General features: G+C 39.7%; 2 protein-coding genes and 1 long non-coding RNA gene across 7 annotated transcripts in view; all 3 read right to left on the bottom strand.

Annotated features, from left to right (window-relative positions):
• The window catches only part of LOC128542853 (uncharacterized), a 6,728-nt gene extending 4,954 nt beyond the window's left edge, over window positions 1–1,774 (bottom strand). Inside the window, exons 1-2 of the long non-coding RNA XR_008365688.1 lie at window positions 1,616–1,774; window positions 1,368–1,464 (exon numbers count right to left, since the gene is read on the bottom strand). This is a non-coding gene — a long non-coding RNA (uncharacterized LOC128542853). The remainder of the gene's footprint in view (window positions 1–1,367; window positions 1,465–1,615) is intronic.
• A 35,155-nt stretch (window positions 1,775–36,929) lies between these two features.
• On the bottom strand, window positions 36,930–101,660 carry LOC128542851 (serine/threonine-protein kinase Nek7). 2 transcript variants are annotated; one of them, XM_053512984.1, is made up of 10 exons: window positions 101,521–101,660; window positions 79,691–79,772; window positions 72,716–72,847; window positions 70,943–71,005; window positions 67,743–67,853; window positions 65,173–65,281; window positions 62,684–62,791; window positions 56,492–56,586; window positions 41,518–41,631; window positions 36,930–37,165 (listed from the first exon to the last, which is right to left on the bottom strand). In XM_053512984.1, exons 2-10 carry the CDS (start codon window positions 79,742–79,744, stop codon window positions 37,055–37,057), a joined length of 897 nt encoding a protein of 298 aa, XP_053368959.1. In that variant the 5' UTR covers window positions 79,745–79,772; window positions 101,521–101,660; the 3' UTR covers window positions 36,930–37,054. The 2 variants fall into 2 exon arrangements, with proteins under 2 accessions (XP_053368959.1, XP_053368958.1); XM_053512983.1 differs by lacking the exon at window positions 101,521–101,660 and adding an exon at window positions 82,127–82,219.
• A 13,877-nt stretch (window positions 101,661–115,537) lies between these two features.
• On the bottom strand, window positions 115,538–127,777 carry lhx9 (LIM homeobox 9). Of its 4 annotated transcripts, XM_053512980.1 has the most exons (6): window positions 127,590–127,777; window positions 125,150–125,417; window positions 123,913–124,115; window positions 122,816–123,189; window positions 119,929–120,131; window positions 116,536–119,115 (listed from the first exon to the last, which is right to left on the bottom strand). In XM_053512980.1, the coding sequence occupies exons 2-6, from the start codon at window positions 125,342–125,344 to the stop codon at window positions 118,861–118,863; spliced, it is 1,230 nt and encodes a 409-aa protein (XP_053368955.1). In that variant the 5' UTR covers window positions 125,345–125,417; window positions 127,590–127,777; the 3' UTR covers window positions 116,536–118,860. The 4 variants fall into 4 exon arrangements, with proteins under 4 accessions (XP_053368957.1, XP_053368955.1, XP_053368954.1 ...); XM_053512982.1 differs by lacking the exons at window positions 116,536–119,115; window positions 127,590–127,777 and adding an exon at window positions 115,538–116,522 and having other exon boundaries at window positions 125,150–125,692; XM_053512979.1 differs by lacking the exon at window positions 127,590–127,777 and having other exon boundaries at window positions 125,150–125,692.
• Window positions 127,778–144,179: the final 16,402 nt, after the last annotated feature.

Raw genomic sequence — 144,179 nt, 5'->3', positions numbered from 1 at the left:
AACACGCCAAGGTTACAGCCCAAAGGGCCTAAGGTGGTTAAAGCATATCATTTATTAGCATACCATAATAATTGTAAAGTTATATCACTAAATGAGGTAGGATGTATTATTACGCTCATATAATCTTATAATGAACCATTTATTACGATAACAATAACATTATGTAAAGTATTAAAATTACATTTCGCAGCCTAGGAGATGACTTATACTGTAGCTGTCTTATCATGGTTTACACACACACACACACACACGACACACTGTTCGGCTCTAATGATCATTCTGACATGTGACTTTAACTCTTCACCCCCCAAACGCTACACATGTTTTATTTATAAACCACACAGCCTAATAGTATAAGGTGGTTCAATGTTATAGAAGCATGCTTTATAAAGCATTTTATTTATTTTTTTATTTTTTTATTTTCCCTTTTTTAACAGAATCAGCTTTGAGCTTGAGATTACAGTACTAGGAAGAGACACCAGCTCCAGTTCGAATGAGGAAGTGGCCCGAGGCCTGTGTAGAGAGGCCCTGTTTCAAAAGCAGACTGCATTGTGAAAAAAAAAAAAACACCCAAAAGGAAGCACAAGTATAAGAACTAAAAATGCCGGTTCTAAAAAGTAGCTTTAAAACAGAAAACGCTTTTAGACAGATATTTGGAACGCGTAAGCAAAACTCCAGTGAATCCAGTGCCGAGCGACACATGGCTAAACCATTCAAGCAGCCATTAAGCATCAATCAGACTGTGTAGAGTGTCAGTGGACACACCCAAAAAAACACACACACACATCTTATTCTTTACCAGGAACAAACAATAATTAAAGATTCTGTGGTCAAATGTCAACTGATCAAAAAAAAAACAAGCCACAATGAAAGCGAGCCAGAATGAAAGAGTTTATAAGTGCTCAACTTCACAATGAAAGAGTCCACCAGCGTCTATCATCTCCATATTCATCAACTTAGAACTTAGAACTTCATATCTTTACTGTTTCTTACTATAAAAAACATCTATCATAATTCTCCAGTCCAAAACATGTAGAGTATTTGATTGAAAAATAAAGATTATACTCTCATTTAGACAAATAATAATAATAATAATAATAATAATAATAATAATAATAATAACAACATACACTATTATTCATATTCCATGCTATAACCAATAACCGATAATCCTTGCTCCAAGCAAACAAGCAGAAAATGAAGATGATTTAACATACTGTAATATTTTTAGGTACATCAACTAAAATGTGACTCACAGGAAAAGCATTTATATAGAAAAAAAAAAATAAACATGTCACAATTCAGCCCCAAAACTAGCTTTCCAATGAAACACGCCGCTAAAAAGTTAAGAAAAGTTTTCTACTCACATAACGCGACTCCTGCCAGGACCAGGAGCAAAAACCTTGGTCCAAGGAACTTTGCCATAACGGGGTGTAAGAGGCCTCTTCTAAGACACCATAAGTCCTGTTTAATAAATGAATAAATAAAATAAATTACTTAGCACATCCTGGAACTGATACTGATTTTACATGCAGTATATATTTTTGCCCTCAATTTTTAATCATGTTAATTTGAATAAAAAAAATATATATATAATAAATAAAAATTTACTTACACTTTCTTATGTTTTATCTAATCAGTCGTCACAGTTTCCTGCGTGTTTTAAGCCCCGGCGTCCTCAAGCTTGTGTTAGGCTTGACAGACAGAGCGATGTCAAGAACGCTCTCACCTTCAGCAGTGCACGATGGGCGTCTTAACAGGAAGCTGTATTTTCAGCTACGCCACAATTCCTCTGCTGCTTTGCACTTCTGCCTCATTTGTAGAAGCTTTGAAACAGCCCTGCTAGAACATTACGCATCCGTGCTATCATCATCCTCACATCCACTTAATGTTAGATGCTCATTTACTGTCTTACTCCTGGGGTGGGACACCAAACTCTAAACATTATCAAAACTTTTATTTATTTATTTATTTATTTTTTCAAGATAGAATGAATTAAAACGGTGGCTAAATTCCTAATGCTTTTACTTGTTACATGTAAATAAATTAAAGTTAATGCAAATGCTAGGCTAGTTATGTGTAACAGTTTCATGACCACTCAGTATTTGAGTCAGCCATAATCACAAAACAAAGGCAGAGAGAAAAGCTAAGCTAATGCTAATGCTATCAGCTAGTTAGAAGCATCTTGCTTCTGTGCAACTGAAATGGTTAGCTAGGCAGCTGATTGGTTTTCTGACACGGCATGTTAGCATTAAGCATTGATTTTAATTGATTTGTTTATGAATGGTTAGCAACATTACATGGATTTACTTGAGGTTGTCATCTACTAGCCGCTGAACTAGCCACAAGAATAATACATTTTATCTTATTTTATCTTATTATCTATATATTTTGAAAAATCTCAGCTAGTTAAACAAAAACAACAACATTTTAGCATTACTAGCAAGAAACCCCTTATATCAGCATTTTAAAGCTTATGGTTAGCACTGCGTCCTCGCACCTTCAGGGTTAAGGGGTTTGATTCCCGTCTGAGGTGTGTGTGTGTGTGTGTGTGTGTGTGTGGATCGTGCATTTTCTAACATCGCTTGCCGGGTTTCCTCGGGATACTCCGGTTTCCTCCAACACGCAGATGAGGCTAATTGGCGCTCCCGAAGCGTATGAGTGTGATTGAGCCCTGTGATAAACTGGCACCCTGTGCAGGAAGTACCCAGCCTGGGTCCCATGGGATAGGTTCCAGGCTTCTTGCTCCCCTGTAGAGGATAAGCAGCATAGAGAATGGGTTTGTGAGAAAATAAGAGCTAATTTATGACTTATATTGTCCATACAGTAACTAGCAAAATACAAAAGTAAGGCTAGTTAGTTTACAGGCTGTACAGAATAAAAATAATGTAAGCTATCGAATTATTCCTTCAGCCAGTTCATTTCAATTCGGTTTTATTTGTATAGCACAGTGTTTTGCATCACAAGTGTTTACTGAGGAAAATTTGAACAGCAAAAACTAGCACAGGTTTTACACCAGATGCTCTTCCTGTCAAAACACACCCTTCTTCTAATGTAGCTTGGGAACGGTGCTGCATGCAGCGACATGAGTTGTATGAGACGTACCGTAGGGTTAAGGTCCTTACCCAGGGACCCAACAGTGATGGCAGTGGCAGGGTTTGAACCCCTGGCCCTCCGGTCAGCAACCCAACTACTGTACCTGAGCCACACTGCTACAATGTTTAAATATTTATACAACAGTTATATTGTTCATAAGGAGTAATCAGAATCAATAAGACAAAGACATTCAATTTAAATTCTGTTTTATTTTTTTATTTCTCTGAAATATTCTTAAACCAGAGTTTATGCTATATGTCATGTTATGACGAATTATAATTTATAATCATAATAATAGCAAAAGGAAAGCCGTTAATAAAGAATAATTTTTACATTTGTTGCTTTACACATTATGTGAATGTGGATGGATTATTACTGTACCAAACTGCATTTTCATAGAATTGTTCTGTTTATGGAATAAAAATATATACTGTAGGTGTAGGAAAAGGATGTTTTGCATGTCTTGATCAGATATACTGTAATTAAATTTTGAACCACTAAAAAATTCTGAATCACTAAAATTAAGATGAAAAATACACTTGAGCGCAGCTACTGAAAACTCCCCGAGATGACATGAGGAAGAAACTTTGAGAGGAACCAGGCTCAAAAGGGAAACCATGCTCTATTCGGGTGATAGTAGACAGAATAGTGTGACCATAAATAAAACCACTTGTATGACCATGAGCTATATGGTCAAAAGTGCACTTTGTACATGAAGTTCACTTTGATGCAGTTAACAACTGTGCACTGACGGAGACTGTTTGGGGCAATTTTTGTCCTAGAACCATGATAGTCATTGCAGTTACGAGCCGTTGCATAAAAACTGTTTGTGTCAATACAGCCCACAGCCATTTTTATGTTTTTTAATTGGTACTATCCTCAATTATCACAGATATTTTTTACAAACTATTATATATCACCCTCAGCCGCAGTGCATGGTCACCATCTGTAACTCCAGGGTGGATCACAGGACTGAAGGGGTCATGATCTAGCTATTGATCTACTAATAGCTGAAAGACTTAAAGGACATACAGTTTATATAGCTGGCTTTTAAGTTAAAGTAGACTGTAATTGAATCAAAACAAAGGAGAAGGGTCAAATCAGTATGTTTTAAATTGACGTTATCCTGACAGCTGGTCTACAGTATACTGTATCTTTTACCGAGACAGCGCCAAGCAAAGTACAAATACTGTACAAAGGTCTTGAGCCACCCATCATTTCTTCATATTACATGAAATGATGTAGGAGGAAAAAAATGAGCATGTGTTTTAATGTGACAGACAGCAATGTGCTGAAAGGTATCATTTAAAACAAGCTCAGCTCGGCAGCAGCCCCATTTCCCCTCTCGTCTGTTCCAACCACTCAGTGTTTACCATCAGCAGTATACTAATCACTGGCCTGATCATCTTTCATCATCTGCACCTGTTTTACACCGGTTCATATACAGTACGTTTTTAATGCTTGGATGATTCATACTGTAGGTCAATGTGTGGTTTAACAGACCAAAAGCATTCTTTTAAAATTGCTCAGGTACAGGGACTGGATTGGAAACGAGAGGCAAAAAGTCCTTCAGGAAGCTTGGGGAACTATTTCTCAAGACTACATTAAAAACACAAGAATGTCTGGCAAAATATGGAAAAGAAATAAGGGGGGTATTTGCAGACGACTGTATATCATTACCCATATACAGTGTGTAGTGGTGGCTCAACAGTTGGATTTCTGATCGGAAGGTTGTGGGTTTGAGCCCCAGCTTAACCATTTAAGCTCCAGGGCTGCTGTATCCTTGTGCAAATTACAATTTTTACTGTTTTAGTGTAATTCAAATTACACTGTGTTAGTTAAATATGAATTTAGTGTAAATGAAATGTATTTTTTTTTATGTAGAAATGACTTTGTTTAACAGGACATAATATAACCCAGTAATAAAAGTGAACAAAAAACATTCAGTCTTGTTTTTGAGGGGAGAAAAATCATCTGAGCTTGAAAGGCTACATGTGAGTGTAAAAAAGCCAATGACTTATTCATAATGAAACAAAGCTTAAATAGTACGGCTTTCACCCAGTGGTGTGTGGTCACACACTAAACATGCATTCTATCATAAATTGATGTAGCACTGGGTTACAGAAAAAACTCCAGTCAGTGTACAGCAGTTTAACACGACGACATTTTATACGATGCAATTCAAGGTTATGTCTACATATGCTTGAGGTTCTGTAAATAATATCTAAATAATTCCGTGAGATTCTGTTCATTTCAGCCGTCTTCCTTTAGGTTTTTGTCTCAGCCCCTTTCTCTTTCTTGGACATGTACAGATAGCTGATGGTAGATGTTTGAATCTAGATTATCATGTTAAATAATGTGTCATATAATTTACACATTTTTTTTTATCCATGATCATAAATTCAGTCCTTTTTTAAAGTCTCATGATCACAGCTTAATAGTTGTCTAGTCCCTTTGTAATGTGTGCTGCAAGACACCACTTCCTCACTTGTTTTTTTTTTTTCTTCTCTCCTCTCTTTTCGGTTTCCCGCCTCGTTTGAGGAAGTTACAAAGAGAGGCAGAGTCATATAAGAAGTCAGAACTACATCTCCTCACTTAAAGCACCTTTACAGTCACGACTTTAAAACGTACGTCTCTTAAATGTTGAGAACATGTCAGCTTTTCTCACAACCTTCGTTCATTCTAATGCTGTATACTGTACTGTTTTTTTTTTTTTTTCAATTGTCATTTTAAACATTCGCAACTTACAGATATCTCGGCGATATTTGCATCGGTTATTTGCAGACCAGGATGACATATGTCATATTCTTTTTAAACAGGCTCCATGTTCTTTCATTACCTACAGTACACGCATATAGCACAGTTACGAAGCTCTGCCTTGATTAACACTTTGTGTGTGTGTGTGTTTTCTTCTCACAATTAGCATGAGCTATACCGTATGTAACGTGAGTGGATGTCTGGAAAAGGAAGAAATGTGTAAAAGTGAAACACAGCAGGTCACGCTGTTATAGGAAAATAACCATGGTGAGATGTGATGCGGCCTGGCGTTCATTCCAATCATTTTGACGTCATGTCTTGAAGTATTTCAATCATTTTATAGCACAGTTCAAGCAGACAATAAACGAGCAGTTTGCCTGCGACTTCTCTTTTTTTTTCATTAAAGAGCAGCACAATGCCCTTTTTATATGTTGACAGTAATAGCAAAACGGGTTACTTCCTGTTATCACTTTTGGTATATCAGCTATACAATCATTTCCTTCGTTTCATACCCAGCCTCTTCTTTTTCTCTCTTTCTTGACTTTTCCATTTTTACAGCATCGAATGTAACATTGAAAATTACAACAAGTACAAGTACTGAAGACTCCTTACAAAAAAATAATAAATAAATAAATAAACAAATAAATAGATAGATAGATAAATAGATAGATAGATGGATAGATAGATGTGTCACTACCAAATCCACATTAGCACAGATTTTGAGTTATTTTGAGTGGAGAGTCGGCCATACCGTAGAAGTAGTAACTCGTTTTAGTAGAAAAGATAATGTCAGTAGATATTGTGTCATGTCATGTTTGTTTAAACTGCTGAATGAAACTATGGCGCTTGTGTACTTTTTCTGTCTAATGACCTCTGATGGCTCGTTTACTGGAATTTGCAGGATGGGTGGAGCTGGTTGTGATGTACTATACATGTCCCTACACTCGCATGATGTCATAAACTGTTTGAACGGATGATCAAGGCGTGTGAATTAATCACTGATTGACAAAAACACATGTAGAAGGCATGAAATGTCCGAAATCCTTTAGCTTTTTATTATTTTAATTGCTATACCATTACCAATAATCCTGAGACCAGTCGTGTGTGGGGTTGCTTCACAGCCAAGGGAGTGGGCTCACTCACAATTTTGTCTAAGAACACAGCCATAATTAAAGAATGGTCACAAAAACACCTTCCTAACATTCAAATACCAGTTTGGTGACGAGCAATGTCTCTTCCTGTATGATGGAGCACCGTGAGTACCATAAGGCAGAAGTGATAACTAAGTGGCTCGAGGAACAAAACTTAGAAATTTTGGGTCCTTGGGCAGGAAACTACGGTGGCCCTGAAGTGCAAAACAAATTAACAAAACTGAAGAAAAAAAAAAAACCCAAAACAAAATAACAAATTCAAACCCAAATATCAAAACCCAAAACTATTTGTTTGGAGGGGGGGAGTTTTGTTGTTTTGTTTTTGTTTTTGTTGTTTTGTTTTCGGATTTGTTAATTTGGTTTTGAATTTGTTAATTTGTTTTCCATTTTGTTAATTTGTATTGCACTTCTCGGCCAGTCCGATACAAACCGGAAAAGGTAGGTATAGATTGCGAATGAAATGCTTACCGCTGATTGGACGAGACATCTGTCACTCAAGATATACAGGAAGTACTGTAGTAGCGGTAGATTTGTGTGTGTATGAATGTGCAAACATTATTGTGGTTTCAAATATGGCCCTGAAGTCAGTTTTGTTATATTTTTTTTGCACTTCACGGCCATCATAGTTTAAAGTGAAGCAGAACACACAAGAAACAAAGATAAAGAAACAAGTTCCTACTTCCTGTATATCTTGAGTGACAGATGTCTCGTCCAATCAGTGGTAAGCATTTCATTTGCTAACTATACCTACCTTTTCCGGTTTGTATCGGACTGGCCGAGAAGTGCAATACAAATTAACAAAATGGAAAACAAATTAACAAATTCAAAACCAAATTAACAAATCCGAAAACAAAATAACAAAAACAAAAACAAAACAACAAAACTCCCCCCCTCCAAAAAAATAGTTTGGGTTTTGTTATTAGGTTTTTAATTTTTTTTTCCGTTTTGTTAATTTGTATTGCACTTCTCGGCCAGTTAGATATTAGTTATTTTGTTTTCCGTTTTGTAAATTTGGTTTTGAATTTGTTATTTGGTTTTGAATTAGTTATTTTGTTTTCCGTTTTGTTAATTTGGTTTTGAATTTGTTATTTGGTTTTCCGTTTTGTTAATTTGGTTTTGAATTTGTTATTTGGTTTTGAATTTGTTATTTTGTTTTCAGTTTTGTTAATTTGGTTTTGAATTTGTTATTTGGTTTTGAATTTGTTATTTTGTTTTCAGTTTTGTTAATTTGTTTTGCACTTCAGGGCCACCGTAGAAAACTCCCCAGACCTTAATCTCATTGGGAACTTGTGGTCAATCATCAAAAACAGGTCCACTTACAAAAAAAATACACATCCTGACACACTTAAGAATTGATTATGCAAGGATGGGCTGCTATCAGTCCCAGGATGTGGCCCAGGAGTTGATAAACAGCATGGCAGGGCGAATTGCAGAAGTCTTGAAAAAGAAAGGCACTGCACTGAACGCTGCAAATATTGACTTAAACCTAATGTAATTATCAAAAAGATCTCAAAATACTGAAGCATCAGAAGTTGTGAAAATTAATATTTGTGTCATCCTCGAAACTTTTGGCCATGACTGTACTGACCTCAACAGCCCAAATGACTAAACCCAAAATATTTAAGAACCAAATAAAAATTTTTTGCAGTGGAAATTTAGCCCTTTTTATATCATAACCATGTGACCTTACTGTATGTAGACAAACTGGGGCCATGAGTACAATACATTTAGTTAGCTGTGCTTTGCTAGTATTTTCTGATAATGATGACTGAATACTGAGTCGGACTGGGATGACTGTATCTGAGAACTTTCACTGCTTTCGACACATCTCTAGTCTGTGTATTGTTGTAGAAGAGGCAGGGTAGGGCAGCGAGTGAGAAACAGTCAGAAATCTTTTCCTTTCTCCATCTCATTTTCTTGATGTTGCTTGACTAACGTTACATAACTTCAGCTAGCTAGTCAGCTAAGCTACAGCACATGCATTAGGTAACATTTGGCACTGGAAAAGTTTTAAAAGCTACCGAGGATGAAAAAGTAATAAAGGGAAATTATTAACAGCATTAAAATTAATTTAATTTAAAAAAACACCAAATTAAGTGTTATATTAATCTCTTCTCTTGTTTTTCGATTCACCTAGACATCAGAAAACAGCCACTGTGTGCATGTCACTGGTTATCCAGGAGGCATGGGTTTAATTCCCACTTCTGATAACAACTCAGTTTTTTTAGGATAGTGCTGACTCGGGCTCTGAGTTACTGATCGGAAGGTTGGTGGTTCAAGCCCTAGCGCCGCCATGTTGCTGCTGATCAAGGCCCTTAATCCTGTACGCTCCAGGGGTGCTGTATAATGGCTGTCCTCAGCCTACTAACAAACGCTGGGATATGAGACAAACAAAGAATTTCACTGAGTGGTAATGTTTATGTGACGAATAAAGGCTCATAAAACTCATATTTCAGTCGCCATCTGTAGTTTGACAGTCACATGTGAGTGTGATGCTCAGGTTTCAACATGCTTTTAGTGATATAGTGTAGTGTGCACATGGTAATATCACCAAACAGTGGTGCGTACTCGTCTACATGCTACTAGATTTCTCAAACAAGGCAAGTTTCTGGAGAACAAATCTATAAAACATTAGTACAAAATTAGTTAAAACAAAGGTTTTAGTTTATGTCTAAAAATTAATTTTAATAAAATTACTGTGTTATTACACATAGAGGCTTATTTGTTTATTACTAGCATGAAAAATAAATAAAAATAAAATGACCATTAGATAATAGTCTTATTAAAACCTATACCTATTATATACCTACAGTATATCTATCTATCTATACATCTATTTATCTATATATATATAATGTAGATAGATAGATAGATAGATAGATAGATAGATAGATAGATAGATAGATAGATAGATATTGTCCTTCCAGCTAGGTCTAAAAAAATATCTTGCAAATTTTTGTCAGCTCATTTGAGATTTCAAAAATAGATAGCCATCAGTATGAGTTATTTGAATAATGTTCGCTCACTGACTTTGGGTTCACAAGAGGTGCAAAAAGTTTTTACTTTTTGAATGTTTTTATTTTATTTTATTTGGTAAATGAAAAATACATCAATAAGAAATAGTATCTATCTATCTATCTATCTATCTATCTATCTATCTATCTATCTATCTATCTATCGGGTGATGAACAACACATATTTTTAATTTTACACAATCAGGCTGTACGTACTATACATATAGTTTTGTGTGTGTGTGTGTGTGTGTGTGTATGTGAAACTGAGTAGAGAGTTTAGTCCGGTGACTTAGTGGTTAGCACTGTTGTATTACACCTCCAAGTTCTTGGATTCGATTCCCACCACAGGGTGTGTGTGCTTCTGTGCTCTGGGGGTTTCCTCCTGGTACTCCAGTTTTCTCCCACACTCCAAAAACATGCAGGTTAGGCTAATTGGAGTTGACAAATTGCCTGTAGCGTGTGAATGAGTGTGTGAGTGAGGGTATGCATGCGTGCCTTGCAATAGATTGGCACCCTGTTCAGGACGTCCCCTGACTCATGCTCTAAGTCTCCTGGGATTGGCTCCAGCCCCCTAAACACCCTCCAGGAATCTTTATACAGGATAACAGGTATGTACAATGACAAGGATGGTAAAGACTTACATTCTTTCTACATTTACAGGACTTGAAGAATGCTTCTATTCAGAACAGCTCAGTTGAGAGACCTTTATTATTTCTGCCACATTTACGCTTGTGCCTTTTGACTTGTGCCTGTTACAAAACAACTCGACATACTGCTTGGGGTGTGTGTTCTGCTTTGGAGGTGTGTGGTGGCTGTGCACAGTTCCACTTTACCATGAAGATGGTCCTGGCCTTGGCTTTCCCATTCTATCAGGATATAGGACACTAGAAAAACACCTTCAAGAACACTGAACAGTATGCTCCTGACAACATTGACTTCAACTGCAAGACGTCACTTGAGATGAGAGAGCAAGTTTCTAAAGACCACTTAATTCTGGAGGAACATACAGTAGAATACCAATACCATCCGAGGAAATAATACATGAACTTCCTGGTGAATCATTGAAGTCAAATGTTCCCATTGAGAAAGAAGTGAAAAGAAGGTTACACTTCTTTATTATTTTCAGAAATGGGTTGCCTGTTAAATATTCTTGTTCATGTAGACAATACTTAAAATACAATGTTAGATCACACCTAAAACAAGGATGTGTCCTGCACAGAGGAACAATGGACTTAAATAAACAAGGTGAAATAAATAAATAAATAAATAAACAAATTATGACACGGTTCCCAATTATAGTGCATTTAAAAAAATTTCTATTGTGAAAAAAGTTTGTAAAAATCTTATATATTTCACATTCATTGCATCTCGGGCGAAATGTTTCAAGTCTTTTTTGTTTTAATTTTGACGATTACTGCTTACATCTCATAAAAATAAAAAATTCAGCATCTTACAAAATATCAGCATATTAGAATATTTCATTTCAGGCTTGAGTGAATTACTCAATTTAGTCATACACTGTCCTTCAGCCCTTTTCCTCGTGGAGGGTGTCGATAATGGTTTTCTGAACAACTGTCAAGTCATTGTTGCTTCATGTATTGATGTTCACCGAGACATACATGGAATTTATTCCGTATACTTTCCATAAATATGCTTAATGAAAAGGTTAATGGAAGGGAAAAGTGTGGTAGGAAAAGTTGCACAAGCAACAGAGGTGTGTGTAGTAATAAGAAGATTGTCAAAGAAAGTCAAACTATAAACATGCAAGAGCTTAATAAGGAGTGGAATGAGGCTGGATACTGCACATCAAGAGCCACCATGCACATTCATCTTCAGAAAATGGCCCACAACTGTTGCATTTCTAGTACCAAACCAATCCAGTGTCTCATCTGGGCTGAAGAAACAAAGAACTGGACCATTGCTCAGTGGTCCAAAGTCCTCCTTTCTGATGAAAGTCAATTTTGCATTTCATTTGGAAATCAAGTCCAGTGTGAAATTTACACAGTTGCTAAAAGAAAGGGGTTATTAAAAAAAAAAAAAAAAATCAAGACTAAATCCAAAACAGGATGTTCATCTCGCACATAAGGGTGTGATGGGCAAGTGTGCACGAACTTGTGGCTGTATAGTAGTAGTGTATATCATGGTTTCTAATCTAAAGACTAATAACACCGAACACTAAATGCTAGTATTCAAATATGCCAATAGTAAGAACAGTTGGTTGTAAATTCGTCCTGTTATTTCAGATTCCTCAAGGTTCTGCTAATAGTTAAAAAAAAAAGTGTTTTACAGTGTTAGATGGACCTTTTCTTTATTGTAACATTGCACTGTTAGTAGAGAATTTAATATTGCTCCTTTACATATCTAGTGGGGCTTGAACATTTTATTATACTGTAAATCAGCTGAAGGAAATACAATTAAGAGCCTTTTTTTTTCGATGGCAGACAAACGCATTGTTAGGTTCAAAAGCAAGTCGTCCAGAAAGACAGAGAGTGTAGGCTGCGTCTGATGCTTGCTTCAACAAACTGGTTTCATTCTACAGAATGCAAAAAGTCACAGGAAGTGATTTCAGATGCCTTTATAGTGCTGCAGTTATGAGAAACAAGTAACGAGTGTAGACACTGAAGAGCTCTGTAGATGTGAGTTCCTCCCAGGTGCTGTCTCTCTCTCTCTCTCTCTCTCTCTCGCTCGCTTTCAAAAAAAGGGCTTAATTGGCGTCAATGTTAACAAAATTGTACATCGCTGCCAAAACAATTATAAAACATTAAAAACATTATAAGTAAAATCAATTAGAATTCATAAACATATATAAACATTATAAACATAAATTCTCTCTTTCTCTCTCTCTCTCTTTTCTCTTTTACACACACATTATTGTAGCTTTTATGCTACAAACAAAACGCACAAAACAGCCGTAACATTTACCCCGCACCCAGACCAGTTGAATCACACTGATTATTAATTATAAACCAGTAAACTGGTGACGATATGAACACCCAAGGTGTTTATATTGTCACCCATACCCGCGGGGGCGGAAGGACAGCATGTCTGCTCCAATCGCAGCCAATTCAGCACATGTCCTGGTGCCAGACACCACAGATACCCTGCAGAGCCACGCTAATGGCACGAGGGGAACCCAACACACTAATGGGTTTAATGTCACGGCACATCAGTGTATATCAAGATTGCATGTACTGTACATGTTAAGTTAATTGAAATTCTTTATTCCTCGCATATGCCAGCTTTGTTAGTAGCACTGGGTCAGCCATTATACAGCACCCCTGGAGCAGACAGCGTCAAGGGCCTCGCTCAAGGGCCCAACAGTGGCAACCTGGAGGAGCTGGGGCGCAAACTGTCGACCTTCCGATCAGTAACTCAGATCCTTAACACGCTGAGCCGCTACCGCATCAAGATTTCTTTTCTTTAGTATAATTGGATACACACTGATAGTGAAAGTATTGTTGTAACATAAAAAAAACACTAGACTATTTGAGCAACTTACAGTAAATTAAGAGTTTAAAGTCATTTTAAGTCCACTCTTACAGTCATGTGACTCTGACTTACAGCCTGTTTAATACTGACAGTGTGGATGTGACGTCCAACATACAGTATATTACATCTTCACTTACCTTATTCTGTGGTCTGCATATTTTATTTCTTGTTTTCGCCTTGTTTTCATGCTCGGTAAATTAAATCACTCGTGTCTGGTTAGCCTCGTTAGCCTTGCAGTTTATATCCATTACTTCCCCTTGGTGTTTCACAAAGTACTGTATGTGCTTGAATCTGCTTGAATTGTAGGTTTTGTGCTTTTTTTATAACTTTTGGAAACTTTCAGTCATGATTTTTTAATTTATTATTTTTTTATAGAGTTACACATGTTACAGAATATCTCTTTTGGATGCAGTGACTTGTCACAGATAAAGGAGCAGTGTAAACATGTGACATATTACATCATCCATGCTTATCATGTGAAGCGCCAAAGGTCGGCAAACCACCTGTGAGTATCATTTAAAAAAAAAGAAAGTCATGTCCAGCCCATGGGGTTGACCCACACTTCCCGCTCAATGGAATTTCCCCAGTCATACCCACTGAGCACATCTGCTTCATGCGGCTTGATTCAGATTCATCACACATCCTTATTTCTGTAATTATACTCACACGGTTCTACCTTGGACCTGCTCATTAAATCCACAAACAGGACTGAAACTAAATTTTTTTTTTTTTTTTTTTGTTGATTCATGAACTTTTTTTTTTTTTTTTGGTTGGGTAATTATACCAGTCTCCACATGTGGGCACATCAGGCTGTCAGTTCAGGCTTCCACACCACAGAAACTGCTTGAAAGCTGTATTTTGGCCTTTGGAGTTCTAGGAGCTTTTGGTTCTGAGCCGAGGTCTTTTGAGGACCTTCTCCTCAGCCTCTAACAGCACTTGAGTTGATGTGTGACGTTTTGGAGACCAGTCCCTGTTCCTAAGGTTATAACCCTAACCCTAACCCTAACCCTCGTGTTGTTTTGATCCAAGATCTGTACGTGAATATTTTATTACACACATGACGTATTCAAGGATCAACAGTTTATTTTTTTTTATATTTTGCTTGTACAAATAATCTGAAGGGTGTATGAAACCAGGAGTAAAAGTAGACCAGTATGGTCCAGTCCACAGTACTGGAGAGAGGGCAGAGCAGCTGCCTGCCAACATTATGTCATTTTAAACCCTCTTATTTCCTTCTAAGTTGGTCTAAATTTCCTCTGAACCATCCATGTTATTGCTAACGCAAGCAACTAAGCTAATTAACTGCCACCTAATGCACTAGCTTTCTATTTTGGGGTTTACACTATTTGGGATTCAACCCCTCAACAGCTACCTAGCTAAGGTTTGTCAAACATAAAAAAAAAGTGAAGACATTTACATGGAAAACCTACAAGATTTACAGGAGTGTCCACCACCTCCATGGTTTATTCTCGTCACCTTTGAATTTGAAACTACTTCCACTATACCCGACATTTCGGGCCACGAGTGATCCTGGTGATGGCACTTTATGAAAGCTGAAGGAGAAAATCAAATCATTGAAATGAACTTGAACTCACCTACTAGACCATATATTGGCACAACAACAAAGTCACCAATCTTACGTAATACACATTAAAACAGAGAAAGTGTGCGTAGGCATTCTTACCTAAGAGGACATGAGCATGAAGAACAGGAACGAAAATAAATGACTATTTCTTTTCAAAAAGCTTTAAATCCAACCCAAGACTCATAAATTGGCCATTTTTTTGGAGAAACTTCCGAAGTGAATATACACAGAGCTGCTCCTGCACTCCAGGCCTCCAGCAGGCTTCACCATGTTTTAAGAGGGCTCTGTCACACCTGCCCTAATTCTGTCCCGTGTTATTCTGCATAATCGGTACGCCTCATGCGGTGTTGTCCCCTTGACTTTACATACATAGTCATGATGGTTAATTAGTCTCAACTATTTCTCATTACCCCTTGTTACAGTAGCTCGTGCATTATTCTACCTTCTGTGTGTGTGTGTGTGTGTGTCTCAAAGTACATTACCAGGCAAATGTTCATACTAACCCGCTCTCATAGAAGTTACTGCTGCTATATATAGTATATATACTACTGTACTGTATATACTTCCTATACTACGTGCACACCTCATCTCTGTACAACGGCGTGATGTTGACTGTCTGATGCAATCACAATTAGCTCGCAAGGTAGCTGCATTTACTACCGCTTCAGTAAAGCAAAAATAGGTGATGCAGGTTTTAAATAGTCACGTCTGCATCAGTGTGGTGGAAACTATTTACATAATCGTTAATGAAACATTTCAGCTTTGCAGGAATTCAGCTGCAGCAACATATTACAGTTTTCCTCCCTCAAAAAAAAAAATGTGTATTTTACATTCCTAACAATATTCTTGAAATATTTTTATTCTGACAGTATCGTAGAGGCTTTTCTTCCCAAACTTGCTGAGCTGTTCACTGCTTTTATTAAAACAGTGTGTAGGTCCCCTTTGTGTCACTGGAGCAGCTCTGGCCCCACAGGGCGTGACGCCATAAGACGTCTGGAGGGGGGGGGGGGGTAGGCGTGCTGTGGTACTGCACTGTATTTGGCACCAGCATGTTATATACAGAACCAGTCAAAAGTTTGGACACACCCTCTAATTCAGTGTTTTATTTTCTACATTTTAGATTTTATTTTTTTTTTCAAAACCATGAAATAACACAGATGGCATTAGGTCATTAAATAGCAACAACGATAACAAGTGTCAGTTGTTATTTTAAGAAACAAAGGCCAGCGGTTTTTCTTGCAAGAGCTGCATTGTCAAGTGCGTTTGCAAAACCCATCGAGCACCATGATGAAACTGTCTCTCATAAAGACCTTCCCAGGAAAGCAAGACTGAAACTGAGCTCTGCTGCGGAGGAGAAGTTCATCAAAAATTAACAACCAGCACCTCAGATTAGAGCCGTTATGAAGGATTTACAGATCATAAGTAGCAGATATTGTATACATCTCGATATCAACTGTTCAAAGGAGATGATTTGCGTATTTTGAATGTCTTCAGCAAAAAAGAAAGAAAAGAAAATCAATAAAAGGAATAAAAAAAACAGGAAATACCATGAAATTAGAAGGGGTGTCCAAACTTATGATGGGTACTGTGTATATATACACACGTGTACATATGTACATAGACGTGTACAAAGGAAAATATTTCTACATGGGAAAATGTCTAGACTTTGAAGCAGAAACACTTATCAAAACATCTTTAAGATGATGAGTCTTTGATCTCCTCTAATAAACTCGCACACCTATAAACCACACCAGCGTAAAATGTGTTTTGAGAGCGTTCCCCCACTCCGCGTGCACTTCCTGTATGTTTGAGAGTCAGTAGCGTTCTGAAGCAGCTATAAATCTACCATACACAGGAAATACCAAAGCCTGCTGGCATGTCGTGTGGGAAACAGGAACATATTCAGTGTGGGTTTGCATGGGCCTGCCAGAATATTTTCATGATCCAAATTTAGAAAGCAGAAGAAGAAAAAGAAGTATAAAAATTAAGAAAGATGAGGACACTTTTGGAACTGATTTTAACTGGGAAATTTCAGAAAATCAAACTTTTCACAGACTTCTCATTTGGTGTTCTGCTTTACAGTAATTTGGGTCATGTGACTACAGCCCCACCCTGCCTTTGCAGCGTTTGCGTGCGGAGTCTGTTGTATGATGGTGTTCGAGGCAGCCATCGTTTGCAAGAAGAGAAACAGTGACATCATAGGCTGAGGCGAGAGTTTCGCTTCCTTCTGCAGCCCTCCAGCTTTGTAAGAGCACAATGTTCCTGTCTCTGTGTGTGCATGCTTAACTCATACTTGTACACTTCCTCTACATGACATTTTAAAATGTGAAAGTAAAGTTAGGCTAAAATGATTTTATACATTTAATTCTTCTTTTACTTCCCATAATGGAGACTGGACCTTAAAACAACATGGATTTACGACATATTGGTCTGGGCTGTGTTTTCTGTTATTCTGGAATGCAACCTTATCACTGTTCCCTTTCCAGTTTTCCATGCGGGAATCCCCAAAACACCATGTAACAGGTCAGGAATATAACATACCCCTAGTAGCTCAAGTAAAAAGTGTTAGATGACAAGACCTGTTGGAGGTCTGATGCATCACGTCTAAATGACACGAAGAATTTACTCTACATTCAGATCAGAAAACATAACTGAGTGTAGCCTTCATACTGGATTATTATTCTATACTTAGGAAGCAATAATGGTTGGTCCGTCTACAGTGCATGCTGTCCAGCACATCGGGTGACGTATCTGTCGTATGTGTTAAAGTTATTTACGGGGTCGGGTTGCGAACCCCAGCGCCTGACCACTTGTGGGTAAAGAACCTTGCCCGAGGGTCCAACAGTGGCAACCTGGTGACGTCAGGGTGCAGGTGGTTAAAGCTTTGCACTATGGATCGGAAGCTCCCAGGCTCAAACCCACCATCATCAGGTTCTCATTGTTGGGCCCTTGAGTAAGTTCCTTAACCATCAACTGCTCAGATGTGTAATGTCTCAAAAATGTAAGTCACTCTGGATAAGGGTGTCTGGAAAATGAAAAACTGGGGACCTCCTAGTCAGCAATCCAACACCTTTATCACCGAGCTATCCCTGTCCCCCCCAGTAAGTGATAACGACTCAATAGCAAAAAAAAAAAAAACGATAGCAGTACAAAATTCTTCATCTGCCCCGAGCTTGTTTTTAAGCTTCTGAAATCGTTCCATTTCACTCTTATTTAGTTTGTTCAGTAAGTTATAATTAGATTTGCAACATAGGATAAGTTCAGCTTGTGTTGATGCACGTCACCACTGGATGGCAGTCTGCAACCATTTCTCCACTTGCTGTCTTTGACTCCCAACCCAAGTGTCTCTCCACTCCTGCTCTTATTCTCCTGGTTTACCTGCTCACTCACTTACTCATCGTCTTTACCGCTTCATCCTGTATACAGGGCCATGGGGGGTGGGCTGAAGCCTATCCCAGGAGACTTAGGGTACGAGGCGGGGTACACCCTGGACGTGGTGCCAATACATCACATGGTTTACTTTTGTGAGCTGAAAAAGGGAGAGTATACTTTCTTTGTAATGGCAAAATAAATTCCTGAGTAATGGAAATCACGTACGTACATGAGAACAGAGAGAGATGAACATAAAACAGTTTATTAAAACACTCAATCAGACTCTCAAATATTCAAGTATTCAAATACCTGTAGCTGTAAAAAAAAAAAAAAAACATGTACCAGGTTTAACGCAAGTCGTTTTATTCATGTTTTGTGACATTATATCAGAGGGATGGAATGGTATAACGTCAGATTATATAACCTATGAAAGGTTTCCATGACTGAGAGTTCATCCTGGTGTATTTCACTTCCTACCACCGTTGGAGTCGGAGTAGCAGCGGAGGTTGCCATGACACTGGCTTCGAGACGGCGGTGTCGAATTAACGTAACAAACACACGTCATTGTGTACTAGCAGAATGGGAAAATGAAGCAGCATAGCGGTCTGCCAGAACCTGGAAACCAAGGACACCTGTTCAAAAGCTTTGCTTTGAAATATATCCTTGCTGCGTTTTGTTTCTGTGTGTGTGTGGTGTGTGTGTTTGAGCGAGAGAGAGAGAGAGAGAGAAAGATAGAGACAAAAACTACAGCTTGCAATTAAAATTCCAGATCAAGGGATACAAGGATGCGAGGCATTCGTTTGACAGCAACCAGACCAGGTCCGTTTCATGTGGAGCTCATATCGAACATAGCTCTTGAACAGAGCTGACCGCTGCCAGGTGTCCCACTGTCAATACCGCTGCAGAGGTGGAGGAGAACAATGGACGAGACACAGACATAATGAGAGAGAAATACGACGGGGCCTAGCGTCGTAAAGCATGCGGTTTGATTCAGATATCTCATTTTAATCACAAGACTAACACACACTCACACATACTGCTTACACCTTACACCCTTTCTCAGGGTTGTATTATCATTTTCGCTGAGCAAACAGCAGATCACAGACGCTACTGTAGCATAGCTGCGTCAGGAGACACACACATCCATCAAGCATCATCCATCAGCAAGTCCAGGTTCACTTCTTTCACTTCACTCGATGTCATCTTCACCTGACACACACACACACATTCGTATGCCTTTTACTGTATATTTCATATGTACTGTACTGTATTTGATATTTTTTGCATCGGTAGTCACGGCGGGTAACACCAAGCCGCTGCGGCACTAAAGCAGCGTGATGCTACACTACAGCTTTTAATTATTTGCCGCAATACAGTACCATCAGGAGACGACTTCTTCAGCTCCGGAACAAACGGAAACAATCAACATCTTTAAAAATCTGCGCTCTGAGACATTCGTACCCGGCCTGCGACGCCCGCCCGTCCGTCCGCCCGCCAGCCTGCCTCAACCGCCGCAGACAAACGGAGCAATTTAAAGAAAGAGGTGGTGCTATTGTTCAATGTGGCTACGTAAGCTCCCTAGACTGTCCTCTGGGATTTGTGAAGAGCCAGCGCATCAAGTGATGTAGTAGAGCACGGAGACTCAGCAGCCTAATGAGGATCTATGGCCTTTTTTTCCCCTCCGCACATTTACTGGATGGATACGTGTGCCCTTTATAACTCCTATAATGGCCCGCTGCGACATATCTCATGTTATACTATGCACTTGTTTAGTAAGGTCTATACAGCATTGAACAGCTGGAGCTATAATCAAAAAAGTTTCAGGCACAAACACAAGAAAACAAGGACTACTGTACAAGATCGTCTGCAGGACAACGCGCGTGAGAATTACGGGAAATTATTCACCGAATCGGTGGAGAAGCCGCCGCATTGTTATATCGCTTGTTACTCAGCATATTGTCCTTTCATAATGCAGAATATTCAAATGAGGCCTACGAGCGATTCCGCAGATTCCTCCGTGGATGGCGAGAAAGCGTGGCTTTGGCGTGATCCCAAAAAAAAAGAACGCGTTTCGCTCAAATTAATGCAGGCTGGTGTTTACACCTGACACATCACAGGTTCAGCAGATTGCTTTACCATATTGCGAGTCATATCACACTCGCAGAGTGTAGTAGCATAATCACAATAAGCTGTCCGGATCGCGCAGCCCCTTCCGCGTAGATCAGAAAGCAGATCTTAACATCGCACAGCACCGATTAGCGTCTTTATTAACGCTATCTTGTCTCCGGATCGCGGCGCTGTTCGGCGCTGTCACGTTCAAACACTGTACAACTGGAATGTTTAGTCACGTTCAGCACGCCATGATGAACAGAGGAGGGTTAAATAAATACTTCTCATGCTATGCATATGTTTTCCCTAGAGAGGTTGCGAACGTGGATTTAGAGACGCGGTTCTCAAAGCTGGCCGCACACTGGGCGCGGATTCATCTAGCGCACGCAGTTCTGCAGTCATGTCCTGTTCTTCACTCTTGTGATGACGGAACAGCTCTCTCGCTGTCTGGCAGCTCCTTCCTTTTCCCTGCTGTGAGTCTGAAACCGGTGGGAGTTTCAGAGCGTTCAGGACGTCACAGCGCGGTTTCAGATGTACATTGAGAAAATTGAAAAAGGGAATTTAAAATGCATGAATGGTATGCTTTAGAGTCTTCGTGGCAATGTCGTTGCTTGTGTTAATTGCGGTGCAAGTGATCTTATAGTTACTGTATAATGAGGGTCGCGGGTTCGAATCTGACCCCTGGTCTGGTGTTGGTGGAGTTTGCATGTTCTCTAGGTGCTTGGTGGTCCAGTCCAAAGACATGCACAGTAGGTGGGTTGGGGTTTGCAAATTGCCCAAAATGTACGATTGTGTGTGTGCTTGTGTGCTATGATGAGTTGACACGCATCCAGGTTGTACATGCACAAGAAAGGCTCCAGGCCCCCTGCACTGACCTTACAATATTAATAATAATAATAATAATAATGGAAAATTTTTAATCCATTCTCTAGGTTGTGTCTTCTATTCCTAAGTATATAGCCTGCACTATTAGTTTGACTGTAGTTACTAAATAATTCATAATAGTTACTGAATAATATTCTCGAACATAAATAATTCACCAAAAGAAAAATAAATACACACGAGTAGTTAAAGCCAGCAACTATTTTGGTTTTTAAATTACAATTCAAAATTCAAGGCTTCAGGAGAAAATTCCCTTTGCTGGTGGTCTGTCTGTCTGTCTGTCTGTCTATTTGTCTCTGTCCATCCGTCCGTCCATCTGTCTGTCTGTCTGTCTGTCTTTCCAGAAGGAGCAGGAGAATGAAAGCTATCATATTTTCCGCATTATTAAATAGTTCTCCCTCCCTCAGCCCTCAGTTTGCTCCATCACCTGGCAAAGCCACCTTCCCCCCATCACCCCCCCCCCCATCCTTCTCCTCCGGCCTTAACCCTGTGTGTCCGAGCTAATGAGGAGTTTGCGCTGGAAGCTTCCAAAGAAAGCCGGATCGCCGCTCCATCGAACATACATCATGCTGGTCATTAGCCGAGGATCGGGCAAGACCTTTGGCCAGTGCATCGTGAAGAGAGAGAGAAAGAAAGAGAGTGTGTGTGTGTGTGAAAGAGAGAGAGAGAGAGAGAGAGAGAGAAAAACAGGATCTGTCACTCATTGTCACTTAAAGTGAGAATTTATCAGGGCCTTTGCCTGGGCGCACATGAATAATGAATGTGGTTTTGGAGCTTCACCTAGCGTGCCCGTGTACTAATGGGGCCAGAGAGCAGCGGTAGAAGACTTCCTGTGTGCTGCGAGACAGTGGTCTTGCTCTGCTAGCGGATTCACGCTGAGAAGCCGGCCCAGTTTGAGCTCGCGCCGGCTGTGTCACTCCTCACCGCAGACGTGGGAAGAATTCGCACACGGCTCGAGAGTCTTTTCAGGCTCTCTTGTTAAAGCGGTTAATGTGATTTCATGCCTTTTACACAAACATTCAGATTTACACAAAAGACGGGTCTTAGCAAGCCTGGGTTCATACGATCTGGGTGTTAAATGCTGGGCTAAAAAAAGGAACTTTCCTTCTTTCTTTCTTTCTTTCTTTTCTTTCTTTCTTTCTTTTCTTTCTTGTACTTCCCCTTAACTCTAATATTTTTGGGCTTAAAGAAATCAGATATGAAAAAAAATGTTTTTTTTAAGGATGTAACTAACTAACAACACGCTTTACAAACAAACAGCTAAAAGTTATACATTGTATTCGGTGAAGCACTTTGATACGCACAATAAAAGAAAGAAAGAAGGAAAGAGAAACAAGTCAAACAAACAAGCACGCTTTTTTTTCTGAGCTCCTGCACTTTTTTTTTTTTTTTTTTTTTACATAGCAGGGCGCAGAGAAGTTTGGGATAATTACGAACACCAGAGAGAGCTCGTCTTCCGTCACCATGTGAGTATGACAAGCGGCAAAGCGGGAACGCACGAAACAAACAGACACAGAGAAACAACAAAGGTGCTTTCCAGCTAACAGGGGTCCAATCAGCCGCGTTCCCGATTGTGCCTTCAGCAAGACAAGATAGCGAGTTCCTTCGGATGGTGAGACGGAGACACTCGGGATCAGAGGTCAACATCCTACCTTGTCGATCCGAACTTTGTTTTGTGATAAAATTCGAAATACTACCAATTAACCAAAAGATACCTTTTAATGCTATTATTTTCTATTTCTTTTTATGATTATTTTCTTCTCTTTTATGTGAAGCACTTTGAATTACCATTGTGTATGAAATGTGCTATAGTTTGCAAAATTATTGGTACCCTTGTTCCAGATGCATAAAAATCCTCCACATCTGCGTGCTTCCTCCCCAACATAACAGTAGCAAGTCTGCTCCTGTAGCGCTTGATGAGATCGGAGAATACAGAGCGGGGTTATCTGAGACACTCCTCATTACAGAATCTCTCCAGACCCTCCAGGGTCATGTGTCCTCTCTTTGTGGCCTCTGCTCTTCGGTAAAGCTCACGGGTTTTCATCAGGGGTTAGGTCAGGGGACTGGGATGGTCATGTCAAAAGGCCAATCTTTTCTGTGCTCATTAAACATGTAGCTTCTCGGCAGAAGCCGACGGATTTTCATTAAAAAATATCTCGGTACCTTGCGGACTCCGCGGTCCCGTGTATCCTAGTAATGTTCCCAGGGTCTTTGGAGGAAAAGCACGACATCATTAAGTCTGTAAGTCTGTATCGCCATCCTGCTTTCTTACAACAAACCTACTTTGATCGTTGTGTCCCAAAAGCTTTATATATATATATATAGATATAGATATAGATATATATACAATATATATATATATATATATATATATATATATATATATATATATAAATATATATAGATATATAGATATATATACAGTATATATATATATATATATATATATATATATATATATATATATATATAGTGTTTTTTTTTGTGTTTTTTTTTGTCTTATCTGACTCCATAAGCCAGTTCCGGTACCGTCTAGTGAACTCCACATGCTTATGTTTGCGGTTAGATAAAAGAAAAGGCTTTCTTCTGGCTAATCCTTTGTAGGCATGGAAGTGGCGTATAATTGTGGACTGGAAGAATCGGTGACCCCAAAATGCAATAATGGTCTCCAACTGTGATCCATGGAGAAATTTCTTTATCGGTCTCACTGTGCATGGAGGGAAAGGTCTTCCAAGCAGGTTTGCTACATAATTCGCTTCTTAATTATTGTCCTAAATGTGCATACGAATGTTTTCAGGTCTATATTTTTATTAATAATAATGTTTTTTGGATTTTTTTCTCCCATTTTGTCTTTAAGAAAATTAACTACAAAACCTTTTAAAATCCATCTTCCGCAAGAGTGCCAATAATTCTGATTGCGGCTAGTATACCGAGTAAAAATCAGAAACCAGCACTAGATACAAGCCTATTTTAAAAGGTTCTGTTCTCTTAACCTTAGTCTATTGGAAACCAGACACACTGTTAGACTGAAAACTCTGGTATTGGGTTGTAGGATTAAAATCCAATTTTGATTTTTTTTTAACACTCTTACAGCCCTAGCCAGGAGGTGAGTACACCCGGAGGGGGCTATGATGTACTCGATCTCGAGAAAGAGCTGCAACACAGCTGGATGCTGCCAGAAGAGCAAGGTTTTAGCAGTTCCGGAGGTTTTGAAGGCACTAGCTTCGAGAACGTTAGATCCCGTTCTCATGTCGCAATCTTTATTATGCTGATTTGTGACTAGACTGTAAACTAATCAGGGTAACTTCCACCACCCTTTGCCACCGGGGAGACGGAGGAAAAGGTTAGACGGAGACTGTCGGTTTTTCCTCCAGAACGATCCTGCTCCCCGGACCAGCTCTAGTTCAAATAAGTCAGGGAAACGTCAGAAGCTGTGTCTATAGAAAAACGAACTTCATGGTACGGTTAATTGGAAAGGCAAGTTTTGACTGACTTGTATGGCGTAAAAAAGGAAGAGGGAAAAAACCCTGTTTGGGTAAGCTCAAGGGGAGCCGAGTTGTAAACAGTTAATTATGACTCTGTATGCTAATCTTGGCCTTTAAACGTATTCAAGAAATAATTCCCATTCAGACATTTGCATAAATGCATATTACATGTGTTTCACACCCAACTCCTCGGAATGTCATTAAGAGTGATACGAATGTTTAGTTCATTCCAGGTTGTTGATTAGATTTTCCAAGAAGCTAATATGAAAACAAGTGTGTTTCCTTGATATGCATCAAGCTATAATTGTCTTGTTTTGTCTCGAGAAATTTTTGTCAATTTGGAGTAAATCACTGAGCAAAGCCGAATAGAAACACTTGATCAATAAACTTGACGATGGAATTGCCCGAGGAACGATTATAGTGTCATGTACAACACACGTGACTATAACAAAATGAATTAACATAACATACAAATTATACAGTACATACAGTAGATGTTGGATGAGAATTGGGTTAAGAGCTGTCCAACACATTATTAAAGCCTGGGCGGACTGTGCTAAAACCTACAACTTTGTAGAAAGATTAGTAAAGATGCATGTTGGAAAAATGACCAGAGATATGTTTATAGTGAAAATAAGGACATTTCCATGCCGACAATGTGACTGGATTGGGACTAAACATACGTGTGTCCAGATATAAACCACTTGTTAGTAAGACTAATCAGGAGAGCATAGGAAGCATAAAGATTGGACTTTGGAGCAATGGAAAAAGTCATGTGACCCGATGAGTCCAGGATGAGCCTATTTCAAAGCGATGTCCGCATCTGGGTAAGAAGGGGAGCACAGAAAGTGATGCACCCATCATGCATAGTGTCCACTGTACAAACTTCTGGAGGTAGTGTTATGATCTGGGGTTGATCAGTTGCTCATGTCTAGACTTAGAAACGTTATTATGGTAATAAAGTGAAGTCAGAGGACGACCTGAATGCCCTGAATGCCTTTTTTTTATACCCTGGACATATTCCAGAACTTAAATTGTGAAAGAGTGGTACTGGGAGCATGAGGAATCATTTTTTGTTGGCTAAGCAGTGTATAACAGAGAATTGTAGTTGTGCATTATTAAACAGACTAGAAGCAATATGAATAGAAGGAGAACCACTGCCAAGACAGAAAAATGATGAAGACCTTTTAACTTTATTAATATAATAAACTTCACTGCAGAGTAAGATAGATGCGCACAGCTCTATAGCGTGAAACCGATTTCTCTCTCTCTCACTTGTTCTCTCTGTGTAGAGTCACGAGAAGCCTGGAGCCTTCCCCATGAGAATCAGGACATGAGGTGGACAGGGTGCCAATCCTTCGCGAGACATATAAACACACACACACACACACTTACTAACATACTACAGGCTGCCAATCAGCCTCATCTGCATGTCTTTTAACTGTGGGAGGAAACCAGAGTACCCAGAGGAAACCCACCAAGCCCAGGGGGAACACAGACCTGAAGCAGAAATCAAAGCCTTTGGACCTTGAGGTGCGAGGCCACAGTGCTGTAACCACTTCACAACCACTTATTTTATTCTGTTACTAAAATTATGAACAAATGCTGAGTTTTCATAATAACCGTCATGACCCCCCTCTTCCTCTCAGCCAATACTACTGTCAGGTTTTCGGCAGTGACGGTTAAAGAGAAAAAAAGCAGAAGAATAAGAAGAAGCATGTAGATGTTTTCTCTGATTCTGCAGGTTGTTTTTGCACTCCTGCCAGAGCAAACCGCTTTTAAAACCACTCTCACCTTAAGAGTCAGATATGTGTGTCAGCAACTGCTCGCTCTCAGTCTTCTCCTCAGGCAGAGGAACTTGGCCAAGACAGGTGTTTTACCTCCAACTATGGTGATTCACACATTTCAGGTGGCACACATTTCAGCAAAAAAAAAAAAAAAAAAAAAAAAAAAACCCTAAAATACACTGTGCGTTCTCATATGCTGTTTGGTTTTCAAGCTGCTCCCATCAAGGGGTCACCACAGCAGAACATCTTGGCACAGGTTTTATGCTGAATGCCCTTCCTGAAGCAACTCTCCTATTTCACCAAGGTTTTCTATCAGCACTGCAGCCAGTGGCTGAGGTTTGGGCGCATACTGGGACTCGAACCTCATGGCAGGTGAGACACCACCCACAGAGCCACCAACGCCCACTGTATGTCTTCATATACCATTCATTATTAGCAGAAAGGTTCTTTGCTTGCTTGCGGGCTTTGCTCTCATAAACGTAATATATATATATATAATGCATGCTTATAATAGTAATAATATTATCGTATATATATATATATATATATATATATATATATATATATATATATAGAGAGAGAGAGAGAGAGAGAGAGATATTGAGATATTTATATGATACTGGTATTACTATTATATTAATGTAATATAACATAGTACATCATACTATTTTTCTTAACCTGGAATGTGTATAAATTTTTTTTTGCCTGACTGCATATAATGTACATTAAATGTACGGTATGCTATCACAGTCTTACTGCCATCTACTCTATCTATCTATCTATCTATCTATCTATCCTGTGTGTTATTTATGGCGGGGGGTCAATTGCAAATAATAATAATAATAATAATACCAACAACAACAATAATAATAATAATAATAATAATTAAAACAGATCATTAGAAACTTGAATTATACCTTATATAATATACTATATATATAAATACATACCTGACATATACATTACACAATACATACAACACAATACATTAAATAATTTTTGTTTTTATTTATTCTAATGCTATATATTTTTATATACTAAGAATATATACATTAAGAAAGGAGGCCCAATGAATAGTATACATTAAAGAGTTAAGAAATGAAACCGTGGGAATGCTCAGACACACATACTGTACAAGGACACACACACACATACACAGGCCTGCACTCCAGCAAGCCGCTTTTACGAAAGAATGTCTGTGGTCACGAGCTGGCTGCGTAAATCAAGCTCCCCGAAAACGATTCACGCTTCCTAAAGCTCGGGGCTCACACAGCATCTGCTAATGGTTTTGATTTACTGGGGACCTGTACAATATTACAGCACTGGAAAAACCGAGTCCAAAACACAAAGCCGCACAGACTCAGACGTGCAGGGGAGATCCGCAAACACGGCGGCCTCCAGGAGCGCCTCGTCATTCCACAGGATATGAGAAAGCGGAGGTGGGAGAGCCTTTAAAACTATATTAGAGGCCACATTAAAAAAAATAATAAAAAAAGATGCAATGCCTGTCGACGGTGATGTGTGTGTGAGTGTGTGTGTACGGTAAGTGGTCACTGTAATACGGACACCTGTACCTCTGCTATTCGATGAGAAATAAAGTAAATATAAAGAGACAATTTATTGCCAGTGGCGCAGTCACCGGTGCCTGATGAACCGACCGGTGTGTTTGGGTATTAAAGAAAATTCCCCCAGTTTACACACAGTGACATGAAAAAAAATATGGTTTGAAAATAACTCAAATAACTAGTCTTTACGATAGTCCTGATTAGTAAAGAATTTCAGAATGCAAAACATTACTAAAACGTGAGACAGATGGTCTAAAACAGCAGAACACAACACAGGGATAGCTCCTGTCAGCCAGGAACAGGAACGGTGAGCACAAACTGACTAAAACTGGACAGACGAAGAGCTTCTAAAATATTTAAACCAATCTGCCTGTCTCTCTAACAACTATGTGATGGTCAAAATCACTGTTTCCTATTAAATCACTAATTTTACACTGATTCTCTAATATTGTAGAAGTCTGTTAGAAGGCGCTATTTTATGGTATCTGCTACCGAGCAACAGTACCTTTAGGTCCTGTACAGTAAGTTGCATGATGGCAAGTTTAAGGATCAGATTTTTTTGTCTAACACATCCAACAGATCATCGGAGAAAGCTGGAGAATTTGAAGGCCAAGTCAACACTTTAAACTTTTTGTCATGTTTATCAAACCATTCCTGAACAGTTTTTGCAGTGTGGCAGAGCAACATTATTCTTCGAATAGAGCCCACTGATGAAACCGTACTACTGCTATGAAGGAGAGTAACTTGGTAAGCAGCCATGTTTAGGTAGGTGGTACATGTCTATGTAACATCCACATGAATGCCAGGACCCAGCCAAACATTGGCCATTGGCCAGGGTAGCTCATTGGTTAAGGCATTGGAATACTGATTGGAAGGTCCCAGGTTCACCACCAAGGTGCCACAGTTGGGTTGTAACCCTCAACTGCTTACATACTGTAAATGTAAGTCGCTTTGGATAAGGGCATCTGCCAAGTGATGTAAACGGTAATGTAAATGCCCAGAGCATCACACTGCATCTGTGAGCTTGTCTTCTTCCCATTGTGCATCCTGGTGCCATCTATTCCCCAGGTAAGCAACACAAATACACCTAACCATCCCCATGATGTAAAAGCAAACATCAGACCAGGATCATTGAACCTTTGGTGGTGGTAAGGGGTCAGCATGCGCACCCTGAGCAGTCTACAGAAACAATAGTCCTATACACAGTAAACTTGTGACTTTTGACACCTTGCTACTTTGTCAGAAAACGTTCAGTGGTTTATACTAAAATCAAGTCTTCTGTCCAGTTGGATCAAACTAGCCTTCACTCTAGTGCATCAGTGTCTCCTGGGTGTCCATACCTATTGCTAACGGTCTATCTGGTTTCCATCTTCTGACTACTTTTGGTAATGTAGATACTGCATACCAGGAGGAAATCCATATATCAGGATCAACCAATTGCCCTTCCCCATGTATGGTGCTCACTGGTTTCTAACTTTTTAGACATACTGTATATGTACACTCACCTGTACACCTACTCATTTATGCAATTATCTAATCAGCCAATTACAGTATATGTCAGGAGAGTAATGCAGAAAATCATGCCGACACGTGTCAGCAGTTTCAGGTAATATGTACATCAACCATCAGAACGGTGAATAATTGTGACCTTAGTTATTATGTCTGGATCATGACTGTTGGTGCCAGACAGAAAGACAGAAACGTCTCGTTGATGAGGGAGGTCAATGGACACTGGCCAGACTGGATTGAGAAAGGCTACATTAACTCAGGAAGCCACTGCAGGAATCCATGGATCAACCTGCCTTCTGTCAAAAGTCCAGGCTGGTGGAGGTGATGTAACAGTGTGGGAAAAGTTTTCTTGTCACACATTGAGCTTGTTAATATCAGTCAGTCATTGCTTGAATGCCACAGCCTATTTGAGCATCACTGCTGACCCTGTGCACCACAATTCAGCCATTTTCTAATGACTGCTGCAAACATGATAATGCACCGTGTCACAAAGCAAACAAACATCTCAAACTGGTTCCACGAACATGACACTGAGTGGTTCAGTGTTCTCCCGTGGCCTTTCCAGTCACCGGATCTGAATCCAGTAGAACATCTTTGGGATGTGGTAGAAAGCGAGATTCTTAACATGAACCCTAACTTAAAAAATCTGCAGAATTTGTGATGCAATTATGTCAACATGACCAAGGAATGCCTAAATGTCTTGTGGATTCTATGCCATGAAGAATGGAAGCTGCTTTGAGAGAGGAAAGGTTACCCAGTACCAATATTAATATTCCCAATAATGGTGCCTTTTCTTATTTTTTATTTCTTTCTACATTGTAAAACATGCAATAATCTCCTTTGAACAGGTGATATTAAGATGTATCTACAGTACTTCTGCTCTGTAAAGCTTCATAACAGCTCTAATCTGAGGTTCTGGTTGTTAATTGGTGATTTCCGAGGCTGGTGACTCTAAATGAACTTCTCCTATGCAGCAGGGGGAAGTTTTGGTCTTGCTTTCCTGGGAAGGTCTTCATGAGAGCCAGTTTCATCATGGTGCTTGATGGGTTTCGCAAATGCACTTGACACAATACTGTTCTTGCAAGAACTGTTCCAGAACAGCTGACCTCTGTATCTTTAAATAACTGCAAATCGCTGTTGTTACTTAATTACATAATTCTATGTGTTATTTCATAGTTTTAATATCTCCAGTATTGTTCTAGAATGTAGAAAATAAATCACACAAAACAAAAACATTAAATTAGAAGGTTTGTCCAAACTTTTAATTTGTACTACTGTATATGCACAGTATACACACACACACACATAGGTTGTTTTGCAAGTCTAAACCTAGATGATATATGTTCTATATGTTCAGCCTAACAATCTCCCCTTGGTTGCTGACTTTTTGATCTTTTAATTGGATCATTTTAATGAATAAATGGATGGATGGATGAATTGTTAGATAAATACAAAAATCCGTACAACATTTTGCACTGGGAACAGCAAACACAGCAGAACCGTGTCACCTTATGTTAAATGCACTGTTGGAGATTGTATATCGGCTCTAGCTGGGAATTTAAGAGCCGCACATCTTAAAAGCGCATCTTTAGTACCTGGCTAAATGAAAGGGACGGTTGTAGTTATTTGGGGACAACTCAACAGCAACTTTATGACCAGGGCGCCTTATTTCACTGGACTGAAGCACTATGGAAAGTGACATAGGAAAATCCTTTTAGAAGTTAACTATATATCTTCAATATAAGATTTAAAGTAGACTTTTAGGAATAAAAAACACGGCATTATACCTGTCAGTGTCAGGGTCATGGTCTGGCGATACACCTTTATCTATTTAACTTACCTGTAGAGCAAAGTGACTATAAAGAAGAAGGAACCTTGTAGGATTTACAGATTTCAATAGCAGTACAACTCTTTGTGCCCTTGTGCTTAAATCTATCTCATACTGTAACTCTGAACATTCTCTCCCGTTTCTCATTTTTCCTTCTTCATATGCACGCGCTAATTATTACTCTTTGATTTAGGATGTGCAAAGCAAACCAAAACCCCAGCTAATATCTCTCTGGTCTCCGTGCATGCTCTGGAGCTCTGTTTCCTCTTCAGGAGTATGATGCGATCAGGCGACAGAACTGAACGTGACATTTGGGATTGGGCCACTCCAGAACTCGAAGCAGCTGTGAGTTAACGCCCACCTGTAAAGCCACTCTCCGCACCCGAGCTCTTTTGAAACGCTGCCCAAGCATTTGGTTCCAATAGTTACAGTATGGGAAAAGGCTGTAATGTTTGCATGATGTTCCCCTGGTCGAGCAACATCAGCTTAGGTTGCCACGCGATGCCAAATGACTGGAGCACCAACGCTGTCGTTAAGTGTGCAAAAGTCCTAGACAGATTATGTCTTTATTAATTGATATACAATGAAGTGCAGTATAAAGCCTCCTCTATTCAAGGTGTTTTCCAAATCAGTTTTTTTTACTTCATGCACAAACAACTAAAAAATGTTCATGCTACTCAGGCTATATTAAGTTCAAAGTAAGCTGTATGTATCTATAAAAAAAAAAAAAAAAAAACAGAAGTGTGAATGTTTGGAGACGTAATTTCTTTGCCAAGTCTGTGCTACCAGCTATTCCAATTCTACACACTTTTTTCACACTTCAGAAAGAAACAAACCTTCAACAATTCTAGCAAGGACCTAGCTGATTTTCTCCGAGTCCATCTGCTGGGAGCAAACCCAAAAAGAGAATGCACTGTGTTTGCTGGCTATTCTTTACGTCTTCGTCCTACATAACATCACTCCTGCCCTCAGTGCTCCGAAGTTTTCTTTCTTGGCTTGAACGATGCATGCTCTGCTCCGCTCTGCTGACAACAGCCCGAGTCAATAACGTGACAAACTTTCTGACAATTTCAAGTTCCTGACATGATGTTGGAACACGGTAGAAAGTTCTGGAGAACTGAAAAAAATTCTAAAATGCTTCCAGCAGCTGATTCTTCTGCCAGGACAAAAGGGAGTAAAAAAAATTTTTAAAAAAGGAGAAAAAGCTGTGACTTTGGCAGAGATGGACATAGACTAAAATAGAATATATTCAGGCCTGATGCAAGAGATAAATATCAGCTCCGCATATACAGAGGCAAAATATACTGACAAATTTCAAAAACTTCTTTCAGCACTTGTTTTAGTTGTTTACTTTTGAATATACATACATACTGTACATATACATGCATGCAAATCCATTATTCTAAAATAAACTATGGACAAGTTGACTTTGTGGTTAGAGAACAGTATTATGGCACAAAAAATAAATAGTTGTTATGTTAATGTTATAACATTACATATATGTAACACTTTATGCCCAGTATTGTGTGAGGTCCCCCTTGTGCCACTGGGGCAGTTTTGGTCCCTCCGGGGAGGACTCTGCAGGAGGCCTTTGTGGGGGGGGGGTTGTGATGTCTGGCACCAGGATACTGGCAGCAGATCCTTCGGGTGTTGTGGTTTGCAGGGTGGAGCCTCCGTAGATTGGACCTGTTCATCCGGTGCATCCCGTGGGAGCTCGTCAGGTTTGGGATCTGGGGAGTTTGGAGGCCGGGTCGGTGGCTTGCCGGGGCAGGTACACAATAGGCTGAGGTGCACTGGGAGTTTGGTGCCTTTCTATCATGGCCAACATTGATGTTTTTTTTTTTGGCAAGTTGTGCTGCATTGGCTTGTTTTGTGGGATCGGACCAGACAAGCTGGCCTTTGGTCCCCATAGGCATGAGTCAGGCTCGGTTGTCCATCATCCTGTATGTTTGTGTGTGTGTATATATATATATATATATATATAAACATGTTGTGCTTATTTAACATACATTAATATTGCATTTCTATAGTTTAAAGTATATTTTTAGCCCTATTATTTTTCCAGGAAGTCAATCAGTCCCTGTATTTTAAACTACTTTTTAAAAATGTAACCAAAGATATCGAGATACAAGTGAGATCATAGAGAATTTCTGCTCATCCAAGCAGATACTTTCACTGAAATTCTTTAAACTGCTGATATAATCAAAATTTTTTATATCTTCTTCTATTATAAGCTCCTTATGTTAAGTATGTTTCCCTTTCTGTTGTTAAAGTCCCAAAGAAGAGGCTGAAGGAAGCTCCCTAACAAAGGCTAAACAACTTTAATCCTCTGATTATCAATCCTCTTGTTATAGCAGATACCTTATTATACAAAACAGGATAATATTATTAGTCACATGGATGTTTACTTTATTATACTACAAGGGTAAATACAGGCAACTGCAGTGAATTGCATTAACGTAATTAGTTCAAATATTTATAATGTGATTAAACTATAGTGGTAAAGAAATTTGCAATTAAGTAACATTACGGTATTCCTGTTGTTTGCCAAAACCAGGTTCGTAGCAATAAAACCAGCGCACCTTCATGTCTTACCACTAGATGGGTGTGTGTAACTCATCCGAGTAACAGTCTGAATGAAATTTCCTCCATAGCACCGGAGTCTGCTGAAAGTTTGCCAAACCATCTTTGTACACAGCCAATATTCACTTTCAGCCCGTTAGGAGGGAATAAATAACCTGGCGCAGCCCCCGACAAGCCCCATATCAATTCCTCCACTTAGGTTTGTTTGTTTTCGGTGTAGACGCTGTTCCAAGGGAGCAATTTCCTGTGATGAAATTGAACTGTACTCCTCCTGGAATTCATTAGAATAAGAGAGCTGGGGTTCCGCGCCTATAGAAGGCCAAAGGGGGAATTATCTAAACGAAGTCCCGCGGGCGTGGTGCAGAGCAAAGAGCCCAGGGATAACGCTCTGGGGCTAGCGGGAGGCGTTTGTCAAAAGGATACAAATGAACCCACCTGAACGCGGGATAACGTCAGCGCGGCACCAGGCGCGGTTGAAGTGAGGGCGTGAGAAAGAAGTGTGAAGAACAAAACACGTTTCATTTTCCACAAGCAAATTAATAAGAACAGGAAATAATCCACCAGCTTCTTATGCCGTAAAAGAAGTTCCATTTTTATTTCGCTTTTTAGTTAACATGGAAAGAATTCATCTCGAGTTAGACATCAAGAACAAAACAACTAAACAAAAGAAGATAAATAAATAACAGGTGTTTGTTTTTTTTTTTGTTTGCAAGTATGTTTTTTTTTTTTTTTACCCCTATTTGTTTTTTTTTTTGTTTTTGTTTGTTTGCTTTATTTGGTGTACACAAACACTGAGGCGTGTCCGACAGCGCAGAATCCTGCGAAACCTTGTTTAAAACGGCCTGTGTATCTGAGGAACATCTCCACGACGTGACGCGCTAAAGAACACGACACGGTCTTAAACGATCCACAGCCAAGTTTTGCAGAGGCTTCATATGTAAACACATCACCGTTGGGCATTGCGGCTAAAAATCCTGTAGCGCTAAAAGCACTGTACACACACACATGCCTCAGCGCTTCCGTGTGACTATTCTTCACCCTGACCCTCTGTCTCGGAGTTAAATCATATATCATATAATATATATATATTTTTAGGAGGCAACAGGAGGGAACTGTTATTTTGTTAACAACGTAATAAAGGCATAAAGTTATAAACTGATTATAGCTAAATAATAATAAACATAAAAGTAAACACGATGCTCTTTGACTACTCTTTTGTACACGGATACTATCACAGCAAATCGAGAATTCTTTAGATGCGAAAAAGATCGAAAAGAAAAAAAAGCTGTTATAGCTGTAAAGAAACACTCGTGGATGTTTCGACAAAGGGTCGACGAAAAGTGCATCGGAGGCGTTTGCGAGACAGACAAACGGGACGCCGTGTAAAATGGCTGAAACACTCGGGATTCCTGTAAGAACGACGAGTTTCGTACTAACCGAGACGCGCGAGTCGACTGATCTGCGAGTCTACCTCCTACTGAGCTGAATGGCTTTTAAGATGGAAATACCTGCTGCTTAGAAACGAGCCCAAACAAACCTCTGCGGGAAAAAAAACAAAACAACTAAACGAAACTAAAAAACAGTCGTCAACTAATTAGGCTGAAAACAGATCTCGCTCCTTATTAGGTACTGCAGGGCGAGCTCGGGGTCTCAGAAAAGGCACTTAAGGTTTACACTGAGGGTACGGTGCCTGAGATCAATGCACCGATCAAGTCGAAAGAAGAAAAAGAAGGTATTACAAAGAAAAAATAATAATAAAATGATGCAATGTGCATTTGCATTGTGATCATTCACATAAAGATCGCCTAGCTGATAGACTTTTTTTTTTTTTTATATTTTTTATTATTATAATTTTTTTTATTCATGTTCCTTCATCAGTCCTGGTCCATAACTGCATCGAAAAATATTCCATGGTTCAGCTTTGAGCTCTTCACTGAGACACAGGTTTTACTCGTAAACTGTATACAAGGCTTGGATTTTTATGAGTCATAAAACGTATTCGGGAGGTTCGGGCAGGCAGAAGTGTTTTAAAAATGATGAACGACACCTAGATTGTTCCCTTGTTTCTAAAAAAAAAAAAAAAAAAGTGCACGCTAAAGGCACACTGGATCAGATAGAAATGGCATGAATCCGCATGATGACTTCATTCTCTTTTAATAGAACGACTGTAGAAAAGATAATTCTCTAATTCTCAACTCAATCAGGGAAAAAGATTTTCTTTTTTCAGGGGAACGTGAGAAATACCAAGGGAGACTTCACATTCAGCAATCAGGGGTGTTGCAGCGTTTGTACCAAAATCCCCCCCCCCCCCCCGCCCCGCCCCCCCCCAAAAAAAAAAAAACGAGAGAGATTTAAGGCTTCGGGTTTGCTCTGTGTGTAAGGCGAATTCTGTTCGGAAATAAAATAAAAGCCACGTATATATCCCCTTTTTATGCATAGTTAATCTTTAACTCTATTGTAGAAATCTTTGGTTGGAAAGTTGTGCATGTACAAGTGTGTGCGAAAGTGTGTGTGTGAGTGTGTGTAGCACTATAAGTACACCTACTGTGACTCGGCGCCGGCATCGCCGCCGCACAGAAGTCGAATTAACAGTCACTAATGACGTGAGGACTCGTTAAAGCCACCCTTTTGGATTAAAGCTCCTCGTAAAAAGTAAAGAAGCGATCGTGATCGTGATTGTGTAACATGAACCGATGGCGCCATCAAAGATTTCTTTATTATTTCTTTCTTTTTTTTTCTTTTTTTTTTTTTAAATCCCTTAAAAATAAAAAATACAAAATGGCTGGCGAACATCATCCGAGAAGAGTGGGTTACAGACAGGAGGAGACGATGGAGGATGGATTCAGTTGGTCAGAGTCAGACCGTGCATGTGCTTGGCGATCTCGTACACGTAGGTGATGTCAGGCCGCTTCTCCGGATCCGGATTGATGCACATATCTACCAGCTTCCTCAGCTGAGTCGGGAGGAGAAGGAAAAGAGGAGAAATGATATAAGTGAAGGATGACGATGCTGAGGTAAGGGTACACTTAAACATCGCACATGCGTCACATCCTGTCACATGACTGATTTAATTAAATGAAATGCAAAAACAATAGAAATACACACACACACACACACACAACTGGCACACATAAACTCACACCACACTGACCAGGCACACACACACACATTTTATATATAGACACACCTACACACACACACAAACACAGGTGTATATATATATATATATATATATATATATAAAAACATATATACACACACACACACACACACACACACACAGAGTTAGCCGAAAAATGAGTACACACACATACATATCTATCTATCTAAATGTATAGCAAAAAATTTTGTATTAATAATAAATTATAAATATATTTATATTATATATATATATATATATATATATATATATACACTAACATACACATAAATATATATATATATAGTTAGCATATGTGTGCGCGTGTGTGTGTAAAAAAAAACATATATACTTATATACACACATTATTTCTCTTCCCAGTATTCCCATTATTTATTTATTTATTTATTTTTCAACCCAGCCTTGAACCCGAGCAAAAAATTTTGTATTAAAATATTTATACAAATTTTCTCACCCTGAAGTGTGTGTGTGTATATACATTGTATATATATATATATATATATATATATATATATATATATATATATATATATATATATACATACACACACACACTAAACATACACAGTAACTAAAGAACATGTGTATATAAGTTTATATATGTATTTTTTACACACACACACACGTTTATATATATATATACATACATATATATATATAAAAACATATATACACACATATACATAATATTATATACACAAATAATGTGTGTATATCAGTGTGTGTGTGTGTGTGTATATGTATGTGTGTATATATATATATATATATACACACACACACACACACACACACACACACACACACACACTGATATACACACATTATTTGTGTATTCATCTTTCTCTCTCCCTAAATATATATATATATGAAATACATTTTTTTTTTCCCAACCCAGCCTTGAACCCGAGTCCGTCCGAGATTGCGTGTGAAGTCACGTTTCCTTCAGGAGCCGAGAAACAGGCTTGAAATAAGGCTAAAGCTTTCTACATGCTCGCTGCTCCACACACTTATAGCGAGTCCCCAAAATTCACACTCCCGCGCTACTGAGAGACAGAGAAGCGACCTCAGCCCCGACAACGGCATCATTAAAAGAAGAAAAAGAAAGGGAAAAAAAAATACCCCTCTCCCCAAATACCTAATCACCATGGCAACCGGCTCTTTCGAGCGCAGGCCTGGCTGCTGCTGCTGCTGCTGCTGTCTCCTAATCAGCGCGGCATGTGAAATGCAAATCCAGCTCGCCGCAGAATTAGTGGAGGGGGAAAGAAAAGAAAAAAAAGGATGGCTTGAGGAGTGCGTGTGTGTACGTGTGTGTGCGTGTGCGTGTGTGTGTGTGTGTGTGCGCAAGAGATGGGGGGGGGGTAAAGCAAATCAGGATGCAGATATGTAAAATATTCATATACATTGAAAAAAAAAAAAAACAAAGGGGTGAGAGTCGCAGATTTTCTGATGAGGGAAAGGGGTTGTCTGTCAGGAGACGGTAAATGACACACCAAAGCCGAGCGACTGACAGTCTTTTGCCGTTCGCCTTCAGGAGCATTGTTTAAACGCAGACAGAGATGGATGCAGGCCCTCTGTCTATGCTGGAGGGCGCATTTTTTCGGGGCTGGGTGGGGTGTCGGGGCGGCCGGGTGGGCGAGGGGTGTGTGGAGTCTCAGCGGTCCGGATCTACTGAACGGAGAACGATGACACGCGCTAATGCTGATGACGACGGCGACGGGTGGCGGTTTAGAAAACGTACAACTAATGTCAGGGCGATGCTTCATCATCTGGGCTCAGACAGGACGGACTGTTAAAACACGTCACGGTATTTTTATTTCCAGACCACAGATCTGGTAGAAGCACACAATAACAGGTCAGCTAGACAAGCCTGAACGTCTGAGCAGACTGAACTACAGCACGGTGTGTTTGGTTACTCAGACCTCTTACTGTTACAGCAATACAGCTTGTCTTTAGCCTTAAAGTACCCACAAAATCCGGCTCGCTTCATCTATTCAGTGATTTAATTAACTCGTTTATTTAAGCTGCAAAAATTTCTCTTTTCTCAATGTTGATGATTCAAATAAAAGAACTGACGCATAATTGACCGTCATGTAATTTAAAGGAACCCTATTATTTGCTAAATTTGTGTCTGTTGTTTGGAAACTTTCATTTGGGTTTCCAGTGTGTGTACACTAAAATCCTGTTTATGCTCTTTTTCCATTTCTGTAATCAATGTAGTTTAAACAAGCCAATTAGATTTCCCCCTATTGTGACATCATATAAGAAGATCCCCGCCCACTCATTTACATAGACACTGAAACAGCATATTTGGAAGAGGAGTGAAGCTGATGGATGGAAGGAATTAAAAGCTGCTTTATCTGAGAGCTTTATCTATGTCCGCTTGAGCATTAACACACACACACACACACACACACACACACACACTTCGGAGAAGCTTTGAGACCTGGTTTAAGGAAACAGTAACCTTTAAAACAGCTGTCATCAACAATATTTTGCCATTTTTTATTTTGTAAACTACTGTGTATATACTGTAAAGAACGACTTTCTCATCTAAAGTGAATCAAATCATCATTCATAGTTTCTTACACTCAGTGTTATCAGTGTTATTAGAGATGGCGAAAGATCTATTGAGTGATGTATCGTATTTCAGGTATCGTCACACAATCTTTTTTTTATTAATATTTATTTTTAAATTATATACTCTATGTTCACATTTCAGGTGGTACAATGTTTTAGTTCCTCTATAATCCTCGAAACTATCCCGCGTTGGCAGGCAGCATAGCGACTCTTGTGGTACGAGCTTACGAATTATCTATTCATTTTAAAATTTAGATTGTTTAGAGTTGTAACAAAATGTAAAATAAATCAGGATATTTATAAAATCAGGACAGTTGATAAGGAACTTTAATCTTTGGTATACTTAAGGAAAATGTAAAAAAATAATAATTATTATAATAATTATAATAATAATAATCACTGTTTTCATTAAACAGCTTCATATATTTGACTACAACATGAAATTAATTGAAGGATACTATTACTGTAATTATTTAGTATTTTTAACTCACCATGCAATTACTAATTGCACAGATTATATTACATTAAATGCGTGCTTTATTTTTCAAAATTTTGGAAATAATAATAATAACCATAATTCATAATCATAATCATCATCATCATAATAATACAATGCAATGATAATGATAATAATAATACGAGTGCTGCTGCTGCCCCTAGAGGCATCAAACCTGAACTAGACCCCATCGACTAATAGAGAGCCGTGCACTCTTACATTCCCATTAACGCGTTTCTGTTAAACAACTTGTTAAATATATAGATCCAAATCGTTTTTTCCCCATAATAAACGTAATTATTGGATAATGATTCGTTTTAATTTTTTAACTATTAACTCCTATATCCTATTATCAAAAGTCAAGAGTTCGCTTCCTGGTTGTTTCTACAAAAATCTGCAGTCAGGAGTCTAGAGAGCTCTGTCGGGGATGACGGATGGCACACTCGCACTTTTACATCAATCATGGGCATAACGCGAGTGGAAGGAGGCAGATAGCGCTTTTCTCCTAGCGTGTTATACACGAGCCCCCATATGAACTTTTTATTTAATCAAAAAGATGCGGTCGGCTGGAGAAAGTGTCTCTGAGGAAGCACGGGACAGTCTTCACCCTGGACGCTTGGTAGCTGTTGACTCGATGGGAGAGCGTCCTGTTAGAGCGATGAGTTGGGAAACGACTACAAAGCAAATTAGGGACAAAATCTTGGGAGAAAATTACTCATGCTTAAAGGCTTATTGCAAACAAAATCTCTTTTGTGTTGCTGTGTCTGTAGAAAAAGAACTAATTTGAGGTTTCTGATAATATCTCTCCAAACAGAAAGAAAAATTTCCATAATATGACATCAGGAAATTCAAAAGCGGAGTCTGTGCCTGTGCGCTTTTACCTGTGGTTACAAAAGCAAGTCTGAGAACCACCATCTGTGATTTACGCTTTCTATATCTGGATTACGATTTCCTTAGAAAACCGGTTTCTGTTCACTGCCATTATTTTCTTGTCGTTGCGGAAGTTTCTTTACTCTGATGCATTTTGCACACAAACCGTAACATGAGTGAAGTCTGATCTGAAACGTCTCACCTCTTCCGAGTAGTGATCAGATGGCAGAGGAGGGTAGTCGCACTGCTCGATCTTTTTACACAGCGAGTACAGGTTCATCTTGTCCCCGTAGAATGGACTCTGAAGAGCAGCCATCTGAGAGTCGGGGAAAAACAGAAAGCAGTAAGAAACCTCAATAAGCATGGAGAGTACTGTACATGCACTGTACAGGTCAGGCTTTGTTGTGCAACATGAATAGATTATATAGTGGCACTGACGGAAGGCTTGTTACAAACGTCAGGTGTGTGTAGCGGTAGTATTAGCAGTAGACTCGGCCACTCGGCCTCCAGTCGAAAAGATTAATCCAGTTAAACAATGTCTGATTAAAACAATACATTTTAAATGTCATTTCTTTTTCCATATCATTGAGCAAAATGAAAAAATTTAAATCAACAGATTTGCAGTTTTAATCTAAAACACAAGCCATCCATCCATTCATCCATCCATCCATCCTTCTAACAACCTCTTTAATCCAACTAGGGGCCGTGGAGGCCAATAATAAACACTGCATTTATTCCCTTTTTGTACAACCGTGGGACGTCCTCCGGTCGACATTCACTGAGCCGCCAAAACACAAGGCATTGTCATAACATTTAAAACTAAAACCTCGTTGCCATCTCGTTTTCATTAACTTGGTAGTTCAGGATTAATACTAAAACAGTAACATTAAAATTAGCAAAAAATAAAAATAAATAACTGAAAACGTGCAAAGAAACTTGAAATTTGGTGCGTCTTGCCATGTTCCCCAATTGTTGACAAAACTGACAACTACAATCAGGTGTGCATGCAGTGTCAAATAAAAATAAATAATTTAATTAATTAAAGTTATAAATTTCACAAACTTTTACATAAATTTAGATTTTTATCATCAAACTCATTTTAATGTCTATAATTTGGCTACACATTGGGCGGGGCTCAATTTATGATACACAATTTATGAATAGTTTTTAATTCTATACAAAATTGTATTCATAACATATAATAAAGCATCAGTTGAATACAGTACACACATACATGAGAACGAAATTCAATGACTTAAATACACAAACTGCTCTGAATAAATAATTAACCTTAACGATTATAACGATGAACAGATCTGGGATATCCTATCTGGAATTTAAGCGTGAGATGTTTCCAGACGTCTCTCTTAAAAAAATAATTAATCCCATATTTTTAACACTGACAATATAAAATATAGTCTGGAAAAGTTGTAATATTTTACATTCTTTTTTTTTTTTTGCAAACTTTATGCAAGATTTCCTAAGCTCTATTGCAGAACTGGAACACGGACCGGCGCAGACCAGACCATGGGTGCGGCTTCAAGTGTTACAATGAGGTTCGAGAAAGCGGTTGTGGTTTTGTCGTATAACATTCTCAGACATACACCCTCTCGATCTTTCTAGTCTCTCTCACACGCACACACGCGCACGCACACAATGGAAGCACGGCCGCTCAATCTTCATCAAGCGGTAGCTGACAGACTGGCTGGAGTTCTGCTACAGTAAATAATAGACCTCGCTGAAGGACGGCTCCGGGGTTGATGAAGATATCAGGCAGCTGAGACGCAGCGTGCTGAACACATGGCGCTAAAGGTTTGTATCATGGGTTCACTTTGCCTGCACCATTACAATCTTATTTTATATTCAAAATCGATCGAGTTCTTCAATTATTTAGCTAAACTTACAAATGTTTAACGGTCTAAAACTGACAAACGCTTTAAAAATAAAAATTAGCACAGCTTTTGCAGAAAATATAAACCGTTTCCGTGTTCTTGAAAATACTTGTCTTTTACAACGGTATGGTGTCTTCTTCTTGAGTTTATGTGCGGTACCGCCACCTACTGGACTGGAGGGTGGACAAACGTAAGATTTGTGACATTTAAACAATTACAACTCAGAACATTTTAATGTTTATTACATATTTTTGTAGGTTTTCTTTAATCATTTGAAAATCTGTCTGGAATAAATCAAATAGAAATTTGAATGGAATCAAATTGATAAAATAGCAATACCTAAAAATCTAATCAAATTAACAATTTATCTACCATTCACAGCTCTAGCAATGAGCAACATAATGATAAACTTATCTGATTTATTAATATTTATATAATTTTCATGTTTTAGCATTCTTACATGGATTTTAGGTTTTTGTAGCAACTTTAAAGTTTGTTACCCAAAGTTAGCACATGGTACTTATCCAAAGTGAATACAAGACGAGACTGCATTGCAAGTCAAATTCTGGTTCTTGGGGTTCTAGGCATCACCGTGCCACACTCATCCATTCTTAGAAAACGAATGAGCGTGAAAAGTGATTGTTGAAGCCAGGGTTGAAAGCACTGTTGAAACCTAAGTTTGCTGTAATATTACCTCATTTCCTGCCCCTTTTACTCCCCATATACTGTAGATCTTGCTAATCCCTACCCAATAACTACCTCTCGAGTATCACACAACGAGGATTATAACACAAGGATTTGGTTCTTGCTGCCAATCTATGCATATTTTTGAAATGCTGCTCATGGGCAGACGTAGGCAAAGTAAACGCATCCTGTATTTGAGTAAAAGTATAGACTTCCAAAAGCAAGTATTACTCAAGTAAAAACTGATGTACTCCATTTACATGTTACCTTGAATAAAACTATGTAAGTTCTCAGCTTCAAATTCAAGTCACGTGAGCATACAGTAATAGACAGCAGGTGGAGAAATTTCCGCTTCAAATGCGACACACCACCGCGGTTGTGTAACGCGACTCTATGCAGAAATGTAGTTAAGTAAGAGTACAGGTATTCGTTGTACATTGTAGTGGAGTAAAAGTAAAAATCTAAATATCCTCTCATAAAACTACACGTAAAAAATATGCAAAATATCTACTTAAGTACAATAACAAAATAAATGTAGCCTCAGTTACCTCCCACTTCTGCTCATGAGCAACGTATACGGTGGCGGTAAAGAGCTATCTGCCTTCTTTCACATAAGAAAAAGGTCTCACAGATTTCTTTTGGTTGGCTAGCATTAGTGTGATTAACAGAGGACGGACGGTAACGTTCAGTCCTGCTCGCCTGACTCCTGGACATCGATTGCTTTGATATTGTACAAGCAAGCTTGTACTAGCGGCTTTCACTAGCGGCTTCATAACTTAGCTATCGGTAATCTTGGGGTTTCCTCTGACAGGTTGTTTAAAAAATAAATAAAATCAAGCATTCAATGTGCAGTTCAGCAAAGACATTTATTAATAAAGATGGATTATAGACATCATCCTTGTAGTTACCTTTCTAGGAATGTCTATGTGTAACTAAATGAGATTTTAAAAACATTTTGTCGTTATCTTAAGCGGGACTCGAGCATTTCCGAGGCTGTTTTTTTTTTTTTTCAGTCCATATTTTGCAGCGAGTATGACTCAGCGCGACCTTGTCCTAATCTTGAATCACCTAGAGATTTCAAAGTTAAATCCCAACAACAAACAGACCAGTGAGTGATTTGCAACAGAACGCGAGTGGCAGCGCTGGCTTTTAGAGGCTCACCGCAGAACACCTGCTGATAATAAAAGCCGTGAGCTCAGAGCCTTGTTTTGTTTGTTTAAAGAAGGTCCAAGTGATGTCGAGTCATCAGAACAGGCTGAAACTCGAACAGACTCTGAAACGTCCTGCTCATCTTTACATGCCAAAATCCTCAGAAAAATGAACACTGGAATGCACGTGAGTTTCATGGTGCTTCTAAAACCTCTTGAGCTTACATTGCAAAAAATAAATAAAAGGAAAAAAATAATCCTTAGTAGTATGCTATACATCATAGCATAGACAGTACTGTAGAAAAGTCTTAAACAGGCCCTCCAAAGGGAAGGCTGCAAAATGTCTAAAGATAAAACTTAGAAATGGGTTTGTTCATATACCAACTTTAGCAGCAACCTCATTTCCCCTTTCATCTGTTCCAACCAATGAGCATTCAGCATCAGCAGTACACTAATCACCGGCCCTGATCATGTGTCATCATCTGCACCCGTTTCTCACTGCTTCATGCCTTTAGTTTAATGTTTTTTTTTTTAATGCTTAAATGATTAATAGGTCACTGTAAGGCTTAACAAACAAAAAACATTCCTCTGAAACTGGTCCTTCAGGAAGCCTGAAGAACTATTCCTGACAACTGCATTGAAATTCAAGAAAGTCTGGCTCTTTAGAAACAAAATATTAAGAAATAAGGGGGAACGAGACTTTTACACTGTAGTGTACGAAGGCTGTACGTGTCCTAGAACTTTTTTTTTCAGTCACTCCCGTCAGTGGACCACTCGATCTGCACACAACCTGGCGCAGGTTTTAAGCCAGATGCCCTTCCTGACGTACCCCTCCCATTTCTCTAACCGGGCTTGGGACTGGCACTGAATGCGGTGGCTGGGTAGTATTTGGTGTAGCAACCTGCTAACAGCAAGGCTTAAACCCAGATCATCAGATCCTCAAATCAACAACCTAGAGCCATAGCAACCCGAGCCACTGCTCCCCCCTGCGGGTGCTAGAACCATAATTCCATTTTTCAATGTGGTGTTATGTCCAAGATAAGATATGGGCCAAAGGCACTCAAGTGCATGGGTTACAGCAATCAGTCTGCATTAAATACATCAGACGTGTATGTGTGGGATTATGCAAACTGCAAACTGTCTTCCAACATGGAAAAACGCAATACAAAACTCCATTAGGGGACCTATGGGGACCTATTATGCAAAATGTACTTTGTAGGCAGGTTTAGACACTCAGATGGGTCTCCAGTGTGCACGTATACAAGTAAAATATGAACGTAAAAAAATTCTCTGGTTTTTGTCTTTTTTTTTCCCTCCACTCTTATATTGGCTGGAGGTAAAACAAGCCAATTAGTTTCCCCCTAATGTGACCTCATATAAGATGAACCCCTCCCCTGGCTGCTGTTCTCTGTAGGGCTGTGGCTCATTTGGGCAGACATGAAATCAGCCGAGAAAATGAATTTGAGGTATAAACAAATATTTTATATTTGAGTGATATTTTAGCTGGAGCATTAACACACTTGTTTTGAGTTAAGCAAGCTCCAAGAGCTGTGTTAACTTGTTTAAAAATATATAAATATATAATACTAATAAATAAAATATATGACTAACACTAAATTTAACTAAAGTTAAACCTAGCCTAATTTCTCTTACTGTACCTAAAACCACATGACGTCTGTACATGCTGTCGCAATGCTGTTGCCCTTCCCTGAAGCTCAGAGGCCCAAACCTGTTCCACCACGTCCAGCGTGAGCTTCAAGAGCCCTGACCTCGACCCCACCGAACACCTCTGGGGATGAACGGGAACTCCGAATGCACCTCAGGCCTCCGCGTCTGACCTCGGTAATACTCTTGTAAGCTTAATGAACACTAATCCCCAGAGTCAGATGAACAATACACTTGAGTTGTGTCATGCGTCATTTATCATCGCTGATCACACAGAAATAATTGATGCCGATGGTCTTTATGTGTTTTATTAGATTTAGAGTATAGCCACAAAAATATGACCTGACCCCGTGCTCTGGGCACGTTTTGTTTGGTTAAAACATCGGCAGGTACAGTACACTGGAATGAAAAAAAAAGGGTTAACGATATAGATTTGTGGGTCAGAAACCTTATCCCGGAAACCTTACCAATCTGTGGGGGCGTCTAACAAACATTAAATTCTTCTTCTGTTGGTCTAGACCAGACACCATAGCCTGTGTTGGACTTGTGCATCCATTAGTTGCTGGTTCTTGGTTTATACCCCATAAGGCCGGCTGTTTCTGAGATGCTCCAACCCAGGTACCTGGCCACAACGCTATGGCTCTTGTCAATGATGAAGTCTTCAAGTCTGCCCAGTTCTCCTGACTGTTTACCTGCACCATCCATTCATCCATTGTTGAATCCATTATTCCCTGCAAACTGGGGGTACAAGGCGGGGTCCCATTGATGATGGGATGTCAAGCAAACCTTACACTTTTGGTAATTTGGAAACCCCCAATCAGCCCACAATGCATCTATTCAGACTGTGCGAGGAAACCCTGGAGGAGAACCACCAAGCACAGGGAGGACGTACAAACTCCAAGTGGACAGGTCTGGCGATATTTGACCCAACCCCCCCCAGACGAGATTCGAACCCCCAGCCCTGGAGATGAGAGGCAACCACGCTGGAATTTTCCCAATGTTGATAATTTCTGATTCGTAAAAGTCTAAACTTTGAATGTAATCGGATTTTGCGAGGTGAACTCTACCTGTCCTTGCTGAAAGGTCACTCCTGTGGAACCTCAATGCAAGGAACACCTTCCTTATTTCCTCACTTCTGTTTTTTGCGGCCGCAAGCTCAAAGGACAGAGAACGAGACGGAGACGAAGTGAGTGAGTACAACTGTGAGAAAGGAAAGCGTCAGAGTGAGACAGAGCTGCAGTCTGCATTGTGAGTGATTCGCAGAGGAGAAGAGTGGTGAGACGAAGAGAAAAGAGAAAGAGGAACTGGGCTTTGATTCTCTGAACACTTCATCACGCTAACACACACCAGCACTGTTCCCAGAAACGCACAAACAGCTCATGCTGCATGGACTGCTGAAATGCTGCTTTTTTGTGTGTGTGTGTTTTTTTTTTTTTTTTTTTTTTATCCCTCCAGCAAAGACTCAATCATCAGGAGGTTCGCCACAATCTTTAGGACTTGGACATAATTCCAGAGAGAAGATGATGATGATTTCTATCTGAACAGAACAAATACGATGAGGTTCTTTATTCAGTGCATGCATGGTAATGCCTGAGTGTGTGTTTTAGTCGATGCACATGTGAGACAGCAGACTGAAAAAAAAAAAAGAAATTTGCGCACACATGTAAAAGACGAGAATTTTTAAGCTATGGGTATGCAAAGGAATAGGACAGTTTTACTGCAACATCTGGCTCTGTTCGATACGCTGCTGCTCTTGCAAAAAAAAGTTCCTCGGGGTAATTACAGTGTGCAGCATCCTGCAGCACGCAAGTTGTGTGTGTGTGTGTGTGTGTGTGTGTGTAAGGCAAGCAGGACACCACATGTGATCTCGGCCCCACCGTGCGTCTGCTTGCACATGCTCAGGAGCAGCGAGCATGCGTTTTTCGCATGGGGGAGTGCAGGAGGAGCAGCTGCAGCCAACAAAGGGTTAAACAAGCACCAGTGTGTTTTCATGCATCCTCTGCTGCTGACAGATGAAAAATGTCAACTGTCCTGTTTTCTATTTTGGAGTTTTTGCACTATTCATCTGGTTCATTAGTGGCGGGCCGCTTGTGGCCCTGACAGCTGCTCGGCCTGCGCTCGTGGCCCCTGAATTTTTCAGACTAATTTGATTCGATGGGCGAGATGATTGACTTGCTCTCTGACCCCCCGGAGCCCAGAGGCACTCCTCATTGTTATTCCGGAGCTGTCCGACACACACCGCGCTGGCCTGCTGTCTGACTGCGCACACCCACACACACACTCACACTGCAATCCCCGTCCACAAAAGCACCACACCCACACAGAAATGCATGTGACTGCACACACACACACACACACACACACACAAAAGACTTGGTAGCACACCTGGGTGCATTTAAAAACAAACTGTCATGGCCACACACTGGGGGCAGAAACACAACAACCCCGGCCACCAGGGAAATGTGAGCATCAGTGACCATGTAAAGATCTCGAGTGGAATAAAAACCATAACTCAGACTTAATTAATATCGTTTTTTTTTGTCCCCCATGCATATAAATGACCTGCCCCCACCTGAAGGAAAAAAAAAAGAAAAAGTTGACCCTACATGGCCCAAATATCTGCACAGCTTAAAGCACGGGATCATTATTTCTTCAGAATAGATTTTTTTTTTTTGTCATTCAGACTTTAATGATGGATTAATAAAAAGAAGCGCACATCAAAAAATGCCGCCCCTAACGATGTCCTCATTTTAATGACTGATACTAGTGAGAACCTCTCTCTCTCTCTCTCACACACACACACACACACACACACACACACACACACACACACAGATTCTCAAGTTCAACCTTCATTCTTTTCGGAACCAGAGAAAACAGATTTGTATCCGTGAGTCATATTATTATTATTATTACTGGGGAATAAAAAGTGCAACATTTTTGTGTTGGTAAAAAAAATAAATAAATTAATTTAAAAAAATCCAGATTTTCAGCTTCATTAAGATAACGAGGCAAAGCTGAGATCTGCAAAGGCAGCAGAAATCTCCATCCTCATAAACCGCAGCACTCTCTCAGCTTGTTTATTCAACACCATACATTCTACGGTCATGTTCATTTATTAAAAATATCAAATTAAACCCTGAATGGAAGGAATATTTTATATCCGATGTTACCGAGGCAGACGATATCAGACCAGCGGACCGATTAGATTTCCTTAACCTTCATAACGTCATATATCATATATCAAACTGTATGTCACATATTATATCTCCTTTGTCCATTTTTCTGGACGCGAGCTTCGGAATCTTCAACGAGGCAAGCTGACTGGCACGTCATACTGGTTTCCAGTCTGAAAACTTACTACACTCTGCTGAAACACAACATGCTTGTTTGTTTGTTTGCCAGTGGACTGAAAACTGAGACAGTCCCAGAATCCCGTCTTTAAAAGTTGAAGCTCAGTTTGTGGTAACTGTAAGTAAGAGGAAGTAACAGTTGCATGTTTGTTCATGGATGGACTACAGAAATAAGTGTTTATACGGGCGTACACACTGTTGTGTTCACCGATCCATCTCCTGGCTCGAGTCCCTCAAAGGTCTTTGGTAACATTTATCTTGTAGCTCTGGTCTAAGAGATTTGCTTAAAAGTACAGAATGGGTTCTTTAGTTTGATCTTCAGATTAGGGATAGGGTTCAGCACATCGGGCGACTTCCTCACCCTGGAGATATACATGTTGTTTTTGTGGCAGCTACTACAGCTGCTTCCCCTACAGGGGGTCAGATTGCCACCTCGTTGCCCGATTTGAACACTTGGGGGTGAAGGACCTTGCTTAAGGGTCCAACAGGGGCACCCCGGGGCTCAAACCGGAAACCTCCTGATCAGCACCTTAACCACCAAGCTACCCCTGCTCCCTGATGTTCGGATTACTAGTTTAGAATGAAAAACAACTTCTCCATTACCGTACTTAAGCTCCCCAGTGGTAAGTACAGAAGAGGTCTGCTGCAGTAACCAGAGTTCAAGTTCCATAGAAAGACCAGAGTTCCATGAGTCCATTGGTTTGTGGGGTAGTGGAACCTCAGGCTGTTAAGGCTTTCGGAGTTACCAAAAAGAAGGTCTGCGGTTCAAGCCTCAACTCCTCCAAGATGCTGCTGCTGTTGGGCCCTTGAGCAAGGCCCTTAACCTTGTCTTCTCCAGGGTGCCGCATCACTGCTGACCCTGCACTTCCAACAGTACCAAGCTGGTATGAGTGAAAAAAGATTTCACCGTGCAGTAATGTATACGTGATGAATAAAAGCTCAACTTGATCATTTTATTTTTATTAACTGATTTATGTAGCTGTACTTCCCTTTAGTATTTTCCCTAGGTGATACTTTTTACTTCTACTCGCTACGTTTTAATGAAAGCCTGTACTGTACTTTTACTCTTCTTTATTTTAAACTCGACACTCGTTACTTTTCAGAAGATAATCACACAAAAGTGCATTGACTTTATGCCGTCACTCACACCGTATCATGTCTGAGCTCTACCCCACGTGGGAAGAACAGAAACACAACAATTCCACCAGTCCAAGTTTACAGAAATGACTGGCAGGTCATTATAAAAGCACAGACTGGTTAAGCATACTAAGTGATTGATGGTTGCCTGGGCAACAGATCCTGCCCGCTTGTATTCTGTGTCCTTGCAGTATGCCCATGTTTAATGGCGTAGACTGCTTGCATTTTACTGGACAGCGATTATGGCAACTAGCTAAGCTGGGGTAAAGAAAGACGCTTACGGTGCTCCCCGAAATTCGTTTAAGTGAGGTTGCATCTCGACCCCATCACTCTTTACTAGGCTTATCAACAGAATCAATTACAATTGTGTTTAAAATAGTTTAAAATAATGTTTGTTAGTAACTCGGTCAGTAAGATATCCAGAAAAATCTATTTCTTTGTAGAGAATTTTTTTTGTACTTGAAGTACGTTTTAGAGCACGTATTTAGAATATTGGCGGCAGTGTGGCTTAGTGGTTAGAACTGTTGCCTTGCACCTTCAGGGTCCAGGTTTGATTCCTGCCTTGGAGTGTGTGCATGGAGTTTGCATGTTCTCCTGATGCTTGGTGGGTTTCCTCCAGGTTCTCCGGTTTCCCTCCAAAGTCCATAGACATGCAGATTAGGCGAATTAGCGTTCCAAAATCCATAGTGTGTGAATGTTGACCGGAGATCCTACCATAGTTGTAAAAATGGGAATAAATACAATGGTCACTATTGGTCTCCATGGGCCCTAGTTGGACTACAGAGGTTCCTGGATAGATGGATGGACTTCAACTGGTTTAAAAATTAGGAGTGGTTCCCCTACTTGTAGAGGAGCACTTGTACTTGGTTTGAGTACTTCTCTCATACATGTACTAATCCCCCACAGTGTTTTAGTGATCCAAATTTTAATTGGAAGAAGAAAAAAAAAATCTTAAATTAAAAAGTAAGAATGATTTTTATGGCGTACAGGTTACTCTTGTTAAGAAATCATTTTAGACGTTTGAGCATTAATTATAAACGTCTGAGCCGTGAGCTTTTTGCCAGTGTTTGCTCTCCGTAGGTCTTGATTTATATTAATATAAATTCCAAACGTCCCAAACACAGTTAGTAGTTAAAGATTTACAAGCACTTTAAAAAGCCAGGCCAGACCATGAGAGCACAGATCCAGTAATCTGAACACTGTCTGTACTTAATAGAGACTGGAGACAGTAGGTGGAGGACAAACCAACGAGGCCATATGGTGAGCCTGAGTCGACCCTTTTATTTCAGGCATCATAAAACCCAACACTGAAACCCGGAGCGTGGACTCCCGTGGAGACGAGGGAGGGAGGATGCTGTGACATAATATATAATCTCATATCTCAGCGCGCTCGGGATGAAATGGTAGGCTTGTCGAAGAGAATTTGTTGAACGGTCCGTTCTGTAGGATGAGTGAGGCATGTTCGTGTGTAGGATTATTAGACCAGGGATTTGGCATTTTGCTCTTGTAGCCGATCCACGCCAGGGTTCGGTGTCCTGTTCGTTCGTTCATTTAGAGATGTTTTTCTGCTCACCACGGTTTTAAAGAGCGCTTAGTTGAATTACCATAACTTCCTGTCAGCTCGAACCGGTCTGCGGACTTTCTTTCTGACCTCGCAAATTAACAAGGTGTTGTTGCCCGCAGAACTGCTATTTATTGCACCATTCTGGTTCGAGTGTTTCAGAAACTGCTGTGTGTGAAAATCCCAAGAGATCAGCAGTTTCACACACACACCAGCCCTCTCCAACCATGCCAAATCACAGAGATAACATTTCTCCTCATTGCGATGTTTGAAACTCCTGACTCATTTGCTGATTGGATAATTGCATAAATGTGCACGGCCACTTCATAAACACACTCCTGCAATTATCCAATTAGCCAATGCTTCATCCGTAATCTATCAATTATCCATTATAGCCTTGTTATATATTGTATATAACAGTCATTCAGAAGTAAAACAGAACCGTCAGCTGAATGGGTGAGAGAAAGTGAGAATAAGTGAGCGACAGAGAGAGAGAGGGGGGTGTGAGTGGATTGGGATACAATGCATGTGTGTGACAGAGAGAGACAGTGAGAGTGAGAGAGAGAGAGAGAGAGAGAGAGAGAGATGAAATTGTTGGGGGGAAATAAAGGAAGAAATAGGGATGTTGGGATGAGAGACATGAATCTGAGAGTGTTATAGTGAGACGAGAGAAATCTGAAAGTGTGTGTGGAAGAGAAAGAGAGAAAGCATGAGGGAGAGAAAGAGTAAGAAAGAGAGAGCTGGGAGTAATTGGGCGAAATAGAGAGAGATTTGCAAGTGTTAGGGTGTGTGTGTGAGAGAGAGAGAGAGAGAGAGAGAGAGAGAGAGAGAGAGCTGACCGTGTTGGACTAAGAGATATGTCTAAGAGTGACTGAGTGAGACAGAGAGTGAGATTTAAAAGTGTTGGGGTGAGAGATCTGAGACTGTTGGGGTGAAAGAGAGTATGATAAAGAGTGATAGAGAGGGTGATAAGAGTGCTGGGGTGAGGAAGAGATACAAGAGTGTTGGAACGAGAGACAGAGAGAGATCTGAGAATGTTAAGGTGAGAGTGTGAAAATGTTCCCAGGTGGATTTCGGCTGTGTGTGAAACACTGCTTCGGCAGACACTATGATAGTTTCCTACTGAAGACGTTCATGCCAGCAGAGACAAACTCTGATACGGAGACAGTCAACAAATCATCTGAGAGTCAATCTGACCAATCAACTATGAGCATTACTGTTGGCTCCGCCCATACGTCCTGGCTTAGCTAATACAGTAAATGTGTAAGGGGAATGACCCAGTTCAGCACAGGTGTAATTAAGTACCGTCTGGCTCATGTGGCACTGGAATGAGAGACACCACAGTGGATTGTGGGTAATTTTCTAAACCATGCTGCACTGCCTTATGGAAAGGCGCCATTCATGGAGTGTCCTGATTAAAAAAAAATAATAATAAAAAACACACCGTATTCTCTGCATCAAACACTACCAGATGTAACGTTTCCTTTTTTCCATTTCGTCACTGACTTGACACAGAGCATGACGTGTTCCCAAATACCCATGCACAGGTACCTGCACGACCCTGAATTAATACACAGTGTAATATCTGAAGAAGTCCCGGGGCTCTGTATCTAACTTTCTCCACAATGTAGAGTGAAGTGTCAATAATGGAAATATTAATCCACGCTTGGCTGAAGCTCTGATGGTATTGACGGAGGTGCAACCCAAAGCGCAGACCCTTCATCTTCTCCTTGTTCATCCTCATCAGCTGACCAAATAAATGAGCTCCAGCAGAGAAGCGGCATCAAACGGAATAACTAATGCAGATTGGAGGAATACAATGCGCAGGTATTGATGGTCTGAAACCAAGACCCCGTGACCCCGAAACCCCAAGGCAGAGGGGCTGAACGATTTAGACTTTCAAAAGGCAGAATTTATTGGTGTTCTGGTGGATCTTCACACAAAGAAGATCAATGGAACTCAATGGAAGGTGGCGCAAGTCTGCAAATTAGCGCTTCTGCTGTTTGGAGTTGCAGCGGGTTGTGGCATGGCAATCTTGTATTCGGAGCCTAACAAGACAAAGAATCTGGGTCATAAAATACTTTGGGGAGAACACTAGGGGGGGGGGAATTTGTTTAAAAAAAAAAAAAAAAGGGACGTGTGTGTGTGTGTGTGTGTGTTAGGAGCCACGCTGCGTGCTGCAAGTTCGCCTCTGACGACTTCAGCGTCGGCATCAAGCTCAGCGCCAGCGGGTTTGCCCATCATCAGACCTGTCACTCAAGCAGATGTCAAGTCATTGCCTCCCAGCGTTCTCCCTCAGGTCATGTGACCCGAAAGACTCAGGGACAAGATGAGAGAATGCTTAATTTTTGGGTTTCGGAGTGTTGGGAGCAATGTGTTCGGGGCTGGCTTCAGTGGATGCTTAAAGAGATCACAGCTCTTCCCTGCTGCACTTGGCTGACCCATGGCACAGTGTCGGCCCCGGTGCATTGTGGGAGACTAATTAGCGGCAAGGAGTGCGGTCTCCAAGCGGCGCTGAACTCGGGTGGATGTTTTTCAGCCCCAGGCACTTTGGGAGGAGCGGCTACTGGTGAGATCCCCAACATGGATTTAACCAAAAAAAAAAAAAAAAAAAAAAAAGAAGACAAGGGGGATTCTGGGAAGAATGGGTGCTGGACTAACAGTGTGTCTATTTCTAGTCTCTGTGTGTGTGTGTGTGTATTATATATTTATATATATATATATGAAAATTATAAGTTATAATTTGATAGACAAAAGGAAGGTGCGTTCAAGTCAAACCGGGACAAATATCTCGATAAATAATGTTTTGATATTTTCATCTATAAATTACATTAGCAAAAAAACAAACAAAAAAAAACACTTATTATTAAATCAGTAGAAACCCCTTCGTATAATATCTAATCTTTAATCTACGAGGGGTTGTTCAAATCAAACTGGGACTTGTGATGAAATTTCTCATGAATGAAAGCGGAAAAGTGATTGACATTTGAAGAAGCAGAGTACAGTGATGAGACATCCTCCGTACAGTCCTGACCTCGCTCCAAGCCCTTCATAAATATTGGGGGAATTGAAGGAGTTCCTGGGAGGCCAGCATTTTAGACATGAAGCAGGAAGTTTGATCATGGCCTCGGTGTACTGAGAAAAGTTCCTACCTTGATGGTATCCAAGTACTGGGATAAGTGCATTGGTGTAGCAGGAGATTATAGAAATAAAGGGAGCCTTTACAATATATATATATATATATATATATATATATATATATATATATATATATATATGTAATATCTAAAAAGCAATACTTTACAAAGTCTCTATACTGTGACACAAGCCTGGTGATGTAGTGGACAGACTCTGTATATATACACACAGTATGAAAGAAACATTTATCTCGGTTCAAAAACACTGTTGACCTTTTGCGCAGCTTCCAAAACCTCAATCCGCGGCATGCTTTCTTCAGGCCTAATCAAAGCAGGCAGCATCATTTAAGAGACGTCTTATCTAAAACACATGTCAACGTCATCCGCATTACGTTTCCAACATTCAAACACACTCCAGGTTTCCCGTACAGGGATGCTTGACTCATAAAGTGGAAAACCATACTTGTAATTTCGGCGGCAGACAATTTTTTTTTTTTTATGCCGCAAAAGAACTCTATCGCCAACTTACTGGAATAAAGAAAAAAAAAGAAGGGGGAGTTGTGGGTGCAGGAGTGGGGAGAAAAGTTTCTATACGTTACCTCGTACAGCAGACAGCCTAGCGACCAGATGTCAGATTTGAAGTTATATCCGTTTTCGTGTATCCTCTCGGGAGACATGTAATAAGGGGTGCCCACTGGATCAGAAAAGAGAGGGAGAGAGAGAGAGAGAGAGAGAGGAGGAAAAGCAAAAATTAGAGAGGCTCGTCTGGTTTGCTAAGTGAGGAATCGTACAGGCGAGAGAGTCACCCATGGATGCTTCATTGATGATGGGGGAACTCGGGTTGAGAAGAAAGAGCAAAAACGAGAGAGAGAGAGAGAGAGAGAGAGAGAGAGCGCTGAAAGAGACCCTGACTCAACACAGCAAGCAGCGACAGAAACAAACTCGTGTCCTAAGAAATCCGGCTTCCCTAAAACAACCTGACTGATGGTGATGAGATCAGAGTTGAAGCATTGCTCAGACTTTGGTTGCTGAATGCTATCAAGGGATTTTCGTAGACGTTTTTAATCTGCTTTCCATACAGCGATTAAAAAACTTAAACGACAGATGATTTAATGATGCACTGAAACCACAACTGCACAAACCCTCTGTGACTCTGGGATCGCTGCTCGTCACCTCCTTGGCAGGAGCAGGAGTAAACGCTGATTAATCCAGAAATGTGGGAACGGATGGAACAAAAGTGAGTCACACCTGCAATGCAGCTGTCAATCAAATCAGCGACTCCCATAATCATGCACAGCTTATAAGCTTAATACAATTTTAACTAACGAGTAACATCAAAATTCACCCCCTGTACAGTCGTCATGGGAAATCTATCTACGGAGACCAAAACTGTTTGTTTCTTAGGTTTTAACTTGGAGCTCTATAGGGATTGACTCACTTTTGAAGCCTAGTGGTCATTTGAGGAACTGCACGTTCATGTTTAACCTTACCTTACAGATGATACTAAATACTCTAAAATGAATTGCTGTTACATGCTCGCCCGTGTAATATGATCTCAACTTTATATCTACTGAAAAAAAATAAAACAACATGCTCTGATGCATCGAATGATTTTTCTTAATCGGGGACACATCAGCAGGAGACAAGGACACTTGAACCTGTCTTAATCTTCTCTCTTTTGGGTCTTGCATCTCTAATCTACTGAATCCTGATCTAAAAAGTCTGTAATGATAAATTTAGGGTGAACACAGGGAAAGTCTTCTTTTAAAAGTCCCATATCAGGTTTCCATAATCTCCGCCCTGTGTACGGTAAAGTGAACCAGGTCATCCAGAATCATCCGTGCGATGCTGCATTTTAGCCGACCGAAACATGACCGCTTTAAAAGGAAAACCGTCTTATGCGACCTTTGGACAGGTTTTTTCATCTCAACTGCTTTCCAAAATGATTTTTTCGGAGCGTCCAGTGGCTCATGTGCAGTGCTGATGTACAGTCGAGCGATAGGTACCTCAGCACACAAAACGCTCCGCCTCATGAATTTTCACCTTAAGAAATGAAATTTTGCAAGAAATTTGCTTCGGCATGCGAGCGGACGAACTGAACGCCGGCTAAACTGCGTGTACGTCCGGGAGCCGTTTAAAACCTGTTTGCGCCAGTGGAAAGCCAAGCTAAGGGAGTTTACGTATTTTTTCGCCTGTTTTTTTTTTTTTGCATTTTGTGCAAGATTTAGTGAAGACACAGAACCATGGGTCCCCAGAATGTTAGCAGGGACGGCAGGAAGAAGAAAACAGAGCCGCTTTCAGTTTGGTTTTTAAAGCAGCCGGGACCAAGAGGAATCATAAATTAATGTTAGGTGAGGTTTAATGTCTATTTATTTCATATTTTACTTAATATAAAAAAAAATCCTAAACTGGAGCGGATTATTTGCATTTACATTGTTTCCTATGGAAAAATGCGTTTCGCAATATGAAATCACGCTTTAAGAACTCGCCTCCGGAACAGATTTGATTCGTAAGCCAAGGTACCGCTCAGTATATACTGCTGTCAGGGTTTTTTTGTTTTTTTCGATATTCGAGTTTCCACTTAATCTTGATTTCACGGTTCGAGCTGCTGTTCATGCTGCGTCACATGCTCCGATTGTGTCCTCCTCTTTCTCACACCTGCCTGCGATTGGCTAACACTGCTGTGATTGACAGGCCAGAGAGAGAGAGAGAGAGAGATTGAGCATCCCGTCCCCTCCCACGTGGTCACCAGAGAGCACTCAAACTCCACAAGCAGCTCCATGTGACTCCGACGATGATGACGTGAGACGCGGCGGTCCGAGAGCGGTCAGCCTTTATAATCATCGTTAAAAAAATAAAGATTAAAAGATTTTTTTTAAAAATAATAATAAAAAAGTAGATTTTTAATAATCCAGGAGCAATTAACCTCCGTATTAAAGGGGATCTATTCACAGGAGCTTGTTAACGATTGTGTTTCTGCACACACTGATGTCTCTGAGCGCTGTTTGAACATCGGCTCTTATCATCATTAAAAATAGTCGTTTCGTATGCTAATAGATTTATATCCCAAAAAAAAAAGAAAAGAAAAAAAGCCAAGAGCATTCTGGCAAGAGCACTTCTTTATGCAAATGAAGTCATGTTGGGATTGATTGTATTATTATGAATCGTTATGACAGGAGGATATATTGTTCGTTAAGGGCTGGGAATGGGTATTTATTTATTTATTTATTTAACCGCTGTCGTCGCAGTGTGGATGCCGATAAACAGCAATTACAAAAAATAAAGCGTATAATTGATCGACGCCAGAATTAATGTAATCTAAAGACCTTTACACGAGAGCTCGCACTTAGTAAAAAGTAAGAAAGCGAGCGTGTTGAATATAACGGAATGAAACGTAATTAATCATAGCATTTCCGGTGTTAATTACACAAACGCACCGGCTTCCTCTTTTTTTCTTTTCTTTCTTTTTTTTTTTAACCATCACCTCTAGCATTGTTATTCCTCTGAAAATCTTCCTTTGCTCTGCACCCCCACCTCTTGTAATTTAAAGGGGAAGGAGCCTGGGGCAGAAAATGCAAAGAAAAAAAGAGTGATCGCCCCCCCCCCCCCCACACACACACACACACACGCACACACACAGAGTCGCTCTTTCACTGTTTCGCTCTTCTCCTCGGCTTTGTTTGGATCTGTGGGCTGCGGAGCTGCACGGAGACGGAGTTAAAAGGATGCGGCTCGACTTCTGAGGGAGAGAACTGACAGGCCCATCCGGAGCTCCATCCCGCGCGCATCGCACTGTTCTATCACGGTGGTTTGTCTCATTACAGCCCGAACTGTCAAGCCACTATTCCTCTGGCACCCTCCCCCCACCTTCAGGAAACCAGGGAGAGAGAAAAAGAGAGAGAGAGAGAGAAAGGGAGAGAGAGAGAGAGAGAGAGAGAGAGAGAGAGAGAGAGAGAGAGAGAAAGGGAGAGAGAGAGAGAAAAGGGAGAGAAAAAGAGAGAGAATGAGACAAGAGAGAGCGTGAAATAGAGAAAGGAAGAGACAGAGAGGGAGAGAGAGGGAGAGAAAAAGAGAGAGAGAGAAGAGCAAGAAAGTGAAAGAGAGAAGAAGTAAGAAGAGACAGAATGAGACAAGAGAGAGAGTGAAAGGAAGAGAAAAAGAGGGAGAAGGAAAAAAAAGGAAGACAGAAAGAGAGAAATGAGATGGACAAGAGAAATAGAGCAAAAGAAATTAGGAGAAAGAGGAGGAGGGAGAGAAAGAGACCAGAGATGGACAAGAGATGGAAAGATAGGAAGAAAAAAGGGGAAAGAGATAAATGATAGATATGAGAGAGAGTGAGAAAAGGGGAGAGTGAGTGAGCAAAAGAGAAAGAAAGATGAGAGAGAGAGAGAGAGAGAGAGAGAGAGAGCGCTCAGGGAGGACTGTAGTGCACCCAGAGGGAGATATAGAGCTGGGTCTCTGTGCCTCTGGGTGAATTTAACCTCGTGAATTCTAAACTCAGCCTGCACACACACACACACACACACACACACACACACACACCTCAGTGTGACTCGCAACAGCAGGAGTGTCCTGTGATGAGATCACACACACACACACACACACACACACCATTCTGTTCAACACTGCAAATCAAACCTTGTGAAAAATAGCTTTGAAGGTTTCTGTAAAAAGAAGTCATGCTGTTAAATGTAAAAATAAACACACACTTTAACAGCTCTTAATCATCCCAATGATCTGAAAACAGGAGTGTGTATGCGTGATGGAGTGTGTGTATGCATGATGGAGTGTGTGTGTGTGTGTGTGTGTGTGTGTGTGTGTGTGTGTGTACAGATCAGGGCTGGGCGATTAATCGAAAATTAATCGAAAATTAATCAAAACTGACGTAATCTTGCCGCTGTCAGCTATTTCCTTTTTGAAATTCTGTTAGTCAATCGAGTCACATGACTCCGCCCGGTCCAGTTTGCGACATGAAAGCAACACGGATAAGAAACACATCACAGCTTTAATAGCTGAACAGATTTACAGGCTGTACAGTGGCAGTGTAGTCTCAGGGGTCAAATCAACAACAACAACAATAATAATAATAACCCATTAATCATAATCAAGGCAAAATGTTTCATTTGCGTCCGTATCGCCCAGCACTAGTGTGAATGGATTAAGAGAGACCTGAAAGACCCAATATACAATTTTAGGAAAAAATTTTTTAAAAGGGACAACATCCTGAACAGCATCTAGAACAACCTGTTGCACAACAACCAGGAAAGCATGATGGACATCACCACAAACAATAACCCAGAGGGACAACCTCTGGGACAACATCTGGGACAACCTGCCGGTCAACATCTCAAACAATAACCAGGACAACATCTGGGACAACATCCAGGACAACCTTCTGCACAACAATCAGAACATCTTGCTGGACATGCGGGACAACAATTGGGACAATGTCCTGTACAACCTGCTTCACAACAACCGGGACAATCTCCTGGACAACATCCGGGACAACATCTGGAATGACATCCAGGACAACCTTCTGCACAACAATTAGAACAGCTTGCTGGACATCCAGGACAACAACTGGGACAACGTCCTGGACCACAGCCTCCAGGACAACCTGCTGGACAACATCCTGGACCACATCCAGGATAACCTGCTGGACAACATCTGGTACAAGTAGTGGGACAAAATCCAGGACAACCTGCTGCACAACAACCAGGACAGCCTAAAGAACTACATCTGGACAAAATTTGGGACAGCATCCTGGACCACATTCAGGACAACCTGCTGCACAACATCGGGAACAAAAACCAAGAAAAAAAAAAAACAGGGACAACTTGCTGGACTACATCTGAGACAAAATCCAGGCCAGATAGTCCTGGACAAAAAGCAGCCCTGGGCCAGTGTCTCTGCGCAGGCTTTGTCTGAGAGAGGACTTCACTTGCTGATCTGCAGAGGGAGCTGTGGACTTGAATTTACTGTATTTTTTATTCATCTGTCGATTGTCTACAAAAAAAGAAAGAAAGAAGAAAAAAAAAACGAGACAAATAGATCGAGCGGTGCTACAAAAGGGAAGACGTCATTCAGGAGCTGTATATGCTTACTCTGAATTTCTCACAATTATATAAATAACATTATTTTAAAAATATATATATAATAAAAAATGTAGACGCTAGAGTGAGTGTAGAAATCCATTTCCATGTTCACACCAAAACACTCGGGCGTATTTAAGTAAAACCAGAGACCGATGGTGATGGTGCTGCGTAAATCTTCTCATGCAAGGACAAACGTCACGGCTTCCCAACACGTGGTGTCCTAGACAAACTGTCTGCCGTTAAAAGGCTAATTCTCTCTCTCTCTCTCTCTCTTTCTTTTTTTCCTCCCCCTCCCTCTTCCACTCATTTACACTTCTCTGCCTTCACGATCGCTGGCTCTGGCTAGAACTCATGCGTGAGGAGATGTGGCACAGGGGTCAGGGCAACAGGAAGGCCCTTAGTGCTCAATGAAATGGATACAGATCCTGAAATGCTTTGCTCCCAACCGGCCCCGGGGGCAGGCGGGAAGTGGCGCTTTATAACCGACACATGGTTCTGCTCGCAGCCGGGCCTAATGAAACACGCCGGCCTGCTCTGCAGCGTTTCCACTCGACCTCAGGTTTCAGAGTTTCGGGTTCTCTTTATTTCAAGTCAGAAAGAGAAAAAGAGAGAGAGAGAGAGAGAGAAAGATGGACAGCGGAGACAGAAGATCCTGCTGCTTAAAATAGAGACAGGAGAATGAGAAGGAGTGCTCACCTAGAGAGTGCGCGGCGGTGGTTTTGGAGCTGAAGAAGCGGCCCAAACCCAGGTCGCCTAGTTTCACCACTCCGGTAGCAGTGATGAAGACGTTGGCCGGTTTAATATCTTTAAAAAGAAACGAAAGATAAATGGAACAGCTTAGGGAGCGGCAGGACAAAGAAACATGGCCTGTACAAAACTAAATCAGGAAAAGGAAGCAGGCACGGGATATAAATCACCTTTAATAGACTGGGAGAGCAGTGTTAGACATCTCATTTTAAGGGCAGTGTGTTATGTGTGTGTGTGTGTGTGCACGTCTGTGGAAGTGTGGAAGTGTGTGTGTGTGCACGTCACATTATCAGAACCATATGCTTGTAGGAACACTGTACCGTTTCAAGTTTAACACCTCAGGACATGAGGCGTCACGGCAATAACAAACACACACATATGTTCGGACGCCGAGGCGCGATCTGGAGGACGAGACGCACGCGGACGGGGGACGGCTTCAGGTGCGGTAAACGGCTCGCGCGGGCAGGTGGACAGGGGAGTGACCAGGGTCCAGAGGGACAGGATCGATGTACGGTTAACAAGCAGTTTTTTTTTTTTCCTTTCTTTTTAAGAGTGTGTATCTTTCCAAACGCAGTGTTGTAATGGGATAAATGATTGACGCACACATTAAAAGAAATGAGATCGACCTGGGAATTTTTGTCCGTCTACATAAACATTTCCACCTACTGTGTTGGAACACAACGATCTATAGGGTGTATAATGAACGGGGGTTAATAAATAAAATATTCGGAGTTTTCAATCAGGATGGAAAACGTAACGGTAATGGAACAGAGTTAAGTGCTGAAGGTGGAGCTGAATAACATTTCCAGCATGCTTTTGTGTTTGATTGCTTTGACTATCGGAAAGAGTGAGTGTGTGTGTGTGTTTGAGTCATGATCTGCTCAACATGCTCAAGAAAGAAAAAAGAAAAAAACCTCATCATTTATAACCGTGAGGTCGGAGGGACGGAAGGAAAGACAGGAAACATTTCGAATGTAGGATGCTGAACAAGCACACAGTAAAATAAAAAGAGTTAAAACCCTGTATTTTTTGTGTTTATTAAAAAATAAAGTGTAAACATGGCATTTATGTCTTAGTTTTAGTCATCTGAATTTTTTATTTTAAATGATTAAAAATAAATAAATAAATAAATAAGTGTTGGCACAACTTTCCCAGCGGAAAACATGGGCTTGTTTTTTTTTTATTTTTTAAATAGAATTAATTTTTATAACTGAATGCACCCCATTTTAAGCTTTTATGTTTTATATTGAGCTCTTTTACAGAATTAGATCATTAAATGGATAGACAGACATACACTCCTAGTCAAAAGTTTGGACACACCTTCCAACGCCATGGTCCGTTCCTAATTTTTTTTTCTTTCAACACTGTAAAAACATCCAAAATACACAATCGTTTCCTTTAAACCGTTGATATTGAGATGTATATCTGCTACTTATGATCTGTAAGCCTTGATAACGGCTCTAATCTGAGGTGCTGGTTGTTAATTTACATTTACATTTAGGCATTTGGCAGACGCTCTTATCCAGAGCGACTTACATTTTTATCTAATTATTAATTGGTGATTTCTAAGGCTGGTGACTCTAAATGAACTTCTCCTCTGCAGCAGACCTGAGTTTTGGTTTTGCTTTCCTGGGAAGATCTTCATGAGAGACAGTTTCATCATGGAGCTTGATGGGTTTCGCTAATGCCCTCGACACAATACTGTTCTTGCAAGAACTGTTCCAGAACAGCTGACCTTCATGTCTTAAAATAACTGACTGTGGCTTAATTGTCTAATGACGTGTGTGTTAATTGATTGTTCTGATAATCAAGTAGTGTTCTAGAATGTAGGGGGGGATATATATATATATATATTACTTTAAACATGTCATTCTAAAACATAAAAACCTTAAACTAGGATGCATTCACTTAAAAAATGTTAATCTATGTGCAAATATGTATCCTTTAAATTAAAAACAAAGTTAGAATGACTTTGATGCCCTTACATCAAAACAATGACATCACTTCCACTGTACTGTATATACAGATGATCCCAGCGTTCTCTTGTTTTCTTGTTTCTGAATGTCAAGACAAATTTTTAAACTGCTCGGCAAATCTTTACTACAGTCACAAACCCTTGATCTTCTCGCTATCCTACACTTTCCTGAGACGGAAATAATTAAAAACTCGTTAACAACACAAATAAAAAAGCTGGACGTGCTCGGCAGACTCGCGCGCTTTCTGTTTTTTATGGCACCGTCGGCGCTAAATCCTCACTCCAGGCGCTCACATAACTTCAGCTCGGATTACGTGGAAGGTGCAGTAAAATAATTTTTTTTTTTTTTTGTGTTCAGACGAAACGTTCGGAAATCTATGATTTACGTTTAAAAAAAAAATCGATTCAGAATCGGTAAAGTCTGGATCTCTGTCGATCCTGTGTGTCCTGCGTGTTTCAGTACCTCTGTGCATGACACGTCGGGAGTGCATGTGCTCCAGCGCGCTGCACAGCTGAACAAAGTACTTCCATACAGTCTTTTCAGGAATCAGCCTCCTCTGTTTCTTGAAATGCTACAAAAGAAAGACAAAAAACAAAAAAAAAATCTAATTTAGAGAATCCTCAAAAGCATTTGTGATGTTAAGTGAGAAGGTCTGGGGGTGCAAGTCGGAGGTTCCAGTCCAGACCAGATGTGTGCATTTGGGTACAGGTTGGTGGTTGTTGTAAAATTTTGGGGTAGAACCATATATGGACTCGAGGGCGCGCATACTTTTTGTATAAATGGCAGCAGTTTAACACATTACTGTTAGTAATTCATGAATACCTGAGTAGCTAACGATAACGTCCTACAATTCTTGATCCACACTTAAGCACTGCTCTGGCATTATTCCATGAAGGGCGTTCAAGTCAAACTGGGACTTGTGATGAAACTTATAACGACGTGAAACCCAGGTGCGATGACGAGACGCTTAGCACCGGTGCAACCTTTTTAAAAAAGGCCCGTGAATGCAGTCGTCCCGGTGAACGTACATCGAGTGGAACGCCTGATCCTTAAAACAATAAATAAATAAATAATCGATGGAAAACTTGTCATCAACATCTTTTTATTGCCACGTCCCACGTACAGTCCTGACCACGCTCCAAGACTTTTCCACATGTTTAAAGGAGTTCCTGGGAGGCCAGCGGTTCAGACGTGAAGCAGGCAGTCGGATCACGGCTCCAGCGCACTGAGAAACCTTTCTACCTTGATGGTGCCCAAGCTCTAGTGAAACACTGGGATAAGTGCATTAGTGTATCAGGGGATTATATCGGGAAATAAAGGCAGTCCTGGTTTGACTCGAACACCCCTTGTATGTTTTTTCAGGATAATTTTTTTTTTTGGCAAGGCTTCTGATAAACCCATTAACGCCATTTCACATGCAATCCCCATGCTTTTAGCACCGCGGCACTACAGGGGGACAGGAGGTGAAGTGGTCAAGAGCCCGGATTTAAAATGCTTAATCAAATCAAAATAAAGCTTATTTAAGCAAAACTGCACTAATTATCCGAGCTTTTTGTTGTGCTGACTGGAGTCACCATCGTGTCAGGTGAGCGTCCTCGAGCTCGCTCCGGTAAATATGATCCGGATCTGGGTATGTTAGTATTATTATTATTATATTATTCTCATCATGGACTAAATGATCGAAACACAGTCTCGAGCTCAGGATACCGCGACCCAAACAAAGGCTGGTGGATCTATTCTTCTCCGGTCCTTCATATTTGCATATCAGAGGCTTGTTTGATGTTAATGGGGGGGAATATGGCGGCCCCGTCGCGCCTTTAACAAGCAAACACGGCGCATGCAATATTCCGTTAGTGCATGCAAATAAAGCGGGGTGTGTGTGTGTGTAGGGGGGTCGTCTAAAATCAGGAAGTGGACTCAAAAAGAATAAAAAATGGTCAATTTTTTAGATATACACACACACGTCTGGTGTCTGGAGTGTCTGTTTTACATACGACGTCGTTTTCATCGCATTTACTCACAGCAAGTCCGGCGTCCCTGATTTTGTTTACTAAACAAATAAGATTCATGAATGAAGGGAAGATGAAAAGAAAACAATTTGTGAGTAGAGCGAGGAAGCTGACTCGCTCCGAACATCCGTCTGAAAAAAGAAAGACGTCAATAAGCTAACACCCTTGTGAGTCTAATTGTCTCTGTCCTCTCATTTCGTCGCTCCCGAGTCGCCCCAAGTCGATGTAATGCTGGGCGTATGAGCGTTCTTCATGCAGCTTTGTATCCATCTGTAAGACTTAAAAACCAACACTCACGACGACGAGTCACAACGTCACAACGTCCTTAACAATTCTTCATCTCGAGGAATCTGGAAGACTGGCAACCAAAACGGGTTTAAATGTTTCTAAAAGGAAGATTAGACCACGATCAAATGGTTGGCACGGTTGCCGCTAGTCCTCAAGACGTACACACAGGGATGCCATGGGAGACAAGAATGTTTGGCAAAGACGGGGCAATCAATCCGTGTTTATTCTCACCGGAGTCGAAGGTCAGAAGAGTGAAAAGACTAAAGATAGCACACGTACGCGAGTCTCGGGAGCATTTCAAAATAAGAGCACACGAAATCGGTCTTTTGTATTCCTAATATTCCATATTGAAATAGATCTATGACAGGCGTTCAAATCAAACCGGGACTTGTGATGAAACCTCTTAATGAATGACGAAGACTTCAAGCGAAGTAGGACAAACATCTGAAAGCTTCAAAGGTTTTAAAGAAGGCCGTACGTTCGTGAACGACGATGCCGGTCGAGGGGCCTCGGAGCCCACTGCAGTCGTTCTTCCCGTGAACATTCAGAGCGTAGAAGACCTGAAAATGGACGAATAACTTGTCGCACTACATACTGCACTCTTTTTCATTCAGATGTAACAGATGCGTTTCTCACCGTGTGCTACCGTACGCTCGACTCCTTCCTTTCATGCTCTAGCGCTGAGAATGTAAACGTTCAGGAGGGAAAAGGAAAGATGCCGACGCACAGCCGTACCTTTATCATACGTGAGAGGTCTCCGGCGTCGGCCAGCTCCAGCACTATATTTAGCTCATTCTCCTCGATGAATGACGCGTGATATTTAATTACGTTAGGATGGTTGAGTTGCTGTGAAGACAGACAGAAAGACAGAGACACAGAGAAAGAGAGAAAGAGAGAATCGAATCAGTGACTGTTAAATATCAACACAAGAACAAAGAAATTAGGCTCTTGTTATTAAATAAATAAATAAATAAATAAATAAACAATCAAGCTAGCAATCGAGGTCCGCCGATGACGTGACGAGCCAGGCGGCAGCAGAAGCGGCAGCGGAGCATAGCGTAATCGCCATCCTCTACTTCTTTTTCCTGTTGGTTGGGCAATAAGCATGGAGGATGACGGAAACAGACAGGAAGCATAAAGACGGAAAAGAGAAAGAAAAAAAAAAACAGAAAAAAAGAACAGCCCCATTTTAGAGGCTGTGGAGAGTGAGCCGGGACGGAGCGTTATTAAAAAAATCTTCCCGCTCCAAGCTGATATACACGTGCGTTTCCATTACGGTACATTTATTAGATGTATTTATGGACCGCACGGGAGCCGCGGGAGCATCATCCTGCAGCGCTGTGTTTCCTTTAACATGCTGAGCGCTGTAATTTCACCGCCGTCTCGCAAAAAGAGACGTCTGGTTTACGACTTGCCGTTTATGAGGATCCGGTTACGGTAAAAGCGGATGTTTTGAGATCTCGTGCTCTGAAAATCCTTAGGGTCGAAAAGTTGGACAATAATAAAAATAATAATAATAATAATAATATTCTTAATTAGAAACACAGGAAACACATATTACTGTATTTAAAAAAAAAAAAGCTGCTTAGAGCAAAGAAACTGAAAACTGGGTCAGTTTAGCCAGTCTTACTTACTAGACTGATCTCTGTCGTTTGTTTTTCTTTCCTTCCTTCCCTTAATTCTTGCTTTGCTGTTAGAATACAAGCTCTCATTTTCGCCAAAACGACAATTTAAAGGCGACCTGTTATTTTAGTCAAAAACATGAGACATTTTTACATTGGTTAAAGCTTAATAAACCAATAGAATATATATATCACAGCTCTGCCCTTCTCCGGGCACAGGTCTTAGGCTACCGGGTAACAGCTAACTGCGTACTGCTAACCTAGCCTTCTTTAGCTCTTAATTCAATCTATCTATCTATAACCCAATCTATACTGATGGTGTCATCGTGAATTAGCGATCTTCCATACTATTATTTTTCTTGTTTTGTTATTTTTTAGAAATTCGATGGAAAAAGCCCAAAGAAACAAGTTCGAAATGTTTGATATGGTCTCCAACATTGAAGTTTCTGGTCCCCGCCATCGATTGGCTAAGAAAAATGCCCTTCCTTGAAGAGATGTTCGAGAGAGCGGTTCATTAAAAGATACAGACACTGAAATGGTGTGTTTGGAAAAGGAGTGAAAGAGAAAGAGAGTCAAGCTGCCGGAATGCAAGATCTGAGATGAAACTCTGAGCTGAAATTTAATTAATGTATAAAAAATAAATATACTTACAAATAAAAGTATGAATTTACATTTGTCAGATGCCCTTATCCAGAGTGACTTACATTTCTATCTCATTATACATCTAAGCAGTTGAGAGTTGAGGGTCTTGCTCAAGGTCCCAACGGTGGCAACTTGGTGGCCGTAGGGTTTGTACCCGTGTCTTTTCGAACCGTAGTCCAATGCCTTAACAACTGAGCTACCCTGATTTCACCCCTGATCTGCCCTCTTGATTCCTCTTCTATACCTTTTATCCTGTATACAGGGTTGCAGCAGGAAGGGGGGGGGGGGGGTTGCATGGTGGGGGATGCTCCTGGAGACTATCCCAGGGCCCGAGGTGGGGTACACCTGGACAGGGTGTCAATCCATCGCAGAGCACACACACTAGCACACTGACACTAAGGATCAATTTGGAAATGCCAGTTAAACTAATCTGCTTGTCTTCAGACTGTAGGAGAAAACTGGAGTATCCAGAGGAAACCCACCAAGCACTGGGAGAACGGGAAAACTCCACACGCACAGACCCGAGGCGGGAATTGAACCCTTGACCCTGGAGGAGTGAGGCCACGGTGCTAACCGCTACGGGACTGTGCCACCAGAGTATACAATGTGACCTTTAAATCTAAGCCGGTTATAATAACTGTATCGGGACTGAGATCAGGCGAGAACTAACTAAATGGAATAGATGTACCGGCCATGTTGATTAACAAGGGAGTGTACAGGAAACTCTGACTGGTATTCATACTCTAAAGCCCTAAATGCTGAGATAAAATATATCTGTGTCCTATGATATAAAGAAGGGTCTTCTTCGCACACTTTGGTGTATTTGTAAATCCGCCTGACAGAATCAATTAACCGGCAATTAATGCGCTAATTTCTTCACCACAGCCTCGCTGTCTTGGAAACTCGGGTGACTTTTGAAGCAACGCTGAATCATTGCACCAAATTTCATAACCATGGACGATATGTATCTACACATCCCATTCCCTCAGGTCCGGCCAAACGCGAAAACACTGCAGCGAGAGATACCGCCACTGTGCCTCTGTGTGAGCTGATCTGACGAGACGGTGAGACAAAACAGTGTACCGAGACGCCTCAGATCACCCGGACGCTCACCCTTATTGGACCTGTCATTAACGTGCTAGTTAGCGTTCGCGTCGGGGCCAGACGCAGCCTGTCTGAGGCGGTTTGATGAAGGCAAACATTGTGTTTAAAAACATGGCAGAAGATGTGAGGCAAAGGATGCGCAACATCAAAGGGCACGTGAGGGAGGGCGCAAAAAATTTCCACACTGTTGCTCTGATGCAGACCCCCCCTCCACTTCCATTGCTAAACATTAGAAGAAAAAAAAAGGATTTAAAAAGAAAAATATATATATAGGTTTGGCATTGAGAAAAAAAAAAAAGTCAATCTCAGCCTGGAGGAACGACATGAAGAACCCGTGATCTGTTCTTGACTTATACAAAAAGAGAGAGACAAGGAATAAGACAGAAAATGGAGAAAGAGAGTGAAAGAGCAAGCGAGAGAGAGCAATGCGTCTGGTGGTGCAGATCAATTGTTTTCTCTCCCTCTATGTCTAGCCGTTCCTCTGTTATAAGGTCTCAGCAGAGGCATCTTTAGAAAAGCGTAATAGCAGCACATGGCATCGCTCTCTCCCCTCCTCTGGTTTCTTACCTTCAGGAGATCTATCTCTTTGATGCAATCTTGCCGGGCTTTGGCATCCATCAGATCGAATATCTATCAAAAGATCAAAAGGGTAAGAGGGGAGAGGGAGGAAAAGAAAAAGGGAGAGCATTAATGGCATTTGGAAGAAAAAGAAATGAAGAGAGATAAACAAACAAAAAAGAAACAAGCACCAACGGGGCACGGTGGTAAATGGTGGCATGAGCAGGTGCTACTCAGCAACGTCATGGTGCTTGATTAGCATGCCAATACGACCATCTAAATCGCCTCCTTCGGCCAATCGCAAGAGGGAGCTTGAGACAGCACGGTCACACTGAACCCAAAATACACCAAATTCTATACGGCATCTTAATGGGTTCAACAGTTCAGAGTACTTCCGGGACGACGCTGAATCAGCCCACCAACTTTCACAACCGGTCACGATTTTTTCTTTGTAGAAAGAAAAAATATAGTCGTTTCAGTGCTTAAACTCATAACACTGACTATAGAAGGGAAGTACAGAACCCACTCACAGGTTAATTATAATAACTCAGGAAATACTTGAAAAAATAAGAACCCTGCCTTACTCATCATAAATTACTGAGGTGATTTTTCTTCCCAATATACAAAACTATTGGAAGAATTTCTGAGATGCGGTTAAGGTTTAAAATTCGACAAAACCTGGCAACCCTGGATACGAACGAAAGCGAATCGTAAATTAGCAGTGTTTAAATTTCTTACGATCTATTGCTCAAGTTCCGCTGCCTTATATATTGCTAAGAGGCTGAACGGATTCTCTGGCTGAGGAAGAAGCACTGATTGGCTAACATTTTATATGTAATTAAGCAAATAACCAATAAAAGATGGGACTGAAATCTTTTAACCAATTTTAACACAGAAGGTGGGGGGGATTTTATTGGAAAAGGTATGAAGCTTAACCTAAAATTAATATCTTCCTCTTTTTCTTTCTTTTGTTATATTCCTGGCAGACTAAGTGCTTCTACGCAGAACCACTTTGATTACATCACCAACTACGCATAACACCCAGCAGGTAGCGAAATTCCTGCTTCAAATTCCGCACATCGATGTGGTTAGACAATGCCACACCATGCAGAAACGTAGTGAAGTAAAAGTACCGATATGTGCTGTACGTTTGAGCGGGGTTAAAGTAAAAAGTATCGTCGAATAAAACTACTCAAGTGAAGTAGAACATGAAATGTAGAGACATGAAATATGCACGCAAGTACAGCCACGAAGCAAACACACTTGGCTACCGCCCACCTCTGCGGATGATCCAGTGCAGTGGTGTATAAACGGAGAGAACCTGCCGTTATTTCCAAAGTAAATACCTTTAAGCATAAAGGTGTGTATGCGTATTTGTTTGAAGAACTCCACAGAAGTGTGTTTAATCCAAAGTAAACAGCTCGTCCTTCTTTAATGCTGGTGCAAGGAGAATGAAAACACCGTACAGCGTACACCTTAGGTTCAAAGGTTTTGGGACACCTATTGGATGTCATAGACGGAGGTTCATATTCAGCTTATATTTCACCTCGAAGACTTATAACGAACATATAATCATTTAATGGCTAAATAACTGAAGAATGTTTTAAATATTTAATTGATTAACCTAATTTGTATAACGTGACAATTTCGCTTAATCGCTTAAAAAAAAAAAAACTGAAAATCATTCAATTAGGATTTAAACCTACACAGGGACTTAAAGGGATACTTAACATATCCTCAAAAAATGAACAAATGATGGATAAGATCAAAGAGTTTACTTACCTGAACTTTTTTCAAAGCGACTGGAGTGTTGTCCATTAAGTACTTCGCCCGATAGACCTCGCTAAACTGCCCCCGTCCAATCTTCTTCTCAATGTAGTAATTGGCTAAGCTGTTGTAGCCCATTTCCGGCTTCTGTTATAAAAACGAAACAAAAGAGACCACAAAATAAATTCACGGCTTTGACTATGGAGGAATAATTGAGACCACATTCACACCGGATAAAAAGGCAAAATGTATGGCTGTCAAAACATTGTGGTGATGATAATCTGCCAATGTTATAGAAATTGTGACTTTTTTTATATTTATTTGACAATATTAATAACAAACCGATGGCCTGAGCCATTACCACTGGAGCACTAAGGGGCATGCTGTTGATGCTAGTAAATACATAACAGCAAGTGCAACAAACGCCATATTACAGAAAGTAATTAGGGAGCCAAGAAGCGGGCCGTGGTGGATCAGGAGGCTAAGGCTTTGGGCTGTTAATCGGAGGATCTGGGTATCCTTGTTCCCCCTGGGGCCACGGCCTCGGTAGGTTGGCACACCCCCTACTACCCAGGCACTGCATGCAGTGCCGATCCCAATCGCGATCAGACAAGGAGTTGCGTCAGCAAGGACATCAGGCGTAAAAAGTTGTTTGCGGATCGAATGGAGGGTTACGCACTCTGTGTGCGGGAAGCTGTTGTGTCCGCGAATCTCAGATCAGAATTCTAAACGCTGTTACAAACATAAGGAGCTATGGACGCTGTCGGCTTGGCAGGTGGATGTTATTTGGCATAAACGCCCCAAGTTTAAAATGTTGTTGTTTTGAGGTTGTGTTTGCAACATGGTGGAGTCATTCGTCATTCGTTTAATGTTATTTCAACATCATTCTAATTTTCAAACCCTAATGTCATCGCAACTGTCGTTACAACAGTCACCCAATGCCCGCTCTAGACCTGTTAGGAGACTTTATTCTTGTGGCAAACCACCATAATTATTTCTTATAGAGCTGCTGCAAAATTAAAGCGCTAAGCAATAGTCATTATTAGCCCTCTGGCTATGTTACAAGAGGGAGAAAAAAAAAATCCTACGTTGACCTTTACTGTTTCCATGTCGCCCTGCGAAGGCTAGAGAAATGAGAAGCGGCACAAAAGAAAACATGAGCGGCTATGCAGGGCAGACCACAGGAACACACTTAACTTCGCACGTCACGAGGAAAAAACACCCCTGTGATCCATTTTGATCCATTATAGTTTTAAAAATGCACAGAATTTGGAATCTAATCTTACCTAAAACCATTTCCTTTATCTGAAATGGGCAGGGTATTTCTTTTTTTAAACCATGCACCTCGAAAAGAATTTCATTATATATTCATGCATCCTGGTGTTCGGGAGTTTACGACAAAAGCCGGCATGCTTCCTAAGAGCTCGTGGTGATAGCTACAACTAAAGAGCAAACCGCTTTTATATGTCGCACTGACAGCTATATAAGCCGTCTGCTGAATCTACAGCATATGACTATGCGAAGCACCGGGGCTCGGAGGAAACGCACGTTGTAGCTAAGTGCCCGAGCGGCTGAGTGCTAGAAGGATGGATATAGATCAAGGGGCAGCCAATTTAAGCATTTCATTGTTTTGGTTTGACAGCTTTAAGGGGGAGGAAAAAAGGCGAGAGCTGAAGAATTGCCCCATCCAATTAACACACTGGAGCAGCTTGTTTTTCTTCATGACACCACACACACTTATTCCAGACACACATCTGGTGCCTAAGAAGAAATTCTTCCACTCCTACAGTGTTTTTGTACATTAACAACCAGATTAAGGCAATTTTGAAGCTATTTTCCTTTTATTTCATTACCTGGCTTCATTTTCTGCTCTAAAAGATGCCTTTTTTCCCCCCCTTCACTGCACAAGGTATCAAGGTATCATTTGTCAAGCGATACAATACTGATACTGGAATTCCAAGACCACTTAATCACATTATGGTCCATGCTTTCCAAAGGGTTAGGAGGTCATGTGATATGGAAAAGGGGAGGGGTTTGCAAGGAGACGAGGCATTGCTTTCACTTCTCGCATTGCTCGCTTGACAAATGTTAGCATGAGCCTCTAAAGCGGCGTGACAAGTGCATGCTGAGAGCAAAGTTGTGCTAATGTGTCCTGGCATGCAGCTCGCTAATCACACATTTACATATGCAATGACCTACATTTGCATGTCAGCTTGCGCACTATCCGGACTGATTAACGACGGGCACCTCCCTGAGCCCGGGAGGCGGAAGAGGGCCAGAGGGTGGCGGCTTTTTTGGCAGCCGAAGGGACGTGCTGCCAGCCAGGATTAGGCCTGACGCCACCCGAGCTCCAGACACTTCATTAGCGGTAATCTGTTTAGCAGTGGGCAGTGTATGTAAACTTCACAGGCCATTTGCCGCACCTTTTCGTCCCCTGGCCTCGCCTTCAAAGGGCAGCGGGGCGCGCTGACTGACAGGCCGTCTCATCCGAGCCTTGCTCTGTCACACAATTTAGAGCGCTGGGCCGAGGAGGAATGAAGCGCAGCGGAAGAAAAAGGCTCCATGGCCGCCGGGGTCGCATGCCACAGACGCGGCACAATTTGTACAGATCACAGCTTGAGGAAGGGTGGAGAGGAACAAAGGGCTCGTTTTTTCTCAGCGGGAGAGAGGGACAAAACAAAAATAAGCAGTGGGGTGTAGGCAGGTGGAGAGCAGAGGAGACACTGACCCCACAGTCGCCACGTGCTGGTCACTTTAAAAGAGACAGACAGTCAAGCATAGTGTATAAATCACACTGTGGAAAGAAGAAAGAAAAAATACACCATATGTACGTGGACACCAGACCATTACATCCTTATGTGCTTCTTCTGCAAACTGTTATTTGCTATAAATTTGGAAGCACACAATTTTGTCTATGCTGTAGGCCTTATAATTTCCATTTACTGGAAGGAAGGGTGTTTTCACATTAGGGCCCAGGACCATTTTTGAGAACACTTGACACCATCCCCCAAAGTCTGGTTTATTTCGATCGGTGAGAACTCAATGGTTTCACGCTCAGGACGGATCGAATCAGTTACGGAAGGCAACTGTACCCGAGGACAGAAGTGGTCACAATGTCACCAGTGCCGTCTGTCTCTCTGAAATGTGTGTGTGTGTGTTTGCAAAAGGTGCCAATAACTGATGAAGTAAGAAGGCACACGAAAGCATCGCTTTCTTCTGTAATTGTTTCCCAAAATACCAATATTATTAGTTGTAGTGTGATGATCACCTTCCTCGTTCCTTTCATCTCTGTCTCTAATAGCGACTCGCAAACCAACTCAGTGAATACTGCCACCTGCCATATCAGAGGACGAAAATACGCAGGTGTACCTGAGTACAGAGAAAAATTATAATGTAAACGCTTGCTAGGGGGAAGGAGGAGCAATCATTAGAGATACAAATCAATCATCCCTAGTACGAAAGTGCCCTGGAATGGGTTTGTCAAGATTGGAGTGGAGGAACTCAAGTGCCTTGTATCTCAAACCCAACACACCTTTGGGAGGAACTGGAACCCTTTGACCCCCTCTTACCAGCATCAGCACCTGCTCAGGTATTTGAACAGACACAACTCCTATACTCAGCTATACTTGGAAATCTATTTGGATGGCTTCCTGAAAGAGTGGAGCTTATATAGATGAATAGGGGGACAAACTTGTGAAATTTGGATGTTTGATGATTAGGTGGCCACAAACCTAATAAAGTGTTAATAAATGCAATAGAAAAAAAATCCAGCTTTAAGTGCGGTCACCATCTCTCAGGTGGGATGAGATCTCTCAGGGATCGAGGGCGGCATTCATCCAGGCTCCTAGGCGGTGGAATGAACTTTCTCTAGATGTCCTCTAGCAGAGACTTTGACTATCTTTAAATGACGACTCAAAACGCATCTGTTTCTCCAGTACTTCCCAGTTGTGTTGGACTAATGGCACTTAGTTATTAACCTAGTTAACCCAGTGTAAGTATGTATCCAATGATGTAAACATTAAAGCACTTTTTGTAAGTCGTTTTGGATAAGAGCGTCTGCCAAATGCCTAAATGTAAATGTAAATGTCAATTGCACAGTCAATGAACGACTTAAGGGAAAACTAACGGATGATTGTTAAAGATCGGAAAAAAACGCTAAGTTTGCATTTCTAGGATCGAGCCTAGAACCTGTGTGTTTCTGAAGCTGATTTGAGATAAAAAGAAAGAAGTAGAAGTGTGAGCTTGATTAATACGTTATATGACACGATAAAGCGCGTTGTTCTACTCCAAGGAAGGCGGCATACTAAGGGTTGGCCACTGGTGACACTGGTATGAGAAAGAGAAACACAAGCATGGAGCTCGGTGACAGGAACACGGGAGACGGGGCGGGCAGGGGGGTGGCGGGCGCTGGAGCGATGGAGGATGGGGTGGTAGCAGCATGGAGGACTAGGTGTGAGATGACAGCACAACACTGCCAGAAGCTGCCAGCGAGAGGACAACACAAGCAGCGAAGAGGTGCGAGAGCAGCGAGCCGGGGTTGGCGCCGATGCTGGTGGGAGGAATAGCGGTTTGGTGGGAGTGACAGGGCAAGGAAACGGAAGGCGGGAGGCAACACGCGGGAGATCCAGTTCCCATCCTTTTCATCAGGCTGCCCCATGCAATATTTATGCTTTCTTTACCCCCAGACAGTGGTTCTGCTTCTCCGCATTCTGTTTCAGTGTTTAGATCCCTGCTTCTTGCTTTACGGCAGAATTCCTTTCCCTTTTTTTTTTTTTTTTTTTTTTGCTCTGTCAAAAATCCGAAGTGACGATCAAAAATCGCGTCTGAAAATTCTCACCCTTCCACATTAAATATGCAGCTCATCTACTGCACCTAATGCATATGCATTATACCTTCGGGACTTACCGTTATGATAGCGCCAGCAATATTAAATGTCTGACTGCATGTAAATTTTATCTTTTTATTCTTTTTTTCCTCCTCTTTTTGTTTTTTTTCCCAGTCCAAGCCAAATGATAGCAATAGATAGATAGATAGATAGATAGATAGATAGTTCTGGTTATAAAATGCAACGTATTTTATTTTAAATATAATAATTTTAATAAACATTACTTGAGTGAGGACGGGTTTTCTTTTGGAGTCAGGTTCCTCCTCTTCCTTGGGAGGTTTTATTCTTTCGACTCCTTCGCCACCGTAGACCGTAGACCGGCGTGCCCGTTTATAAAGCTATACATTCATTTATTTATTTATTTATTTTTAATTTGTAACCATAATTTTTTGTTTTGTATAGCTGCTTTGTGACACAATGTCCATTATTATATATTATATAACATTTTAATCCAACTTCTTACAAAATTATAATCTGACTTTGTAACGCCTTTTTTTTTAGAAATAATTCTTTTTATTATAAATGCATTTATTACTAATTAACACTTTTATTATTAATAGTATTAGTTTAGGTTTTCCGTTGTCTGTTTTAATTGCAATAAGACTTTATCACTGTCAGTGTATATATCGTGGTGTGTATGTAATCATGATGTGATATTTTTGTCATATCGCCCCATCCTTAAAATCTATTTATTTCTTCATTTCTTTTTATTTTAGAGGGTTTTTTAAAGCTTTTTTTTACAGCACAAGGCTCACAATAGATATTGTTCTTCCCCTGCCTTACAGCTTCACAAATAATAAATGACACAGACCACAGAAACCCGATCAAATACCTTAGCACCCCGCTGCAGACCTTCTGAAATCTATACACCTCCAACACAACAAGACTGGAGGTGAGATGGCTAATCGGGGAACTGTTAAGGTTCGGACGAGGTTATTATTCCCAGGCTTTTGGTCATATAACAAATAAAAAGGGGAAAGAAATGAAATAAAATAAAAAAAGAAAGTTGACGTTTTCAGTGCTCGGTTCCTTTTAAACACCTACCTTAAAAAAAATAAAAAAAAATTAAAAAAGTGACCTCGGGATAGGCGAGGTAGTGTGAAGATCTGGGAAATGTGATATATGTATTGGAAAAAAAAAATCAATCAGTGAATTAATTAGTTGTTTAAAGAGAATAAGAGTGACTGAAAATGAGGAACAAAGAGCGAAAGAGAAAGAGAGAAAGAGAGAGAGAGATGAGCTTCAACACCTCTCTGTCTCCGGCGGTGCAATGAAGAAAAACACATGATAGCTTTTGTGCGCGGGAAGCGCTGCTTGTGCAGAGAGCAGAATCTCATTATCACTTCTCATCCGGCACGCAGGAGGAGCCGGAGCAGAGAGGAGAGGAGAGAAGGAGAGGAGGAGAGAGGAGGAGACGAACGGCGAGACGGTGCGAGCAGACCACCGCCTGTCTCTCTGCGGGGAGACTGACAGTTGGAGAGATTCGGCGCGGTGCAGATGTGGAAAGGGGGCGAGTGGCGAGAGCGAGCCGGCGAGGGCGAAGTTCTCGGTAAAACAGGAACAAGAAAAAGGGGGATGAACGGAACGAAGGACAGCACTAATCACAGCTCAATATCGCACGCTGATCATGACCTGTCTGACCAATCATGGCTTCTTGCTTTTCTTCATTCCGGCAGGTCGTTACGAAAAACGAACGACTCCCAAATGAGCCTGAATCTGGAATTGTTGAATCCTTGTTAAAAACATTTTGTTGAATTTAACAGGAATCACGTCGAACAGGTTTAGACAACTTTAAGTGTGTGGCTGATTCGTGCCAGACACATCGCAGTTCTGGCCTTGTGATGGCGTGTGTGTGTGTGTGTGGTGAAATCGTACACCAGGTCAGAGTGTAACTCTAGTATTAGAGATTATTAGCGCAGGACGTCGGCCATGACTACGCCTTAACAACACGGGGGGACACACAGCACCTTTAACTTTTTTGGTCGTTTTTTCCCCCCCAGAAACAGCCCTTAATGGTCAAATCCTAATTCGATCCGCGCATCAAATGTGCATCAAGTGTGTGTGTGTGTGTGTGTGTGTGTGTGTGTGTGTGTACGTGCACTTACCTGCGGTTGGAACACTGCTATGGGTGGCTGCTGGCCTTGTAGTTGGGCGTCCATGCTGACAGGCGCTCGGTGCCTTACACCCCTGTCAGAAAAAGAAACACACCAATAAATCACACGAACAAGTCGCACTTCTCACCATTTCGCCGCTCGCGCTATGCTCGAGGTACGCCTGTGAATCTGGTAATAGAATTAGAGCAGCGAGCTGCACTCTGGCAATCACATGCTTCCAAGGAAATGGCTGTCTGGCGTCACCTTGTCGCAGAACCCTAGCCAGTGAGAACACGACACCTACTGTGATAATGAGACCTGTCATGGAGCCGCCGAGTCGGAGAGCGGCAAGCGTTCCGTTTTAATCCTAAAAACTTGTCTGAGAAAAGGGAAGGGGAAAAAAAAAAAAAAAAAACTTATCCTTACGAGCACAACCCCATACATACAGTATACATATAAATGTGTGTATATATATATACACAGCTCGTTCTTGCTGTACCTTCTTGTACGAAACAAGTGCGTAAGTTCCCCTAAACACTTTTTGAACAGTGATTTGTTCGATCTTACACTCGTCCCCTGATTTAATCTCCTAATTCTGTTCGAATCCAACAAAAGACAATAAAACCTGGAAACGGTTAAACGTCTCGAGCGGAAAAAAAGGAATAAAATTAACTTTGCTTGGTGACAGAACAAATACAAAAGGCGGCGCCAGCGGCGGCGTGCTCGCGAGCTCGCGGCTGTAGATGGGCCTGTACACGGCAGCCATCAAAAATTTTAATGATCCGTCAGTTGTCACACGAGGGTGTTGCACGGCACGGGGAAGCTCAGTGCTCTGCCATAGCAAGCAAAGATATATGAAGAGAAAAGAACTAAACCCCCCTACACACACACACACACACACACACACACACTCACCTTCATATAAAAAAAAAAAAAGGCCATTTGCATGTCGCTCACCTCAGAGCGCATCCGCCCCCGCCATGTCGTCAGGAGTGTGGAGAGCATGAAGCTGGAGCCAATTAAAATGCTTCATGCTGGAGAACGGAGCCGTACAGCCCAAGCTGTCACCACGGCAAAATAAAACCTGCCTCATTCTTTTTTTTTTTTTTTTTTTGTGAAGGTTAATAATGCTAATTAAGCCCAAAACTCCGGCCTGCGGGTTTGAGTGGCAGGTTTAGGATGACACCGTGTCTTTGGCATTGTTTACTCGCAACTCTAGTTCCCGGGGTTAACCCTTTAAAAAAAAAAAATCAGACAGACAGAATTGACTTCGCAGAGGATGATTAACAAAGGGGCGAATTTTGCTTGCAATGTTTTTGAAGGATCCTCAGGACCTTCAGATGATTAACTAGAAGAGAAAAAAAACAGTGTGTGAGGTGGCATTTTGGATCAGACATTCCTCAATACCATCACTCTCTCACACAATCTCTATACCGCTTGGCCGCTTGTTCAGGGTCACGAGAAGCCTGGAGCCTATCCGAGAGGAGCGTCCATGCGCACTCACACACTAAGGGCAATTTTAGGAACGCCAATGATGTCTTTGGACTATGGGAGGAAACCGGAGTAGCTGGGGGAGAGACACACCAAGCATGGGAAGAACACGCAAATTCAACCAACAAAAACCCCTAGGAAGGAATCAACCCTGACCCGGAAGACCAGAGGTGCCACAGTGTCACCAAGAAGCAGTTATGGTGAAGCTTTCTAGGGGTGTACACCCACTCACACTACAGACAATTTTAGGAACACCAATTAACCTAGAGCGCACGCCTTCGGATTGTGGGAGGAAACCCACCAGGCACGTGGAGAACATGCAAACTCTATGCACAAAGTCCTCTAGATGGGAATTGAACCCGGATCCTGGGGACAAGAGGCCACTGTGCCACCAAGAAACAGTTATGGTGAAGTTTTCTAGACTGGGTACTCCCTGGACAGAGTGCCAATCCATGGGGTGTACATCCACTCACACTACAGACAATGTTGGGAACACCAACCTACACTACAAGAAACCCACCAAGTACAGGGAGAACATGCAAATTCCATGTATGCAGACTCCGAGGTGAGAAACATACCCAGACCCTGAAGGTGCGAGGCGACAATGCTACCCACTACGCCACTGTGCCTCCTTTACTAACATCAATAAAACCAGTAATCAAATAACCAGCTTATATTCCGCAGTATGCGTGCACCAGCGCTTTGCACACAGACCACGAAAGAAAGAAAAAAAAAGGAAAAAAAAGTCGAGCAGAAAGTGTGGCTGTGGCTTTTACAAGAACTTCACTAATCAGAGGAAGCCTTAAGCTTTTTTTTAAAAAGAAAAAAAAACAGGAACACAAGCTTTCCCTCTTAATGAAAGTAAGACTGAGTCATACTACAGTCACCAAAAATTATATTTTTCTTATTTTCTTATAAAAGTATAGTACCTGAATGTGTGAAAAAAAAGGTTATCACCTCTTGTTAGATCTCATCAGATTTAATAGTGAAGCCTGAGTGGCATCGCGTGAGCTGCGTGATCTGTTTTCCAAAGCCGAGGCAGATTTATTAACCGATGCGATGAAGTAATGCGCAAAAACCCTTGCTACTGAAAAGCAACTCGCTTCTTCTTATTATTCTTCTACTTCTTCTTATTTTGTCTCTGTACGTCACTGCTTTACGGTTGCGCAACTCAGAAGTGAGTCAATGACTTGAAGCACAGAGAAAAAGAAAAGTGAACGATGGTGTGAACAAACCAACAGTTCAGAGGGTTGAAAAATTATCAAGTATGAGGAACATCATCTGATATCTTTACTGACATTATACTGACTTTATTCATCCTAATAGGAAAAGTGTAAAATGATCCAGCCCAGGAGAGGGATAATCTGAGCGTTAGGGAAATCTTAGCCATGTGAACACCTGATCCGATGGTCTCTCAATTGGGAATTGATGTATTCTTTTGTTGTTCCACCTGGGGGGTTTACATCAGGTAAGTGACGAGTTTCCAGGAAGAAAATTTTGTTTTTATTTCTGATTGTTAAAATCCTTAAGAACCGACAGCTCTCTGCCCAGTCTTCACTTCATACTTCCATCCACTAGGTCTCTGGCTGAGGACGGAGCTCAGACTGGCTCGGATTTCACACGCAGTAAAGCCTCTGACCAATCCCAGACAAGACCTAAGTACTAAGAACCCAAGTGTCGAATCAGCGTCCATGTACAAAGTTAAGTAGAATGATCTAATCAGAATTATTTTAATCAGACGTTATTTCGTTCAAACGTAGCTCGTGGTGAACTCAAGAACTCGGGACGGTCTCTTCAATCCCAGGTTCAGCAAATCAAGACGTCTGCTCAGGACAATAACATCATATCTGAATCCTGTCACAATAAACACAGGACGCAAGATTCACTTGCGTCAATAGCAAGGCCCCATATACTCACCTCTATTGTCCACCAGGTCACCTTCTGGTAAGGTAACCCAAACCTAATTCATGTCTAGACAATAAGATGAGCTCAGGATAGGATCGAGGCAGAGCTCAAAGCAGTGTTCCCACTTCCTGATATACAGTTTGTATTAACGACTGTGTGAACCCGTGCGTGTCCTGCAGTGGACCAAATGCTGTCCCGAAATGTCTCCGTACATATTGACACTTTTTTTGTAAAACGCAACTTTATTTACAAAACATCGTCTACGTGATAGCCGTTTCTTTGTAAACACGCACACGTCTCTCATGCTCAAGACGAACCCGTGTTAACACATCTGGTGTGATTCATGTGATTGCACTTCGTACGTGTGACAGCTTCCTGATTCACCACGAGAATTTCAATAGATGCTTCTTTTGTCTGCCTGAATATAAAGCAAGTATGAACTAAGTGTTAACTTTCCCTTTTTGGGACACGCTGTAGTGTCACACCTAGATCCTCTAGAACACGCTTTAACAATATCTTTCTTATCAAACTGGTCAAAAACAAAGATGATCTTTATGATATGAAGAGCTGATTAGTTACCGAGTCGCCAACAGTCGGCTTAGCCGTGTACTCAAAGTGCGAAAGGGGAAGAATAAAAACAAATAAATGTTAATCATTAATTGTTAATCAATGAATTGCTGTTGTGAGTTTAACCAGTGATGGTTTTTGTTTTGCATAATATTTCTCCGTAGTTCACATGCACCACAAGAGGGGATACCTACAGCTCAGTCCATTCGCAGTCTCAGAAGTATTTTTAACAGTCGTAATGCCTTGATGTTTAAGTCTTTTTTTATTATTATTCTTTCCATTAAACATTTTTTGTGCTTATATTTTGAGCATCCTGCAGAATCACCCACTGTTCTTCTCAGGACTTTGTTGCACCTGCTTCTTTTTTGGCATGCCAAACCCGACAGCTTCCATTTTTTTATGTTTTCTTTTCTGGCATACAAATATCTTTTCATAACTTTTAATTTTGTGATGGAATACTGATGTCTGAAAATCAGCAATGACTTAATACTTAAGATCTGGAACAAAGTCTGTACTCAAAAACACATGGTACCCTAGTGGACTTTTGCACAGAAATTGAATTCAGGTTTTTTTTTTTTTTTTTTTGGAGTGAACACTCTCTTGAGTTGAGCTGTCTAGCATGTTGCTAACAAAACCCAAAACACAGGGACGTCTTGTTTAAATTTCTGAGAAATCTGATCTTGGGTAGCGCATTAGCACTAAGGACGGAACACCGATTTGTATTGTTGTTTAAACTTACTCATCTAACTTTCCAAACTTGTGCAAATTCCGTATGTCTAAAGTGATATTTGATGGAGAGAGGGGTGTCAAACTGTTCATTTGGGTTTTTCTGATGTGTCAGAACCAAATGTAGAACCAAAGTTAACATTACTTTTACAAAGCGTAAATTTGTCGCGCTACCAGAACATAGGAATTTTGTCGCAAAAATTTATTTATTTAACTCTCAAAATGCTCAAACTTTTATTATTATGCGAGTCACAAAGACAACCATAAAATATGTCATCACGTGTATCTGTGCTATTTCCTTGCCTATGTGACCCATTTCTCAATTTTTTGAGAAAAAAATATTCAGTTGATTATATTGCATATTCTCTATACGCTACAGATACAGTACGGGTGGAGTGGAGGGTTAGTAGGCTGGATCTCTGAAATGTAAAATTTATTAAAACTATCAAATATATAAAAAATATATATATGCTTAATCTGATTTGATATCAGAAATAATTTCGTATATACACAAAAAAAAAAAACCTTGTACCATCTGATATTTATGGCCAGAGCTCCAAGAAAAAAACCTCTAATCATTTTAAAATCTATGTTGGATTACAGATACAACCAGTTGTTTTCCTGATTTCATGATGAAAGGACGAGTGCTGATAAGGCTTTTGTGAAAAACCCAGACTAGCTTTCCACCCTTTTGGCTTCTTTACACGTCTCACTTTCGTACTTTCATGAGGTAATAGTTGTTTCCCAGCAGAAGTCAAGAGCACAGCCACACACTGCCTCGTGTCTGAGGACTAGGGTTGATTTATAACTGCTCGTGCCCACAAGTGGCCCAGGTCGTGCCATTACGCCCGACTCCTCACCACTATCTCTCCCTCGAGAAGCTTCTTTACCTCGGTTCCAGCTCAGGTTTCTCCTCTGCTTCCCTTTTAAAAAGCAATCAGAACGAACTGCTCCTGCAGACCTCTGTGTTTGTGTGTGTGTGAGTGTGTGTGCGCGCACGCCACCAATTTATTCGCCTGCTCTTTCATGAAGCACGAGGCTGAAGTGTTTGCAGCTGTGAGGCTCTCACGCTCTCCGACTCAAAAGGCTGCTTTCGACGACTTGGCACGGGAGCAATAGAACGCGCCCGTCTCGCCGTCTTCCCATTGTAGGCCGCCACTCGAGCACCGGTGTAATGAATCAGGCTTGACCTGGGGCTTTTGTTGGGCTGCCGTCAAGCCAGCAGGTGCTTTATAGTGGCGAGACGGAGCGGGGACGGTTAATTACGGCCGGACGAGGGAACGAGCCGCAGTGATGCCGTTTGATGACGAGGTCTCGAACGCCCCCGATGCAAATACTTCATTAGAGAAACCGTGGTTTGTTTCTCAAAATGACGGATTTAAATAACAGAAGCCGGTGAGAACATCAGCGGTGTAACGATACGACGCACCGTAACATCTTGTACCTTATTGTTTAAAACAGTGCGTGAGATACAAGTCACCTACACGCCGCTGTAGCACTCGTGCTGGAATCGTTTTGCAACTCGTTAACGATGATTTTTTTTCCCAATTAACCTTTGATTTAAATTATTACATCTAATCAAGGTGATTTAAGGGTGTGATAGTCATTTTTTTATCCTTCATGAACACACATAACCTTGTAGAATATGATTTAACACACAAAAAAAAAAAGATTAAACATCACTAAGGAAAGCTTTTTGGAAAACTGACCCTTGGTGTATTGGGATGCGCTTCCTGTCAAACAGTCTAAGTTCCATGAAAGACGCTAATGGGCGGAGCTCTCTCTCTGTAGATACATTAATCCATCTAGGAACTCTGTCCAACTAGGACGGAGGTCAATGGTGAGCGTATTTATTCCCATCTTTACAGGATCTCCGGTCAACATTTACACACTAATCTGCCTGTCTTTGGACTGTCTTTGGAGGAAACTAAAGTACCCGGAGGAAACCCTCCATGCACACAATCCACAAGGTGGGAATCAAACCCTCGACCCTGGAGGTGCAAGGCGACAGTGCTAATCACTACGACCCCATGCCGGTATGTACTGTATATACATACATCATGTTCTCGCGTGCTTGGTGCATTTCCTCTTGGGACCCTGATTTCCTCCTACAGTCCAAAGACATCTCCACAGTGGCATGACCACGTCCTCGTGCCCAAACTCTACTGTTATAGGCTTCAGGCCCCTGTGACCCCGTATACAGGATAAAGTAAGATAGAAGATGAATACATAATTAAATATGTTCATATAGATAGATACATTATTGATCCTGAAGGAAATCCGCACATACAGAGTCAGACAAAAAATCTGACCCTGAGTGCATATTTGTTAAAAACTTTAAATAGATGATGATTAGTTGTAAGATTCTGCTGTCTATTCAGTTATGGGTTTGAACCTACATACTATTTCTAAGGTTTTGCCAAAAAAAAAAGAAAGAAAGTTTTAATAGCGCTGTGTGCGATTTAATTGATCTGTTGCTGGTCAATTTTTAATGCGATATTGATTCATACTTCTACTTCCTCTTTAACTATACAAATAAACATACTACACAAACAAATTAACAAAATCCTTTAATATTTAACACGACTTTAGTAGAAAATCGTTTGCAAATACTCTCATTTTGAAAGAGTACTGCTTCTTCTTCTTTTTGAGTTTGTGTGTGGTTGGTGCAATACCGCCACCTAGTGGACTGGAGTGTGCAGCAAAAAAATTGCTAGGTATAATTTTTTTTTATTACTGCCGTTAAACAAGAAACAAGAAGTTACACAGTATTTTAGTGCTTATAAGATCCTTTTAGACGTTTTTATTCCTTTGAAACGTAAATAAAAATCTAAATCTCAGTGAAATAAATCTGACTGTAAATATCGCATAATTCAAATAATCGCAATGTTTAAATATTGGATTGAATCAACATTCTACCCAACAAAATATATATTTTATTTTTTTTTTTTTACCAAAAAGTCGACGGTTTGGTAACGGTCCGATCATCCACCGTGACTAACCCCGACACTGTCAGCTATCCTTAGCTGAACCCCCGAGCCTACACTCTTATAGATCGCCGTATCACACGGGTTCCTGTTTTTTTTTTTTTTTACTGGTGGATCTGGAGAAGCAAAATCTTGACAGCTAATACCACACATTCCTGCCAATCACTGCGTCCTCATTACCGCCAAAACTCTGCATATATCAAAACAAAACAACAGCTGTTGCTCGTGGCCTGTTTCTCACGAATATTCATGATGCAACAATCTCAAACATTTCATTCAACTACTTCTGAGCGTTCAGAAAGTTACGATTTTAAAAAGTTTTACAAGAAAAAAAGAAAGCGGGAAAAAAAACTTTGCCCAAAATGCATCAACATACTTTGGACTTGCTACTACACAAATCTGAAGCTTGAGCAAGTTTTCTGGTGCGTCCATCAGACAGAATTCCACAATTAAAAACAAAGAAAAACATGAACAACTCTCAGGGTCAGTCAGGGTCACCGGGCCGGGCCTGATAAAGCTGTCTGAAAGAAAAGCTATAAAGAAAGGGTCAGGGTCCCTTTCCTTAAAAAGACAAAAAAAAAAAAAAAAGACTGCAAGGCTGGATCAGAACGTTTCGTGAGGATAACCTTTCTTTGCACCGCCTTCGGGGAGATCCCTTTCACCTCCAGACAACTTGGAACGTTTCCCACACCTAAAACAGGCTTTGTCTAATCCTGTGTAACACCTAAGACAATTACAAAGACATCATCCGAAGTACAACTGTTTCCCTTATAGACCTCAGGTTCACACTTTTGCCATGTTCCAGTCCAAGTTTCTCATCCGCAGCCTCTTGAAAACATCCCTGCGACTTGAAAGGGGGGGGGGGGGTGTATGGGTCTCCACACCGCCTCACACGGCGAACATCCAAATGTGGCAAATGGCATCGTTACAACTTAAAAGGCACCGCTGAATCTGTGCACGGATCAGCACCAAAGAGTGGAAATGTTTTGAGTGACGGTCTGCCCAAGATTATTAACCAACTCTGATTGGCATATTTTACTTAACATTCCTGTAGGTTCGAGGGAAAAAAAGGCAGTATATTTTGTCAGGCTGTCTGAACACTTAACAGGACTGTCAGTCATAAAAGCGAAAGCAGGAACTCCAAGCTTTAATGTGAACTAATTGCAAAGATGGAGAAATTCTGTAGACACTGTAGGGAGGCGTCGCTACCGTTTTCTCAGACTGAGCATGGGGACGGACTCGTCCCGCGGTCATATTCAACCGGTGTAATACTGTCCTGGATGGCTCAGAGGTAGGTGGCTCTCCGGGTAGGTTCCAGTCACTGCAACTGCCCTGACCCATCCACTGGGGTAAAGGTCAACATCAGTCACGGGCCCAAGCAAAGATTAAAATAGGAGTCTCGGGTCAGGAAGGGGTAAAACCCATGCCAAAAATAACATACGGATCTGGCATTCCACAATAGCGCATCCTGATGGGGAGCATCCATAAGATCATCATCATCATTATACTGAATTACCGCAAGCACCAACATTTCCATGTTTTGCACAGAAGCTCCACAATTTAGCATAAAAGTCCATTAAAAGTTAACAGTACCGGTGCCTAAACGGTGCCTGAACCCAAAACAAGAAATCATTCTCCACGTGTGGTGAGTGTGATGATGCTCCCCACATCCGTTTCAAAGAACCAGAGAACGAATATTTCAATCGATCGCTCCGGCATTTAAGTGCCACCCAAACCTTCGTTCTGATTTGGTTCTAGTAGGTACCGGTTTAATAGGTACTGGTGCCATATTGGCAATAAGGTTTCAGTACCCAAACCTAATGTTAGCCGCCAACAAAAAAAAGAAATCCTAAAGTTTTGAGGGAAGCAAAACACCCAGGGAGATTGAACAGCTCTTAAATATGGAGTCAGATGTTAGAAAAAGGTCCTCATTCTGACTTATTTGTGGACGATTCCGTCATTATCGTGATCGTTTAAATTGAAAAATTCATAAACTTGCGAAATGATTCGAATCTGCTGAATAATCTTGTTCAATAATGAACGAAACGGGGACGAGCTCGAAAGCTACCAGAATCCCTAGTGACGCTTTGTCTCAGCCTCAAACTGAACACTAAAACTCTCCATACACTAGTTCCTCATACACTTTTTCATCGATATGACGGACTGGCTGTAAAGAGAAGAGTAGCAATAGCTTAAGAACCTCCCAGGGGACAGTGGGACAATAAAATATCCGGTATGTTTCTGTTTATTGTCCTCATGTCAGTGTAAAGTGAGTATAATACGGCACAATCAGGGACTCGATGGGATTCTACAACAATCTACTCTTCACTCATATGCAGAAGCGGAAAGCACAATAAAAGAGAACTCACAATTGGCCGCGTGGGCATTCACGGGGGAAAAAATAGACGTTGTATCAGTGTCTGAAATCTTGCAACAGGAAATACCAGAGAGACGGATTTTGCTTCTATGACGTGGACAGTGATATTTTCTTTTAATAGTCATTAAAAGCTTTGCCCACTCTTACACACCAGGCGGCAGCACATGGGGCGCTCACGTCCAGCACGAAACTGCCTCGAAGACGGCTAACTTAAACTTTCTTTCTACCGCTCCAGTCAAGGGGTCGCGGAGGACGGACGGAGTGGCTCGAACCCAGATTCTCCGGTCCATGAGCCTTATTTAACAAACCAAAAAGTTCCCCCAGTGGAACCTGGACGTTGGATGAGCATTTTAATGATGTCGTGATGATGTCCATTTAAAAGTTCAGAAGTTGGAATGACGCTGAGATGATGTTAGAATGAACAATCCAAACACAACATTGTGGTAACAATTGTTACCTTTATTTGGAACGATCACAAAGATTAACATCCACTCGGTGAGCGCATGTCCACATCCTTAGGTTTCTAACAGGGTTCAGAATTCCGATCTGAGATCAAGACGAATACAACAGCTTCCCACACACAGCATGTCTGTCTGATGTCACGCATCTTTTAGGGAAATTGAGATCACAGTTCTAGGATTAGGGTTAGACTTTTATGTCTTTCAACCAAAACATTTATTTAACTTTTATTCAATTTTATTCAATATATTAAAATGTGCCTGTCTACTCTTTCAGGTCTCTTGCAACAAAATATATTGCTTTTGGAGTTTAGAAAAACAGACTGTTAAAAATCTATATAAATAAAAAAAGGTTTTTGTTTGGTCAGAACTCTTTGATGATGCTAAAGATGCTTTTTCAATTACATCTTCACACTTTATACATTGGAGGACCGGAAACCAGTCTGAGAAACCTGTCTGTTTCTATGTCTGTCTGTCTGTATGTATATACGGCCGCAGAGTCAGATTTTGTCACATTAGACAAAACTGGATGGACAGAATTTAATGGGTCATTAGGTTTTTGCCTTGATGTTAAACCTGCACCATAAATAGAATCGAAATGTTAAGTAGACGGGAAGTTATGAGCGGTTATGTGCCGGATTACACCACAGCATCTAGCGCTTTTTTTTCCCCTTGAGGTGGGCTATACATGCCACTCAACAATGCCAATTAACGTGACAGTGTACCGTGTATACACAGAGTGTGTGGATGCCACAGAAATGACGATAATGCACCCACACGCCGCCACAATCTATATAAATAAAAGGAAGCTTTTGTGTGTACGATGGTCAGACAAAGGGGAAGTTATAAGCAGTTATGTGGCAGATTATGTACTGCACATGCATTAAACTTAATCTGACTGCTGGACAGAATTTAATGAAACGTTTGCAGTAAATTTAATCTGCACCATAAGTGAAATCAAAATGTTAAGTAAAAGTGATGTTATGAACAGTTATGTGCCGGATTTAATAATCTACTTTAAAATAATTTAATCCGCTACTGTCTCAATGTAAAGAAACAAAGTGAATATTTTTTCTGGGATTAGTTCATATTTTTACTTTGGCTGAAAATCAGCGCTGAAGTGGTATAAGCCAAAGTTCATTTTTATTTAATATACTTTTTCGATTCACTCTCTAATTACCGAACAGGGAGTGTATTTGTCTGACCACGAAAGAAAGAAGTACAACTTAGTGTAAACAAGGCGCGAGATACTCAACCTTACACTTTATTTCTTTGTATTAATAAGTTAGACAGAGAGTTCTGCTGTACTGAAAGATAGACAGACATGTACGTGGGCTTCAACCTGAAATAATAATAATAATAATAATAATAATATCACTGATTACATTAAAGCTGATTAGATTATTTTTAGCTTTAACCTTTCAACTATGTCAACGACGCATACTTACACTAGTTCTAAATAAATTTACGAAACATTTTGCTCCTACCACACAGGATGCTATGCTGCATCAATACTTTAGAGTACGCCACCTGCAGGGTAATACAGGAACGCCAACATTTTACCACCTTCAATTCAAAACATGCATTAAATTGAAAATTAATTTAAAAAAATGATTTTGGAGTCAGTGTAACAAAACATCACCATATAAAACAATTACATCAATTTTATCAGAATCGTTTTTCTCCCCGGTCTCTAAATAACATGGTCTAAATGTAAAATCACTCAAAATAACGTTTTGACACGACTGCGGAATTTCACCGTCAACACTTATCCTTCTGTTTTACATTCATTCTGGCACAACAATTTATTATATTCATGTATATCTGTCCCGACAATTTGCAAGAATTTATTATTCAGAAAACAAACTTGCCCCGTTTATAAATAATGCATAAAAAGAATTCTGACTTCTACATAATCCGATACGCTGGACCGTCCTGACGACCTCTGTGCATTTTATTGCATTTTAAGCATTTTGTAGCTCGTAAATTAACATGACGTGTAAATAAGGAGCTCGTGTCCGTGTACCTCGATTAATTCGCTCGGAACCGAGGTTGGCATTTAAATTAAGGAAAGACAATGAGCTTGATCTTCTGTAGAGCAAAAGATTGGGTGCTATCGCCCCGTCAGCCAAATTTACACCACGGTGCAACACGACTTAGCTGACAGGATGTTGGGGGAGATTTTGCAGCGTTCAGTGGAATTCAGTAAGACCTGTATCGCTGCGATGTGGCGAGATGTACGCAATCAGCACAATGTGCGAGAGCTGAAGAATGACTCAGTGTAAGGTCCGTGGAGTGAAGACTAATAAGCTTGGCATTACAGCAAGTTTACAATTTATGGCAGTATTAGTGGAAGGTGAGCCGTGAGCGCGCACGCACACACGCACACTAACTGAAGTAGAGGATGAAATATCTGCACAGTTGATTCATTCAAATATTAGCCAATGGGCATTAAGAATTCAACCGATTACAGATGTATTAAAATTTTGTTTTGCATAATATTTCTCAGTTGATTACCTTAACCTTTCTATGTAAAAATATCCATATTAATTATACAATACGCGATAATATTACGCTAATGCGAGTCGTCACTCAAACATATAAAGCCCCACCCCTTCTGCTAATCTCATATGCTTTAGAGTGATGTCGCGAGTCTCTTTCACATTTAGTCAATAAAGAGTAAATAAAGTAGGTTTTGAGTTCGTAAACGTGAAATAACTTTTACTAGCTAACATGAGACGAGTATACACTACGAATAACATCAGTAAAGTAGGTAAACAAAAAGAAAAACAACGTTTTTGGTGTGATAGAACTCTCACACAGGGTATCTCAAGGGATAAGGCATTGGACTACAGTTCGGAAGGTCCCAGGTTCAAACCTTACAACGGAGAAGTTACCACGGTTGTGCCCTTGTGCGAGGCCCTTAACCCCTCAACTACTCAGATGTGTAAAGAGATAAAAATGTGAGTCACTCTGGATAAGGGCATCTGCCAAATGCCTAATTGTTAATGCATATAAAAGCAATAAAATGATCACAGGAGAAGCGAGAGATGGGGGGGGAATAAATCTATTTAGTTTTGATTCTATGCTTTTGTGTGATAATTCAATTATAACCACAAAAGCTTTTTTTTACAATTATATACTTATAATACAAGTGCACCTGTATATCAGCCAGTGTGACTGGAGTACCAGCTTGATCGTCCATGACCGATCAGCCTCAGGTAGAACCGTTTCTGTACCGAGCGCTGAAGCTTCAAAGTGGTGCAACAGTTTTGAGACTTTGGACGTGAGTGAGCCAGTAAAGCATCACCGCTTCTTTATAATCCTACAGGTGGCGCACTCTGAAACATTTACACATTTTCATTCTGTGTGGTAGGTGTAAAATTTACTAAGTTTGTTTGGAAATAATAATAATTCTGGCAGATGACACATTGAGTTACACGTTGCTCAGTAACAATGTAGCTTTTATTGCTCAATTTAATTTAAAGTTAACAGTTAAAATATTGTATTTAAAGTTTGTAGGGTTTAAATATCGCAAATACCGGTTGAATAAAGTTATGACTTATCGTTTTTTGAGGTTTAAGGTTTTAAAATTGTAACAAAATCAGAAAAGAAAATTTGTAATATTTATAAAATTGTGATACTTCGAGAATCGCAAATATAAACCGAATCAGCAGTCAAAATACTTACATTTTAAATTCTAAAATTAAAAAAATCAAAAACTAATATTGACATCAGACAAGTGCTGAGCTCTTTAAAATACAGTAGGCAGTTTAATTTACTGGACTTTTTCCCCCCCTCAGTCGAGGACAAATCCGGACTGAAATTAACCTAATAATTTAACCGATGAACAAATGTATTAACCAATAAAATTTTGTTTTGCATAATATTTCTCAGTAGATTCCCTTAACATTTCTATGTAAATAAGACATTTACGTAGAAAGGTTAAAGTAATCTATGATGTAAATGTCTTATTTATACATACATGAATCATAAAATCTCATATCTTATATATAGTTTGAAAAACTATGCGGGCACCGGCTTCATGTGTGCCGGAGGGAGCAGACGTCTTAAGGAAATGGGTCTTAGGGTGAGAATTAAACGTGACCAAATTAAAGAGAAAATTCCCCATGAATAAATACATACATATATAGGACATAGTTTTTTTCAGCAGCCTTGTTTTTAAATAAGGACGGAGAGACAAAAGCAGGGTTTCTCAACAGTGCTGGCGGAGCTCGAATAAAACATAAAAACTTTAAATAAAACTTTAACAAACAAAAAAATTCTTTAAAAAAAATACTTGTTAATGATTATTTACTTTTTGTTGCTTTTTAAACCATGTTCAACTGTGGGTTAAGTGAAATATGTAAAAAGATTTGCAACCATATCATCTTTTTGATGATATCCCATTTAACATGAAGGCCTGTAGTGTGTTGATGACTACGGATGATCAATGCAAATTTTTTAATTAATAATAATAATAACAATAACGGTTCGATCCTCTGAAAACCCTTTCAGAGGATCGAACCGGATTTCTTGCGCTTTATACTTTATGACCCGAGAACTAACAGACGCTAACTTAAGCGACTTCGCTGTTCAAAGCAAACTGCCTTCCTTTCATCTTCAGCCTTTTTGAATTCGTCTCACTGGCCCATGCCATCTGCTTTATTCAAATATGAGAACTTATCTTTGGAGGTTTGACGAGTGCGATAAACAGGCTTTACAACATTCACCCCCTGTTTACAGCATGCCGTACGTTCTGCTGTAAAATATTCCCCGTTAAACTGTCAGCGGCGCTCGCCACCCGCCTGCCGTTCACAGTATGGTGGCACGAGGCCGGCGTTTCCGCCCCTGCCTCGCCTGCTCACTGTCAGCCAAACAACTGTCCCGCTCCAGAGCAGCGCCGGTACCCCGCTAACTTCCGTGCTTGGCTTCAAACATCTGTAAAACATTCTTATTCTCCGTCCCAAACCACGCTGGCGAACGTCTCCGAGCTGCAAGTTGGCACGACTTCTTAAAAAAAAAAAAAAGGCCTGGAAATCCTGCCAATGCTATAAAGCCGACATGAAGAGACAGTTGTGCGTTAAGTAAGGCTTACACTTACTTACCTTCAGCGGGGATTTGTTTTAGTGCCCACCTTGTTTTCTACCCCAGAAAGTAAAAAACCCCTCCTGAAGAATTTCATGCACTTGGCATGGCTTCACCAGGCAGACCCGATTCGTAATTAGCACCAGAAGCTTACCGCATCCCGCTGAACTGCTTTGGAGAACATGTTAACGACGCCTTTGCCGTTCACACCGTTATGAAAAAATCCTAACTAATGGGTCTGGGTCATGGATTCCTGGACGGACATTTGTGTAATGAATTATGTTGTAATTTTTATTTTTGGCAACTCTACATTTTTTAAAGGAGACCTATTGCACCAAACATTATTTTTTGGACATTCAGATAGGTCTCTGAGGAACTTGAACTTTATTAACCTTACGGAAGTTTTGTTAGCAGTCTGGCATTGAATGCATAAGTCATTAATTATAAATAACAATAATAATAATAATAATAATAAAAATAATACCCAAATCTACAGGAAAAAAGAAAAACTTAATGCTTTGTACGATACAAAACAGCAAATCCTACCACATTACTAAAGTCTCATTTTTTTAAATGTCTAAAACATCTGGTTTTGTATTTTTATTTTGAGTGGATACAAAGAAACAACCCGAGGGATGAGAACTTGACCTTTTTCGGTTCTTTTCCCATGTTTGTATTGTTAAAGCTTAAACGAGGAAATTAGTTTCTCCCTCTATTGTGACCTCACATAAGAAGAGCCCCTCCCCTGGCTTGCTGCTCAACTTTGCTGTTCCCTGGAGGGGTGTGGCTCAGCGGTCCCTCATTTACATAAACACAAAAAATGGTGCATTTGAAAAAGGAGTGATATTTTAGCTAGAGCGCTAACACACACTGTCTGCATGTTGTTAACTTTCATATGAGACGTGCTAAACACAGAAGTTCTTCCACACTCAGAGCGCAGAGGGAATCCTGGCCTGTGAGACGTCAGTAGCCGTGTCAAGTGTTACTACGGGAAAAACCAGGGTCCAGATAGCAAAGAAAAAGAAAGTGAGAAAGATCGGACATTTATATGGAATGGATTTTTTTTTCGGATCTCACTTTTTTTTTTAAATATAACGATATATTCTTTTTCTCTTTTGTTAGAACTGATTTTATACATTATTGTATTCATGCACTGTGTTCATGTCAAAGAAGACAACACTGGCTCTTATTAGGCCATTGGAAACAAAAAAGTTCCATCTCTAGCTTTTAGTTCATATAAAACACGATCAATCAGTGTCTTTCAAATTCGACTTTTTTTTTTTTTTTTTTTTAATCTAACCTCTTTTAACTGACACGCTAATCTATTTTTGCGTTTTGGTTCACAGCTGCTGAAAGTGGTTTCGGCAAGCTTGATCTCTCGCTTTCATCTCGACCTAAAACGAGAGATGCAGCAGCACTTTAGTCCTTTATTGCGGCTCTCGCATCTCCTGCTCAAACAAATCAGCTTTTCGAAGCTTTATATTTATATTTATTCTTATACCAACACTGGTGTTAATGCCCTTGTCCTCTCCTGGGCATCTCGCTGATCGGTTAAAACGAACAATTCATGCAAGCTCTTGACCACGCCCCTCCGCCCCCCCAAACAGAAATAACGCACTGATAAGCAAATAAGCATCGAATACACTAATCCCATCAGTTCTATTTAATTCAATCAATCAGAACCAGACATGCGAGAATACTACAGCCATCTGTTACCTGATAACAGATGCTGCAAACAAGGAGGTAGTTTCATTTCTTGTAGGATGTGCATGCACGTCACTTTTTTTTTTTTTTTGGTCAGGCATAGAGTTGTGTCGCTCCACAGTGAACTCAGTTACATTTATATGGGATTTAATTGAGGGAAATTCAGCACAAAGTGTGTGTGTGTGTTTATTTCCAGTTGTTGAAAACTGCTTTTCAAAAAGCATGATCCGAACAAAAACCAGGAGGCTTGAACCGTTTCCCAAAAGACCAGAGAACTAGAAATGAATCTGATACAAAACGCGCAGCACCCCGAAGATCCTGCTAAAAAAAAAAAGGAAATAAAATGGCTTCATGGGGGCAATCTGTGTAAACTTCAGCTCTCAGAAAGTGTGAAAATAAAAATAAAAATGTGCCATGCAAATAAAACCATCACATCCTTTCACGGCGAATCAGATCTTGGTACTGTTCTTATTAACACCGTCATCCTGTGTGAAGTTTGAAGCTGAAAATACTATTACGGTGACTCATGAAAACAAAAAGTGGACAACCTAAAATAATTTTTCTGTCCAAAAAAATATAATAAATAAGATAAAATATATATATATTTTTTTTTTTTTTTTTTTTAAATAACCCTTATGAGAAATTTAGTAAAGCTTTAATGCACGGCCGTCTGAAAGCCCCTAGTCTGCTTTTCCTAAAAAACAGACAATTTGTTATGGTTTAGAACTGTAGGATCACACTTTTAGCTTCTAAAATTGATTACAACATGCCTTTCAGACACCGCGTAGGCTGACTGGCTTCTGTGCGAGGGTTCGGGTTGTGGATCTGGCTTCCTCTGCCCTTGATTAAAATCTCCCAAGTTCGCCGGCTACGGCACCGTTTCCTTAAGTCTGGAGTTGACCAAAAAAAAAAAAAAGTATGTTTGTACTGTAAATGTTAGAAATGATGAACCCCAGAGCTTGCCTGTGTTTATGTAGCTTCCTTTGAGATTTTTTTTTCTTAGTAAACATCTGAAGTCACTAAACCAGTTGGAAAAGTTGTCTAATGTGCGTTTGTAGAAATTACGCTAAATTCTGTAACAAGAAGACCAAGTCTGAAGGACTGACAGAAAGTCAGGAAAAGCAGTTTCATGCTTGCCACAAATAACCCGAGGCTCGTTTGTGGGCGTGACTCGTAATCGCACAGTGTTCAATCTTTCGAAATCGTTGGCTCCAACAAGCAGCGAAGTTAATTTGGCAGGAATACCCTGACCCTGAGAATAATGTCCACACCTGACCTGGATGGTACCACGGTTCTGTTAAAGAGAACCCCAAACTAACATCCCTAGATCCCTGGAACTGTCCCATGGGGAAAAAACTGGCATTCACAATTCAAATTATATTAGTCTGGAAGGTGAGAAAAAGGCTGTGAAAAAGTGGCTCTTAACCAAAAACCCCTTAACATTTAATCCAGGTGTGGACAAATCACTAAACCGGGTTCCTAGGACAAACAGATTACATGTCAAAAATTAGGTACACATGCTGAGATAACAGTACTGGACATACAGGAACGTCTCACGCGTAATGCCAAGCCAGGATAATGCTATCCATCCTCTTCCACATACATAATCGCTCATGGTGTCACTGTGATTGACAGGGGACATAGAGCAGTGCTTCCACACACATCAAGTATACTGTACTGGGCCCCTTTTTCAAAAAATGAGGAAATTATTATCTGCGATTGATTAACTAGTAGCAGACAGTTTCCTCTGTTTATTCTGCTACCGCGAAAGCGGTGTGTACTGAGAGGCAGTAAATGCAGCGGACGCAGGTTGCCGTTAAAAGTAACAGCTGCACATGATCTGCAGAGAGGAACAGTTTTGCACGGTGCACAAACTCTACTTTAAAAAAATATATTAAAAAAAAACAGGAGGGTTAAAACCTTAAGCGGCACGGACCCGTACAGCAACACAGCATTGGGCAATGACCGATTAAAGAGAACTGCTTTTGAGGAAGTGTTGCCGGTGTGTGTTGATGGAGGAGACTTCAGACATCAACCTGCGCAGAAAGTTATTTGAAGTACTTTCAACACATGTCAATTTTACTGCTACCGGTATATGGGAGTGATGGGGCAAAAAAAAGAACTCTCAAAATGTGCAGAAAACAACCATAAAAACAAGTGATCTCATGAATCTGCTTTATCTTTGCCTATGGGAACGTTTTTGTTTGTTAGTTTTTTTCCTGAGTCATGTGTGTATAGCTGATTAAAATGAAATAAAATTTAGTTCGGTACAGTCTAGCTTGTGCTGAAAACGAAAAGGATACGTCACTCTATATTGCACAATCCTGCCCCTAATACATATTTATTAAAACATAATCCACAAAAATGCTCTGGCTGCATGCTCTGGCAAACAGTGCCATCTTTGTACACCAAAAGTGTTTTATTTCTTAATGTTTTTACTTCATCTTACTCTAGATGGGGGGGGGGGGCGGGGTAGTTAGTAGATTGGATCTCTAGGATGTGAAATTAATAGAGGTATCAAATAAATCAAAATATTGGGTTTAAGGTCATATGTATTTATTGTTTGTTGTATGTAGTAGAGCACTTTCAGGCTGGTAGGTAATGCCGGGCCGGGCCGCTCCGCTGGGTAACACCGCAAGTATATTTTATATCTGTAGAGCAATAATAATTATTAAATTTATCATAAATTAAAATTAAAGAAGGTCCGGACAATAAAATTTTCTTCGTGCCAAGGCCCACATTTCATAATTGTGTAAGGATTGAGATCTCTATATAAATAGGCATTGTAAGTCCATAATAAATAAGCAGTTTAAAATTTCAATATCATTTCAATTATTTTACTATTTTACACGCCTTCACCTCATAGTGCAGCGTATATTTTTGCTCTAATGACTTATGTTTTTTTCATAGTGACGTTCCACATAACTGCTTTCTATTAGCACCACAGCTCCAAAACATATGAGGTAAACTGGTTTTACACTTTTAAACGGAGGAAGAATAAACATTTAATGATGTTTGTTTACCTTTGGCGGTTTAGTTTTCATAGTCTACTTTCCTTTTCTTGAAGTAATGGCTGCTGTTCGCGCTTTCGTTTGTGTTTCTTCCACACACTCCGTCTATATACTGTAAACTATCATGTTGATCGGCTCTGTTGGGTGACATGTATGGTAACGCCCACCTCGAAGGGGAATAAAAAGCTAGATTACTGGTGTATTATGTATTCTCATTTATCAGAAATGCATCAGGGTCCCGATAGAACCGTCACTCGGAACGGATCCGGGCCGCAAACCTGCCTGCTGTCAGAAGTATGTCCTTCACACCCAGACAGCGTGAACATTTTTTGCTTTTAGGTGGAGATGGCATCATCCGGACACTAACTTACAATCTTTGGACGAAAGAGCGAGAAACAAGCAGAATTTTCTGTCATGCAACATGGAAGGATTTATCTGGTTTAGCTGCGAAAGAGCTAATTTAAAAGGTTCCTAGCCGAGTATTTTAGTGCTCCTGAGGTAATGCTTACTTTAAAAAAAAAAAACACTATGCACTTTAACTAGCTATATGTGACTAAACAAAATTTAAAAAAATAAACTGTTGACTGCTTGATATTACAGTGATATTGTGACTAGATTAATATGTGGGCGTGGCGAGGGGCGGGTGCACACGCATGCGCAGATGTCCAGTCATGACTTGCTATTTATGTTAGCTAGAATTCGACTTAACATATTTCTAATGTAGGAGTGTGTACTTTCAGACATATAATTTTACTAATATAAAGTAATAAATAACGCGTATCCGAGCCGTGAGTTCACGTTTATCCCCAAGTGTTGAACGACGCGCACACGGAGAAAAAAAAAAAAAAAAAGAAATCAGTTTTTCAGTAACCGAGGTGAAAATGTGGCTAGGCAGTACTGCGCGTGCGCTAACTTTCTGTCTCGATCTGGTACATGTTGGCGCGTGACGCGCTTCACGCGCTGGCCTAGGGTGTTTGTATTGTACGAATAAATGACGTCATGCGAGTGGACATGTCGTGCGTGACGTCAGCCAGCTAGAGACGGCGATGCAATGTCGTGCTGTGAACGAGTTAAAAGAGGTTTCTATGGCACGAAAGTTAGAGAGCTAGGGTATGTCAGTGTGACACTGACTGACACACACACACACACACACACACTAACGTCCAAACTGACACACGCCTTAACTTACTGTAAACAAGTTTAAGGCAATATTTTAAGCCACGCTGATGAATTGCGCAAGTCACAGGTCACCCAGGACAGCTAGCAACGCACTCATGCTAACCAGCTAACTAGCCAGCTAGCTAGAGTTTCAGCTAAACTTCAGCTAAACCAAACCGTCTCTTTTATTCCCAAAAGTGTCAGCTTCATCTCCTCTAACTCCCCCCCTCTGCTAGCGTTGCCTAGGAAACACGCGTTTCGGCTTCCCTCCCAGCCCTGACTTGAACGTTGTTAAGTCGCAACTGAGCATTTAAACCATGTCATTAGCTAGCAGGTTAGCTTAGCTCGCTAACATCGCTGGTTCTCTTACCAGGAAGAGCCAGCCTAGCGTCCACACACACACTGCAACTGGAGCTCCGACTGGGAACGAGGAGGAAGAGGAGGAGGAGGACGAAGAGGATGGTGGTGGTGTTAAAATCACTCCTGACTTCAACTTCGGATTGATTCACCAGCTGCCGAGCGAGTGTGTATCACACACACACATACACACACACACTCAGACACGCGTGCGCGCGCACAGGCTGTGGTGGGTAGTCCCAGAAGTGTGTGTGTGTGTGTGTGTACAGAGACACTTCCAGCTCACAATTCCTGATCTGAAAAAGAAAACACATACCAGCATGCATACTACTATAACACACACACACACACACACACAGTTCACTGGAATATTACAAAAGGTGTTAAGTAGAAAGACAAGTGATTCTAATATGGAGTGAAATCTGAATCTGCAGAACCTGAGGTTGAACTTGAAATGGTCCAGGGAAAAAATAAATAATAAAGATGTGAATTTGACAGAAATAGAATATATATATTTAGTTGAAAATTTACTCACTCACTCACTTATCGTTTATACAGATTTAGCATGTATACAGGGTTGTATGGGGCCTGCAGTCTATCCCAGGGGACTTAAAATAAGATAAGATATACCTTTATTCGCCCAATAGTGAGGACATTTCTATATTACACTACATAAAATTAAAAACAAGCAAATATAAAGTACAGAAAAGTGTATAAATACAAAAGAGAAAGAAAAACAATTTAGTAGTTATACTTTCAAACTAATTGCACTAGGTAACAATACTGCACAGTTTAAAATGATGTTATTGCACAAAATGTAAGATATTGTAACTATATTCTAAAATTTAATATCTTGTGACAACAGTATAAAACATTACAGTGAAACTTAATTCGTTCCCAAGTTCTGGTTCAACCCGATTTGGTCGTAGCTCAATTCAGTTTATTTCATAGAAACACATGTAAAATAGAATTAATCCATTCTTCGTCACTAGACTTTTGATGTATTTTGTTTATATCACAAAATATAACCGAAAGTATGAAAAAGTCGTAACTATACAACAATAATACAGCACTAAATATAAATATAAAGTGTACAGGAAAGAGTGCACACTTAATCATTACATGTTTTGGTAACGCACCTTTCTTTAAAAGACTCTGTGATGTGAAGGAATGAAGGAGAGGAAAATGGTATGGGGAGGAGTTTAGTGTTAGTGAGAGTCCCATTCCATAATAACACTCCTTCTCCTTCAGGGGTTTTCTCTCTTTTCTATGTTTCTTGGCCTCTGGTTTGTGTGTGGCAGTCGGTTTTCTATCCAGAGACATTTGTTTCCTCTGCGCTGCACACTTGCGCAACTGTGCTGCACAAAAAGGACACTGTGTTATCGTTCCTAAGGCGTAGTGCCCTACAGAGTTTTGTTCGGCTGATCCTTCTCAGCAAAGGCTTAGGCGTCACTCCACTTCGCACAAAATTATTTGATCATGTGCGCGATCTACGACCGCGGACTGATCAAAACTGATACTGTGCGCCGCACTCATGCCTTTGTTCAACTGATAGCGGCACCTTGGGATGAAGGTTTTGAGTCGTATTCCAAGGAGGAGTTTTTAAACTGAGAAAAATATTAGGCAAATCTTTTGACTGTAAACCGATTTGGTCATAATCTGGGGCGTTCATGAACCAAGGTTCCACTTTATATAGCAGTGTGCATTATGGAGATTGGTTCATCTGGACCATGAAGGTACAATGCGACAGCTGATGTTGCTTGTGTTACCTTAGATGTCCATAAACTTGTGCACAGATCCCCAGGCGGTCTCAAACTCATGGAGTTTGCATGTTCTCTCCGTGCTTGATGGGTTTCCTCTGTTTTCCTTCCACATGAGGTCATAAAATAATTTTATATCTCACTCATTCTTTATACCACTTATCCTGTACAGCCCCACTAAAGGCCTGGATCCTATCCCCAGGGAACTCTGGGCACGTGGCAGAATACACCCTGTACGTGGTGTCAGTCCATCTGGGCACATAAGCAAACAGAAGCACACTTGCTCACACACACGGGCAATTCAGTAACGCCAATTAGCCGAATCTTCATGTCTTAGGACTGTGGGAGGAACGTTCAAACTCCACACACACTGACCTGAAAGTGGATTCGAACTCTCGACCCTGAAGTTGCAAGGCCACAGTGCAAACTGCTACAGCACCTTGAAATGTTAAAGATGAATTTTGTTCGCTAATATTTCTTGCCTGGAGTCGCATCCATACAAGTACACCTTTTGCTTTTTTAAAGTTAGCTTTTTAAACGCTTCAAAAATAGTATAAAGATGTGAATTTGATGGAAATGTTAAAAATATTAAGTTGCAAACTTACTCATCATGTGTACTTCTTTATCCTGTTACAGGATTGCGGGGGGCCTCGAGCCTATTCCAGGAGACTTGGGGCACGAGGCGGGGTACACTCTGGCCAAGGTGACAACTCATCACAGGGCATGCACACTAATTCGCACACTCTGGGCAATTTTGAGAACGCCAGTTAGCCTGACCTTCATGTCTTTGGACTGTCGGAGGAAACCGGAGTACCCGGAGAACACTCCACCAAGCATGAGAAGAACATGTGCCGTGTTCGCCAATAAGAAGCCTAAAAAAAACCAACATAGAATACATAAGACTTTGCAGCGCCTGCTACAGAACTGCACTTTCCTTCGGGATTAATAAAGATTTATACACCGCATGTAGACACACCCTTACAAGCCAAAAACACTTTTTCTTCCCTGTCCACACATCAACATAAAAAAATCGAGTTTCTAAACATGACCCTAAAAGGAGTTTTCCCAAAAGTTTGATTTTAATAACCTAAAATAAAGTTTGTGATTAAATGAATGAAAAAAAACCCAGAAACGGGTCATGTGCACACACACACACACACACACATACACACAATCAAGTATTAGGTATAAACCAGGATCCCTATTCCATTTTGGAATTTTTATTGAATGATGAGATATTGAGGGCCAAGTTTTTTTCTTCTCCCACTGGATACCAGGTTGCAGAACTTAGAAGCTCTAGCTTTAACTGAAGTAAGTGTTCTTCATTTAACAATAGGTTAGTGAAACACTTATAAAACACTTTTTACACTTCTTTCCCTGTTATTCTCTGCTTGCGGTGGCCCACTCTGTTGCACCTGTTAACAGAATCTTTACAGACACAATATGGCTTATTTACCTAGGGCACTGTAAGGCAATGCAAAAGCATGACACATGGTAACCGTTACATTTATCAGGTTTTTAGATACAAGAGTCGCCTGGAACAGCATGAGGATTCACCCTGGCCTTCCCTGTGGTGGGTGGATCTGTGGACTTGAAAGCCGTCGGTTGATAGTTAATGTAAACCCATGGCAGATATAGTTGTTGCTGTTGTTGCTTGAAGGCTCTGAACTTGATGTTGCTGCAAAAACAGAATCAGTTCCAGAATTACTGCTTCAGGCATGAGCAAAACTTTTTCGTGAAAACTGCTGAGGACAGGACTTGAGGCAACAACAGTTTGCACGATCCCTTACCTCAATTCACATGAAAATTGTTTCTTAAGCATTTTCAGTTGTCTGTAACGAGCATGTCTAACGCAAAACACTATAGAATCAAGTGAATGTATGACGTTATGAACGTCTTTTAAATTGTAGTTGCAAGTGTAATTAAGATCAACATCTCCTTATAGGAAGTTGGAAAGTTTCACAACATTAAAATTTACACATCTATGTTAAACAAAACCATGTGTTTGGATATTTATGTCCTGACCACTGCAGACAGGGAACATCCCATAAAAGCTGCAATTTTGAAGTTGCTCTGACCCAAATGTCTGGCCATCACAATTTGGCCCTTCTCACAGTAAGCCACATTTTTAATATATTGTTACTATGGCGTCTAGAAGTGGGTGAAATATTTTAGGCAGTAAGTGAATCTTTTTTCTTAAAGGTGATGTGTTTAAAGCAGAAAATAGGCAAGCATAAGGATTTAAGTGACTTTGGGTTATATATATTTATGATGTATCTGTTGTTCATGTATATACTCCAAAACTGCAGCTCTTGTGGGATGTTCCTGGTCTGCGGTGATCAGGACATACCAAAAGTGATCCAAAGAAGAAAAAAAACGTGAATTGGTGACAGGGCCATGGGTGAACAAGGCTCACTGATGCACATGAGGAGTGAAGGCTGGCCCATATAGTCCGATCCAATAGAAGCGCTAGTGTAGATCAAAGGTGTCAGAACACACACATCATTACTGTTATAGTGGCAAAATATGGATCTACTCAATATTAGATCCATGGTCATAATGTTATGGCTGATCGTTGTATGTACTGGCCCTTTCAGTGTTAAATATCTCTGAGTTCTTGAGCAACAACTAGCAATATACAGGAAGTAGCAGCTGTGAGTTGATATGAGTTAAAGAGCTGTACAGAGTGCAAGACTCTCAGAAATTTGCTAGATTTCTTGTTAGGTTCTATACTTTAAACTAAAGTTGCTAAAGAATTACAAAAAAAAAAAGCCAAATCAAATGATGTTACTAAGTTGATAACACTGATAAAAACACTCATGCATTAGAATAAGTGTGTTTTGATTTTCCTTGTCAGAGAACCCAGAGGACACTCAGGGCATGATTCTGGAGCTGACAACATGCATGTCAGAAAAAAAAAGGAATAGAATCAACAGCACTCAGTGTAATAATATTGTTTAATATCTCCTCTACCAGTATTTTTAATGTATATATTATATGCACATGATTTAACGTCAACTATATTTTATGGAATTAAATGATAAGCAACTATACAGAAATAAAAATTTTGAAGAGAAATTGAAAAATGATTCAACTCGTTATCCGTTTGTCCCTAATGAGCAAGCTGGAATCGATGGTGGCAAGAAAAGACTCCCAGAGACGACATTAGAACGAAACCTTGAAAGGAATCAGACACGAAAGAGAAACCGTCCTCATTTGGGTGATACCTGATAGTACTCATTCCCTCTATAACTTTGTTCTATAAGGTCAAAAGGGCAGTTGTATAACAAGAACTGCATTTCAGTTAACATAAACTTCCCCGAGACCAAGCAAGTCCAAAGCTATTTTCATGAATACTATCGTAAAAAAAAAAAAAAAAAAGTTAATTTTCACATTTTTAAGCAAATTTTTTATTTTTCACACTCAGCGAAGTTTGGCCCATAATCTGTTAACTACTAATACCCCTATCTCACCTAAGCGGTTTTGTGCGGTGGCCGTAAGTACGGTACATCATGATTCACCGCGAGTTTTGATGCTGTGATTAGGTTTCCATTTTTTCCCGCATCGGCCCTCGCATAGTCAAACTGCATAGGTGAGAGGGGAATAACAAAAGGGGCGGGGCTTGTAGGACGACTTTCAACACACACAATAACAGAATCATTGCTGTCTGGCTCACGGATTACATAAATTGTCCGGATAATGGATTACATTTTCGAAAAAAATAACTGAGTTCTTAAATGACTTTGTAACGCGTTGCACCCAACACTGGCGAGGACTACTTTGAACTCATCTGTCACTAGTACTCTTAATCACTTGGATCTTAGGTGTGACCTACCTTACTCCAAAGGAGCCACAAGTTTAAGTTGTGTTTGCAAGGTGAGAACTTCCACTGTCAAGTTTGCCGAGTGATGCATGAGACCACACCAAACCAAAGTTATCAGTGAGTGTATCCAAAGATTTTATGTACCTATCTACTGTAGTATTGGAGGAGTAACTCTGCCAATATATATAATAAATTTTTAACAACAGCTGCTGCAAACTTACCAGCTGTCTATCTTAGTACAGGATAAGGGTAAATGTTCTCCAGGGTTGAAGAGGATCTAGGAACCAGCTAGGAAGAAACGATGTCCTGAAGCAGGGGGTTCAGTATAGTTCCTTTGGTGTCAGTCCCACTGTGTGCACCATGTTATTACACTAAATCTAAGCTTAGAATTGCATCCAATGTTTGGAGAACGTTCACCTAAAACCCAAGCATAAATGTATTGATCTTCAAAGGCTCTTTATGCCGACTACCCTGGTTACTAGCTGTAAAACCTTACTAACTGAAATATTCAACAATAGTTTATGTTTTTCATCAAGCAGACCCCACAACCCCCATCTGCTAATGATAGGAATGCTTTTGAAGTGGGGTCTTGGTGTTCTCTAAAAGGTGAATAACTGAAAGTATATAGCCTTCATCAAGAACTGGCCTCCAACATAGACAAATTATGTTGTCTGAAACCAGGAGTTCCTTGCCATTAATCTGTCCCTGGAGGCGTGGAGACATGGGCTGGATTTGTCTTATTATCCGTCCACTGTTTACAAATCACTGAAACCTAAAGTACATATGCCAAGTATAGCATCTTACTCAGTAGGCTAAGGTCCTTTAGCTGAAACCTCTTTTTATCAAGGTTCAATGACTACCAAATAATGCTGTTTCGCATAACCTATGCCAGACCCCACCGGGCAGCCCAGCAGCTTGGTTGTCCCATTTACTGCGTCCAGAAATATCATTTGCGGTAACTGATAATCCCAGACCACTGAACAAGCCAGCTAAGTGTATGTTCTAGAGGCTCTTCAGAGAGTAAGCTTATTAATTACTTACACAGGTCTCTAGCTACTGGGCATCCTGGGCTCTCAAGCATGCAACAGATGACAAAATGTTAGCAGCCTACATTTAACATCAAGTTTTAGAAATATATCCAGTCATGTACAGTTTATGTCCAATTTAGGAATTCTCATCAAATTTCCTCCCATGACTCTGGAACCACCACTAACAGGCTGTGTCTCACCTCTGGACTTTGGTATTGACTCAGGCAATATCATATTACCTTTGGGAATAGATCGGTTCTCTGAGGCATACTGAAACCTTGCAGGTTTTCCCACTACATACAAGAGAGCAGGGGTTGTATTTCTCATAGGTTTGTGCTGTTGTGCACACAATATAAGGGTTGATATGGGTTTTATGATGTGTCTGGGTGTGAACATTAGTATCTCACCTTCACTCATCCAAAAATCTGTTGGCTAGACTATAACAGGAAATCAGTTGGGAAAACCCGTCTCATATTCAATTTGTATGCAGGTCCTTCACCATGAGGGGGGTGACCCAAACTTAAGACAGAGCTACTCAGACATAGTCCAGATGCACAACACTCCCCCCAAGGTGCACGTGTGTACGTATACACGTACACATATAACGATGTTCTCACCTTCAAATTAGCTACTACAGTTACCTGATCTCATGACATGTCTGGGACTGACCACCTCAGTTGTCTTATCAAGACATTTTAGGATCTGTCCACCATATTTTACAGGAATAGGTTTTCGAGGTGTCCATCAATTATACACACAATGTTCCTGTCCTCCTTGACCTCTGATCTGTGATGGTGTTCATGCTAATCTGTTGTTCTAGTAGTGATAGCTTCTACCAGCACCAGTCTGATTATAGCAAGGCATTATTACTTTTGTTTACAGTTTAATTCCATCCTGTATTTGTATAACCTCCACTTTTAATGATTTTTTTTTTATCTTATTTTGTAGTCTAACAGCATTGATTTCTCTGACTTTTAACTATTAGTTCTGCTTTCGAATAATTTTAACAATCAGAAATCAAGTTTAGCTTACATGTTGCATTTAATACACTGTTAATATAATTAACTTACCAGCTACTTAACAAGACTTTCATAATCTGATGTTGGTGGTTCCAAAGAAGGAGACCTGTCAAGAACTGTAGCCTCCAGGACTTGAGTGTGACACCACAGTAAATTTTTTTGTTTGTTTTTGTTTGAACTCTGTGGAAGTGTGAGGTAAGAGAATTTCATCAATGTGGCATGTCTTTATACTCTCATAAATTGATTTACAGTCCATCCAATTCTGAAGTCATTTACCATCACACATCACCTTCATCATTCCCTAAACCCCAATAAGAGATTAAATGCCTATGATCATTCTCTTTAGTGCATTTTGGAAAATTAGAATATCCTGAAATTAAAATAATTTCTTTTCATAATTTAATTTAAAATTCAAAGTCTCATATATTCTAGATGAATTACATGTAAAATAAAATGAAATGAAAAACCTTTTTGGTTTAAATTTTAATTATGAGAGTTTACAGTTCATGAAAGTCTGGAGTTAGAGGAGAGAGGCACATAATCCAAGTTTCTTAAAGTCTAGTGTGAGGTTTACACAGTCAGTGTTGATTTACAGTGCCATGTCATCTGCTGGTGTTATTTCACTGTATATTATCAAGTTCAAAGTCAATGCAGCGATCCACCTGGAGATTTTAGAGTGCTGCATACTTCTGTCTGCTGACAAGCTTTATGGAAATGCCTATTTCCTTTTCCAGCAGGACTTCTACTAATAACTGGTTTGCTGACCACGATATTGGTGCTTGTGTACACTGTGCTTGACTGGCCACCCAACTCACCTGGACTGAACCTCATAGAGAATCTACAAGGTATAGTCAAGAGGAAGATCAAAAAACACTTGACCCAACAAGAAAAATGAGCTGAAGGCCGCTATCAAAGTAACCTGAGCACTTTTTCACTGCGCCACTCGGAGGCCCTATGTAGTAATTTTTCTTTGATCTGAGAAAATATGTTAATATTTTGAGATACTGCATTTTTTTTATGAGCCGTAATCCGTAATTATCAAAATTGAGACAAAACAGCTTAAAATAGTTTACTATTTGAAAATTTACTTTCATATATTTGAATATTAAATTTGTTCAAGATGCACTGCATATGATCAGATGACACTCCTGGATACAATTGTTTGCTGTATTTGTGAGCTGGAGATCTCCAAAGATGGCTCAAGCATGCAAGGATTTTTATTTTTTTCCAAACAGATGAGAGAAGATATGATATTGATTAGAACCTTCGGCTAAATTTAGAAGTAAACAACCTTCTGCAGTACCTTTGATTTACAGCATTGTTTACAGTAAATTACACACATATTGTTGTGTTATATTATTACAGCAGATTCATGTCATGTTTTGCCTACAACCCTAACATAAACTTTAGCAGCGAAATGATCAGCCATATAGTAAAAATAAAACTGCCACAAGTTGGAATGAGTTGTCTAATAAATAAGTGATGTGCGCATAGTATTACTCACCTGCACAAATAAAAAGAAGGTAGGGCATGTGTTTATTTTTCTATCTTCTTGAACAAGATTAAAAAGAAACATCGCTGATGAATTTGTCAGATCCATTGTTGAACACTGCATCAGAATTTACAGCACAGGTTATATTGGGCTCGCTCGACACCCACATTTTCTCTCGATCAGATCAATGGCTTGCTTTGACAAATTGCGACTGTGTTTAGTATCTTCAAATTTGTGGTTTCTGAGGGAGTAATTAGAGGGCTGTATGAGACGCACTCTCGCTGACTGCAAACACACACGCTGGCTTTATAAAAATTTGTTTAACAACTGTGTACACCCTGTATTGTTTTAAAACTACTGTAGCATGCGTACTGTAATTCTCTGTAAATCAACCCATTGCACACTGTTCCTTTTTTTGTCAACACAGTTTGAATTTTTGTCAATTTGCTGGAATGAGGATTTTTACATACATTGTCAGTGTCATCCTGATACATTCTTCACTTCATTTATTCATCACTGCATACTGGAGTTTCTTTTCTTCTACTACACTAATTAATATAAGGAAGGAACATACTGCAGTAAAACACAGACCTGTCTAAATAATTTTAACATTCTCTTAGAATCGTATTACTGTAGATTAGATTCAATTTGTATTATTCAGTTATACATTATAGTTGCTTTATGTGCATGCATTTTTGTTTTAATCATGTAAGAAGCACTGGAAAAAAGTTTTTTTCTTACACTTCTATTAGGATATTGATGTGGTTGGCCTAAAAATATACAGTTTTTAATATAAAAAAAAAAATACCACTTAACTCTTACATAAAGTTCTGTTCAATTCTGACCCACTTTGACACATTTGAGACCATCATAGTAAAAACATTATAAATTACATTGTATGTGCCTAAAATATTGTGAATTTTCCCCAATTTACCCAAATGACACAAGAATTATTTTGTTGTTGTTCTTGTTGCTTTTTTTAATACAGCTGGGACATATTCTTGTACATTGACAATGTTATGGGCCAGATTTGACCTTTATTTACTTAAAAGCATTTTATAAGGACCAAATTTGGTTTGGTGGGGAATCTTGAGTAAAAGCATAGACTGCTTTGGCTTTTTTTTTTTTTTTTTTTGTCTTTGGGAAAGTAGAGACAGAATTCAAGGAGGACCCTAACACAATTTAAAAAAAAACCCATGTCCCCACAATAAGGCAACATTTGCTGAGACTCACCTCCAAACAATGTAACATGAAGAACAAGTCTGAAAAATCTTCACTCTAAATCTATTTGCTCTAATTGCCTCCTTTTCCTGTACACCAGCCACAGTAGCACTTGTTAGGTCATTGTAACAGTGTGAATGTGGACATCAGTCTTCACTTAAATGTTAATCATCAGTTTAATCAATGACTGATAAAATATATGTTAATGCAAAATTAATTTGTGGTATAGAGACACTTTATAAGAGAAAACTTGTGCCGGGTCAAAAATGAATAGTATGTACGGGTTAATACAAATTTTGAGCTTCACTGGCATGCATGGAGGATCCTGGTTAGTCCTGGTATTGAGTCAGAATTCCTCCATTTTCCTATTTCCACTTATATGCACTAATTTGACCATGATAAAGGCATGAGGCATTGGAGCGTTCCACATCCCAGTCCGTTGGAGCTGCTTGGTAGGCACCATCATTATTTTAAATCTTGTCTTTTCAGGGTTTTTTATAGCTTGTTTTGTTTAGTTTTTCCTGTTGTGTCTTTACGACATGGATTTAAGGTACCTCTAAAACAAAAAAAAAGAATTACTTTAAAACTTACAGTATATTATGCAATAGTGGGCAAAAATGGAGACAAAAGTGAAATTCAATGTTCTAAAGGCATTGTAAAAAATTTTTTTTAAATAATAACAATCAAGATAATAATAATTTATTTGTTAACAATACAAAACCTTTACAAACCCTGCTGGATCAGGCTGGACATATGAGTCAGAAAGACATCTGCAGTACTCTGGTGTCACTCGTTCAATCCATGCCTGCTTGATCACTTTCTGAAAATGACGTACAGCATTTTTTGCTACAGAAATTCACAATCCACTTGAGAATTAGCCATAATTATGCAGAGGTGGACACCCTGGAAACTCAGAAAGTGAAACTCCTGCCACATATTTGTTTCCTCCATTAACTAAACCAGCTGATTCTAATTAGCACAACTAATAACTGACATCACCTGATTTGTTCACAGGGAGAACAATATTTGTTGTCTTAACACTTTGGGCCGCCGCTGTATGTATGTGATGCTTAAAAATCTGTGATGATGCTCGCACCATAAATGATGTAATCGTATCGTATCATTTTAAATATTTGGGAAGCTCGATATAGTAGAAAACATCAAGCCCACAGCTTTTTAATAAGACCCTTTGACCAATCAGGTGATTGATTATTCGGTGTTTGCACCAATTAGAAATATGTTTGTTTAATAAAAGGTTTGTGTGCACCTAGGTATCAAAAAGTGGACAAAAGTGCACATAAGTCTCTGAGGATTCAATTAAAATGGGGTGAAATGCTTAATCCTATTTAAAAAAAAATAATAATTTCAGCTCCTTCCCTTGTGTGTGAGATTAAATTCAACCAGAGGTGGCATTCCCATTTATTATTCCATGTATATAAATCAGTTTCTCAGGATACACGTTTCATGTTTATTCCTCTGCGTTCTGTTTATGGATCATCATATAGAATGTATGACAAAACACTCAACACGTGCACACTTTTATAATCACGATCATACTTGAGCAAACAATTGTATAGAAAGTCTTTGCATGCTCCAGCTTTATAATTTCCCGTCAATGGAACAAAGAGACCCGAACCTGTTTCAGCATGAAAGCCAGCTCCATGGAGACGTGTGTGTGTGTGTGTGTGTGTGTTTAGATTGGAGTGGAAGAACTCGAGTGTCCTGCGCAGAGCCTCGACCTCCACCCCACTGAACCATCATCCTTTGGGATGAACTGGAAACGGAGCCTCCTCCACATCTTGACATCACTAATGCTCCTGATCTCGTTAATGCTCTCGTGGCTGAACGCACACAAATCGCTATAGCGACGCTTTGAAAATCTGGTGGAGAGCCTTCCCGGAGGAGTGGAGGTCATTAGAAGAGGGAAGGTGGAGTGTATCTGGGAAAAGGATGTCGAGTCAGGTGTGTAATTTGATAAAAATACGTTGAGGTATTAAACGAGCAGTAGATTTCATTAAGAATTGTAGTTGATGTTGATCTAGAAAATCATTTCAGCTTCTGAGTAAGAGTGTGTGACATGTTATAGAGTGTGTTATATAATGTACACATGTCGCAAATGTTAAAACAAGTGTGACGGTGTGATAAAAACCGAGCATTAAGCTTTTTGCATGTTTTTCCACGTCCTTATATCAGTTCCAGTGAAAGATCCAAAATACACAGGAAACAGTGGCATTCCTATTCCGCTTGCGTGCATGGGGCATGTACACACTTGCGTACTTACATTTCCTGTTGCTATTTGGCAATACACTCAGGTTCCCACACTTCTCACCCACACTGAGCATAGACAGGTTGCATATGTGTGTGTGTGTGTGTGTGTGTGTGTGTGTAGTGGTGGGGGGTAGTCATATTTCTGTGTTCAGAGGAGAGGAGAATGCTGGTCCAGGAACACACAGAGTTGGATGTACACATCTCCTGACACCCGGATCTTTCCGAGTGTGTGTGTTGTAGCTGTCACTGTAAACATGTCTGATCTGCCAGTCTCTCCCAGGCCCACTCTGCCATATCAGTCATATATATATATATATATATATATATATATATATATGAGCAGCTGAAGCCGTAGCACGATCACAACACGGGGAGCGGAACAGAAATGAGCCCGTGTTTATCTGTGTAATTCTATCCAGGACTGTGAAGGTGTTAAGGATTGTATTTATTCCTTAATTGATTGACTGCACTGACCACCCATTACGGTAAAAAATTTATATATATATATTTCTGTTTATAATACTTACTATTTTTGGCATCAATGCAACTACTTACTTAACTCTTTTATTTATGTATTGCTTCTTCTTTTATCCAAGTCAGGGTGGCACTGGAACTGGAGTCTGTCCCAGAAAAACAAATGGACGCCAGGCTATTTCACTCTGTCTCACATACACACACTTCCAAACATTCACACACATACACACTAGGTCTGATTTAGCATAACCAGTCCACCTACCAGTGACGAATCCTACCTACATAAGCATGAGAAGAACATTCGATAGTCCAGACTTGAGCTCGAGATCAAATCCTGGAGATGTTGAAGCAGCAACGAGACATTGTTGCCAAGCTTTAACAGATCCACTTTTTACAGTACTTTTCTTCTATGACATATCTTCTTCTCCTTCTTTTTTAAAAAAAAAAAAAAAAACAACTCCCATTTTATAGCAACGTCTCTGAAGTCACAAGCTTTAAGAGGCTCTGATGCATTGGCACGACTTCGCTCCAAGTCATGCTCACCACTGTGAAAAGGTTTCCAATTGAAACCAGCTGACGTTTATGTGTTTTACAGCCAAAGCTTGTATTTTAAGAAAAAAAAAGGACAAAAAAGGAAGAAACAAAGCAAAATGCTCTATGTAAAAGTGCAACAGAATAATTTTCTTGCTCTCCTTTGTTATTTTTTTGCTTTTTACCTTTTACAGTCATGAGAACTGTATGTAGCTCACAAGCTTCAGCTAAAATCACTACACCAGGTAAGTAAGTAAGTAAGTAATCAGAAGCAGACAGTTGTTGTCAATATTTCAGGTTATGTATATATTAGTAAATAATCATGGACTTGATCTTGTTTGGAAGCCATTTGATTTACAGTGAGTTGACGTCTGCCATTGAAAAAATCTCAAGCAAGATTTTATTGCTATCAACTCCTACAGTGTGACGCGCAATAAACAGCTACAACCACTGTAAAGCAGCCAGCGCCCGCATGTCCGGCTCGTCCCCTCCAAGAAAACGTGAGAATATTTTCAACAAACAACAATGCAAACTAAGGAATTCCCAAAGCAGATCATTTCTCTCTTTTATTATTCAAATAGTGCATGCAGTTGTGCATTTATTGAATTATTGTTTTTTTTTTCTTCCCGTAAAAGGATGTTAGATTCACAAAGTGAAATGTGTTATATAATTTAATTTACAAGTCGACAACAAATGAAACATCAGACAAAATAATACTCAGCGTTAAAAATGTAAACCACTGATAAGGTGCATGCAACATACAAATTGTTTGTTTTGTTTTGTATTGTTTTGTTTTTTTAATTATCGTTATTCGTTAAATGTGCTTTCTACAATCGTCTTAAAGAATATTTTACCGCTTTGGTGTAATTTTCCATGCATTTAGTTTTGTGAGTGAGGTTTTTACGAATGATATTAATATTGTACCAAGAAAGAAGGTTGTGTGTGTGTGTGTGTGTGTGTGTGTGTGTGTCTGTTTGTAAGTGAGTGAGTAAGTGAAAGAGAGAGAGAGATAGAGAGAGAGATATGTTTGGTGTATGTAATCCTTGTTCAGTTATATACAACTAGAATATTATACATGTTTCTTGTCATTGTCATCCTGATACAAAGAACAGTTTTAGCTCTAATATAACAAAAAAGTATTAGAAAACAAAGAAAAAAACAAAGCTCACATATTGAGTGGATTCAAACATTCAGAAGAATTTAAAAGATAAAGGGAAAAAAAGACTTTTGCATTACATTTATTGTTGCTGATTTAGGTTTATTACTATCATCTGATCCTAATACTGTCTTTGTCTTCAATGGTGAGGAATTCCGATCAAAGTTTTCCCCGTCTTTTAATACTTTAGGGAATTTTCAAACGCCGTGAAGTATGGCTGTAATGCCCCAAGATTTGTTCTCCCTGAAAGAAATCATAAAGTAACAATATATTAAACTACAAAGCAACCTGACTATAAGAGGTTTGCATTTAGCTTTACTGTTTTTTTCCATCTTTTTTCTTTTCTTATTTTTCTTTTTAATATCAGTGTGCAATTTCTAGCACAGTCGAGCTCTGTTGCCATAATTCATGCATTATTTAAAAATAAAAAAAATCTTAATTCTTCTGTATGACTTTTTTCATCTACAGGGTCTTAGTGCAAATCTATGGGGCATTACTTTAGAATACTAAAGAGAATGAAATAGGAAATCAATATAAAAAAATGAGAGCAAGAGAAAGAAGAGAGAGAGAGCAAGAGAGACATGTGTAGTGGGAGGGTTTTTCTTTTATTATTATCATTCACCAAATATTATGTTTCCCTTTAAAAAACATAAAGAATGGTTTGTGCAATGAGAGAAATAAAACACTGTCAATGCAAGGTGTTTTTTTTTATTCACACAAATTTAATAAGATATAACAACCGCTTGGTCCATAAATATTTAATGGGAAATAGTTTCTATACACCATCTTTTTTTTTCTTTTTTTTCCAAGAAACAAGGAAACAATGGACAATCTTGATAGAACACGTACCATACTATTAACAACGAAGATCAATATATAAGATTCTCGGATTTACCGACTATATTTGAAAGAGTGCACAACTGCTTTCTAGGCCATCGCTTGCCTCCTTTGTAACAGAATCACACCATTAAAAAGATCCTCGGATGAAAAAGAAAAAAAACAGAACACTACAAAACTAGTGAGGCGTTTCGAAGAATGTGATATCTATTAAAACAAACACACATGTATCTCCTGAATTTCACAAGCTCTCTTCCAGGTTATAGCGTAAGGCACATAGTAGAACTGAGTTAGGCGTCTACTTTATCAAGTAGATCTTCGAGGAGCACTTTGTTCTACAAAACAGAACCAACTCTCCATCACACAATGAACGAATCAGCATCTAAACTGTCCCTTGCTGTCACTTCCCCATCATGTTTTTTTTTTTTCTTTTCTTTTTGGTCTGTTCAGTGGCAAGTGTCCATTAAACAAATTTTTTTAGTTTGACGAAGAAGGGGATAAAACATGACTTGATTATGCATTATGGTTATGGATGACTAAATTTCTCCAATCGTAATTTTTTTTAAATAATTTCTTTAATCGTTTCTGTAAACCACAAACTTAGAAGTAATACTTTTTTTTTTTAAATAAATGACAGCCTAGCTTTTCCATCACTAAATGTGTTGAATCTTATGATCACCCTGAGCTGCACCATCCTAACACACTCATCAGTTAAAAACTAAGCAGACTTAGAGATTTTGAGCAATCAATTAAGAACTGTTAAGGAGATCTTCCCAATTTTTTGTGTGTTAAAAGTGCCTTATCTGTACAATCAATTAAAATCAAGCTTCTCAAAATGTCAAAGAAAAAGATATAAACACCTTTTTTCTTTTTCTTTTCTTGAACAGTTACCACTGCACAGTTTTCACTATTGTTTCACTCTAATCAGAGCCATGCTGGTATGACAATGCTGTCTTGAGGTCGAAGCACCACCTGGCATGCGAGTTATATATTTAAAATTAAGAAAAACAAATGGCAATGGGTTCGTTTGTCAAAACTACAGTCACTGGATACAACTGGAATGTGACAAAAATGTTTTTAAAAAATAAAATGCAGATCATCAAAAAAAAAAGAATAATAATTAGGTTTTCCAAAAAAAAAATTACAAAACAATGAAGGAATTTAAACGTGGCTTAAAGCACGTGCGCGTAAAGCATGTTTCCACTTTCAGGTATGACGTGTGAAAACATGCCGACACACTGCTGACATGGTGAATACATTTGTTTGTTTTTTGAATTAAAAAATAAAATTAAATAATACACGAAGAGTGTAAACTCAGCTGCCAAGTGGTTGCAAGTGCTACACATTATGTTGAGTTGAAGCTCTCGGTTGTTTTAGTGTGTTATGTGGAAATGGGGAATGAAATCTGTCAAATTCGTAAAGTTACAAAATAAAACACAAAAAACAGCAAGTTTATAGAGTTGTAGATTTAGAATTAGAGCTTGATTTAATGGGTCTGTCTAAAAAGCAAATAAAATGAAAAACAACATAAAAAGAATCAAATTGAAATTATTAATTTATTTTTTTTATTTTTTTATTTTTTTGGCAAAATCAAAATAGTCCAAAATAGCGTGGAGTTGAGGCGACTACTTGATCTTCAGAGCGGATCTCAGGGTTGCTTAAGAGTGTTTTGCAATTATCAACAAAAAGCCACATTTGGAAGGGTGGGTGGAAACAATCAAGGACAAAATAACTCAAATGTTTGTTAGAAAAGGTTCGTCAGGGTAGTTTGCGGGGGACTCCCCGACTCGTGGCTGTCCAAACTAGAGGTGACTGAGGTGACTACGGTGATAGAGGGATTGGTCAGGTCTGTAAGCGTGCTGGCTGTGCTTGGCGGGGTCAGAGCACCACTGTCGGAGGAGGGTGCGGGAAGTGACGTGCCGTCAGCCTTCTCGACACCCCCGCTCTCCTGCCGCAAAACGTTCCGTCTGAATTTGGCTCGAGCGTTTTGGAACCAGACCTGCAAACCAACCCCATGCAATGGCTTTTATTGTTTTGTGCTCGAGTATTTTTTTTTTTTTTTTGGAAACTGTTACATTCCTTAATTTGGAATATCTACATTACTATTGCAAAATAAATAAATAAATAAATATGCCATTATGAGAAATAAAAAAAAAGGTGATGAAGTCTAAAAACTGCTTGTCTCTAAAGAAATACCATATCATATATTCCTATTCTTCTAGCATGCACGTCGCATTTAAGTATTTATATTATGCATCATTTATAACATTTTACAAGAAGTATTTATTTATCAAATATCAAATTTATTGGACAAATATAAAAAACATGCTTTTGTAAAATATATATATATATAAATAAATAAAAAAATAAAAGATGTATGCTTAATTCTGGCATTTATACAGCCACATTTAGCATTCTTTATAACTTCTGTGGATGTACAGTATTTTATTACCAAATTAGGAAAACATTAAGAAATGGTAGTTGATAAACTAATCAACTAAATAATTCAAACATACTAATTCTATAAATATTACTATTTCTCTCATCGTATGATTAACCCGTCTTAAATCTGTTAAATAAACACTAAAAACTAAAGAGAGGTAAAGAGTGTCCTCTCTCCACGTTTTTCTGTCTAAACACTCACTATAAGGACATGAATGGAAACATAAAACTAAATGATATGACATGGAATAACTCAGGCTCGGATGAGTGATGCGAGAGGAAATCTCCACTAAAGGGGGGGGGGTGCACATGAAATAAGATCTAAGGTTTAATTTTCTCTCTATTTGAAAAGACAGAAGCCGACGCTTACCTGCAACACTCTTTTGGTGAGGCCCGTCTTCTGTGCGAGCTGCTTTAAGTCCTTGGCATCAGGGTTGTGATTGATGGCGAAGTAGGACTTCATGGTGCGAAGCTGGTGGTGCTTGAAGGACGTGCGCATGCGTTTGGTCTTCTGCGATGGAGCGTATGCCTGCTGGTCCCGATCCAGGTGCTCGGATTCGTTCTCGTTACAACCTGAGACGAACACAATTACACACACACAAAAAAAAAAAATCAAGATTAAAAAAAGTAATAAACTATGAGCACCGCCAATTCAATTTTTTCTTGACTTGCTGTGGTTTACATCTTGTTATTAGTTTTCAGGTTCGTTTTTACGGAAACTTACATTGTGAACCATCTACATAACTCAAATGGTTGAACGCATATTCAAAAACTTTGAAACAAAATTCCTGTTATATGTTAAATTATTTCCGACTTTTGGATAAGAGTGTAAGCTTATTTCTAATAACTATAAACCACCAAATGACTTTGAAATTTGGTTTACGTTTTTTTTTAATCTAAAAGAAATAATCAAGAAAAATAAAAATCTAATAATAGCACTAAGCTCTACATAACAACAACAACAACAGCAAAATCCAGTCAGGAAGAAAGTTCGTTCTAAAGAAGAAGAGCACACAGAAAAAAAGGTATGACACGACAAAGACCTAGTTCACAAAAATAATAATTAAATATTTCTTTTTTTTTCTCTATGTGTTGAAGGAATTTCCTAAACTTCTTAGGATTTGTACATAAAAAGAATGTTGTTTTGGCATGTAATATGTTTCAAAAGGAAAAGGTTAACAAATGACTGTTAATGACTGCTTATGTGTTTAAATGTATGAATATCCAATATATGTCCATTTATTTCTGGTTAATCTATCTTTAATTTATCTGTTTATCGCCTTGTCAGATTTATTTCATTTATTTAAATTTGATTTATATTTGGGTTTTCGAATGTCGCCACTAATACAAATACACACAATAGCACAGCAACTACAAATACAAATATTAGCATCAATAAAAATATTTTCCCAGTACCAACTTTTATTTTTTATATTTTTTATTAAGGGCGACAGTTTTTCAGGGCAGCTTTAACCTAGGTTGGGTAAAATTCCTTTCCCTAACGAAAAACCAAGGTTGTGTCACAACGTGTTAAAATAATTTTGCTATTCTATTCCATATCTATCATATATGTGAGTTTTTATTTTAATAAATTTTATTTTAAAAGTCATTAATTTTGTACCATACATTTCTACAAATATTTGGTGGAAAAAAATCCCTGTTTATTAATAAATTTTTTACTTGTGTTTTGTTAGGCCTATAACTACTTTAACTGTTACTGTTAACTTTTTCAGTATAGTAATCTGTAAAAATCAGTAATGTTTACATGACTAAAACCCGGAACAGTGAAGGAAAGCAGACATTTTGTGAAATCTTTATTTATTTATTTTATTTCAAAGCTTTTATGTAATAAAAGGTTTGAGCAGTCTGTCACTTCCTGATTTGACCAGCAGGGGGCTCAACTGTTCATTAAATATTTACCACGGGGTTAAAACTAATTAATGGAGAAAAAAGAACAAATGAGCGGATTTCTACGTTACTCTATCGTCGTATCAGTGAAAATGTTAAGGCTTAATTTAAAAAAAAATTCAAAAATATAATTTATAAATATAAAAGTAACAGTGATTGCTAATGTCCTTTTATTTTAATTGTATGGCGACATGAAGCTTAAGGCTGCTTTTTCTCCCCAAACAACCAACAAATCCGAATGGAATGATCAGTATGTCTTGGAGGCTAATAAAACGGGGAAATGTCTACTAATTCTAACCGGCATGCTCCTTGTTTCACACTGCTAGAAATCACTTTAAAAAGGCATAGCGTGTTTGTTGAGCCTATTCGTGTCCCAGAACACTTAACACAATTAACACACTGGTGTTATATGGATATGTGTGTATCTTAAACCACAGAGCTACACACAGTATTCCAAGATACAATATTCCTTGGATTAAAATTTAGTTTGGGGTGGGGTGAGGGGGTTCTCTATTTTGCTCTCTCTCTCACTCTGTTTTTAGTTTCATTCCGACGTAAAAAGTGACCGACGAATTGTTTTTTTCTTCTTTTTTTCCGTCATCACCTTTAATTCACACTAAACCCGCTTAGTAAAAAAGCCATGCACAATCCCACTTCTTCAAAATCATAAGAATTAAAACAGAATGCTGAAATAAAACCAACACATTTTCTTGCAGCAAATATACTGAAATATATAATAAACAATACAATCAAATTTTAGCTAGTGCATTATATTATATCATATTATATCATATTATATCATATTATATTATATTATATTATATTATATTATATTATATTATATTATATTATATTATATTTGTGCATTTATGCGACACATTTATGATTAGGAAAACTAAGTTGTTTACAGACTAATGAGCTAAAAATGTCCTTTTTAAAAATAAACAAAAAACAACGAATTAGCTATTTCAATGTAATAAATTGTTGAAATGTTTTTAAATATTGTGCTTCAATATTTTCGTGACGTTGTTTAGGGCAGTTTCTATGTGTTTAAAATGAATTAATTTGTAGTGTGAAACTGAACGTTGGTTAATATTGCTAAATGGTCCAGTTTTTATGACTTGATTACTGCGCCGTTTTTGTAGTGTTTGTTTTTGTTTCACGTGCATATTTCTTACTGATTAATTTTACCATATTCAGCAATGAATTTATGCATTTGAAAATAACAATTGCCAGTCTCGATGCACGCGTGTGATGCGCCCTGAGATGCGCTTATTGAGTGATTGCTGTGAAATATAGTGTATGTGTAGAAATATCACGCACAACAAACAACAAACACCACTGCTCACCAGAGTTGTACGTGCTGATGTCGATGCCCATGGCGGGGCTCTTGCGTTTGCGCGGCCTGCCCTTCTGCACCGTGCCCGAGCCGTTAAAGTACGGCAACGCCAGGCTTGCGCCCTTGGTAGCCAGGTCCGCGTAGTTGAGCTGCGCGTGTGGCTGCTGGTGGTGCTGGTACTCCCCGTGCACGAGGCTCTCGAAGTGCAGGCGGCAATACACGAGGCTCTCCTTCATGCCGAAATGGTCTCCCGTGCTCAGAGTCTTGTGGCACGATGTGCACGTGAAGCAGCTCAGGTGGTAGACGGAGTCGCGAGCGCGCATCACCATTTCCGACGCCGAGATGCCCAGGTGGCAGCGCGCGCACCGCTGCACGGAGAACCTTCTGGAACGGCAAGGACCTTATTCACAACCGGATCCGGCACTTGTCCGCGAGCAAATGGCGTTCTTAATTAGTAGTATACATTATTAATTACTATAAATATAATTAAAATTAGAAATAAAATAATAATAATAATAACAATAATAATTTTTGTTGTTGTAGTAGTAGTAGTATAATAGTATAATCTCCACTGTTTATTTTTGCTCAAATGACGTTGCATTATTTTTCAACGAAAATGCTTTTAAATGCAATTAAAGAAAGCGATTAAGAAAGATTTTAGTGCTCAACATCCAGTACTCACAATTTTATACAGCTTTAAAAAAAAAAATTAATGATGTTCTAATGCAAACAAGAACAACAACATATATCTTCAATTGCACCTCTTTAGCAGTATTTATTGTGCAGCCCAGCATGCATCATGATGCATAGGGTTTATATAAAAAGGGCCTTGGAGTTATTAAAAAATGGTGGGGGAAAAAAATGAACACAATCATGAGCCATTGCTTGCAATTTTATACGGCTGATGAAAATTGCGATTAAAACAAAAACGTACTATTTTTTAAAGCAAACAATAATGGCCACATCTATTTTCTATAGCAGTCTTTATTGTGCAGCCCAGCATGCACATGTCTATTGCAAGGTTTAGTGGAGTGATTCAAGAAAGATTGGGGGGAAAAGGAAATGAGCACAATCATACAGGAAGTTTTTGTTGTGTGTCGCCCTCACCTGTAGTAATCCTCTTTGCAGTATATGCTGCCGTCCTTGGCGAAACACGTGAGCTCGGACTCCAGCGCCAGTTTGCACTCGCAGCACTTGAGACAGCGCAGGTGCCACTGCTTATCCACAGCTAGTAAATAATAGCGGTCAGAGATTTTCCCCCCACAGCCGGCACACAGAGCAGGCTTCTCCGGGCTCGCAGCCGGCATACTCTGAGGTCCACAAAGCAAGAAAGAAAGAAAAAATGAGCTTAGAAAAATTGTCATACAACAAAAAAATGTTTCTTGAGAAATATAAACGTAATATACCATGTCAATGTACAGTTAGTCATGCTTACTTACAACATATTTTACTCCTCATAGCATACAATCAAGATAAAAGGTGCATTACTGAATTATATTTTGGGGTTGGATTTCCTGCACTCCATGAGGCAGAGGCAAGGCCTAACCTAAGAAATCACAGCGTGTTGTTCGTCTATCTCGGAACAACACTGTGACTATAAATTACAAGGACAAGAATTACGTTTCAGATATTCTACACTTTGTTGGGGATTTTTCTGCGTAGCCGCAAAATTGTAATTTTAAAAATTGATTAAATTGTGTTTGTTTAAGCAAAATTCGGCTTCGGTTGTTTCTTTTTAAAATTAACAAAAAACAATTCTTTTTATTATTATTATTATTATTATTATTATTATTTACTATAGCTACTAATATTGTACTGTTATTAGCTTGTCGCTCTAGTTTGGTATTATTAGTGCTTTATTAATAAAGTTAGTATTAGTAAACAATTAAAATTGCTTTGCAATAATAATAATAATAATAATTTTTGCATGCCATATTTTTAACATCATATTCTAAGCTCAGCGATCTCTCATTAAAAAAGGACGCTCTTGTAAATATCTTTATTCTTTTATATTATTTTATTTAATCTCTCTCTCTCTCTCTCTCTCTCTCTCTCTCTCTTGTAAACACAGCCTAAAGTGCGAACACACTCTTCATTTAAACGATAAACAGAAGAGCAGTGATTTGCAGGCATTGCATTCGCATTTAAATAATTTTAAATAACTGCATTTTGTACAGGTTTAAAAGACAAGACAAATACAACGAAAACACAGAAAAAAATAAATAACAAAAACAACAACAAAACAACACAAATAAAACAGCAAAACAACAATAAACAAAATAACACGAATAGAACAGCAAAAAAAAAAAAAAAAAAACAGCAAACAAACAATAAAAAGTCCTACCGTTTCTCTGCCGTTCATCTGAACAGCTTTGGCTAGGCGAGACTCGGTTTTGTTTCTTCTCTCCATCTCCTCCATGATGCCCTGGATGTGTTCGCCGGAGATGCCGTGGAAAAGCATGGCTGCTGCTGCTGCTGCTGCTGCCGCGGGCCGCAATGTGCAACTGCTCTCTTTCGCCTTGCACGCCACAACTTCCATATACCAGGCGCCCCCGAGCCTCTTACACCATCCGAAAGCGGTCTGCTGCAGGGAAACTTACACACACACACCACTACCACCACCACGCACACACCACACACAAACACACACACACGCGAACGCACACACGTGCGCGCACTTTAGCAGGCCGCCCCGCAAACTGCACACCGCATGAACAGGGGTAAAGCGCACATCCAAATGTGGTTTAAAAAGAGATGAAAAAGAAGCAAAAAAGCAATCAAAAGTATAGTCCGCGTAAGGAGGAGAGCTGCTGATGGAATATGCGATTTTAGTTCCCAGTTTGTCTCTTCTATGGATCCGAGCGCTCAGGAGTCGGGTGTGGGGAGTGTGTGAGGCTTGGAGACGTGGGTCTTATTTGTGAAGAGAGAGAGAGGGAGAGGGAGAGAGAGGAACGCCTGCCCTGCTTGGGTAATTTGGTAGGAGGAGTTCTCCCTTCTCTCAATTCTGATTTCTTCTGTTCACTAACAAAGAGCTGTCACTGTGAGCTGCTGATGGCCTGGGCACTGATTTTTACTCCCTCACCTCCAGCAGCTTCCAGCAGTGTTTAGCTGACCACGGCCCATGCATGACATAGACCTCATTTAGGAGGAAAAAAACATCTGAATGTGATCAATTGAGCATTTAATTAAGTGATTATAATAACTACTAATACTGCTTTCACCCATTTTCATTCATCACCAGCATGTTTAGTGTGTTTTGCTAAAACTCATTTACCAGCTATTTTCGCTCATTAGCTGTGAATTCACTGTGAGCACTTTTCTGAGAAGGCAGAGATGGAATTTGCGACTTTCAGCGATTTGAAACCTCTGCAGAATACTTTGGGGTTGGCCTTATAAATAAATAAATAAATAAATAAATAAATAAAATGGTGAGAAATGGCAGATCTGCGTGTGTACGAAAGAGGCAGAAAGAAAGCAAGAGATAAAGATTGGGATAGATAGATAGATAGATAGATAGATAGATAGATAGATAGATAGATAGATAGATAGATAGAATTAAAGTAAGCAAATTTTTGCATGCCATTTATTTCCCGTTATCATTTATTGTATTCATTTATGACCAGAAAGGTGTATGTGTGTGTTTGTGTGTGTGTGCGCGCGCACACACACAGTCTTCTGCCTCGTACTCGGGAAAGATGATACCGCTTAAACAAACTTCAGTCTTTATATTGTTATTTTTATTATATTATTGAAAACCACAACTGTAACCAGGCCTGCTACTGCTCACAATCTCAAAATATGTATCTTGTATATGTATTTCGATATTTGGATTTACTTACGTGATATGTTTTAAATACAACTGTAATGCGTATTTGTGAAATATTTGGAATTTTGGATTAAATCTTAGGAGGATAGACTTGAAACTAAGAGCAGTGTAAGGCCACAGTGTTGTAACTGTCTAAAACACACACCCAGACTGATATATATGATAATATATATATATATTTTTTTTTTTTGAGAGAGAGAGAGAGAGAGAGAGAGAGATTGAAGGGAATCAGGGAAGCAATTATGATTCTGGAAAATTAAAATAGAATTGTTATATAACCTAGAGCCAATAAAACTTTTTTCTATCCAGCGACTAATTATTATTATTATTATTATTATTATTATTATTATTAAAACCGTATGATGTATTATTTGAGCAACACTATATAATGGTCGAATTGATTTGGGCTACGCAAGCTATTCTAAAAATGTAAATAATTGTTTTACTTAATAGCTTGAAACAACGCCGTGGTTGTAACGCGAAGAAATAACAGAAAATAACTATAAACAATTATAAACCCAAACGAAAAAAAATCGAATAGATAAATAAATAAAAAGAATTTTTTTTACACTTATAGGTTGTGATTTCTCCTTTATTATGTTAGAAATAAGGTAAAAAAATACAAAAATTAACGCCAATTTATTTTTATAATGCGTAAAACAATAAACCAGCTAACCAAACAAATAAGCAAACAAATAGTATTTATAAAAAATATTTGTATTTCCTTTCCTGCTAGACACTGAGCACATACTGTGCCTAAATGTCAAAAATAATTTGTCCCCTTAAAAAATAAAGAAAGAATGACGAGATTATTGGAAGTGAATTAGATAGATAGATAGATAGATAGATAGATAGATAGATAGATAGATAGATAGATAGATAGATAGATAGATCTTTCCATTTAAAATGATTAGAACACACACACACACACACACACACACACACACGCTGATCTTACCTGTCCGTAGATTATTTTGTCCTAACGGTAAATACCTCCTGATCACCAGCTCTCTATTTCATTTACATAGTTTGTTTTGTTGCCACGTAACGTTGTGCATTATTCAGCTAGACAGAAATCTCAAAACATTTATTTTTATTCCTCTTCAGTAATAAACCTGGAGTCCATCAGTGTGTCAGTGCGCGAGGCGTCTCCGTCAGCGCCTGAGATGCCGCCTTGCGCGCGCGTGCCCGAGAGAGAGAGAGAGAGAGAGAGAGAGCATGGGGTTGGTCCTTCTTTACAGCACAGTCACTGTGCATGCACTTACTGTGTGTATCTCTGAATCTCTGATACACAAATGAGGGGCCTTGATCAGGACTTCCACACACAAAAAAGTAGACACAAATATATTAAAAAAAATTAATTTTCTTTTTACAATGCATAATCTATGCATGAAATAATTTGGTGTTATAATGGTGTCTTAATAATATTTTATTTACAATAAATAATGTATTATTTATTGTATGGATTGTTATTTATCTTATTATCTAATACTTGGCTTATTTCTACAATAAAATCAAGCCAGAGAAGAAGCAGAAAAAAGACAACAAAACAACAACAGCTGCAATATAATAATAATAATAATAATAATAATAATAATAATAATAATAATTGTGAAAAAAGGAAAAAAGAAAGATTTGAGCGTTACAGGATTATTCTATAAAATGGATTTTTACTAAAACTTGTGATTTTTATGCTTTATTTATTTGCTTCTTATCTTGTATACCTTGTAGTTTTTTTTGTTTTTAGCATTACACTAGAAACTTCTGGTCATTTCCAACATTTACCCTGTGTTTACTGACTGAATAAGTTACACAGTGTGTAATAAACTAATCTGTCTTTGTGTTTCTATTGCAACTGACGTCTGGAATCTAGTAGTAATAAAGTATCTATCTATCTATCTATCTATCTATCTATCTATCTATCTATCTATCTATCTATCTATCTATCTATCTAAAGCTGCTGTTGCTTGCTGTATAGAGCTATGAATGTCTGTCGTTGATGTTTCAACTGGAGTGGAGCAATTCAGATTGTTTTGTAAGCTCATTCACAATTAATTAAAAAACAGCACAAAAATACAGGAAAATTCGTCTATTAGAACAAAACAGATGAGATTGCTCAAAAGCGTATATACTTAGTTAGAGATTTCTATGTTCGCCCTTAATAATTTGGTTTCCCGACCCTTATCTGATCTTCTTTAATAACACTGTAACAAATCCAGGCTTAGCTACACGTACACTTTAGAAGCTGTGCTGTTAGATGAAATTAAATTAATTGAAAGATTGTTCTAGGGTTTAATTCCGAGCAAACAAACAACGAGGACTGCATACATTTCTCCAGACTCCAGGGTTTAACATTCTGATGCTGTTCGTCAGCTAAAAGGGAAGGACTTCATGAGATGAATCTGCTCCAAGAACAGGACAAAACAAGTGATTAGTAGAGTTCTGACCTTCCAAGCCCTGAATAGGCCAAATTTAAGTGTTCAGCAAACAAAATAAAAAAGATGATTTGTCTTGTTTATAATTGTTTTATTTAATGGTGCTGAATTGTTAGCTGTCATTTTTTTACCATCACTGATTGCACCATTTTACCTGAATAAGTCATAAATGTAAGTTTTCATCTACACGTGATGAAATAGTGAACATTTTAAAAAATACTTCTACGTGGCAACATATTTTCTAAAATTAAAGAAGAAATATAGTATAAATGATGTCGGGTTTACGGTACTTTACGAAATTGTGGGTGGTTTATAATCTATCAAAAATTGGTCCATATTATCTGACTTCACGTTTTTTTTTTTGGTGTGTTTAAAAATAAGTCTAATCACGGCCTTATGGAGTATTTGATTTTTGGTTTCTCAGTAGAACGTTGCTATATATTTTTTTTATTAAAATAAATGTTTTTTTTTCATACAGCTCCCCCCACTTTCCCTCGGACCTTCAACCCGCATAAGTGAGAGTCCCCGACTTTGTTAATGATGCTGTCTTCCGCACGCGAGGATCGTGTTTACAAAGGTAAACGATACGCAAGTGACGTCAAACCGCGTTACTCTCTGGCTCTCAAATGACGTAGCAGATGCCGCGCGTCGGCATTTAGAGCTTTGATAGAGCTAATAGGGGACGCTCATTCTGGCGAGCCTAATGAGAATTTACACCCGCACTCCCCCCTACACACACACACACACACACACACACACACTGCCCATTGACAGATGGAAGTTATTTTTAATCTCCTTCCTAATTCAGAGACGACTGATCCCTAAATTTCTTGAAGCTACAGATTCGATAATAGCTGTCCCTGGCATGGAAAAGACTAGTATTAATAATTACAACCAAGTAACTATGGCTTTTCCCAAAAAAAGCTGAGCAATATAACCTATAATGCCTGGTTCTTCTGAACACGTCTCCTCGTTTTTTTTATTTTATAAAATTCCCAAATTTCTTTAAAGTATTACCTTTAAAGTAAAATTTTGAATTAAATAATTGTTTTATGGTAAATTCAAGGAATTTGTGGTTGTACAACAGATCTGAAAATCTGAAAACAAACAAATAAATAAAAAGCACAAGTCATATTTTAATAATAACCTGTGGCTGGGCAGCATAGCTCTAAACACTTTAGATTTAGGACGTTTTTACAGTTTTATATAAAACCTGTCAAAGTTAGCATCTAATCTCATCGACAATGCAAACAAGAGGGGATTTATGTGAAAACAATAAAACAAAAGTCAGACATATGGCTACTGGATTTGCTTGCCTCTCTTATCACTGTTTACTAATCATTAAAGTTTCAATAGATTTGCTTGACTTGAAGCAATAGTGGTCAAAATGGGAACTGCAACCATGGCTAATGGAAATCCATTGGGGCAGGAGTCACTCTGACCAGAGCTCCCACTATGAACCATTTTTAAGTAAAGGAGAAAGGAGAAGGAAACATGAAATGACATCAAACATCACAAGGTTGTGGTTTTACACCAACTAGGCTTTTTTTTTTAACAATCTAATTCTATGTAAAATAAATATAACATTTTATAATCAAAGACAAAGTGTTTCTGTGATGTACACAACTTGACCTCATGGTTAATAATATTCACTCTGCTGTGAAGATGCCAACGGTCAATGTATCAAACACAGTGCATTAGAAAGAAATCTACAGCACAGGTTGAGTGTAAAATAGCCTCTTGACTAAATTTCGTTTGAAGCTATGTTGCTTTTAATGCCGTCCTGCTTCGCCATAATCTATGATCACAAACCGCTGCTGTACTTAACCCTTAGTAATGAGCTGAAGGCTATAACTGAGACACTACAGTTACAGAAATAGATACATTATGCTCTGCATCGGTGCTGCATGTCATCTCTTTAGACACAGTTTTTTGTTGCCAACTAAATTTTTTATACATTGGTTCACATATAGGTTTTTATTTTCATGATTAATTATAATTGATTGATTAGTTAAGTACACCGTTTAATCAGCTTAAACACCAGTTGATGACTCTCTGAGACTAGGTGAAGTGAGGAATGCCAAGAAGGCAAGAGTGAGTTGAGCCACTGTTAAAATGGATTTTTTAAAATATTTTTCATGAAAATAGCCAAGAGTCATTTCCAGATTTCAAAATCCGACAGCATGTTGGATTGATTGAACGCCTTATAGAAAATTGGAAAATTCTAAATAATCCTTAAATACGTATACGTTTATTCACCTGGAAAAAAGATGCAAGAATGCTTGACTAATAAAATGACACCGTTCCAACAGTAACACATTGTGAAAGGAAACCTGACTCATGTTGATTTCATGAAATAATGTAGGTGCTCTCATTATAATAGGCGCTTTTTTATTTTTGAAAACATTTCTATTGGAGTCGCATATGCAGTGTGTCAGCCAGTTTTTGCATCCAGAACGTTAGCTGGCATGAGACGTCCCGATTGGATCGCTTAGAGGGGTCTTGAGGAGACGGCCTACTGTTTTGTGTGGCTATTTGCAGTCGTGCCCAAAGGACTCTCGTGCCACAGTCAGTCAGATGTGGTGGTCTCTTCCAGCAACGTTGGCACCACCACAGTTGTTGTCCATCTGACCACTTTGGAGAGGATGAAGCCCTGAGGCTGAGTGACATTGTCACTGTTGCATGACCAGACGGTGATCTGGAGGCTGCTCAGCTGCTGCTTGATCCAGTGCGCACACACGCACACACACAGACACACACACACACACACACACCAAGAGTCCTAGATGGCCTAGAGGATCACAACAATGTTGAGTTTAAGATTCTACCTCGTTAGAAACATCAGAATCAACTCCTTGGTTAATTCACTAAGCCTCCATGAGTTGAATTTGCTCAAAAACACAAATCTGTGTACAGCTGTGGCTTTCCAAGAGTCCGACACCCCTGGACTGGAACAACTAGAACTATTCCAAGTCCTGACCACACACACACTCAATCTATCTCCCTCTCTCGCTCATACACCCACACTTACACACATACACATACACAAACACGCATGCGCACAAAGGCACAGAGCAGATGCTAAAACTGATTATCAGCCATCAGTCAGTTGACGTGAGCTTCTAGTGGCCAAATGTTTGTCATCATTCACACCAATAGTGAGTAAGAAACTGTCAATGGCTCAATGACAATAATAATGACAATAATAATAATAATAATAATAATAATAATAATGTCTCTATGAAAAAAAAAATCAAAGGTACTGCCTTCTTTGTGCCAAGCTGACTGGTTTCAGTGTACGCGGCATATGGTCTAGCTGAAGGTCAGCTCGAGACTCCAAAGCTCTGCTGATGCAGATGTTGTCTGCCCCACAGCATCTTGGGTACGTTTCAGAACATGAGGCAGAGAACTGTGATAGAACACACGTGACACGTGCTGATGCTGGGGAAATTGTGCAAACTAATTAATGACCTGTTAGCAAAGCACTGTTGGATATGACATGGATGGTGGCAACAGAGATTACAGAGAAGGTGAAGAACAAAGCAACGCTATGGTTGACTACAGTTCATTTAGGGACTGAACTGTTAACACACACACAAATATATATATATATATATATATATATAAAACGTTAAAGGTATATTTAAGTGCTTGTGAAGCTTGTGCGTTCTAAGTACAACCCTGCGAGAAAGCTAAAACCATTTTTCCTTTAAGCTTGTATGTCTGAACGATTGATTGTTAGATGTATAAAGGTCAAATGTTTAATTGTTAAAGGTCAGTCATTTTGGTTGATGTCGGAGGCGCCGGGTTGTTTTGCAAATACAGCTCGCTCCTTCTGTGTTCTCTCTAAAACTCCTGCATGCATCGTGTCAAAACCACAACGCCTTAATCCTGCTGCAAAAGACGGAGCTTTCTGAACTGACAAGCAACATGACTGACAGACAAGTACAGCCACCACCTTGTACTATTTGGGTGAATGTTGGTGGCCAGCATGATTCCCAACCTTCACATACTGTATATACGGAGCCTGGGGCAGGCAGCATGTTTTCCTCTGAGCATATATATTTTATTGACAGCTGCCAGAATGTGAGGAGAATGAAAAAAAAAAAATCATTGACTGACCATATTGACTGACTTGCTGAAGATCGCAAAAAATGTTCAGATTTAATCCTTCAACCTTTACCGCAGGATGGAAATGATATCGCTTATAACATACAGTGTGTCTGAACAATGAACAATGCTGGATGCTAATAGTGGAACCATGTAGGTTTGTTCATTTATGCAGTTTTTTTGTATATGATTCATTAGTTCATCTTCAGTTATTGCTTCATCCTTTGGCAAAAACAGAGTCGCAAAGACTATCCAACTGGGTCAATAAAAACTCCGAAAAGAACCTGAGATCAGGTAAAAATAAATAAATAAATAAATAAAAAATCACCCTGGAGCAGTCAAGTGGATTGAGCCACTTTTATCTCGGGGGAAGAGATGCAGATGATGCTGATAATGAGTGATAACTTTGAGTGCTACATAGGCTGTCAGTGTAAATGTATAATTCTTTATGTGTTAATGACTGATCAACTTTACAGCCCCAGGATTAGGGGGTTTGAATCATACGTCCGGTGTGTGTGTGTGTGTGTGTGTTGAGTTTGCATGGTGCTTGGTGGGTTATATCTGGGTAACTCCAGCTACCTCCCCCAATCCAAAGACATGCAGTGTAGGTTGACTGGCATTTTCAAATTGCCTGCATTATATGATTATGTGTGGTTGTGCCTGTGGCATCCCATCCATCTAAATTCCCTTGGATAGGCTCCAGGCCCCCTGTGACCCTACACAGCATAAGCGGTGTAGATAATGGATGGATGTTAGGGCTTTATTAAGTAAATTAAGAGGCAGGTGTGATATTTTCTAAGGGAAAAGGGTTGTTTAAATGTTAGTTCTCTCTTTGTTGGGGGTAAACACATATATAAAGTATAGGTTACTTGGTTTTAATTGCATAGTATTACAATTTGTTTAATGATTAGAATCATTTCAGTCTGACAAATAGATATAAAAAATCTGTAAAAACATTTTTTATATACACTATATATATATACAGTGTGTATATTAATAAAATGTATGTGTGTGTATTAATAAAATTTGTTTATATATCATGTCAAATAATTGGCCTGCATCAAGCAAAGAAAACAGCTAAGAGGCAATGAAGGAAACTTTAGGGGTCAGTGGTGGCTCAAACGTTTAAGATTCTGGGTTACATCTTGAAAGGTCGGGGGTTCGAGCCCCAACACTGCCAAGTTGCCACTGTCAAGCACTTGAGCCTGTCTGCTCCAGGGGTGCTGTAGCCTGGCTGACATTGCACTCTGCTCTTCCCAACTGGGATATGTGGGGGAAAAATATGCTTTAAGGTATATGTGACAAATAATTGAATCTTAATCTTAACTAAGGAGATGCTGAAACAACTGAAATCGGATTGAGAACTGTCCATGGAATTTATTAAATTCTGGAAGGATAGTGTTGAACCATTGTCTTCGAATAAGAAAAAAAAATATGAATGATGGAGATCATCAAAAAAGCGCACATGCATAATTTGAAAAGAACTCAAGGGCTCGGGACTAAACAGGTGTGATGTGGTTTTATTTTTTTTATTTATTGCTTGGGAGCATAACAAATAGACCATTGGAAAAAGGGTCATGTGGTCTGATGAGTCCAGATTTAGCTTGTTCCAGAGCTATGGGAGTATCAGGGTAAGAAGAGAGGCGGGTGAAGTGATGCACACATCATGACTAGTGCCCAGTGCACAGGCCTCTGGAGACAGTGTTATGATCTGGGGTTGCTTCAGTTGGTCAGGTCTAGGCTCAGCAACGTTATGTGTCCAAAAGAAATGAGGTCAGGTGACAATCTGAATGTACTGAATGACTATTTATGATTTTTTTTTTTTTCTTCCAAGCTGGAATGGCCATATTCCAAGATGCCAGGATTCATCAGGCTGAAATTGTGAAAGAGTGGTTCAGGGAGAATGAGGGATTATTTTCACACATGGATTGGCCACCAGATTCTTCATGAACTGTGGTTCGACTCTTCCATCATCAGTACATGATCATCTTGGAAAGAAATCGATGCGGAAATAAATGTTTTGATGCGACCTTGGATGGAAATAAATGCATGACATTGCATAAATCTTATTGAAACGAGGTCATAACCGTAAACATACACATATATAATGTTACTTATGTACTTATACAGTATATATGCACTGCCTATTTATATATGGAGGGGAGTGCATATATATATATATATATATATATATATATATATATATATACACACACACACCAGTGCATGAGGTAGATTCTATATATACACTATAGAGTCACATCCAATTTCAAATTCATCCATTCCTCAGCCGAGTGTTCAACTTCTCGCTTGCTGGAGGGCTGTGAATACTGCACATGACAAAAGGAGTGCTGACTAGCGAGTCCTTTTGCTCCAGGAAGCCCTGTTGAAATCTGTCTGCTGAGGGACCTATGAGAAAGATGCGGCAGCTATGTCTCATTCACCAACTGCTAGAAAGCCGAACGAGAAGACAAGGCGAGGCAATCTCAAAAGTCAGAGAATGCCGGGAAGCAAGGCAAGACATGAAAGTTGGCCTATTTCATGGTCAGGCAGCAGGGACTGGGGAGGGTCTTGAATGGCAATGTGTCTACTTTAATGTGACAGACAAGTCCCTAGGCAAAATGAGCAGAGCCAGACAAACCCAGGTACTCGATGAGTGTGACACCAGCACTGGAAACAGTGTTTCTACGCACCCCTGCCATGAGTCGCTATACGCTTGTAAATAAATAAAACAAATTTGCTCCACATGTGGAGAGTTAATGGCATGGAGCCCTCGAGCAAGCTGTGCTGATCCTGTCCGCCCCGCTCCAATTCGGATCATAAAGCTCTCGGCTGACATTTGAGGGACTTGATCACTAAGTAAGACTCTGACACACACACACACACACACATGTGAACGCGCGCACGTACGCTTGTGCACACGTACACACACTCAGATGCCATTTGCTCGGGCAGCCATGCCTGTCCCTGCACTAAGGCCTGGTGTGCACCCGGTGCCGGAGTGGATGCTGGTGCCTGAGGGCTCTGTGCCATGTACGTATCACTCGGATGCGACTTACATGCACGGACAGGACAAAACACTTAACCCTGCTGTTCAGGTCAAAATGACCCACTTACATTTTGTAAAAAACAATACTCATCTGCAACATCAAACTTGATGTACTGAATTTCTGGAACAAAAAACAAAAACGGTTATATTTCAGGCACCATACAGTATCAGGTAATTTAGACAAAAACAATATTGTGATTTTCATGGTTTTGATACAGTACGTTTATAAAACAGAAAATCTGTTATTCCTCTTTTACCTGATTGAATGCCGCATCCTGTTCATGCAGTCTGATGTTGTTGATAGTTTTTCTATACTAGCACACCGTGGACCATGCTGACAAAGTGTTCATAGTAATGCGCTCTTTCTATTACATCCTTGTTACTATAGCAACAGTTCGTCTACATCCATGGGTTGTACATAATCTGAAGAAAGTGATAAAAGAATGAAACAAACCTGCTGTTATTTCACAAAGCAAAACATAATCTTATAGATGATGTTTAACTTTAACAGTTTAAGGTGTTAGGACTTTTTAATGTTTAGGGGTTTTTCCACCACAGGAAAGTCTTCGGAACAAAGTTTTTTATTTTCTGGCTTATCTGGTACATGACACACCGCAGGCAGAAGCCGGTGGTGGAAAATTGTTTTTAATTTGTTCTTCGGTATTAGGTAATGGACAATAATGTGTTGTTCAATAAGTAATTAATAATCGTCGTATAACAGACACTTTAAGACATGATGTAGTCGACTCTGGGGTACTAACGCTCCAACCCTACGACTGCTGTAGCACCTTGTCGTGGATTTCTTTTTCTCCCACTATAGCAGCACACCTTGTCATGTTTTAGGCTACAGAAAGGCAGAAGTATTAAGACTCGTAATTTAACTGTGCATTACTGTCTGACTTAAACGACCTGGTTTTTTTATTTCATCACTAAATCCAACCTGCCATATTTTCTACCGCAGCCCTGTTGAATTTCTCCGTTCTGCTCAGAAGGTGTTTATTAATTTTCGAGACCAGCAGCTCTGACAGTAATATCCTGTGCTCGTTCTAATTCATGATCACTTCAATAGTCACGGCTTAGACGTGGACTCGCGCAGCAGACACTCCACATAAAAAAGGTTTAAAGTTTAACCGTTAACCTTTTAATCTGCATTTTTTAGGTATGAGACTATAGCGTCAGCACTTTGTAACAGTCAGAGGTAAAGCAGTAACTTTAAATTTTTCCGACATGGGAAAGCCTTTTCAAGGGGAGAGCTGTGTTTTTATGGTGACAAGCTGGAACTTTTTTGTCTTATTAACTTGGAGAGAGAGAGACGAAATAAAATTGTGTTTGCGATGGATTGCGAGGATTGTTTACGTCTGCTGCGATGTTCATGATAACTAACACAGAAACTTCATAAAGGACTTTATTTAAATAAGAAAAAACAGAAAAAGATCAAAGATCCTTTGCATGATTAAGCAGTATCACACTCTAGGTTGTGCTGTTGTACTGAATATCAGCATGGCTGTGACACGACCTTGAGTGTGATACTGCCTTTATACAACAGTTCCACAAACATCATTAATTATAAACAGATAATAATTTGTTTGTTTATTTAACCCACGACTAGCGGAACTAACCGTGACTGGTGGACCTGGAGAACAACAGTTAGTGAAATTAACAGGGGGAAGGGAGTTTTAAATTCCCACCAATACCATGGTGCCAAAAGGTGAGAAGAATAAACCATGGAGATGATGGAAACTTACAAGATTTACTTTATTTTCCATTTATTCCACCTTAGAATATCAGCTAAAACTGGGGTGTTAAGTGGAAAGCTAGTGCCCTATGTAGCCACTGTTCCCCCATGTTCCCCATGGGGAAACCCCAGGAGGTGGGAGGTGTTCCCCCCATCAAGGAGTACCCTTGACCAGGGGTTAGAGAGGAATTTGGGATTCAGCCTTGTGTTGGGCGCTAGTTAGCTTTGTAGCTCCTGTTAGCCATGAACAGAGCAACACAGATGGTTTAGAGGCAACTCAGAATGACTTAGAAGCAATTACTAGCATCGTGTTATGAGGTGTGTTTTCTTGGTGAAAGTGCCTCCATGTCTGGTTTTGAATGAGCAAATAGCTGGTAGTTAGTGTAATTAACGACTGTTGCAAAACATCCCAGTTCGGTTATCGCCACTCATGGAATGCCTCTCGTCCAATCAAATTACTCGGTCGGGACTAACGTTGAATAAATGGAAATAAAACTCTTTGGAATTATAGGTTATTTGAAAGTATTTAATTTTGGGAGTAGAAATGGCATTTAATTTTCCTGAATCATCGACAGTTTTCCTATAACAGCATGCCCTGTGGTTTTTATTCCATATATATCTCTCTATATGCCTACTGTAATTCTGCATTAGAAATCTGAAAGGTTCCACATAATGAAACATTTACAATCTTAATTTATAAACCATATATTTAAACTGGTTATTAAAAGACAACAACAATTAACAATGGGCCAATGAGTCTAACACTATATCCATACAAAATACAAGCCTACAAAATGACAATATGTAAACTGGCAACTCCGTGCGCATTTCGATGAGAACCCGAAACCTCAGCTGCGCAGCAATTTCATAATGAATCCGGAAAATATAAGCAGTTCCTGGTGGCGCTCTTGGATGTCCGGACCCCACTGTGTAAGTTGAAAGTGCGTCCTCTTGAGATGAGAATGACAGTGACTGAACTTGGTAGCAGCCCAAGTGTTAAGCCTCGGGGAGCTGTGGAGAAGTGCACGAATGCCAGGAGTCTGGGCTGAGTACACAGATGGAAATTAATATGTTGATGTAGGTGGCATGTTTGTTAACAGTAGGACTCCGTCAGCTCGTGTAAGAGATCGGCCTACAGCCTGAGAAAGGGCTGATTAATGTCACGCGGTTGCAGACGCACCGATAACATTACATCTGTTTAATACCAAACATCTATTAGATTCCGATATTCCTTTGTGATTTCACCATCTGGTTTTCACTTAAGCGTTCGCAATAAGTGACTCATAACCATAGGCATTTCTATTGTCTTATTTATGAAGAGAATTACTTCAAGGAAAGATCCGACGACCTGTGAATAAGAGAGTAATGAAATGATATACAACAAAGGGAGGAAAAACTTGAGTTAAGCCAACAGATCTTAATATGATATATATATATATATATGGTCAAAAATATATGGACAACACTCTCAGAGCCATAAGATCTGATAGACAAATATGGTTGAAAGAAACGATCACTGTGTCCATAGTCAGCTTTATCAAACATGGAAATTTCTACCCTAGTCTACTGTACAAATTCTGAATTTATTTGTCACATACACAGCCATACACAAATTAAAAAGGATTCAAATAGGGAAATAAAATATGCATATGAAATAAGAGAAAATTATACAAACATACACAAAACACGACATTTTGTTACTGCGAAAGCAGGTAACGTGTATAGATCACGCATCCTCCGTTACATCAGTCACTACAGAGTCTCAAACTGCCCCTGGAAGCAACTTCAGCACATGACCTGTGGATCGAGTGGGTTCACCATGTCGGCTGGAGTGGTGTTAAAGCACCGCCACTGAACTCCGGAGCCGTGGCAAACGGTTCGATGAATCTCGCTTCACTATCCAATGAAGTGAACCTGATGGAGGAATCTTGTGTTTGGTGGATGCCAAGAGAACACCACCTACAGGGATGCACAGTGCTGACAGTAAATTTGGTGAAGATTGGGCTTTTTTATTTATTTATTTGTTTGTTTGTTTTTAATGATTCCGTTCCAGTGAGGGGTAATGTTAATAGGTTTGGCAAACAGAGCCGTTTGCAGAAAAACTCTACGCTTCCAAATTTGGAGCAACAGTTTGAGGAAGGTCTGTACCCTTGTGCGCAAAACAAGTTCCATGACATGGTCTGATGAGTCTGGCATGAAGGATCTCCAGAGTGAAACACCACTTGGATGAACTGGAGCGTTGAATGCGGGCCAAGCCTCATTGTCCGACATCACTGCTTGACCCCGCGTAATGCTCTTACACACTCAAAAATCGAGTGGAAAGCCTTCCTAGGAGACTCGAGGCTGTTACAGCTGCGAAGGGTCGGACCTGAAACATGTTAACGCTCATGCTGGTAAAAACGGGATATTTACCAAGCGCACAGGGGAGTCCACATACTTTTGGCCATGTGGTGTATATAGTGTACGTCGAATAGACTTGATATGTTTGTGAATAAGAACATGAAGATCTGTCTCTGTATATTTTTTTCCCTCGTTAATGTTCTGTAATTTTTTCTCCCCGTTACTCGTTTCCTGTCATGACGCATATTAAATGAGAAGTGCGTGACATGTGACAGTGCGAGTGTTTACGTTGCTAGTCGCAAATCCACACCTCTAGGCCTTCATGGGATTGAGGAACACACCAACACCTGATGACACAAATCACGGTGTGATTCACATCTTACAGGTTCGAGAAGCGTGGGTTACACGTCTGCTGTGCACTATTTCATCATTTCAAAAGGAATAGAAGGCAAACGCACATTCAGTCCAAATAAGAGCTCACAAAAAGACTTATTGAGGAAGTCTAAGGTTACATATATTACATTAATGAGATCCGCGCTTGATCCTCTTCTGCTTATCCCGTCCTTTGGCTCGTCCCACAGATTCTTCCTATTCTCGTCTGTTCTTCATTTTATTTCCTATTTATTTTTTTCACTGGGAGTGCAGGGCTTGAGGCAATGTCAGTAACGCAGAGCTTTTATAAATGACTATACATAAAAGGCAGAGTTGAAGGTTTTCTTCTTAGAGGAGTCCTTCACATTAATGTGACCATATGGACACTGAAAAAAGAGAGAGAAATGTACATTATTTATTATATATAATCTATATTATTATCTTATATATAGGGTTTGAGTCCCGTCTCGGGTCTGTGTGCATGGAGATGGCACGTTTCCGCCCATGGGCTTCCTCTGGGTACTCCGGTTTCCTCCCACAAGACATGCAGATTAATTTAATTCGTGTTCTCAAACTGCTTATTGTGTGTGTGTGTGTGTGTGTGTGCCCTGCAATGGATATAAGTGGTACAGAAGATTAATGAATGTTTCATTCAATAATATATATATATATATATATATATATATATATATATATATATATATATATATTATACATACGTGTGTGTGTGTGTGTGTGTGTGTGTGTGTGTGTGCATATCCTGCTTGTGTGGTAGGCTGACTTACTGAAACGGGACTTACATGCCTACATGCGCTTCCACAGCATCTCCCCCTTTTCTTATGGGCAACCTCTGTGAACACAGTGTAGCCGGATACCGGGTCCGTGTACGTTGTTTTCCCAGCCTGCAAATGAATAAAACATACACGACATCCTCCATGGACAGTGGTTGTGGATGTGCATAGGGAATGTGGAATACCGTCACGCTGTTTTGCTTTTTGTGGGGTTTCGTCATCCCGTGAGAAATGCACAGGTTGTTGTTATTTGCTTCGCACTTGACGTATTGCAGAAGCGAATACAATGACCTGGCAACAATTCCCAAGGAAATCAAGGTTCTGGGATGCACCAGACGGAAAAACAAACAGAACCTGATTGGGGGTAAATGTGCTAACATTTTCAGCATCTCGTTCAAGTCTTTCATCATGCAAATCGGGCCCGGGAACGATTGTTTATTTAAATATAATTTACACTCACTTCCTTCACCTAAAATACAGTATATTAAATGTGGAAATGTTTATATTTAATACCTTTATGAGGGAAGTCTGTCATTTCCTACTTGTCACTAGTTTCCCCCCGTCACTGTTCAGGGCATGAGAGTCGTCTTCAGCGGGTCACTCAGATATGTTTGCTTAACCTTTTATGAATATTTTTTTTAATGCCACAAAACGTTTGCACACACAGCAATAAAAATAATAATAAAAATGAAAGATGACTTTTAAAAACAACTTAACTTATAAAGTAACTTATAAAGACTTTTAAAATACTATTAAAATAAATGCAATAATTTTTTGGTACTTTTTCTTGTCACCTTGGTGTGTGCTGCACGCTTACTTACGATTGCTGTAAGACATTATTTAGGGCCACAGTCTGAGCTTTACGAACTGACTTGTTGTTATTCCTAAATTCAAATAACGTGGGCTAATTAAGACCGCAGCATGTTTTTGTTTTTTTGTATAAATGAGAAATGATGCTTGAATTCTACATTTCAACGCATTATCCCTGCACCAAGCGCAGCTCACAACCGCGTTTCTAGACTCATCCATGCTAGACGCAATAAACGTTGTTTTAATGCAGGATATTGTATCATCCAACATGTTTATTAGTCCAATTAGGTTCACATGTAGAAATCCTAGTGTCTCGTGCTGATCTGCGTGGAATTAATCAACAAAAAAAGTGTTTGAGTTTTCTTAATAAGCAGCGATTACTTTACCAATTGATGACTTTCCCAGCTTTAACGTGTGCTTAATGGAACACCTCCAAACTCATCTGTAGTTATTGAACTTTTTTTACACATTACACATTTTTACAAGCAAGATTTTGACACTTTTTTGAAACTGGACTTTCCATAAGGATTAATGAGGTATCCATCCATCCATCCATCCATCTTTTAGCCATTAATGATTATTTAGTTGATGAAGTCTTAAAAAATCTCCAATATATATTATAATAATATTTTATATACTATTTATATAATATATATAAACGTAGAAGAATTTGAAATAAGCCTTATAAATGGCAACATAATAAATGTTCATATAAGGAACACAAATGTAAATGCATGTGTGTGTGTTCGAGTGTGTAAATGCCATGTGGCAACTGACTAAATATATCCGTTATAAATGACTTTGGAACCAGCTGGTTATTTTTTTTTATTACCCATACAGTATGTAAGCAATATAGGTTGTTTTCATATCTTTAAAAGATATTTACATGTAGGAGTAACATATAATCATATAAACACCAAATATCCAAATTGGTCATATATGTTTTTTTAACATATACCAATCAGCCATAACATTAAAACCATCTAGGGTTAATGCTCTCTTGTGCCACTGAGACAGATCTGGGCCCTCAGTGCGTGGCTCCGCAGGGTGTGTGTGTGTGTGTTGGTGTTGTGGGGGTCTGGCATTGGGATATCGACAGCAGGTCTTCTGGGTGCTCCGAGGTGCGAGGTGGAGCCTCCCAGGATCTGTTAAGTTTGGAGACTGGCTCGGTGGCCTCGGGGTCTTTGGGCCCCGTGCGCTGGAGATTGTGGTGCACTGGGTGTTGTGCTGCCTTTCCAGTATGGCCAGCATTACATTTTTTCACACTGTGATTTGTGCAGCATTGGCTTTTCTGTTCAGACAGGCTGGCCTTTGGTCCTGGCGCGCGTGACAGTTGTCAACAGTTTACAGTTATATAATTGATAATCAACGTTGTTCATGTCACCTGTCAGCGGTCATAATGTAACGGCTGATCGGTGTATAGATATAAGATATATATGTAAGATATATGAAAACCTTCCCCAGACATATGGAGGTACAAGTCCATAGCTCGCATTTCTTTCTGGGAACCGTCCTATAAACCGAGTTCCCCTATCAGTAACGACTACAATTAGAAAAAGTTTTTGAACCTTAATTATCCAACAAACTCGACAAACAAATCTTTGAAAAACCCTTGAAGCTATTACCTCATACTCACTGAAGCCTGCTGAGGTCAAGTGTAACTAAAAGTGAGCTAACAATCTGGCCCAGCAACTTAGTTACTTGTGTGACTGTTGCAGAAGTTTAATAGCTTGCAAATTTCCTGTCATTACTAAACCGTTCATGGCCTGTCGATGCACTTTGACATTTAAACTCATGCATATTGCAGTGAGCTTTCAATGACTGATTCAGTCAAAGACGCACCGCTACTTTCTCATTTCAGCGAGACTTAGGTGATGCATCTTAATGCATAAAAACATTTAAAAAT

Source organism: Clarias gariepinus, chromosome 15 (assembly GCF_024256425.1).
Source record: "Clarias gariepinus isolate MV-2021 ecotype Netherlands chromosome 15, CGAR_prim_01v2, whole genome shotgun sequence".
NCBI lineage: Eukaryota > Metazoa > Chordata > Actinopteri > Siluriformes > Clariidae > Clarias > Clarias gariepinus.
The sequence above is the reverse complement of the archived record's forward strand: the minus strand, read 5'-3'. Positions and strand labels throughout refer to the sequence as shown.

Excerpts from the sequence above, each read along its gene's own strand:
- LOC128542851 (XM_053512983.1), bottom strand. Across the intron at positions 65,282-67,742 it reads ACCTCTCACGTATGATAAAG|CATTTCAAGAAACAGAGGAG; the intron begins GTACGGCTGTGC and ends TTTCTTTTGTAG. Across the intron at positions 37,166-41,517 it reads CTGATCACTACTCGGAAGAG|CTGAGGAAGCTGGTAGATAT; the intron begins GTGAGACGTTTC and ends CTCCCGACTCAG.
- lhx9 (XM_053512980.1), bottom strand. The coding sequence starts at position 125,344 with ATGGAAGTTGTGGCGTGCAAGGCGAAAGAGAGCAGTTGCACATTGCGG. Across the intron at positions 124,116-125,149 it reads AGATGAACGGCAGAGAAACG|AGTATGCCGGCTGCGAGCCC; the intron begins GTAGGACTTTTT and ends TGTGGACCTCAG. Across the intron at positions 120,132-122,815 it reads CATCAGCACGTACAACTCTG|GTTGTAACGAGAACGAATCC; the intron begins GTGAGCAGTGGT and ends TGTTCGTCTCAG.